General features: G+C 42.9%; 3 protein-coding genes across 6 annotated transcripts; 1 reads left to right on the forward strand and 2 right to left on the reverse strand.

The window, feature by feature from the left end:
* Window positions 1-29804: 29804 nt before the first annotated feature.
* bcdin3d (BCDIN3 domain containing) lies at window positions 29805-36554 on the reverse strand. The gene is made up of 2 exons (XM_073071023.1): window positions 36265-36554; window positions 29805-30423 (listed from the first exon to the last, which is right to left on the reverse strand). The coding sequence occupies exons 1-2, from the start codon at window positions 36454-36456 to the stop codon at window positions 29872-29874; spliced, it is 744 nt and encodes a 247-aa protein (XP_072927124.1). The 5' UTR covers window positions 36457-36554; the 3' UTR covers window positions 29805-29871.
* Window positions 36555-37682: 1128 nt separating this feature from the next.
* Window positions 37683-103645, reverse strand: LOC140741167 (protein lifeguard 2-like). 3 transcript variants are annotated; one of them, XM_073071021.1, is made up of 12 exons: window positions 103476-103645; window positions 82771-82948; window positions 72893-72996; window positions 71117-71181; window positions 67585-67638; window positions 66715-66765; window positions 65173-65212; window positions 62481-62518; window positions 56273-56360; window positions 52703-52798; window positions 50296-50349; window positions 37683-48972 (listed from the first exon to the last, which is right to left on the reverse strand). In XM_073071021.1, exons 1-12 carry the CDS (start codon window positions 103488-103490, stop codon window positions 48823-48825), a joined length of 933 nt encoding a protein of 310 aa, XP_072927122.1. In that variant the 5' UTR covers window positions 103491-103645; the 3' UTR covers window positions 37683-48822. The 3 variants fall into 3 exon arrangements, with proteins under 3 accessions (XP_072927122.1, XP_072927123.1, XP_072927121.1); XM_073071022.1 differs by lacking the exon at window positions 62481-62518 and adding an exon at window positions 62605-62642 and having other exon boundaries at window positions 37683-39242; window positions 103476-103644; XM_073071020.1 differs by lacking the exon at window positions 62481-62518 and adding an exon at window positions 62605-62642 and having other exon boundaries at window positions 103476-103643.
* An 11879-nt stretch (window positions 103646-115524) lies between these two features.
* Window positions 115525-121561, forward strand: LOC140741561 (uncharacterized). Of its 2 annotated transcripts, none has more exons than XM_073071863.1 (5): window positions 115525-115916; window positions 117841-117937; window positions 119384-119490; window positions 120286-120458; window positions 120988-121561. In XM_073071863.1, exons 1-5 carry the CDS (start codon window positions 115811-115813, stop codon window positions 121264-121266), a joined length of 762 nt encoding a protein of 253 aa, XP_072927964.1. In that variant the 5' UTR covers window positions 115525-115810; the 3' UTR covers window positions 121267-121561. The 2 variants fall into 2 exon arrangements, with proteins under 2 accessions (XP_072927964.1, XP_072927965.1); XM_073071864.1 differs by having other exon boundaries at window positions 120991-121561.
* Window positions 121562-127026: the final 5465 nt, after the last annotated feature.

Genomic DNA, 127026 nt, shown 5'->3' on the forward strand with positions numbered 1-127026 from the left:
ATGAGGACTGGTGTGTGTTCTCCTGACTTCACCCTTCTGAAGTCCACAATCAGTTCCTTGGTCTTGAACTCAAGTTAACTGGTAGTGTTGGTGATGTGAGGCTTAGTATGTGCAGGCCTGATTATTTGTGCTTAGACTGGATAAAAGGTGAAAAAACTAGGTGAAAACTCAAGGCCTCCTGAGTTGTAGTTCGAACTTAACTTTCACTGAAAATACTCGCTGGAGCTCCAAGTCTTTCAAGCACCAATGTTCAAACACAAATGTAATTTAAAAAAATCCAGAGATTCTCAGATTTCAGTCTACCTTTTTCTACATAACTTGATCTACTGTATTTCGTAACAAAAGAATTATCTGAGAAGTCTTTCTTTTCCCATACCCAAGCTTGGATTTCGGCAATCACGGTTTTCCAACTTCGGATGAAGTTTCTGCAATGTGCCGTACACAGAGCACTGGAGGACTTCAGTGGGTCAGGCAGCATCTGCAGAGGGAAATGGACAGCTGACACTTTTGGTCGAGGCCCTTCATCTGGATTCTGGTGAAGCGTCCCAGTCCAAAACATCAACTCTACATTTCCCTCCATAGATGCTGCCTGACCTGCTGAGCTCCTCCAGCATTTTGTGTGCGTTGCTCTAGATTTGCAGCATCTGCAGAATCGATAGTGTCTCCAGTTTCTGCAATGGAACTCCTTAGCTGCTGTGTGTTGGTGTCAAGAGCAAGAATTTGTTGCTATCAGGTTCACAAGATGGTGGATTCAAAGTCCTGCATCGTAGCTCAAGCCAATTACCCTGACTAGGTGCACTTGGAAGGTAATGCTGCAGTGTCAGGCATGTCATCTTTGGCTGCAGAATTAAACTAGGGCACTGTCCATCTCTCCCTACAGCTTCAGGCAGATGTGAGATACCTCATAAGAAAATGGCAATTTCTCTTGATGTTCTAGCCAAAGTCCCTCCCTGTATCAGGAAAATAATTCCTCAAATAAGACAGATTAGCTGATGGTTCATGTTAATACCTGCATGCAGAGAGGGTGTAGCATTTGCAAGACCTTTCCAATGAAGCACCGCGGGTTTCTGCAAGTATTATTGCCAGCACATTCCATAGAAAGTGCTTCGATTGGGAGGGTGAATGAGAAATGACAACCATTTAATTTGGAGGATTACACCATTTGGAACCCTGGTGCTAAATGCAAACACCGTGGAGAGCCAAAACAGTTGATTTATTACAGGGAAATATGTAGTCAGGCAACTAAATCCTTTATTTTCTCCTCTGAACATTAATCTAAATTCTGCTATCATTGGCTCCACACTTGCTTCCCATGAGTGATCAAAGCTCTCAATACAATGCTGAATCAAACTAAATCCCTTCTGCTTGCAGATGATCCATATCCCTCCATTACCGGAATTTTAAAAAACATCTTAAGCACTATTATCGTACATGCCACCACCACCACCCTTGACTGGCACTCACCACCCTCAGAATCAGGTGTAATATCACTGGCATATGTTGTGAAATTTATTGTTATTTATTGTTTCATGGCAGCAGTACATTGCAATGCATAATAATTTTTAAAAATCTATAAATTATAATAAGTATATATAAAAATTAAATTAAATAAGTAGTGCAAAAAAGATAGGGAAAAATAGTGAGATAATGTTCATGGGTTCACTGTCCATTCAGAAGAACTTTCTACAGGGGCACAATTGAGAGCATCCTGACTGGCTGCATCACTGCCTGGTATGGGAACTGTACCTCCCTCAATCACAGCACTCTGCAGAGAGTGGTGCAGACAGCCCAGCACATCTGTAGTTGTGAACTTCCCACTATTCATAACATTTACAAAGACAGGTGTGAAAAAAGGGCCCGAAGAATGACTGGGGACCCGAGTCACCCCAACCACGGTCTATTCTATCCAGGAGACAGTACCGTAGCATAAAAGCCAGGACCAACAGGCTCCGGGACAGCTCCTTCCACGAGGCCATCAGACTGATGAACTCATACTGATTTGACTGTATTTCTATGTTACATTAGAACATAGAAAACCTACAGCACTACACAGGCCCTTCGGCCCACAAAGTTGTGCCGTATATGTCCCTGCCTTAGAAATTAGTAGGCTTACCTATAGCCCTCTGTTTTACTAAGCTCCATGTACCTATCTAAAAGCCTCTTAAAAGACCCTATCATATCCACCTCCACCACCGTTGCCAGCAGCCTATTCCACGCACTCTCCACTCTCTTGAGTAAAAAACTTACCCCTGACATCTCCTCTGTACCAATTCCCCAGCACCTTAAACCTGTGTTCTCTTGTGGCAGCCATTTCAGCCCTGGGAAAAAGCCTCTGACTATCCACATGATCAATACCACTCATAATCTTGTACACCTCTATCAGATCACCTCTCATCCTCCTTCACTCAAGAAGAAAAGGCCGAGTTCACTCAACTTATTTTCGTAAGGCATGCTCCCCGATCCAGGCAACATTCTTGTAAATCTCCTATGCACCCTTTCTATGGCTTCCACATCCTTCCTGTAGTGAGGTGACCAGAACTGAACACAGTACTCCAAGTGGGGTCTGACCAGGGTCCTATATAGCTGCAACATTACCTCTCGACTCCTAAATTCAATTCCACAATTGATGAAGGCCAATACACTATACGCCTTCTTAACCACAGAGTCAACCTGCATCAATCCACACATAGAACATTGACTGTTCTATTTATTATAAATCACTATGATTGCACATTTAGACGGAGATGTAACGTAAAGATTTTTACTCCTCACGTATGTGAAGGGTGTAAGAAATAAAGTCAATTCAAATTAAATTCAATTTAGAAGCTGTTACTGAAATGTTGAGTGTGCGTCTTCAGGTTCCTGAACCTCCTCCTTGATTTTAACAATGAGAAGAGGTCATGTCCTGGGTGATAGGGGTCCTTAATAATGGATGCCACCTTTTTGAGCATTGCCTTTTCAAGATGTTTCTGATGCTAGTGCCTAAGGTAGTTGAGTTTACACCTTTCTGCAGCTTTTTCAGATCCTGTGCAGTGGCCTCTCCATACCAGACAGTGATGCAACCAGTTAGAATGCTCTCCACTGTACATCTGTAGAAACTTGCAAGTCTTTGGTGACAAACCAAGTCTCTTCAAACTCCTAATGAAATATAGCTGCTGTCGTGCCTTCTTTGTAATTGCATTGATATGTTGGGCCCCGGATAGATCCTCAGGAACTTGAAAATGCTCACCCCTTCCACTTCTGATCCCTCTATGAGCATTCGTATGTGTTCCCTCAACTTCCTGAAGTCCACAATCAATCCTTTGGTCTTACTGACATTGAGTGCAAAGTTGTTGCAACACCACTCAACCAGCTGATCTGTCTCGCTCTTGTATGACTCCTTGTCACTATCTGAAATTCTGCCAACAATACTTGTGTCATCGGCAAATTTATAGATGGTGCACCAGTGTTGATTGTCAGTGAGGAGGAGATGTTATTTTCAATCCGCACAGACTGTGGTCTCTGACTAATGAAATTCCTCATGAAAATCCAAACATTTCCTTTCAACTTTCCCTCTCTCAGCTTAAATGTATATCCTTTAGTACCTGACACATCTACCTTATCTCTGCCTCTCATAACTCTATAAATTCCATCAGGTCTTCTCTCAGCCTCTGACTCTGCAGAGGATGGCAACAATAATCCAACAAAAATCTATGTACCTCAGTGTTTTTTTAGGAGTGGTCTTAAACTATAACAAAATTTAATTAAAATATGCTGACAAGTTGCTTTTATATTAAGAAAAAAATGTCTTTAATGTGTGTCTGCAGATACTATGGTATTGTGCCTGTCACTTTCAAAACAGAACAAATTTCCCCTTGAGGCAAGAAAAGTACAAGGTGTACATTAAAGTAAGGAATTGGATCAATTAGAGCACAATCCCTTCTGGGCCAGAGGCATTTGTCAGACCACATTTGGAGTACTGTGACCAGTTTTGGGCCCCATATCTAAGAAAGCATATGCTGGTGTTGGAGAGGGTTCAGAGGAAGTTCATGGAATGATCCTGCGGATGAAAGGGTTAATGCATGAAGAGTATTTGAATTTAGAAGAATGTGGGGGATCTCATTGAAAGACTTAGTTAGAGTGGACGTGGAGAGGATACTTCCAATAGTGGGAGAATTAGGACCAGAGGGCTCAGCCTCAGAATAGAGGAACATCCCTTTAGAACAGAGATGAGGAGGATTTTTTTTAGCCAGAGGGTGGTGAATCTGTGGTATTCATTGCCACAGGTAGCTGTGGAGGCCAAATCATTTGGTATATTTAAAATGAAGGTTGATAGGTTCTTGATTAGTAAGGGTGTCAAAGGTTATGGTGTGAAGGCAGGAGAATGGGGTTGAGAGGGAATTAAATCAGCCATGATTGAATGGCAGAGCAGACTTGATGGGCTGAATGGCCTAATTCTGCCCCTATGTCTTATGGACTCCCCCCTCCCCACCTATTCACTGAGCATCCTCAATGTAACTCTGCCAGTTGCATATCCTTTAGGGCAGTGCAGCAATGGAGATGGTGGAGACACAGCCTCCTAGCATCAGACATAGGTTCGATCCACACCTCGGGCACTGTCCTTGTGGAGTTGGATGTGACTGCATGAGTTTACCCCAGATTCTCTGGTTTCCTCCCAAATCCCAAAGACGTGCAGGTTAGTAGGTTAATTAGCTGCTACAGCTTGCCCCAAGTGTGTAGGAGAGGGGTAGAATCTGGGGGGCAATTGATGGGAATGTGGGAAGACTAAAATGGGATTAAAGTAGGATTAGTGTAAATGAGTGGTTGGTGATCAGCATAGACTTGATGGGCTGAAGGGCCTGTTTTCAAGCTGCAGTGCTCTATGATCAATGACATAAGTGACTGAGAAGGTCACTTCAGAATCAGCTCCACTTACACCTTTCTTCATTGTCATTTGATCAAATTGCTCACCTTAAAGCACAGTCGTAACACAGCCCTGCTGGCTCTCCACCACACTCCCCAAAATGGGCAACAAACACCGGCAAATCTTTATCTTTACTGCAAATCATCCCTAAGATCTGAACTGGATCTCAGTGCCAGAGAAGGTGAAGACAGGTCTGATCTGATTGATCTGTAATGAAGAGATATTTCAAAGTGAACTGATATTCTCCAAAGCCTTTTCCAAACGTAGCAGGCTGAGAGGCCATGTTCTTGACCTTTTCCCAACCCACTTCTTGTTGTATTTGACAGGCAACATGAGTACATGGGGACTGGTTCTCTGATTACATCTCCCTTCCACTGGGAAGGTTTCTACGTTCACCTCTGCCCAGTCTTTGCTTGGTGGGGAACTCTGGACATGCTGGCAGCATCGGATGGTGTAAGCTTCCATTTACATTGTAGAACTTTGCAAGCCACCGAAGCAGGCCTGAAGGGCACTTCACTCCACCCTGTCGTGGGAACAAAGCTACAACCCTAAGTCCAAGAGTAATTCTGCTGCAGGGTAATGTGAGGGTGTGCAGTGGTTGAGATCAGCGACTCGAAAGGCAGAGCTAGCTTGTTGTACTCCAGGTTGCCGGGGTGTGCCTATAACAATGGTCCCACCAGTGAGCCATCAATCTTGACCACTCCTGAGCTGGTGACAAGCTGCACCTCACCAAAGGGAGATTATTCCCAGGCAACAGTCTGTCCAGGGGCATCTACAAGTGGAGGCATGGTGGTTTTCTTTCTCAGAGTAGGAACAGCGTGAAACTCAGGAATATTGCATTGGTAAAATCTTTTCAAAACGCCATTGATTGATGAGGGTAGGGCAGTGAACGTCGCCTACATGGATTTTAGTAAGACATGGTCCAAAAGCTTAACCTACATAATCTAACGCTTCCCTCCTACACAGCCCTCTATTTATCTATCATCCATGTGAATATCTAAGAGTTTCTTAAATGCCCTAATGGATTTGTCTCTATCACTACCCCCAGCAGGGCGTTTCACACACTCACCACTCTCTATGTAAGAAATTGAACACCCTTTTACCAACATATGGGCAGAGAGATGACAGATGGAGTTTACTCTGAGCAAGTGTAAGGTGTTGCACCTTAGGAGGTCGAATGTAAGGGAAAAGCATACAGTAAATGGCAGGACTCTTAACAGCACTGCCGTTCAGAGGAATCTTGGGGTCCAAGTCCATTGCTCCCTGAAGGTGACCATGCATGTAGATAGGGTGGTAAAGAAGGTGTCTGCATACTCATTTTCATCAGTCAAGGCAATGAGTATGAGTCGGCAAGTCATGTTGCAGTTGTATCAAACTTTGGTTAGGCCACTCTTGGCCACTTGTATGCAATTCTGGTTGCTCCATTGCAGGAGAGATATGGAGAATTTGGAAAGGGTACAGAAGAGGTTCACCAGAATGTTGCCTGGATTAGAGGGTATGAATTATCAGGAGGTTGAATTTTTTTGAGGATGTGACTAAACACATTGATGAAGGTAGAGCAGTAGATGTAGTGTTTATGGATTTCAGCTAGGCATTTGATAAGGTACCCCATGTAAGGCTGATTGAGAAAGTAAGGAGGTATGGGATCTAAGGGGACATTGCTTTGTGGATCCAGAACTGGCTTGCCCACAGAAGGCAAAGAGTGGTTGTAGACGGGTCATATTCTGCATGGAGGTCGGTGACCAGTGGTGTGCCTCAGGGATCAGTTCTGGGACCCCTTCTCTTTGTGATTTTTATAAATGACCTGGATGAAGAAGTGGAGGGATGGGTTCGTAAATTTGCTAATGACACAAAGGTTGGGGGTGTTGTGGATAGTGTGGTGGGCTGTCAGAGGTTACAGTGGGACATTGATAGGATGCAAAACTGGGCTGAGAAGTGGCAGATGGAGATCAACCCAGATAAGTGTGAAGTGGTTCATTCTGGTAGGTCATATATGATGGCAGAATATAGTATTAATGGCAGGACTCTTGCAGTGTGGAGGATCAGAGGAATCTTGGGGTCTGAGTCCATAGAACACTCAAAGCAGCTGCGCAAGTTGACTCTGTGGTTAAGAAAGCATACTGTGCATTGGCCTTCATCAATCGTGGGATTGAGTTTAGGAGCCGAGAGGTAATGTTGCAGCTATATAGGACCCTGGTCAGATCCCACTCTCTCTTCTCGCTACTACCTTCAGGCAGGAGCTACAGGAGCTATAGGTCCCACATCACCAGGTTCAGGAACAGTTATTACCCTTCAACCATCAGGTTCCTGAACCAACATGGATAACTTCACTCACCTCAAAACCGAACCAATTCACAACCTATGGACTCACTTCCAAAGAATCTACAACTTCCATTTTCAGTGTTTATCTATTTGTTTGCACAATTTGTCTTTTGCATTTTGGTTGCTTGTCTTTATTTAAGTATAGTTGTTTATGAATTATATTATATTTCTTTATTTTCCTGAAAATGCCTGCAGGAAAATGAATCTCAATGTAGTGTCTGGTGATGTGCACGTACTTTGAAAATAAACTTACCGTACTTTGGCTTTTGCTTAGTGAAAAGAAGCTGAATTTCAAGCTGGTAAAACCATGCTCGGAAGAGTTACTTTCTTCAAAGTAGCCTTTCGAAAAAGTCTACATAGAAGAAAGCTTATCCATTGGGATTGGAATAGGTTTATTATCATGGTGGCATGAGAGCGTAGTGGTTAGCACAAGGCTTTACAGTACCAGTGACCCGGGTTCAATTCCTGCCATTGCCTGTAAGGAGTTTGTACGTTCGTCCCATGACCACATGAGCTTCCTCCGGGTGCTCCGGTACAGTCCAAAGATTGGTAGGTTAATGTGTCATTGTAAATTGTCCTGTGATTAGGCTCGGATTAAATCGGGGGATTGCTGGGTGGCATGGCTCGAAGGGACACAAGGACCTATTCTGCATCTCGATAAATAAAAATCTTTGTCACGTACTGAGACAGAGTGAAAAGTTTGTCTTGCATTCTGTTCATACAAATCAGATCATTACACAGTGCATTGATGCAGAACAAGGTAAAGCAATAACAGAATGCAAAATAAAGTGTTATAGTTACAGGGAAAATGCAGTGCAGGAGCAAAGTCATAATGAGGTAGGTTGTGAAGTCAAGAGTTCATCCTATCGTTGTAGGGAACCATCTAATAGTCTTACAACAGCAGGGTAGAATCTGACCTTGAGCCTGGTAGTACGTGCTCTCAGGCTTCTGTATTTTCCACCCGATGGGTGAGGGGAGAAGAGAGAATGCCTGGGGGGTCTTTGATTATGCTGGCTGCTTTACCGAGGCAGCGAGAAGTATAGACAGAGTCTACGGAGGGGAGGCTGATTTCTGTAATCTGATGAGCTGTATCCACAACTCTGTGCAGCTTCATGCAGAGCAGCTGCCATCCCAAGCTGTGGTACACCCAGACAGGATGCTTTCTATGCCGCAGTCTACTAGCCGAGACTTGAGCTTTCAAATATAAAGAACACTAATATAAAATAACCAACATTTGAATGAGTCCTCAAAGTAAATGACCGCATCTATGACTTCTCAAATTTCATCACACATGTGCCAAAGCTATTTCACTTCATCCGTAGCTGGGTGCAAAGTAATCAAGTTTTGCTGCTAGATAAAGCCAATTCAGCTATAATGATAGAAATTCCTTCCGCAGTCACTCGTCACACGCCGCCTCGCAGACTTCACACAGTCCGCTTGCCTCGACATGCATCAGACTGAACAAGACCCAGCCCTCAAGCAACCCACGCAGGGTCTTTGCTGATGGTTCATTTTCGAGCTGAAGGTTAAGACCACATGCCGCATTGTCATTCTGAGCTGGTACCCTGATTAGAGACTGGCCTGCCCTTCTGAAATGAGGCTGCACAGGGTGAAAAGGATTCCTCCACCCCACCTAATACCTTGCCAGCTCAGCAACTCTGGTTGTGCGTTCAAGTTCTGCTACAGAAATTTAAGCACCAAAATCGGATCACAGAAAACTTATGCCAGGAAAGGAGGGCTCTTGGGTCAATGTGATCTTGCCCGAAAGAAGTACTCCAGGTTAATCCTACCTTCCAGCAAGCTCTGAAGCCTAACAAGTGACATGCAGGTTTTGTTTAAATGTCATTGAGGTTGCTGCCTCCACCACCCTTTCAGGCAGAAAGGTCCCTTTCTGGGAAAAGCTGCAGAGGGTTGTAAACTGAGTCAGCTCTATCATGGGCACTAGGCTCCCCACTATCGAGGACAAGATCAAATGGCAATACCTCAAAAAGGTGACACCCATCATTAAGGATCCTCACCACCCAGGATATGCCTTCTTCTCATAACTAACATCAGGGGAGAGGTACAGGAGCCTGAAGACGCACACTCAATGTTTTAGGAACAGTTTCTCCCCTTCCATCATCAGGTATCTGAACACCGCCTCACTACTCTTAATTTATTTTTGCATTACTTACTTAGTTTCTATCTATATTCCTTATTGTAATTTATTTTCTATTTTATACTGCACTGTACTGCTCCCATAAAACAACAAATTTCACAACATATGCCAATGATAATAAAGCTGATTCTAATTCTGACCCTCTGGGTAAAAAAATGTGCTTCATCTCCCCTTTAAACATCAACAGCTTCATTAAAAATGCTCTGCTTTTCTGTTGTGTGCATCAGTTGATAACTTCACAGATTTCCACGTTATGTCTTTGCCTGTTCAGAGAGCTTGCCTGTAACCCCTTGAAATCAAGTTACATCCTCAACCTTAGATTGAACCCACCTAGATTGTATCGTCAGCAAATATGACAATTGGTCCCCTCAGCTGAATCATTGATGTGGAGGCCCAAACACTGATCCTTGTGCCCCGCCACTTGTCACAGCATGACAACCTGAGAAAAGACTCATACATTCTTCTTTGCCTTCCTGTGGTATCTATTTCAATTGTGCAAGAGTTAAAATAGTTACAAATTTGCAAGCAGAAAAATGACTGTACATAAGTCAGAGAAGTAGGATTAGGGCATCCGGCAACATGTCACAGCAAGCTCCCGCAAACAACGACAAAACAAATCCCAAATTATCTGCTTTTGGTGTTCATTCAAGATGAGAGGGCTCTTCTGCATCTGCCAGACAGGAGTGTGATCTAATGACTTCACTGAAAGGTGGAACCTGGGACAGAGGAGTGTGCCCCACCATCAGCTGAAGCTGGTTGCTCAGGTCCCTGGATTAGGACGTGGCTCCGTGGAAGTTTGGTAAGGCAAGAATGAAGAAGAGCTGACAGAAGCAGTGTGCAGACATAGTGCAGTCTTCCAGGCTGGACATAGCCCTTGAGGGCTTAATTCTCCTTTAGAACAAGCCTGGGAAATAAGGTCACCAAGCATACCATGACAAGATGCAAACAAAAGATTCTAAAGCAACACTTACTATTGGGCAGTTATTTTACTAACTCTCAAGTATTATTGGTATTTAACACATAGATTTAATTGGTTACTAACACCTGAAATATCTACTAGGATTGGTATTTAAATATGCAAATAATGGGATTCAGAAATGCACAAAGTTTCCATTGAATCAATATCTGTATCCAACTCATTAATTTCTGTATAAAAATGGCATTTCAGAACAGTTTGGTGACAGGGGCCAAGCTGTCAGAATCCAGTTAATCGGCGACCACAGCACCGTGATCTCTCGCCTCTGAGCTGACAGCATAAGTCACCATGCTGTGCCATATCTGCTCTCCACATCACAGCTTTCCTGGATGACAGAATCTGCTTGAACTCAATCAAATTCCAATTTTATGAGATTTCACTTAATACACAGAAGGGCAGAGCAGTGGTTGGGGAGGAGACATTGCATTAAAATTTTGTGCAATCCAAAGTCAACATGGTTTCCTTCAGGGAGAATCCTGCCTGACAAACCTGTTGGAATTCTTTGAGGAGATTACAAGTAGGATAGATAAAGGGGATGTAGTGGATGCTGTATATTTGGACTTTCAGAAGGCCTTTGACAAGGTGCCACACATGAGGCTGCTTCCCAAGTTAAGAGCCCATAGTATTATAGGAAAGTTACTAACATGGTTAGAGCATTGGCTGATTGGTAGGAGGCAGCGAGTGGGAATAAAAGGATCCTTTTCTGGTTGGCTGTCAGTAACTAGTCGTGTTCCGCAGGGATCGATGTTGGGACTTCTTTTTATGCTGAATATCAATGATTTAGATGATGGAATTGATGGCTTTGTTGCCAAGTTTGCAGATGATACGAAGATTGGTGGAGGGGCAGGTAGTGTTGAGGAAGCAGGTTGGATGCAGAAGGACAGAATAGGAGAATGGACAAGAATGTGGCAAATGAAATACAATGTTGGATTATGCATGGTCATGCACTTTGGTAGAAGAAATAAATGTGCAGACTATTTTCTAAACAGGGAGAAAATCCAGGAATCTGAGATGCAGAAGGACTTGGGAGTCCTTATGCAGAACACCCTGAAGGTTGAGTTGGTGGTGAGGAAGGCAAATGCAATGTGAGCATTCATTTCAAGAGGTCTAGAATACAAGAGCAAGGATGTGATGCCGAGGCTTTATAAAGCACTGGTGAGGACTCACCTTGAGTATTGTTAACAGCTTTGGGCTCCTCATCTTAGAAAAGATGTGCTGGCATCGGAGAAGGTTCAGAGGAGGTTCAAGGATGAATCCAGGAATGAAAGGGTCATCATATGAGGAATGTTTGATGGCTCTGGATCTGTACTCACTGGAATTCAAAAGGATGAGGGAGAATCTGATTGAAACCTTTCGAATGTTGAAAGGCCTAGACAGAGTAGATGTGGAAAGGATGTTTCCCATGGTGGAGAGTGTTGGACAAGAGGGCACAGCCTCAGGATAGAGGGGTGTCCATTTAAAATAGACACGGAGAAGCAGAAAAATTTCTTTAGCAAGAGGGTGGTGAATATGTGGAATTTGTTACCACAGGCAGCTGTGGAGGTCAGGTCGTTGGGTGTATTTAAGGCAGAGATTGATAGGTTCTTGATTGGACCCTGCATCAAAGGTTATGGGGAGAAGGTCAGGAACTGGGGTTGAGGAGGAGATTTTTTAAAAAGGATCAGCCATGATGGAATGGCGGAGCAGACTCAATTGGCAAGGTGGCCTAATTCTGCTCGTCTGTCTTATGGTCAGACAAAAACCTACTGCTCAGAGTGCTGCCAAACCATGGTCATATCACTTTACAAATCTTTAAAGCTGTCTCCTCAAGCTAATCCACAGAAATAATTAATGGAGCCACAAGATGCTGAAATCTCAAGCAAAAGGCACACAGCTGGAGGAATTCAGTAGGTCAGCAGCATCTGTGAGGGGAAGTGGAGTCAACGCTTTGGGTTGAGACCCTTCAGCTTGGTTGATGATGGACCCCAACTAGACCTTTCCAGGGGAACCATAGATCAATTGTCCATTCCCCTCCAGAGATATTGCGTGGAGTTCCTCAACTCATGAATGGTAGAACACAGCTAAGGAGAAATTTAGAAATTTAGAAAAAAACACAATTGTCTCAGTTTATTCACACTCAACACATCCAATTAATCCAATATGGCTATAAACAAACCCAGAAGGACATTATCTCTACAAATCCTAACTGTGCTGTGCAGACAAGATCAAATTGCTTAGCTCAGCCCAGTTGCTTAGCTGTGTCCAGTTCTGGTTACCCAAAACATAAAGGAAATACTTATCAGAGACAATGCAGTTTCTGGAGGACAATCTTTGGCCTTCAAAGTGCCAGATGGAAGCAAAGAAAGGCTTTCCAGCACTGAATGAAATTGGGAGTGGGGGGTGAGGTCCTCCAGAGATGCACAAGTTTTCAAGTAGGATGGAAAACGGAGGTGGAGTGAAGTGATGATGGCGCTGAACGATGACTCCTTTGCTTGCATCTTTGGAAACAGCTCTATTTCCATCTTTAATATCTTTATGTTTCCCTGACCTGGAGTTACACACTGACTACGGTTCTTTGTGGGAATGGGACTTGCTCTTGGGGTTTCATAACTGGCCGTCGTTCAGCACACCAAGGGCTCGGCCTAAGAGTTTGGCTCGGCTTTGGAGGCCTAGGATCTCGGGGCTCTGGAGACGGGCGGATCAAAGGTCGGTGTCACAGCAGGAGACCTGTGTGTCATCAAGGGAGTTGGAATATCTATGGCTGTGTGCCCAGAAACTCAAGATCTTTGGGCACAGAGCTAAAAAAAAAGTGACGAAACGTACTTTTAACATCATAAACCAGCGAGTTGTTTGTTATGTCTCCCCGCTCGCTGTGAAGTGCAGACATCTCTTTCTCCCTCGTTAAGAAGAGAGCCTGTGGTATGTCGAATGCCAGGTGAACAATGTAGTCTTTGGAGTACTGCAAGTCTGTGTCTTTACTGGTGCTCTGCTCATGTTTGAGTGCTCGGTGACGGGTGCCATGCTTTTTTTTGCTGGTGGTGTGGTGTGGGGGGGGGATTGTTACTTGCTGCCGCTTACATGCGGGAGGGAGGGGAGCTGGGGGGGACTTTGGGGTTCTAACATTAACTGCCATTCATTCATTGGGGGCACTCCTCTGTTTTTCGTGGATGGTTACGAAGATAAAGCATTTCAGGATGTATATTGTAAACATTTCTCTGACATTAAATGGACCTTTGAAACCTTTGAAATGCAAAGATCGAGTCGAGAAACAGCACGTGATATAGATCCACACTCAACAAAGTCAAATTCAGGACTCATGTCACGACACACTTCTTCATTGTTGTCAGCTCAAATGTGGTGAAGCTTCAACTCGGGTTAACTAGTGCCGCAACAATCATCTTACTCAATGTCAGCAAAACCAAAGAGCTGATTATTGATTACAGGACGAAGAAGCCAGTCCTCATCAGGGGATCAGAGGTGGAGCGGGTCAGCAAATTTAATTCCTCGACGTTATCATTTCAAAGGATCTGTCCTGGGACCAGCACATAAGTGCCATCACAAAGAAGGCCTCTTATTCTCTTTTGGGGAAAATCCTTATCCGTGAAGGTTCGGAGATGACTGGAAGGATGTTTTTTTTTCTCCCCTTTTTAAAATTTTTTATCCTCAATTGGACTGCCCAATCTTTCTTTTTCTTTTTTTTTCTTTCTCTCTTTTTAAATTTCAGTTTAGTTAGTGTTTTTTTTCCTTTATCAAATAAAATTTCCAGTCTTTTTTTTATGGTTGCTATGAGGAGTTGTTTTTTTTTACCATTGTATATATAACAGCATAATATTTTACCTATTTGATTTTGACATTATATACTTTCTGTTTTTATTACTGCTGTTTATATGTCTTTTATATTATCGGTTTGCTAAACTCCTCCTCTGATTTGTATATTCTTTATTTGAAAATCAATAAATGAAATGAAATGAAGAAGGCCTCTATGTTCTTAGAAGTTTGTGTACATACAGCATATCACCTAAAACTTTTATAAACTTCTATAGGTGGAGAGTATCCTAACTGGTTGCATTACAGTCTAGCATGGAAACACCAACGCCCAGGAACAAAAAAGTCTACAGAAAGTGGTGGATACAGCCCAGTTCATCACAGGCAACGTCCTCCCCACCATTGAGCACAAGAAAGAAGCATCCATCATCAAGGACCCACTCCATCGTCAAGGACTCACCAGGTGATGCTCTCTTCTCACTACTACCATTGGGCAAGAAGTACAGGAGTATTAGATCCCACACGACCAGTTTCAGGAAGTTATTACCCTACAACCATCAGGCTCCTGAACCGATAGCTTCACTCATCTCAATTCTGAACTGATCCGATGGCCTATGGACTCATTTTCAAGGATTCTACAACCCATGTTCTCAGTACGGACTTATTTTTTATTTGCACATTTTATCTTCTTTTGCACATTGATTGTTTGTCAGTCTATTTATGTAAAGTTTTTCATAAATTCTATTGTATTTCTTTATTTTCCGGTAGAAAATGTGTCTCAATGCAGAATATGATGACGTGTATGTTGTACTTTGATAATTAATTTACTTTGACTTTGTTTAAGGGGAAGACATGGGAGAGTAGTCAAGGAACAGGTAAAAGAATGAGAGGTCTATCTGGAGGAGGTACAAGTGGGACAATCTTCGCAAACTCCTACTCCTTAGGGGTTTGCAAAGATTCAGCAGAACATCTAATACTTTGACAAATTTCTATGGATGTGTGGTGGATTTTGACTGGTTGCATCACAGCCTGGTATGGAAACACTAATACCCTTGGATAGAAAATAAGTACAAAAGTTAGTGGATACAGCCTGGTAAAGCCCTCCCCACCACTGAGCACATCTACACAAAATGCTGTCGCAGGAAAGCAGCATCTATCATCACGGACCCCCACCTCCCAGGGCATGTTCTCTTCTCACTGCTGCCATCTAGAAGGTGCTACGGGAGTCTCAGGACTCATAGCATCAGGTTCAGGAACAGTTATTACCCCTCAACCATCAGGCTCCTGAACCAAAGGGGATAACTTCACTCAACTTCACTTGCCCCATTATTGAAATGTTCCCACAGCCTATGGACTCACTTTCAAGGACTCTTCATCTCATGTTCTTGATATTATTTATCTATTTATTGTTTCTTTCTTTTTGTATTTGCAGAATTTGTTGCCTTTCGCACACTGGCTGAACGTCCAAGATGGTGCAGTCTTTCATTGATTCTGTTATGGTTATTATTCTATTATAGATTTACCATGTATGCCTGCAAGAAAACGAATCTCGGGGTTGCATATGGTGACATATATATCAGGTATTTAGACAGACACATCAACAGGCAGGGAATGGAGGGATAGAGACCATGTGCAAGCAGAAGGGATTATTTTGCACTGGCATTGTGGTCAGCACAGACATGTTGGGCCAAAGGGCCTGCTGCTGTGCTGTACTGTTCTGTGGACACAACTCTACAATGGAGGTGTTAAAAAAGACCCTTTTCCAACACAAACATCATTCAGTTGAAGCAACATTGATAAAAGACAAAGGCAAAAGCACAGATACTGATTTCCCTGGGTCATTACATTCTCATACAATTCACATTGATAAAGGTAAAAAAATATTACAGGTATGTGGAATAAAAGCAGAAACTGCTGGAAATACCAAATGGCTCTGGCAGTGTTTGGTGGGAAGAGAAAGAGAGCTAGTGTTTCAGAACAAATCTACAATGACCAAGCTGAAAAAAACATAGCTAAGTCTATGAATAGAATTGAATTGACTTTATTACTTACATCCTTCATATACACGAGGAGTAAAAATCTTTACATTACGTCTCCGTCTAAACGTGCAATGTGCAGTCGTAGTAATTTATAATAAACAGAACAGTCAATGTAACATAGAGTACACTCATATCAGCGTGAGTTCATCAGTCTGATGGCCTGGTGGAAGAAACTGTCCCAGAGCCTGTTCCTGGCTTTTATGCTGCGGTACCATTTCTCGGATGGCAGCAGCTGGAATAGATTGTGATTGGGGTGGCTCGGGTCCCCAGTGATCCTTTTTCCACACCTGTCTTTGTAAATGCCATGATTAGTGGGAAGTTCACAACTACAGATGCGCTGGGCTGTCTGCACCACTCTCTGCAGAATCCTGCTCTGGGAGGTTCAGTTCCCTTACCAGGCAGTGATGCAGCCCGTCAGGATGCTCTCAATTGTGCTCCTGTAGAAAGTTCTTGGGATTTGGGGACCCATACCAAACTTCCTCAACCGTCTGAGGTGAAAGAGGTGCTGTTGTGCCTTTTTCACCGCACAGCTGGTGTGTACAGACCACGTGAATGCTAAGGAACCCTATCAACCCCAGATTCATTGATGTCAATAGGGGTTAGTCTGTCTCCATTGCTCCTGTAATCCACAACCAGCTCCTTTGTTTTTGTGACATTGAGGGAGAGGTTGTTTCCTTGACACCACTGTGTCAGAGCGATGACTTTATCCCTGTAGGCTGCCTCATTATTATTTGAGATAAGGCCAATCAATTTAGTGCCGTCAACAAATTTAATTAGAAGATTAGAGTTGTGGGTGGTGACACAGTCATGGGTCAAGGGAGTAAAGGAGGGGACTTAGTACACAGCCCTGAGGGGCACCTGTGTTGAGAGTCAGAGGGTTGAAGGTGAGGGAGCCCACTCTTACCATCTGCTGGCGATGTGATAGGAAGTCCAGGATCCAGCTGCATAAGGAAGGGTGAAGGCCAAGGTCTCTGAGCTTCTTGTTGAGCCTGGATGGAACTATGGTGTTGAATGCTGAACTGTAGTCCAAGAACATTGGCATTGTTCAAGAGGCATTGATCGTGTGGATAGTCAGAGGCTTTTTCCCAGGGCTGAAATGGCTAGCACGAGAGGGCAGTTTTAAGGTGCTTGGAAGTAAGTACAGAGGAGATGTCAGGGGCAAGTATTTTTACACAGAGGGTGGTGAGTGCGTGGAATGGGCTGCCGATGACGGTGGTGGAGGTGGATACGATAGGGTCTTTTAAGAGACTCCTGGATAGGTACATGGAGCTTAGAAAAATAGAGGGCTATGAGCAACCCTAGGTCATTTCTAAAGTAAGTACATGTTTGGCACAGCATCGTGGGCCGAAGGGCCTGTATTGTGCTGTAGGTTTTCTATGATTCTGTGTTTCCATGTAACAGCATTCTCACCTAAGCATCCTTCTTCTGAAGATGTGTAAGAACGGTATGTAGAGCAGTGGCTATTGCGTCATGAATTGTGTGGCCACTGCGTGAATGAATATATGAGAATAAATTAATGCAAATATCACAGAGCTGAATGGGAGTGCATACCTGTACATATCTGAGAGACGTGAAAGTGGACAGAACAAAGAGAGGGGGTACAAGTTGTTACAAATGTGTCAGGAGTCCCTGCAAAACCCTGGTTTTTGAACTCTGATTCCCAGTCTATCTCATCATGGGTTACCTGCATTGCAGGTCCTCTGCAACTGTAACACTTTGTTTTTAATGACCTCAATGTTGGGATTGATGCACCATCAATAACTCACTCTGAGACGTAAACGCGAGATATCAGCTTTTATTGACTGGAAGAAGGAACGAGCAGTGAGTGACCACCATACTACATCCTGGAGACTGAGAGGCCGGGCTCAGACCTCCATCACCTTTATACAGGGGTCTGTGGGAGGAGCCACAGGAGCAGTCATCAGGGGGCGTGTCCAGACAGGTATATGTAGTTCACCACAGAGATAGCATGTAAACAAAAACTTTTCACCATACCTTGATACAAGTGACAATCATAAAGTAATTCCAATTCCAATTCTTCAGAATCAGAAATTAGGGGTCAACTCCAAAATCTTCTAGTGTGCAAATTAATTTCCTGTTCCTGTTGTTGATTACTATTTGCATTAGCTCACGCTTCACTATCTCATTAAAATGGATCACAGAGAAACCCCAAAGCTATTTACTTCAGCAAAATGTTGATATTCACTCAATGTTAACCACATCAATCACTGCCTTTGCAGTATTACTCACCCCAAATGTGTAAAAGTAAGTTTGTCTTTGAACTATTAGCTGGACGAAGGGCTGGAATTGCACATATTCATTTAAAATTTCACAGTGAAACAAAGCTGGTTGGCTCCACATGGACTGGATTTAAAAAGGAAATGGGGTAGTAGTTGTTGGATTGGTAGTGGAGGGAGCCATGCGAGACCAGATCTAAAACCAAGCTGCTGAAGCTAATCAAGAGAGAATGGTAGGGTGCTCTAGCAGGGGGACAGAAAATCTCAGAAAGCTCAGCGTGCACTGAACGCCGGGGCAGGCTGACCCTGAAAGGATACATCACAGAATGTCAGTGCCTGCTCCAGTGGTCAACAGCAGATAAACTTCAGCAGGCAGAGTCCTGTGAGCAAGACAAAACACTGGGTAAGCAGAAACAGGGACAAATATTCACTTTACCTTTGAGATAGCTTTAGAACAATCAATGTTCCTCCCACTAACAACACAAAAGGCTGTCTAGTACAAGTGGCTATGTAGTGCTAATCTTCAATTTAAAGGTTTTGCTGACTACTTAAAATAAAATGGCAAATTAAATAACAAGAGGCTGACAGCATTTGGACTTGAATATGGGTGGAGTGGGCTTTCCCGAAGCTATTGAAATCTTACTGAGCCTTGCAAAAGAGCTGAGATGAGGTTTCAATCTGGAGCAAGCCCAGGTCTCAGCTGTGTAGCCCACTCCATGAGAGACAATCTACAAATTGCGTGAAGCAAACAGTAAAAACCCCAGTCACAGATTCGGAAAATGAAATGCCAAAGTAAGATGTCAGATAATAATCAGTCAGCCTCAGTTTGGTAAAGCACCAACACACTATATTGTGTTTGCTCTGCTGACTTCTGCTAAATATTGCTCCACCATCACTTAAGGTTAAAAGTTCTCTCTGTCACCTGCATTAGAACATTCTGTGGCCAAATGGTATTTACTCTGACTTTTCCCTTCACTGATTCTGTTCCCGTCACCCCCTTTCCCACCAGTGAACACAATTTGTTTTTTCTCACCAACTTAAAATCCATAAACCTCTGTTAAAATCACTTCAGCTTTGCTCCAACCAGAGACAAATTTTGTCACTTCACATGCAAGCCCTCCTGCCTGTTATCATTTCAAAGAATATGACATAGGGGGCACGAGTAGGCTATTCAGCCCCTCGAGCCTGTTCCAGATCATGGCTGAACTGATCTTAGCCCCAACTCGCCTGAGAATCCTCAACTCCCCTATATTGCAGACAGCTCAACCTTGAATGACTCTATCTTCACAGCTCTCCGAAATTTCAAAGGTTCACAGCAATGTGAAGGAAGGTTTATTGATTCAGGCACAGAATGCAGGCGGTGTATGTTTGTGCTAGTTGGGCTGCAGTGGGAGTACAGTTGTGGTCACCACACTATAGGAAGGAGGAGACAGCATGAGAGGAGGGGTGCAGATGCTGCTGCCAGGCCAGCAGGACTTTAGCTCTGGGGACAGACTGACCAGGTTTAGATTTGACATAGGTAAGATTATGAAGCATGATCTTCAGCTTTAAAAAAAATACAGTTCAGTAAAATATGGTAGGAAACTGGGAGGTGTTGGTGGGAGTGTGGGGAAAATAAAATTGGATGAATGTAAATTGATGGTCAGCACAGTCAGTGAGCTGAAGGACTTGTTTCATTCTGTGTGACTAGTTTAATGGCATTACTTTTACTTTAACCTGCAAGTATGTTCTACTTTTGTCAATACCTACAAAACTTAAAGGAGGTTTGGGTGTGGGAGAACCTGCCAAAATTAGTTCAGAAACAAGAAATAAAACAATACTGGCTACTCCCAAACTATCAGATTCTCCTGTCAGTAAAATGACACTCCCTTGTATGCTTTGAAAGCTCTAATAAATGTTGTTGTTGCTAAACGAGCATACCTATGAATAATAGATCATGACACTGTACAAAAAAACTCATCACCAAGAAGATGACAAGCTCAGGGTGGCAACCAAGAAAGATCAAATGGGATTCCAAATTGAACTCTTGTTAATAATTTTTTTCTGCTAATTGCTACATTAAGTCAACAGCAGATTATGTGAAAGCTTCTAACAAATACCATTCCATTGGCAACTCCCCACTGAGGTGAGACATGGCACTCTATTGACACCTTGTGGCGTTGATCAGTATACCGACCAGCAGAAATCATGGCCTTGATCTGTGACTAAAGTCGTATTTTCAGGAGGCAAATGAATTACAAAAAATTGATGTTATACAGAGACCACAATAAACTTACTGAAATAATGGGTAAGCAAACACAGAAGTGGTTTGAATGCCCACAGTTTCATATATAGCTCTGGAATTCATTGCCACTATCCACTCCACCAAATCTCTCTGTGGTTGAAACCACTTCTCAGAAGTGCCAATGAAAAAATAGCACCAAGCTACTTGAGATATTAAGGCAGGTGACCAAAAAACGAATTAAAGAGGGACACTTAAAGGAGATTTTTACAGGAAAAAAGAGGTTAGAGACAACTGTTTGTGCGAGGTGGGAAGGAAGAGTTGGCACTCCAGAGAACTGCAAATGCAGTGGATCAAAATCGAGGATATGCAAGAGGGCAGGTTGAACTGAGCACGGATATATCAGAGGGTGTAGATCAGAGGAGAGATGGTAAGGGGAAGGCTGCGGAGTGTACCGAGTCATTTGGACAAAGGGAAGTTGCCTATGGGATTAACTTCCACATAATAAAGACAAAAGTTAGACTCGGTTTATATAACTGAGCTAGAAAACTGAGAAGTAATGTATAAACAGCCTACTGGAATGCTCAATTAAAGATAAGTTCACTTCATCAAAGGTCACCAGAAGAGGAGCAATCTTTATTGTAACTCCATGGCGAGTAAAAGCCAGAGTCAACACAAGCTCACATCAAGCAGGGTAATGCAGGAGGACATCAGTCAACTGTCACATCAATATAAGCAGGCTATAACATTGCTAAATTAGAAGAGCAATTGTTCTGGGGTTATAAAGGGAACAGAGATAAATAGCCCTCGCAAAAAAAGGACCTACGAGCTTGTCCATAATAAATCCCTACAGGAACACTGAGCATGGATAAGAGGTCTGTTGAGTTAGTATTGATCAATTCAAAGATTCAAAGAACATTTATTGTCAAAGTATGTATGCAGTATACAGCCCTGAGATTTATCTTCCCACAGACAGCCATGAAACAAAGAACAACCATGGAACCAGTTCAAAGAAAACCACCAACCTTCCTCACGTGCAACAGCAACAAACACAAAATCGGAAGAGTCCATGCAAATTCATTGGATCATAAGGGAGTTTTTTGTTATGGTTAGACATTAACCAGGGGCAGAAGTCTCTACCAGGGAAAGGGATATTTGGAGTGGCTGATCATACAACTTCGTGTTTCAGATTGTTTGAGATGATATCTGATCAATCAGGGAGTGTGTGTTTCATGCCCACAAGGTAGTTGATCCCTTCAGTTCCCTGCAAGTCAAAGGCTGATCAATAATTATTTTGCTGGTTTTCCCAAGTACAGAGTCACACAAGCTATTTGTTTGCTCCACAACTCGTGAAATATAAATGCAAGTGTTACGAACCCTGTAACTGGGTATCTTACCAGCAAAGATAGGAGTATCCGTTGGAGTCTGGTGATACTATTTTTAACAGTATTTATTAGAAAAAATACACAAAAATAATATCAATGCAAATATACAGATAATATACGTCATCAATACTAAACCTAAAAGTGCGGGTATAATAATAATCAATAAGAAATAAGCTCTATCGTTGTCTAGGGGATAATGAATATATCCCCTAGATATATAAATATCTAGGATATTTATTTATTTATATATTTAGGATGGAAATATAAAGTTCAGTTCAGTTCATGCAGGCTGCTGTAGTTGTTGGTTGCTGTGTTGCAATTGTTGGAGAGAGAGAGAGAGTAACAGCTATTGACTTGCCGACTTTCCTTTAAGATCTTGATCCGTCGATGCGTTGTTGTTGTGGCCATTCACATATGACCCCTCCGTCCTTTAGCTAGACCGTTCTTCCGTGGCGGACTCGTCACCCAGGCAAGGGTGGACACACACACAAGCCCCCACCGGTCTCGTAGCGTCCCTCCTGGTGCATCTGAGGGGTGTTCCCCAGACCTTACTTTTATCCCCACTCACGGGGTCTCAGGTGTCAATCAGGTTGGGATGATGCAACCCATCAACCAGACCACTCTGGTTACCACCTGAGGGGTTTCAATGAATAGAACAGTACTCAATACACAATCCTTCTCCAAGAGACAATAGCAGTAATCAGTGGTTCCGTTCCGCTTTTGTTAGGAGGAGACATTCCACTTTTGTGTATTTCTGCGTTGTCTCTCTCTCATTTCCTTGGTATCAGACCCGAAATAGTAGCGATTTTGCGATTCTCAAAAAGGACTTTGCACCCTTCTGCCCATCAGAGTTGCTCCTCATTCGTAACACAAGAAAGATCATTTTAAAATAGAGGAATTGCTTGGCCATCAGCCAGATTAGTTCAGTGAGCACACGTTGATGGATAAGTTACTGATGGGACAAGAACAGCTCTGGATTACTTTAGGTTTACAGAGAGCAGAGCAAGATAATTTATAGATTTACTGTACCTAGAGAGTTGAGACCATTTCAGCTCCACAACTTCTGATTATTCGCTTTACCAGGTAAAATTGTGTGTGGATTGAGTGTCAGCTATCCTAAGGGAAACTTCAGAAAGAACCAGCTACTAATAGTTTGATTAGTATTCCGTCCCTATACCAAAGACAGATGACCAACTCGGATCGAGACACCAAGAGGTACAAGTATATAGTTCACTAAAAATGGCAACACAGTTGGACTTGGTGGTAAAGATGGCATTTAACATGCTTGCCTTCATCAGCTCAGACATTGAATTCCATAGATACCGCCCGACTTGCTGAGCGCTTCCAGCATTTGTATATGGAATTAATGCTTGGATTAGTGTAGACAGGCAGAATGATCAGCACATACATGGTCAAAGGGCCTATTTCTATACTTAAAAGATGAAAGTTGAAAATGCCACATGTACATCGAAACATACAGTGAAATGTGTCGCTTGTGTCAACTACCAATGCAGTCCGAGGATTGTACTGGTGACAGCCCACAAGTGTCGACATGCTTCCGGTGTCACAACTTACCCGCAGGTCTTTGGAATGCAGGAGGGAACCCACACGGTAACTAGCAGAACGCACACACTCCTTACAGAGGGCGGCAGGAATCGAACCCTAATCGCTGGCGCTGTAAAGCATTGCGCTCTAATTGTGATGAAACAATTCTTTTTTCCCTGGCTCAAAGGGAAAACAATGATTTGGAGGCCTTCAGCAGATCTGAACTGATCCTCTAGGTGGCTTCACTGTTGGATCCAGTTCCCATTGGAATGGTTAGAGGCCAACCTCCGCTTCCCAAGCCTTCAACACATTTGAAAGGTGAGATTGATGAGTCATTCCCCTCTTTACAATGGTGGCGCACTCAGAGGCAGTGGCTTCTGCAGGGACAACCAAGGATGTTATTGTCTTTTTGAAATGTATGCTGGACATTAAGAACTTAAATTACTGCAGGTTGCTCCATTGGCAGAGAAATTGAAGGAACTGGATTCGATGCAGACAATGTTGCTGGAGAGGCGTCAGAATGAGTGTGTGAAGGCGGTGTGCAGTCTAACAGCAAGTGATTGTCTTGGTCGCTTTTCTTGTGATCACAAGACCCTGTTGGACATTGATAATGTGGAATGCTGCAAGTCCGGTTACCTGGTTTCTTAGCAAATGGCAAGTGCGGACTGCGGGGTCTCAGTTGTAGCAAGGACTAGGCCTCAAGCTGAGGTATCACCTGTTTGCAGCCATTCAGGAGGGGGCTTTGGAGTCTGTGCCGGAAGCATCAGAGCTGTCCTCAGTGTTCACTTGGCAGAGGACAAGCTGTGTTGTGTTCAGCTGCAGACTGCTGCAACGTTTACAGACTCAGGGACTTGAACTGTGTTCTTTTTCTGTGTGTGACTGCATTTTACTGCATTTTTGTGCTCTGTGCCTTAGCTGTACAGACGTGGGGGGGGGGGGGGGGTAGCTGTGTGGCCTCAGTTGTAGCGAGGACTAGGCCTTGGGCTGCAGTGTTGCCAGAGGTATCAAATGCTCCTAATATGTTAACCCTTTCATTTCCAGGAATTAACCAAATGAAGTTTGTCTGCACTGGCTTCAATACTTCTGGCAATAACAGAAGCACTGAGTAATTAATGATGTCAGAGTCATAGTGCAACAATAAACACAGGCCTGCAGTTTAGAGAAAAAGTCTTTCATAGATTAAAAAATGTTACAGGCTGGCTTGAGGCTTTCTGGAGACCATTCCACTTCCACACAACTTTAATCTCCAACGTATTTAAGGGTTTTCACCTGAACAGTGAAAACCGGCAGATTGCCCCCAACTCTAGATCCAGCATTAGATGCCTCCCCTGACCCTGGGCAAGCCTAAGTACACTGTAATAATACTTAATGAAATATAAACCTTACTTGTCATATAACATGCATGAGATTATAAGACGCATAGAGTGGAGAGCCAGCACCTTTTCCCCAGGGTGGCAATGGCTAACACCAGAGGATAACCTTTAATGTGAGTGGAGGAAAGTTTAGGACAGAAAAGGCTACAAAAAAGTATTGGATACATCCCAGTCTGTCACAGGTAAAGCCTTCCCCACCATTGACCACATCTACAAGGAGCACTGTCACAGGAAAGCAGCATCTATCATCAGGGCCCCCATCACTCAGGCCTTGCTCGCTTCTCGCTGCTGCCATCAGGAAGGAGGTACAGAAGCCCCTAGACCCACACCACCACGTTCAGACACAGTTATTACCCCTCAACCATCAGGCTCCTGAACCAGAGGGGATAACTTCACTCACCCCAACACCGAACCGATTCCACAACCTCTGGACTCACTTTCATGGACTCTACAACTCATGTTCTCAACATTTATTATGTACTTATTGTTATTATTTAAGTTTCTTTTTGTATTAGCACAATTTGGTTGAGGTGATGCATTTTGGAAGGACAAACCAGAAGTACAGGGTTAATGGTCGGTTACTTAAGAGTGTGGATGAACAGAGGGACCTTGGGGTTCAAATCCATACATCCCTCAAGGTCGCTGAGCAGGTTGATAGGGTAGTTAAGAAGGCCTATGGGATGCTAGGCTTCGTTAACAGGGGGATTGAGTTCAAGAGTAGAGAGGTCATGTTGCAACTCTACAAATCTCTGGTGAGACCACACTTAAGAGTATTGTGTTCAGTTCTGGTCACCTCATTATAGGAAGGATATGGAAGCTATGGAGAGGGTACAGAGGAGATTTACCAGGATGTTGCCTGGATTGGAAAACAAGTCTTATGATGTAAGGTTAGCAGAGCTGGGACTTTTCTCTTTGGAGCATAGAAGGATGAGAGGGGACTTGATAGAGGTCTACAAGATTATGAGAGGCATAGATAGGGTGGATAGCCAGTACCTGTTTCCCAGGACACAAATAGCAAACACCAGAGGGCATATGTACAAAGTTAAGGGAGAGAAGTTTAGGGGAGACATCAGGGGTAAGTTTTTTTACACAGAGGGTTGTGGGTGCCTGGAATGACTTGCCAGGGATGGTGGTGGAGGCTAAAACATTAGGGGTATTTAAGATCCTCTTGGGCAGGCACATGGATGAAAGAAAAATAGAGGGTTACGGGGTAGTGTGGGTTTAGTACTTTACTTTTTTTTAAGGAATATATGGGTCGGCACAATATCAAGGGCCGAAGGGCCTGTACTGTGCTGTAGTGTTCTAGTGTCTAATTTGCACATTGGTTGTTTGTCTTCCTTTGTCTTCCTTTGTTTTTCACTGATTCTGCTGTGAATGCCCTCAAGAAAATGCATCTCAGAGCTGTATATATGTACTTTGATAATAAATTTACTTTGAACTTTAAAGAAGATATCACAGCAAGGTTTTGTTTTTGAAACACAGAGCAGTAAGTACTGTCAAGGGTGGTGATAGAGGCAGATACACAAGGGACATTTAAGAGACTCTTGGATGAAAGATAAATGGAGGGTTAGATTAATCTTGGATCAGGTTAAAACGTCTACACAACTTTGTGAGCTGAAGGGCCTGTCCTATTCCATGGTACAGACCTGTGTGTACACTACGCCATTTAGCTTCCCCTCTACAGAGAGCAGACCTGCATCACTTTTCATGCAATCTCAAGAAGTCCCTAAAAGAGTTTTTAAATCAATGAGGACGCTGGGAAAATTTACACATAGCAAAGTCACAAACTCTAATTCTAACTCCGTCCCCCTCTCGATGCCCTGATAAGTGAGATTCCCATGTTCTTTGAATACAGATGAGTTCCTCATGTCCCTCTGTGCCATCACCAGAACAACACTTCCACATTCAGAATAAAAGTTAACCCCACCAAACACCTTTCCATTGCCCACATTACCTACCCCAAGCAGCCTCCCAACGTCCAACCTCCACCAACTGTATCGCAACTCACACCAGCCCCCACTGAGAAACCATCATTTGAGCTCATCTATTTACATTAACTCCTCAAAGCTCTCCAAATGAATAATTCCCACATTTAAATCCTTCCAGCGGCCTCCCTACCTCCAGCACCATGACCTTTAAATTTGCTCTTCAAATTCCATGAGCTGGTGCCCTCTGGACACTACCTCACAACTAGCAGCTACATCAAGAGAGTTATACAGCAAGGAATCAGGCCCTTCAGCCCAACTTGCCTATGCCAACCCAGCTGCCTACCTGAGCTGTTCCCATTTGTCTGTGCTTGCGCCATCTCTCTCTAAACCTTTTCTCTCCAAGGACCTGTCTAAACCTCTTTTAAATATTGTAATTGCACCTGCCTCTATCATCACCTCTGACAGTTCACTTCATTTGCCCCCAACACCTTGGGTAAAAAACCTTGCTCCTCAGATCCCTTCCATCACACCTGAAAATTACACCTTCCAGTTTTTGTCTCCCAGCCCTAGGAAAAAGACTGACCGTCCACTTTGTGTGTGACCCTCGGTTTGATAAACCTCTGTAAGGTCACCCCTTCAGCCACCTTTATGCCAGCCTATCCAGTCTTTACATTTGCCCTCATGTTCTAGTAATATCTTTGAAACTTTGCAGCATTCTTTCCAGATTAAACGCAGTTGGAGTTCCCACCCTAAAGCTCACAACCATATTCTGAACAGGCTTCTAGTCACTTACTAAACTTTGAGACAGGTAATGGGAGGACACCGACAAAGTGTGTTACAGGGGCTCACTCTAACTGTCAATACGATTAAATCAAGGTGATTGCCTCTTTAGAGATGAAGGCTGGCCAAAGCACCCAGAGAATGCCTGTTCAATTATAAATACCACAGGAGCAGAAGGTAAACAGGTCTTGGTTTAACCATTAAGGGAAGATGGCAACTGGGACTAGATGACACTGCACTGGGCCAGACTTGTACCCAGATCCGGAGGTGAAACATAAAACCACAACCTTGACAGGATAACACCACAGCTGAAGCAGGAAGGAACACAACAGTATTCCATTCAGAAAAAGGGAGGCAGATCAGTGTTTTCATGCACTCAGGAAAATTGGGGAACACTACGCAATTCCAGTGGCTGAGGGGCTTGAAGAAAACGGAATGTCCTCTTAATTTCAAACCATGATCTAGAGGCTTCTCTTGAAAAGAAAACAACAGAAGCTGATAAAACAGAGAAGATGTAACTCAAATAAGTGTGAGGTGTTACACTTTGGGAGGACAAACCAGGGTAGGTCTTACACACTGAGCGGTAAGGCACTGGGGAGTGCAGTAGAACAAAGGGATCTTGGAATACAGATCCATAATTCCTTGAAAGTGGCGTCACAGGTCATGAAGAGAGCTTTTGCATATTTGCCTTCATAAATCGAAGTACTAAGTACAGAAGTTGGGATGTTATATTGAAGTTGTACAAGATGTTGGTGAGGCCTAATTTGGAGTATTATGTGTAGTGCTGGTTACCTACCTGCAGGAAAGAATCAATAAGACTGAGAGAGTACAGTGAAAATTTACAAGGACGTTGCTGGGACTTGAGGGCCTGAGTTATAGGGAAAGGTTGTATAAGTTAAAGTTTTATTCCCTAGAGTGTAGAAGAATAAGGAGAGATTTGATAGAGGTATACAAAATTATGAGTGGTTTAGATAGGGTAAATGCAGGCAGGTTTTTTCCCCCACTAAAGTTGAGTTAGACTAGAACTAAAGGTCATACACTCAGTGGTGACTTTATTAGGTACACCTGCTCATTAATGCAAATATCTAATCAGCCAATCAAGTGGCAGCAATTCATTGCATAAAAGCAAGCAGACATGGTCAAGAGGTTCAGTTGTTGTTCAGACCAAACATCAGAATGGAGAAGAAATGTGATCTAAGTGACTTTGACCGTGGAATGATTGTTGGTGCCAGATGGGGAGATTTGTGTATCTCAGAAACTGCTGACCTCCTGGGATTTTCATGCAGAACAGTCTAGAATTTACACAGAACGGTGTGAAAAACAAAAACATCCAGTGAGCGGCAGTTCTGTGGGCGAAAACACCTTGTTAATGAGAGAGGGCAGAGGAGGATGGCCAGACTGGTTCAAGCTGACAGGAATGTGATAGTAACTCAAATAACCTTGCATTATAATAGTGGTGTGCAGAAGAGGATCTCTGAACGTACAACTACATGTTGAACCTTGAAGTAGATGGGCTCCAGCAGCGGAAGATCACACCGGGTTCCACTCCTGTGCTTAATAAAGTGGCCACTGAGTGTAGGTTAAGTGTGAATGGTGAAATATTTAAGGGAACCTAGGGGTGATCTTCTTCACTCAGAGGGAGGTGCAAATATGGAACGAGCTGCCAGCGGAAGTGGTGGATGCGGGTTCGACTGCAATACTTAACAGAAGTCTGGATGAGGGAGGAGGTATGGAGGGCTATGGTCCAGGTGCAGGCCGATGGGATTAGCAGAATAGCAGTTCAGCATGGACTAGATGGGTCAAAGGGCCTTTTCCTGGGCAATGACTCAAACCTGGCAGAATGTTGGTTTTTGTGAAGGTAAGGGGAATAATGATGCAATAATGCAAATAATATTCACTGCCACTAATCAAATTCATAAAAAAGGTTGATGAAAAGAGGGAATTTTTAAAATGTGGGAAAATCAGGTCAAAACACCTTTTTAAGCAGGCCTGTCATACTGATGATACACAAGCTTATAAAGTTAGCCAAAGAAATGTTCATTGTTGGGCCAATATAGAGACAAACTGACTTTCCATCCACAGTGATCCACTCAAGACTAGAAGCAGAGAGCAGTATAATCAATTGGACAACAGCGATAGTGGTTAGCTTCAATAGGAAATTCATCCATAATTATATAAAACACAGACAGCGAGTTTAGTGTAAAAGAGCATTTAATTTCAACATTTACAGTTTATGTTAGCTACACTAGATCTATTTGGCTCAGCCTTGGTTCGAGGGACGTTTCTTAAAAAGCAGTAAACTCCTGTTCCAATTAGTGTTCCCAAAGCAGTGGACCAGCTCCATGCTGCAATTGGTAATCAGGAACTGCTGAATCTTCTCGGCCACGTCTCCTTTAATGGAGAGAGTTTTGAAGTGGTCAAACTTGCTGTCGCCCAGCTTACGCAGTCTGCGTGCTGCAGCTCGGTAGCATTTCCAGGGCTGTGGCTCAATCAGCAGGGTCTTGCAAAGCCCCGACACACAAAGGAGGAAATCCAACAGTCCTTTATCACCATGATGGAGATGGATCCACATTGTCACTGACATGCAAAAGCAAATATCAAAAGAATCACAGTGCCATTTGTCCAAGTAGGGCTTTAACACAGCCTCGCGGGAAGCAGGGTCCATTATATCTAGAGTGACGTACAAAATAGATTCCGGATGCGGATTGCATTCTGTGGCTCGCTGAATTAGGTCAGCATCAATGTCACAACCAAGTACGTTCAGGCTTTGTTTCAGCTCACAAAGATGCTTATACATGGCGACACTGAAGTCCTGAGGGAAGATATTTGAAGTCTTTTATTTGTAAAGTGGAGAACGTATAGTCACAAAAAAAATCAAACGTTTAATACAGAATGCTGAGAGAACCTCAGACCTCATTATATTGCAGGAAAAAGATCTTACACTTATTATACCTCGAAGCACATTTGACAACTTTATAGATGGATATATTTGGTTAGGCAACAAGAACTTGGTCAAAGGTAGATTGTAGAAGGAGAGAAGAGAGTGTGTAAAGAAGAGAAATAATAAAGCACAGGGCCAAGGAAGTTTAAAAGTAAGGAAAATGTGGTACATGTAATTCAGAAGTATGCAATTGGCTAGGGAGAGTGAAAATATTCTACATGTTCACAGGGCTTACAGGGTAGAAATGTCTAAACCAGAGGGCATGCATTGAAGGTGAGAGGGGTGTGAGGGGTAAGTTTTTCACTCAGAGAAAGGTGGATGCCTGGAATGCGCTGCCTGGTATGGTGGTAGAGACAACTACATTAGAGGCTTTTAAAAGACCTTTAGATAGGCACATGAATATGAAGGAGATGGAGGGATATGGACATTGTGTAGGTAGGAGAGAATCATTTTTGGGTTGTTTTTAATGTACTTTTTAGCTGGTTCAGCACAACATAGTGGACCTGTTCCTGTGCTGTTATGTTCTGTTAAGACAGGCAAAAGGACAAGGTCATCAAAAGCAGCAGAACAGGCTGTTCAGGCAAGATGGAAGACAGCAGATCTGTCAGAGGAGCTGCAGTCTCCACGGAAAACAAATGCAACCAGTTCAGCCAACAAAGGGGTCAGTAGCTTGTTAAGACAATGGGAAACTCAAAGGGGCAACGAAAGGAGACAAGTGACAAGAGGAGATAAAAAAACAGTGCAAGGATAGGACTGGGAAGGGTTAGGACAAATTTGAATTAGTGGGGAAGTGCACTGATCAGATAGTCTCAGCCTTAGTGACAACATTGCTGGGGATGGAGTACAGCAAAGAGGGATTCAATGGAGAGAAAATGAGGCAAAACGTGAAATCATTTTCGAAGAGTAATGAGTTTTGTCAGATGAAATATCAGGCCTAACAGTGCTCAATCTATTTCAGGCAGAATGAATGGGTTGAAACCAGTATTCAATGTCCAGAAAGGAGTGGGAATGTGGACCACAGCAAAGAGAACAAGGGCTTTAATTCAGGACAAGATCATCAAAGCGTGCAAGTGAACAGGTCCGTGACTGCTGTAAACTGATCACAAAAATCACCAGATCCAACAGTGCAGTATTACTAGTATCAAAAACTACAAATGTCTAACTGCTAAGCAAACATTTTTGGGTTTTAAAAAAAAATCTGTGCATTTACTTAGGCAAATATATCAGCTACTTCTCAAGTTGTAGAGCAAGCTGATCAAGTACCAACAGGATACTATCAAGTCAAGCCAAGTCACTTTTATTGTCATTTTGACCATAACTGCTGGTACAGTGCACAGTAAAAACGAGACAATGTTTTTCAGGACCATGATGTTACATGACACAGTACAAAAGCTAGACTGAACTACGTAATAAAAAAAAACAACACAGAGAAAGCTACACTAGACTACAGACCTACACAGGACTGTGTAAAGTGTACAAAAACAGTGCAGGCATTACAATAAATAATAAACAGGATAATAGGGCAAGGTGTCAGTCCAGGCTCTGGGTATTGACGAGTCTGATAACTTGGGGGAAGAAACTGTTACATAGTCTGGTCGTGAGAGCCCGAAAGTATATCCACAACCTCAACCCCACATATCAGTTCGTCACAAAAACTGATCCAGGGAGAACACAGGTACCAGGTATTGGCTGGATTTTACAAAAAAATATAATACATTTAGGCAAAATCTTGGCTGAGCAGTGGATCAGCAATGCTCTCAGCTTGACTACAGATAAGCCAAATGGGAGCAAAAGCTTTGCCTTTGTGAGTATGAGTTACATTAAAAAGTTTAGGCAGTTCCCTACTAGGCACAGTTCAAAACTACCCTTAAAGCAGTCTCAGTAGAAAACAATGATTACTGCAAGAACTGGAAGTTATGGTTGCTTAGCTGGGAAGGATCAGAAGCACAACTCTTCACCAGTTTGTAATCTTGTACAATGCAGACACTGAGTGATAGCTGAACACTCTTCAAAACAAATGCAGGCTTACTGAACCAAATGGACTCCCAGTTGTGGAATAGTCAATGCCGTTGAAGGTACATGAAATATACTCAGTGGCCACTTTATTGGATCCACTTGTACACCTGCACATTAATGCAAGTATCTAATCAGCCAATCATGTGGCAGCAGCTCTTTGCATAAAAGCACACAGACATAGTCAAGAGGTTCAGCTGTTGTTCAGTCCAAACATCAGAATGCGGGAGAAAAGTGATCTAAGTGACTTTGACTGTGGAATGATTGCTGGTGCCAGATGGGGTGGTTTGAGTATCTCAGACACTCTCTGATCTCCTGGGACTTTCACACACAGCAGTCTCTGGCGATTACAGAGAGTAGTGCGAAAAACACAAACACATCCAGTGAGCAGCACTTCTGTGGGCAAAAATGCCTTGTTACTCACAGAGGACAGAGGAGAATGGCCCGACTGCTTCAAGCTGACAGGAAGGTGATAGTAACACCAATAACAGAAAAGCTTCTCCTTGAAGTGGATGGGCTACAGCAGCATATATTCCTATACCTAATAAAGTGGCCACTGATTGTATGCAGCAACTACTGAATAATGGGTTAATGTATCAAAATAATCAAATCAAAATAATTCACAAACAAGAGAAAATTTGCTGATGCTGGAAATCCAAGCAACGCACACAAAATGCTGGAGGAACTCAGCAGGCCAGGCAGCATCTACAGAAAAGAGTACAGTCAACATTTGGGCCAAGACCCTTCGGCAGGACTAGAGAACAAAAGCTGAGGAGTAGATTTATAATGTGGGGGAGGGCAGAGAGAAAAACAAGGTGATAGGTGAAACCTGGAGGGGGAGGGGTGAAGTAAAGAGCTGGGAAGGTGACTGGTGAGCGAGATACAGGGCTGGAGAAGGGGGAGTTCGATAGGAGAGGACAGAAGGCCATGGAAGAAAGAAAAGGGGGGAGAAGCACCAGAGGGAAGAAATGGGCGGACAAAGAGATAAAGTGAAAGAGGGAAAAGGGGATGGAATGGTGAAGGAGACGGGTGGGGGGGGGGCATTACTAGAGGTTTGGGAAATCGACGTTCATGCCATCAGGTTGGAGGCTACCCAGATGGAATATATTGTTGTTATTGTATAGATGAACCATACAGCACTGAAGGTGTTATACTTGAATGCATGCAGTATACAGAATACAAAAGATGATCTTGTAGCACAGATAGAGATGGCTTTTTAGAGCAGCTTGTGGTTGAGCACACTAGAAGATCAGCTATTCTAGATTGGGTATTGTGTAATGAACCAGCTTTAATTAGGGAGTTTGAGATAAAGGAACCCTTAGGAGTAAGTGATCATAATATGATAGAATCTAAGGTCAAATGTATCAGTATTACAGAAGCATGAGAGATGAACTGGCCTAAGCTGATTAGAAGAGAACACTAGCAGGGATGATGGCAGAGCAATGGCTGGAGTTTCTGGGAGCAATTCAGAAAGGGGAGGACACTTACATCCCAAAGAAGAATTATTCTAAAGGCAGGATGACACAACCATAGCTGACAAGGAAAGTCAAAGCCAACATAAAACCAAAATAAATGGCATACAATAGAGCAAAAATTAGTGGGAAGTTAGAGGATTGGGAAGCTTTTAACAACCAACAGAAAACAACTAAAATAGCCACCATAAGGAGGGGAAATAAGTCACCTAGACCAGATGGACTAAACCCCAGATTTCTGAAAGAGGTAGTTAAAGAGATTGTGAAGGCATTAGTAATGATCTTTCAAGACTCACTAGATTTTGGCATTGTTCCAGAAGACTGGAAAATTGCAAATGTCACTCCACTTTTCAAGAAGGGAGAGAGCCAGAAGAAAGGAGACCTCAGTGGTTGGGAAGATGTTGCCTTTGATTGTTATGGCTATGGTTTCGGGGTAGTTGGAGGCACATTGTAAATTAGGCAACGGTTTCCTTACAGGAAATTCTTGCTTGACAAACCTGTTGGAATTCTTTAAGGAAATAACAAGCAGGACAGACAAAGGAGAATCGGTGGACATTGTGTATTTAGATTTTCATAAGGCTTTTGACAAAATGCCGCACGTGAAGCTGTCTAACAAATTAAGAGCCCATGATATTACAAGAAAGATACTACCATGAATACAGCATTGGCTGATAGACAGGAGGCAAAGAGTGGGAATAAAGGGAGTCTTTTCTGGTTAGCTGCCGGTGACTAGTGGTGTTCCACAGGGGTCTGTGTTGGGACCACTTCTCTTTACATTGTACGTCAATGATTTGGATGACAGAATTGATGGCTTTGTGGCCAAGTTTGCTGATGATATAAAGATAGGTGGAGGGACAGGTTATGCTGAGGAATCAGGGAGGCTGCAGAACAATTTAGACAGATTAGGAGAATAGACAAAGAAGTGGCAAATGGAATACAGTGTCTGAAAGTGTATGGTTCTGCACTTTGGTAGAAGGAATAAAAGCATGGACTATTTTCTAAATGGGGAGAAAATTTAAAAATCTGCAGTGCAAAGGGACTTGGGAGTCTTTGTGCAGGATTTCTTAAAGGCTAACTTGCAGGTTGAGTCAGTGGTGAGGAAGACAAATGCGATGTTGGCATTCATTTTGCAAGGACTAGAATATAAAAACAGGGATGTAATGCTGAGGATTTCAGGCACTGGTGAGGCCTCACTTGGAGAATTGTGAGCAGTTCTGGGCACCTTAGCTAAGAAAGGATATGCTGACATGGGAGAGGATTTAAAGAAAGTTCAAGAAAATGGTTCTGGGTATGAAAGGTTTATCATATGAGGAGTGTTTGATGGCTCTGAGCTTGTACTTGCTCTAACTTAGAAGAATAAGGAGGATCTCATTGAATCCTATCAAATACTGAAAGGCCTAGATAGAGTGGATGTGAAGAGGATGTGCTCTAGAGTGGGGGAATCTAGAACCAGAGGGCACAACCTCAGAATAGAGGGACATCCATTTAAAACAGAGATGAGAAGGAATTTCTTTGGCCAGAGGGTAGGGCATCTGTGGAATTCATTGGCTGTAGAGGCCAGGTCATTGGGTGAATTTAAGGCGGAGGTTGGTAGATTCTTGATTAGTCAGGGCATGAAAGGTTATGGGGAGAGGCAGGTGAATGGGGTTTTGAGGGCAATAGATCAGCCATGATCAAAATGGCAGAGCAGGATCGATGGACTGCTTACCCTAACTCTACTCCTACATCTTATGGTGTTATCATCACCTTGCACCTTACTGTTTGCCTGCACTTCACTTTCTCTGTAGCTGTTGCTCTTTATTCTGCATTCTGTTATTGTTTTACCTTGTTCTACCTCAATGCTCTGTGACATGATTTGATCCACATGATCAGTGTATAAAACAAGCTTTTCACTGCACCTCGGTACATGTAATAATAATAAACCAATGGTCTCGGGCTCCCACCTAACTATGTTGATCATCTTCCTTCTTCACTCTCAGTCCTGATCCAGGATTTTGACCGAAACATCAATACTGTAACTCCTCCTCCTAACAACACCCCCCACCCAAACACACACTTGCCGCTCGATCCATTTGAGTTTCTCTAGCAGATTGCTGCTTTCTCCAGTATTTTGTGCCTTACTACAAGGCCAAAATTGTTGGCAATGCACTGGATGACGGTTAAAACTTAAAACCCTGTAAAGAGCCCGCAGTCAACGATTCATCCCCGGGCCCTGGTCTGAACCTACCCCGCTGTTGCAGCCCACATCCAGAGCCAGTAAAGCCGCTCCGCCTCCTCTCGCCGGGAGTTCTGCCGCCAGATCCGCTGCCGGTATCAGTCGCAGTCTCTCGCTTGGGGGATTGAAGTGATAATAGTTAGAGAAGTTACCGTACGGCGCCGCTCCATTCTCCGACTTCACCTCTCCGATGGAGGCCGCCATGATGAGTCCATCCCAAAAACATGTTCTGCACACTGCCAAGACCTTGAAAGAAGGTTCCTACCTCTGCTTCTGTACAGTTTAATGTCAGTTGGCAGGCCGACATTAGGTGCATTACTGCCACCTACTGAAGTGGACTGTGGAGCAAAGAGATAAGTAGTAAACACACTGCATTCTCTTCTCTCCCCCCCCCCCCCCACCCCGGAAAAACTGAAATAATGTCAAAGACTAGAATGCTTTTCAGAAAGTCTAATTCGCGCTTATATACCATAGCAGTGATATCCTAACAATCGTTTCATGTTAAACTGTGTCTGCTCCAAAGATCTTAATTTCGCCATTAAATGTTTCCAGGAGGCAAAGTTTCGGATTTTTGGATCATTGGGATCTCTTCTGGGAAGGTACAACCTGTACAAAAGGGACGCGTTACGCCTGAACCCGAGGGGGACCAATATCCTTACGGGCAGGTTTGCTAGAGCTATTGGGGAGGCAAGCTGATTTGGCAGGGGGATGGGAATTGGAGTGACAGGGCTGAGGATGGGCAGTTGGTATAAAAACAGAGGCAATATGCAGTGAGACTGTCAGGAGAGATAGGCAGATGTTTGATGACTCTGAGTTGGTACTCGCTGGAATTTAGAAGGGAATCTCATAGAAACCTTTGGAATGTTGAAAGGCCTGGACAGAGTAGATGTGGAAAGGATGTTTCCCATGGTGGGGGAGTCTAGGACTTATTGTCTGGTCTTAATTGGAAGATCAGACAAGCTAATTTAAATTTGTTACTTGTATGTACAGTATTTGGGTGTCTGTAGTATGGGTGCAAATGAGGGAGACACGAATGTGGTTTATTCAAAGGAAGCATTGTAAATATGGAATTGCCCTTAATTTTCTTTGACCTTTAGCACTTAAAATGTTGTGTAGTATTGGGTCAAGTTGACCTTCCTCCAAAAGGGACTCCATCTGATGCCTGCTGTATGTCATTTCACCAAATAAAGAGGCTGCTTCATAGCTACTAGCACTTCTCTCTGGTGAATATGTTTATGCAACAACAGCCCCTTTAAACTCAGATTGAACACTAAGAAGTAAGAGAGAGGCTGCATGACCAACAAACAGCTGATCAATAAGATTATACAGTTCTAATCATGGCCTCAGCTCCATTTTCCTGTCTTTTGATGTCCCACTATTGAGAAAAGTTACTGTAATTACCTCAAAATGAATTGAACGAGTCAGGTATGAAAATTTTATTGGTTCTTTATTAGCAATATGGAAATTCAAATCTTTACAACAAATAAGCAGTGGTAATTAAAGCCAAAAGAATTCGGCATGTAGTCCAAAAAATGTTTAGTTATCAGTATCACATTATTCACAAACAAGTACAGCTATAATTTAGCATTATCTGCCAGGGCACCAAAGGAATTCTTGGGTTGTAAATAAATCAATATCACACACTGTGGAAAAGCAACAATTCAATCATTACTGTCAAGAAGACCCTGAAGATGCTGGGAATCTCTAGTAATGCAAAGAAAAATTAACACAGAATGGGTGACAGATTGTTTAAAAACAAAATAAGGGAAATCTTACTCTGCCCAAAATTACATTTCTACATTATCTTTAATATCTCTTTTTGGACATCCCAAAGCACTTCACAGCCAATGAAGTATCCTTGAGCAATAATCTGTTCTGACGTAGAAAATATGTCAGCCAATTTCTGCACAGCAAGCTCCCACAAACACAAATAGACTAAAGAAAGGTCTTTGCAATGTTTATTTGGTGCTAGTCTTTTGGTCTTTTTCCAACATAGTGCCATGGGATCTATAAGATCCACTTAAGGGAATCAGCTGCACACATAATCCAGAGACAGCACCGCTAACAGCAGCCCTCCATTCACTACCGCACTGAACACAGAAAAACAATTTGTATGTGATTAAATATGAAAAATATAGGCAAAATGATTTTCTTATACTAATTGTTTTTAATTAACTTTATCCCTAAGTTAGTAAACAATCCCTGCATGTCTAATTCTGTTCAGTCAGCAAAATTGCAGTAAACATAAGCTGTTAGTATAAGAAGATGTTACACAATAGATAAACCAATCTCATTCTAACATGAGACAGGTTACAACAAAGTTGGGAAATTTGCTTTACTTTTCCCCGTCTCCTGTTATCCCTGTCTGTAAGGAGCTTGTACCTTCTGTCTGTGACCATGTGGGTTTCCCCCCACATTCCAAAGGTGTATGGGATAGTAGGTTAGGTGGTCACATGGGTGTAATTAGGCGGCACGGGTAATTGAGCCAGAAGGATCATAACTTGCACAGGCTCATATCTTGCTGTATCTCTAAATAAATAAAATGATCCCATCCCAGAGTCCAATTTAGAAATAAAATATTCTTTTGCATTCTGTTAGTCTTGCTCCCTTTCAATCACATCAAAGTAAAATTTCTGTGTCAGCTTTCGTAACCCTTGAAAGAATAATACCAGAAATTTTATTGAGAGGGTACACTTCCCCATTATAAAGTTTACTTCAGTGTTTCAATGCCAAGTGGTCAACTGGCACTTCCACAAAGCAGCTGTGCATCAGACCACTACCTTACCATCAGCAAGGCAGCAACATACCTATATCAGATGGGATCACTCTCAGACCACACAATCTTCCATTGATCCCTGATGAAAATCCAGCCTTGTATTGCCAACCTAAGAAAGGAGCTGGCTCCCTTGGAGATACTTGTGTCACACACATCTTTACTACGATACTTAGTAGTTGTGAGGAAAGGATGACCAGCCAGCTAGTTGTTTTCCCTAGAATTGAAGGTACAAAGAGCTTTACACATCTCAGTTAAATCTATGAGACATCTAGAGTAAGGACGCAAGAAGGATCTATTCCCCTTAGCAGAGAGGTCAGTAACTGTAAGAACCATAATTATAATCATAGTTATAAGTAACTATAAGTTATTAAGTATATTTAAAGAGGTTGATAGGTACTTGATTAGACAGAGCATCAAAGGTTATGGGAAGAAGGCAGGAGAATGGGGCCGAGAGGGATAATAGATCAGCCACAATGGAATGGCAGAGCAGACCTGATGGGCCCAGTGGCCTAATTCTGCTTCTATATCTTATGGTTGTAAGAACACGAGAAAACAGGAGCAGGTGTAGGCCTCAAGCCTGCTCCACAATTCAATATGATCATGGCTGATCTATGCTGGCCTCAACTCATCTTCTGTGCCAACACCCGATAACTCTCAATCCTTCAGTAGAAAGAATCCAGGGAAAAACCATCACAACAACAGTGATGGAGTGCGGAATTCACTGCCTAAAAATGGGAGCAGAAAGCCTCATCATGTTTAAAAAGTGCTTGATGTGCCGTAAGCAATTTATAAGTCACGAGTAAACTAGTGGGATTAGAGGGTTTGTCTCTTTAGCTGACATGTTTTTTTCTATCCCACGAGGGTAGCACGGTTGTGCACCAGTAGAGCTTCTGCCTCACAGCTTGAGACCCAGGTTCCACCCAAACTTGGGTGCTATCTGGGTGGAATTTGCATGTTCTGTGACTGTGTGGGTTCCCCCCAGGTCCTTCCACATCCCAAAGGTGTCCCAGCTCATGGGCTAACTGGCTGCTCCAAGTTGCTCTGAGTGTGTGGAGGAAGACGATGGGCATGAATATAGTTAACACAAGATTCTGCATTGTTATCATTTTCTGCTTTGTACTTATTTTAGGATTGGTCTGTATGGATGACATGCTAGACAAATATTTTTCCACTGTATCTTAGTACATGTGACAATAATGAAGTGATTCTGAATGTCAGAAAGCTGATGGGATTGCTCTCTGACTCAGCATAGACTCGATGGAACAAATGGCCTCTCTTCACATTGCACAGAAAATTTCAATGCTCTTGATTCTCAACTGAACTCAGTCACACCAAAGGAGTATAGCTTCTCTCCAATGATAACTGCCCACTTCAAAGTAACCCTGTGAAAGCAGCTAAAGGAGCGGTCAGCCTCTAGTCTCATTAAACTGCCCATTCATTAACAGCAGAGAGAAGGACACATGCTGTATTCAGAGAGAAAAAGAATCAATGCAGGGCTTCAGAGGGTGGTGGAATGTAATTGGTGTCAAAGAGTAATAAGCAAAACACTATCAGTATTCAAGGAAAACTTGGCTCATTCAAATATTGTGAGCGATATCCAATCCAAACAACACAGGTGACTGTCTGAGTCACTGGTAGGATGTCAATTTTATCTTGGATTCAGAGGGGAGTGACATTTTGTTCCCAAACTCATCCAGCTAGTTACTTTCACAATGTACATGCTCAAAGATTTGTCCCTTTAACAACCCATAAAAAAAGGCAAAAAAAAAACGGTCACACACCACTTTCACCCAATAATGTCAATAATGAATGTGAAGATGACCCTACTGAATTTAATTCATCCTTATAGTACCCAATTCTCTTACCACCATGGTTACCCAATCCATTCTCCCCTCCCCACCCCAATAACATTAGTCTCCATTACTCAGTCTGTTAATATTCACTCAGAAATACTTACACACATTCCAAGTGTTCAGAACCTAGGGGTTTGTGTGTTGTATGGATTTAGGTTCCTGTTTGGGAGCTGTTTTTAACTTGTGCCTGTGCCATCCTGTTAAAACACTTTGTCCCACACTTGAAACAAACATTTTGTTTACAATGAGGAGATCTCCCCCGACATCTGTCACTGTGAAATGCCTGGCTACTTCCTTTTAAGAACAGATTGCCATGTTGTAAAAGTGAGTTTTATTTTAATATCACAAAGTCGTATCTGAAGTATCAAAGAGTCAATTTAGAAAGGAGTCTATGACAACTATTAACCACCCATTGATACTGATCCTACCTTAGCCTATTTTACTCTCCCCCAATTCCCATCAACACCACCCAGGTTCTATCACCTATCTTAAAAAGTGGTCCCAACATTACGGAAGGGGTTGAATCCATTAAAAAAAGATCCACACATGCATCAAGACGACATGGAAAAGGTGTTTTTCTTCCCCATCCCCCAACACACACACACACAAATTTTTTTGAGAGTATTTTATTCCCATCTCAAATTTTTGTGTCAATATTTGTGAATTCTGCAAGGGCATATTTCCACAATTGTAATGGCTGTAATGCAGGGGGTCTCCAATATGCTAGGGGCAGTTTACAGGCAAATTCCTGCAGCACCTGGGAAAAACCTACCCGGTCATGGGGGAGAACATACAAACTTCACGCAGATAGTGATTGAACCCGAATCATTGGAGCAGTGAGGCAAAAGCTCCAGTGGATGTGCTGCCCCAAAATATATCAGACATTCCTCAAAAGATCTCTAGCATCACCTGTTAACAAAAACAAAAATCATGGCACACAGCCTGAACAAAAAGTAGTAACAAAAGGAATAGGAGTTGGTCATACAGCTCTCATCAACCACCCTCCACCCCACCGAGCCTGCCCTGCCATTCAATAAATGTACTGTGGATCTGATATTTACCTCACTTTCCTGCACCCCCCCCCCCCCACCGATTTTCCACTCCCCTATGAACCAAAAGGCATAGGACAGAATCGGGCCATTCAGCCCATCAAGCCTGCACCACTGACTTGATTCATCATGGCTGATTTATTTTCTCTCTCAACCCCCTTCTCCTGCCTTCTCACCATAACCTTTGATGCCCTTATTAATCAAGAGACTATCAGCCTCTGCTTTAAATAGACCAAATACATTGACCTTCACAGCCATCTATAAGCAATGAATTTCACAGATTTACCACCGTCTGGCTAAAGAAATTCCTCCTCATATCTGTACTAAAGGGACATCCTAGTATTCTTTGGCTGCGCCCTCCGGTTAGACTCTTCCATTTACTGGAAATACTCTCTCCCAGGTCCACTCTATCTACACGTGCAATATTTGACAGGTTTCAATGAGATCCCCCATCATTATTCTAAACAGAGTACATACTGAAACCCAAAAACTCCTCATACATTAACCAGTTCATTCCTGGGATTATTCTCATAAACTTCCTCTGGACTCTCTCCAATGCCAGCACAGCCTATGGTGCCCAAAACTGCTCACAAACATTTAGCCTTCAATACACTTAGTGGCCACTTCCACAGCTCTCTCGAGGGGTAAAGACAAACTCCAAAGAGAACCTTTGAGAGAAGAAAGTCCTCCTTGTTTCCATTTGAGGCGGGTAACCCCTTTTATTCTGCAACTATACTCCCTCATCCCAGGCACAGATAGAACAGCACAGACCTTGCAACCCATGATGTTCTGCTGACCCTTTAATCTACTCCAAGGAGGAATTTATTTTGTACACTATGTCCTTAGTAAACCAATTGTTCCTTTTGTACATTGTCTGTCAGTCTTTATAGTTTTCATTAATATTATTGTATTTCTTTATTTTCCTTGTAAATGCCTGCAAGAAAATGAATCTCAAAGCACACTTTCCAGACTATAGGATGTCACTCTTATTTCCTGTTTTTAAAAAATATTACAGTAGCATAATAAATTTTCTAGCAAAGCAAGAAACACACAAGCACTCCAGATCCCCTCTCCAACCACAAACCTACCCACATTCTTGATTCCCAGTATTCCGGATTCCAGCTAGACTGGAACTTCAACACTGGCTGTACACCCCACTTTCACTGTGCCCAACTCGCATGCTGGACTAATGAGTGAGCCAGATGACAGACCACCAGGATAATCAGATGCCATAATACTGGATTTTTAAAAGTTGAGGCCCAGCACTAATCCCTGTACAACACATAATCTGCTGGAATACCTCAGCAGACTGAGTAGCATTCGTGTGTGGGGGGGGGGGGGGGGGGGAGAGAAAGGGTCAAGATCCTAAATCCGGGCCGAGATCTCAAACACTGAAACTGTTGCTCCAGATGCCAGCATCTGCTGTCTTGTGCACAACTGATCCCTGTGCCACTTGTTAGATACCAACCTGAAAATGACACATTTATCCCACCTCAGATTTCTGCTTGTTAGTCAATCCTTCATTCCTACTAATAACAGGAATATCCTTACAATAAGATCAAAGTCAAGGGATTATCTCCCATTATTTGTACTGAAATTTAACATGTGGATCCAGGCAAATAGGGCCCAGACCCTCAGTTCAGACAGCCCTAAATGAAGATTTGTATGGCAAACCTTTTTCACTTGCTTCACTCCTCCTCCTCCCACCTGCACCATGGGCCTTGCTACTTACCCATTACCCAACTGAGAAAGAATTAGATACTCCCACACACCACGTCTCCCTCACTCAAATAGCAATAGCAGAGAATGTCTACAATGAGCTCTTAGGACATTCCCATCAGTCCCATATACTGTAGTTCCTGGTAATGGATTCCTTTTTGTATTCCCATCAACTCCCACTAGATTTTACCCCCTCAGTGACAATTAACCAACCATCCTTCAAGTCTTTGGGGGGGGTGTTGGGAGGAAACTGGAGAACTTGGGGGGGTCCCACAAAGTCACAGAGAAAGTGTGCAAACTCCTCACAGACAGCACCAGAGGTTAGGACTGAACCTGGGTCACTGCAGCCACATGGCAGTGGCACCAATGACTGCATCTGTGTTTGCTCGCAAACCATTGAGGTGACAAACTCTACTGCTCCAAGGCACTGATTCAATGCCACCAACCACTTACTGCTGATAAAAATGGACCAAGTGCCCAAGATCAGTAACAGCACAGATTTGCCAAACTGCTAAGACTGCAATGTCACACAGCTGGAGCACTGATGTCTCCTGTATCCGTACCTGTACAGAGTTCACTATGTAACATCAGTCCCAGGGATTAACACCATCAAGAAAATCAAGTCTACTTGTACACCCTAATAAGGTGTTTTGCTTGTTGTACAGGACTGTGCAAGAGTCTCAGATACATATACAGAATATTGCTAGGGTGCACAAGACTTCTGCACTACTATATTTGTCAATGTGGAGTGTAGAGCAAGTTTGTATATCTCACAGGAGCAGAGAATGTTGGGAATGGTGAGGGTGGAGCACCATGGGAGGGGTGTGGAACAGGTAGTAGCAGAGGAGTGCTGCAGGTGCAGACACACCCAGCCCTAAAACACCAGGCAAGGTCATTTGATTCCAAACAATTGGTTTATTGATCATTACAGGATGTCTTTCTGGTGCTTCCCACTCCCTCCCCTCTCCCTTCCCCTTTTCCCAACCACAATTCCCCTCTCCCTGCCCATTTCCCGCTCTCAGTCCACAACAGACACCCATATCAGATTCAGGTTTATTATCACTCACACAGGTCATGAAATTTGTTTATTTTTGCGGCAGTACAGTGCAATACATAAAATTACTACAGTACGGTGCAAAAGTCTCAGGCACTAGCTAAGTAATATGTGCCCAAGACTTTTGCACAGTATTGTATTATAATAGTGTCAGGAACATCAACCTTTCTCTCATAAACATGTACCTTGCACTTCATGTCAACTTGTCGATCTTCAGGCCAAGTCACTCAGGGACTTGTGCTAATATTATTTTGTGTCTGTATGTGCTGGATCATAACTCCAAGTGCTGTGTGTGACTCTATGTACTGTGTTTTGTACCTGGGCACCAGGGGAACGATATTTCATTTAACTATATACATGTGTGTGGCTGAATGACAACAAACTTGAACTTGACATGAAGTTCTAACATGTACTCAAAAGAAAAAGTAACATTGATTGTTACCAAGTTACTTCTACAAGTAACGAAACCTTTTCTCTTGCTCCCTCCTTCCTTTCCCAGGTCTTCCACATACTGTATGCATTGGTTGATTTATATATGCCTTTCAGACAGGACAATACTTGGAATCATTATTTTAAATTTCAATGCAATTGTAAGCAGAAGCCAAGACAACAATAAACCCCATGGATTGCCTACTAATCCTTATTCTGCTTTTCAGTTGCATAAAAGATCTTATCTTTATTCCTTTCAAACTCCAGCCTTGGCGAGGAATGGGAATAATAGGTGACACAGTTTCTTTGAAAGCAATTGCCTCTTCAAATTTCAAGATACAGGGCAACAAACACACGACCCCAAAAAGGAATTCAGCACAGATGAGGTGTCACAAAATAAAAATCCATCTGAAATTTGAAGAAAGGGAGTGTGCTGGGATGTAGAGTGTGCGGGACAAAGATGAAGAACAACAACAGACTAAATTACTTTGTATCCCATTGATCTGTAACAGGGGTTATATTTCGTGGTACCCCAGTGCTATAGATCTAAAAGGCAAAGATACACAAAAAATTTGCAAAATTACACATCCCAATGAGGCTATTCAATCCATCAAACCAGTGCAGCTTTTTAGTAGGAATTATGGAATTGAATCCACTCCTCTGCCTCCCCTCTCCCTTCACCTCACCAACCCCCCCAGCTCACACCAGTGCTGGTAAGCACATGACACTGCAGCGGTGTTCTGGGTCTTCAGCTTGTTTTTTTTAAAAACTATGGGTCCAATTTTCAGATTAATCAGTATACACTCAGTTACCACTTTGTTAGGTACCTCCTGAATCTAATAAAGTGGCCACAGTCTTCTGCTGCTGTAGCCCATCCGCTTCAAGGTGACGTGTTCAGCGTTCAGGGATGCTCTTCTACAAACCACTGTTGTAGCATGGGGTTATTTGAGTTACTGTCATCGTCCTGTCAGCATGAACCAATCTGGCCATTCTCCTCAACAAGGCATTTTCACCCACAGAACTGCCGCTCACTGGATGTTTTATGTTTCTCGTATTGTTCTCTGTAAACTCTAGAGACTGTTGTACATGAAAATCCCAGGAAATCAGCAGATTCTGAGATACTCAGACCTCGCCTGGCACCAACAATCATTCCATGGTCAAAGTAACTTAGATCACATTTCTTCCCCATTCTGATGTTTAGTCTGAACAAATGAACCTCTTGACCATGTCTGCATGCTTTTATGCATTGAGTTGCTGCCACGTGATTGGCTGATTAGGTTTACACGTGTACCTAATAAAGTGGCCACTGAGTGCAGATATCTACTGCACCAAGGAGACATTTCAGATTATACCAGATACATAGTAAAATAAGAATTTTTAAAAAATCAAAACCTGCAAAATGGTTTTACATTTAGCTTTAATCTCAAATATGTTGCAAATGGATTGAAAAGAAACAGAGGGGAAAGCTAAAATACAAATAGTTTTAAGATATAGTTTCTTTGTCCAGAAGGATTTCTTGCATGCATGTCTTTAAGCAGTATTCGATACACCCATTACGCCCTACAGTAACTGCTGCTGTCAGAGATTTCACAACATCTCATCTGCGAAACATCTCTCCCATTTCACTGCCACAGAAGTGTTTATTCTGTTGCTTCCTGCATATTTTTTTAAAAACCTGGTCCCTTTGAATCTTGATTTTCAGTGCCCCAAGACCACAGCTTGAACTGGGGTCTATAGAGGATAGCCTCTGCTTTCCCCTCCACATTGGCCCCGAGTTCCCAGCTGCCTCTCCCAGATTACATATTGTAGATTTAAACAGATGACTCATTGTCAGAGCAGCAAATGACTGGTGCTTTTTAATTTAAACATCAACAGATTATAATCTGCAGTCCAATAGTTGCATCTGAAATAAAGGCTCTATTGAATTAAAGTATTGTATTGTGTAAACATAATTGTTTCTCATGCCTAATCCCATGCCAATGATATACCGGTACTTTTGAAATGTGATGAAGTGATGGGACACTCCCCCCCCACCCCATGAGATATTATTAGACATAACAACTGGTGCAAAAACAAATCTCCATTCTTTATGAAAATCAAGCTGCGCCATCATTTATATCTACCTAAGAGGAGGGGCACAGGGCTTCAATTTAATGACTCACCACCTCACCTTCAATCCCAGATGGACTGCTAGCCAAGCCTAGAGTGTGACTTGACAGAGGCAAAGGTAAAAGCCACAACTGACACCGTACTTTCTTCCCCACCGATCTCCCATAATTGCAAGTTGTTACAATGTACCCACTTATTTCTGTGTTGAAGGCCCCTGCTGCAAGATCATAACTTGGTCACTTAACAGTCTGCCAATCCTTATCATCAACCAAGGTGGCTCTGCCCCCCTCCCTTGTCTTCAGGACAGACATTGCAAGATGTTCCACAACTTCAGGAGCCAGAATAAGTGGCTGGATTTTTGGTAATGAAATATTCTGAATGCTGGACAGGATTGAAAATTCAGTCAGCAATGCACACAAAGGAAGGAGGCGTTCTACCTATCTGGCCTGGAGTGGTAATTGGAATTGACCTTGGTTCAAAGCAGAGTGTAGACAGGGTAAGATTTAATCACTCATGTTGCAGCAGATGATTGATAAATAAAGTAAAACAAGACAGACCATTGACTACTACACGAGTCTATTATAATCAGTTTACAAACTACAGAGGCTCTCTGTATAAATGTAGCCTTTTAACAAAAAAAACCCATCACCTTTCTCCAGTTTTTAAAGCTTCCCCTTTCCACAGAAACCAACACTACGGAGCTCAGCACAAGCATGCAAGCTGCCTCAGAGGAGGTGAGTGTAAAAAGAAGGAATCTGCATTTATATAACATCCCTGGCATCCTTCCCATTCTTCAACTGTTTGTTGTTTAAATAGTCATGACTGGTGAATGCAGCAGCCATTTTGCGCCCAAACAAAATGATCAGATTGCCAAAGTGACATTTGCGCAGGGGAAACATACAAGGAGAACAACCCCTACTTGGCTTCCAATCAAGTACCTTGGGACATGTTACCACCTCTGTGAAAAGGGAAGGTGGGAGCCTCAGTCCAACATCTCCACTGCAACTTGGCACTTCTGACAGGGATTCTATGCTCAAGGCTTCAGAGCGGGACTCGTGGTTCAGGAAGCGTAGGTACAAACAGCCAGGAGCAACTTGCCCTCGCTTGGCATAAGAAGAGGAAATAAAAATTCCATCCTTGGACCTTTAGAGCAAGGAAGCAAATTTGAAGCTCACTCCCCTACACTAGCGAACACAATCCAAAAAATTTCTCCCAAGGCATTTACAGATAATCACCATGCACCCATTAATAAAATTAGTGTGAGAAAGCCAAGCTGGCAGATGACTCAAACTGCAGGGAAGCAAGTATATCAGCTGTGTTCCTGGAATGTATGCACGCCAAAAGCCCAAAACGCACTGGCGTATGTATTGCTGTCATGCGTATATCTATAAGCTTGTGCAGATCCACCTTATACTAGATTCACTGTTACATTAACACAAAATGGATTAAACCATTAACAAGTTGGAGCAATTGGGTTTCAGCTACGCCACTTGCTTTAGCTCTAATTGCTGCTGTTGCTGGTACATTTTTTGATAGAAAAAAAAAGTCCATCTCAAGTGGAAGCGACCCATTCTGACCAGCTCATTCTCTATTGGAGCCAAAAATCTGCAGCATGAAGGTGAAGATATAAATGATGTCCAAGTAGATATTCAGCGCCCCGAAGATGTACTCCTCAGGGCTGATCGCATACCGACGATTCCCTATCAGGATCTGCGTGTCAAAGGCCAGGAACTGGAGAAGAAGAAGCAAAGTGCATCCAGTATGTGAGTGGTTATTTCTCCCTCGTTCCCCTATAGATTTTGCAGGAACTTAAGAACTACCAAGCTTGCATGCAGTCAGAAACGCTAACCTCGGTGAATTTGTCAAGGATCACCCATGAAACACACTCACTGCCGCAAGGAAGCAGCAAGCTCCCATAAAAGGAATGTGACAAATGGCTAGGGTGCCCTGTCATTTCTCCAAGTCTGGATTCACATCCAGGTCAGATTGGGAGAGGTGGGGGGGAGGAAAGAAAATGGGAAGATTTTCCTCCCATAAAGGAGGCCAGTCAACCAAATGGGGCTTTTACAACCACCCAGTCACCACTACTTACACTACCCTTTATATTCCAGGTTTTATCAACTCCCATCTCCAAATCAATAGGCAGGGCCAATGTTGAGTCCAATAATTAATTGTATAACCACATGTCGGTCAGGGAACATTGAGCAAACACCCCAACTCTTCTTTGGGAAGTCACCAGTGAGATTTTGAACTGAATAGAAAGGTTTACTTAGTTTAATCTCTGAAAAGATGACAGCTCCCTCAATGCTGCACTAAAATTACTTAAATACTTACTGCCCGTTAAACCGCTAGTGTTTAGGGCAGCAATGAAGATCTTCCATCTCTGTTTGTCCTTGGCCACACAGATATAGGAGGATTCTTCATTGCTTTTTCCGTAACAGTTTTGTTTTACCAGTCAGGGTTGTTCGCCCTGAGCTGAACCCCCTAACCTGGAGGACTAGTGGAGCACTCTTAGTCTGGCCTCTACCCTTCGACCTGGTTGGCATGGGTGACCCTACCAAGGGCCAAAGCATAAAGCCCTAATTCCAGCCAACATAGTTCTCTGGATCATTGAGGCATGCAAGCCTCCAAACCACGACAAGGTTGTGGTCTTCTTGGAGGTGCACTAAAAATGTCAGCCTAAGTTTTGCGCTGGTCTTCTGGAACGGGTCTATGAGTCAATGATGTTGACAATGAGTCAATGCTCATTGGACACCTGCATCTCCCCTCCAAACTGGTAATGAACAAATGGAGAAGACCCCATTACAAAATTTGCAGATACCCTGCCAGCAACACACAAGTCTTTACTGGCCACTGGGTGCACCACAGGGTAGCAACACAAAAAAAAACTTAGCCCATCTTGGCAGCATGAGAGACAACTTCTCCCTCCAAAATCTATGTAGCAACATTAAAGATACCTTGCTTGACACAGGGCCAGGGGAACTTTAACTGGGAGGGGAGAGTGTGTACACACCCTAAACAGCAAAGTACAAAAGTGCCCTGTCAGTGACTCACCATTGTAAAGATGATTGCTCCCAGCACTGCATAAATTGCATGAAGCCAGGGAACCTGAAATAGAAAGAAGTGCCATTTATCATGACTTGTCACTTATTAAAATATCTGCATTTAACAATAGTCGATATCCACAATGCAGGACAATGGCACATGGAATAATAATGATGCCCATTGGTCTACATTGGCAACAACGGTCTCTGCCATTGGCTCCTGTTAATAATAGTGACTGCACACATTGTTGTAAACAGTGGTCCCCATCATTGCTACTGATCCTTTTTTAAAAAAAAAACCTGCCATTGTCCCACATGGCTAGTAGACTATACAACAGAGACACCAATTTAGACCACACACAGTAGACAATGTTAACAATCCCTACATTGCCAAAATAAAATCCAAGCTCCCAAAGCAGTAAAAAAAAAGTTTCCAATTATAAATCACTTTCCCCCAAATCATCGAACATCCCAATACACCAAGGGTCTCAATCAGGAAATGAGTTAAAACAGGAGGAGAGTTACAGATGTTACGGAGGTAGAAATGAGGCTTAGTAATGAAACAGACACTTGACAATCGTGGAAGCAAATGTGGCAGCAAGATTGGACAACCTGCCTCAGTTTCAGACAGTCACCAAGGAAGAAGTGGGCCATTCAGTGGCTTGGTGGTGGGAACTGAGTCAAAAGCCAAAGAAAGCACTAAACACAATGGATGCATTTTACCCATTGTTGAGTAGATGGAAATTTCCACATCCTGTACTGGGGATCAATGATATGGGAGGGAAAAAGGGTCATTAATATGAGGTGGCAGTGGCAAGGCAAGGCAGAGGATTCATCATAGAGCCTCACTACTCTGAGAGACCAGGGTTCAATCCCAATTTCTGGTGCCGTCTGTGTGTGGAGTTTGCACGTTCTCCCTGTGACTGCATGGGTCTCCATCCCCTGAATTCCCCCCCCACCCCTGATTTTTCAAAGATAGATGGAAGGGCAGGTAGAGTTGAGGAAGCAGGGAGCCTGCAGGACTTGGACAGATTAAGAGAATGGGCAAAGGAGTGGCAGATGGAATACAGTGTCGGGAAGTGTATGGCCATGTACTTTGGCAGAAAGAATAAAGATGTAGATTATTTTCTAAATAGGGAGGAAATTCAGAAATCTGAGGTGCAAAGGGACTTGGGAGTCCTTGTGCAGGATACCCAAAAGGTTAACTTGCAGGCTGAGTCGGTGGTAAAGAAGGCAAATGCAATGTTGGCATTAATTTTAAGAGGATTAGAATATAAAAGCAAGGATGTAATGCTGAGGCTTTATGACTGCATCTTGGAGTATTGAGCACTTTTGGATCCCTTATCTAAAAAAAATGTGCTGACATTGGAGAGTGTCCAGAGGAGGTTATGAGAATGATCCCAGGAATGAGGAGCATTCAATGGCTCTGATCCTGTACCCATTGGATGTTCGAAGAATGAGGGTGATCTCATTGAAGTCTACCTATTATCTAAAGTCCTATATAGAGAGTGGACAGGGAGAGGATTTTCCATTAGTGGGAGAGGATAGGACCAGAGTGTACAGCCTCAGAATAGAAGAATGTCCCTTTAGAACAGGCAAGGAAGAATTTCTTTAGCCAGAGGGTGCTGAATCTGTAGAATTCATTGGCATAGACGGCTGTGGAAGCTATCACACACAAGACTGCTAATGTGCAAGGGACAAACAGTGTAAATAGTAAAAACAGTAATCAAACAAAAACACTTGGAACGTGAACTGCTGAGCCCCCAAAAATGAATCCACAGCTACGGAGCCTGTTCAGTGCTGAGGCAGAAAGAAGCCCGTCCAGGAACCCAATGGGCAACCTCTCCTGAACCTGGGGCGTGGGACCCCTGCACCTCCTAAACGACGGTAGTACTGAGAAGTGAAGCAGACTGGCCAAACGCAGGCAGATGGCGCTGAACACAGTTCGCTTCCGTTCTTGACCTCAACGATTTTTATGTTGCTCGACGCTTTAACTGACACAGAGTAATGGAGTCGAGCATGGGTTCATCTTATACAGAGCCTGTACATACCAGATGAGCATTTGGGAGACGGGAGGGAAGGATTTGCAGCCGGCACTTTCTGCTAGGTGGGAACTCTGCTCGCTGCCATACTTCCAACTCCCTAAATGTTCAAGTTATGAACAGTTCATGGAACAGAGCCCTGGATGAGACCTAAAGGTGAGATGTTGTGTACATTTAATCTGGGTGGGGGAAAGAGACAAAAGAAGCACAAACTAGGGAATGCCCCCAACCCCAAAATGATTCCAACAATCCCATAGCTGCACCATTTCAAATATATATTTTACTGGTAGAGAGCCACATAGGATCAGCATTAACTCCCTACCTGTAGGTGATGGAGTCAACTACCATGGAGTGAAAGTGGAAGAGGTAACTTACATAGTGAAACGGCAACACAATCGCCAGGACAAAGCCACTGATGCAAAGGACCAGCAACAGTACGAACAGGACTCCTTGGCAGGAGGTGAAGTCAAACTGTAGAAGAGAAAATTCTGATTCAGAGATCTCTGCTTGGGTTCAAATCAATTCAACAAATATCCAGTATCTGTTTCCCTTCCTCTTTTCTCCTCTGCAAAATACCTGCCTGTCACCCTTGGCAGAACTTTCTGTTCAGTAGTTAGCAGTAGGAGGCAGTATAAAGTACAGCAAAACACATTCTCCAATAGTCATCAGATAACTGGCTCCCACAAACAATAAGAATCTGTATTCAAGTAATGAGGATTTTTCAATGCAGTAATCAAATCAAGCTAAAAGACATCAAGATGGTTAGAAAAGGGGACCAAAAGGTTTTTTGTCAAAATACAGAATGTGAGGAGAGGGATCAGATGAGGGAGAGAAGGCCAAGGTTTTGCCACAAACACAGGTAATACTGAGGAACACAAGCTGAACACAGGGAGCACAGGATTGGAAAGTAGAAGAGGCCACAGAGAAAGGAATAGGGGAGAGCATAGGGAGATTGTACAATAAGATGGACTCTTGGCCTGACAGTACACCTCATAATGATCTTGCACTTTGTCTTTTACCTGAACCGCAGGTAGTTTCTTTCACACTTTATTGTTATTGTTTTACCTCGTTCCAGCTCAGTGCACTGTGTAATGATTTGATCAGTATGAACAGTATAGAAGACAAGCTTTTCATTGTATCTTGGTACATGCAATAATAATAAACTAATTCAAATATCTAAAAGCCTTCCTAGCACTGTCTTGAATACACTGGGTGACTGAGCATCCTAATGATTTGCCACAGAATTTCGGCTTGCTCGGTCCCAATTGACATTAAAAAGATATTAAAAGGGAACTAAAGGATATTGTGCAAAGCGGCACTGAGGTAGAAGATCAGCTACGATTTTATTGAAGCAGGCAGGCACAAGGAGCTGACCATGTTCTTATTTAGCTCCATGGTGGCAACAAACTCAAGCAAGTGGCACAGCACCATGAAAAACCACTTCTGGCTTCAAAATTGGGCCATTTGATTTGGGGTTTGGGAAAAAAGCCCACCCCACGGGGGGTAAAAGGAGTATCCTCGTCTATTGTAGTGAACCACATTAAAAAGAAGCACTTTAACATGGGCTGGCTGGACCGTGAGAAACCCTGCATTTAAGGGGAAGCATGGAAGGCAAGCGCAAATCCAGGGCCAGAAGGAGAGGGAGTGCTTCCTCCAGCCCTTCAGGCAAGTAATCTCCTACTTTGGTCCACTCATTAGGGTTCTCTGGACCCCTCTGATCATTGAATAAGAGAGAAGAGGGGCAAAGTACCCCTCAGAAGAATGACAGGTGACCCAATTGAAAACCTACTGGTCTTAATAGAGCAGATGTGCAGAGGATGTTTGAGATGATAGGAGTGTCTAAAACCAAGAGGACACAGTCTCAGAATAAAGGGGTGCCCTTTTCGAACAGAGACGAGGAGAAATTTCTTCAGCCAGAGAGCAGTGAATCTGTGGGATTCTTTGCTACAGGCAGCTGTGGAGGCCAAGTCTTTATTTACAAACCCCATTTCCAGAAAAGTTGGGATATTTTCCAAAATGCAATAGAAACAAAAATCTGTGATATGTTAATTCACGTGAACCTTTATTTAACTGACAAAAGTACAAAGAAAAGATTTTCAATAGTTTGACTGACCAACTTAATTGTATTTTGTAAATATACACAAATTTAGAATTTGATGGCTGCAACATACTCAACAAAAGTTGGGACAGAGGCATGTTTACCATTGTGTTACATCACCTTTCCTTTTAATAACACTTTTTAATCGTTTTGGAACTGAGGATACTAATTGTAGTAGATTTGCAATTGGAAATTTTGTCCATTCTTACTTGATATAAGACTTCAGCTGCTCAACAGTCCGTGGTCTCCGTTGTCTGATTCTCTTCTTCATGATGCGCCATACATTTTCAATAGGAGATAGATCTGGACTGGCAGCAGGCCAGTCAAGCACACGCACTCTGTGTCTACAAAGCCATGCTGTTGTAGCCCGTGCAGAATGTGGTCTGGCATTGTCCTGCTGAAATAAGCATGGACGTCCTGGGAAGAGACGTCGCCTGGATGGCAACAAATGTCTCACTAAAATCCTAATATACGCCTCAGAGTCAACGGTACCTTCACATACATGCAACTCACCCATGCCGTGGGCACTGATACACCCCCACACCATCACAGATGCTGGCTTTCGCTGATAACAATCAAGATGGTAGTTTTCATCTTTGGCACGGAGAACTCGACGCCCGTTTTTTCCGAAAACTAGCTGAAATGTGGACTTATCTGACCACAGCACACGGTTCCACAGTGCTTCGGTCCATCTGAAATTAGCTCGGGCCCAGAGAACTCGCCGGCGTTTCTGCATAGAGTTGATGTATGGCTTCCTCCTTGCGTAATACAGTTTCAAGTTGCATTTCTGGATGCAGCGATGGACTGTGTTAAGTGACAATGGTTTTCCGAAGTACTCCCGAGCCCAGGTGGCTATAATTGTCACAGTAGCATGATGGTTTCTTAGGCAGTGCCGCCTGAGGGCTCGAAGATCACACGCATTCAACAGTGGTTTCCGACCTTGCCCTTTACGCATTGAGATGTCTCTGAATCGTTTCACAATATTATGTACTGTAGATGTTGAAAGACCTAAATTCTCTGCAATCTTGCGTTGGGAAATGTTCCTTTTGAACTGACTAACAATTCTCACGAATTTTGGCACAAAGGGGTGAGCCACGACCCATCCTTGCTTGCAAAGACTGAGCCTTTGATGGATGCTACTTTTATACCCAGTCATGATACCTCACCTGCTACCAATTAGCCTGCTTAATGTGGAGTCTTCCAAACTGGTGTTACTTGAATATTCTGTGCACTTTTCAATCTTATTTTAACTCTGTCCCAACTTTTGTTGAGTGTGTTGCAGCCATCAAATTCTAAATTTGTGTATATTTACAAAATACAATTAAGTTGGTCAGTCAAACTATTGAAAATCTTTTCTTTGTACTTTTGTTAGTTAAATAAATGTTTACATGAATTAACATATCACAGATTTTGGTTTCTATTGCATTTTGGAAAATATCCCAACTGTTCTGGAAATGGGGTTTGTATATTTAAGGCAAAGGTTTATAGATTCTTGATTGGTCAGGGCATGAAGGGATACGGGGAGAAGGCAGGAGATTGGGGCTGAGAGGAAAAATAGATCAGCCATGATGAACTGGCAGAGCAGATTCGATGGGCCAAATGGCCTAATTCTGCTCCTATATCTTATTCCAAAGCAGGACAAACCTGAAAATAGCCCTAGGCAGCAATAACTTTTGTAGCATCTCCATTCCAGGCAGGTGAACAGGTGACCTTTCAAACCAAGGGGCTAAAATTCCACACCCTAGCAAGTAATCAGAACCAAATGGTTGATCCTCAGCGTCTGGAACTGTTGTAGGCAGAGAGAAACGGATCACTTGCACGCCGTCAGCCCAACTACACCAGCTTACCTTTGTCTGGAAGCTGAATATTGTCACGGCAAAACACACCAGAGCTGTGATGGCGAAGCAAAGGAGGACAGATTTCGTGTTGTAGTAGCTGGAAAATGATATGAAGATTAATACAGAATGATTAGTTTTTTAAAAAACTATCAATTTTCCCTTTCATGCTATAAATCTGACATGGCTTCCTTCAGGGAGTGCTCCCACATCAATCGCCTCAGCACAGACATCCATATAAATCCCCCTCTTATATTTCAACCCATATTTCACTGTGGAGGAATCCCACCCGCTTTAAGAGCACAAGGGAAGACAAGATGGACCAGGCAGTGGTGACAACAGGTCTCCTTTCAAAAGAAGTCTGGGGAGTGCAGAAAGAAATTAATGTTTAGGGGAAGGAATTTCCTAGGAGAGAACATATCAGCTTAGGATGGTGCTAAGGATAGGTAGTAAAACAGAAAGGAGCGAGAGCACTGGCATTACTTCTTCCAATCTTGCAACTACTGCCACCTGGACGGACGTGAACAAGTGCACAAACATGTCCATCTCCAGTCGCACACCATCGCCGACTTTGACATCTATCACTGGGCCTTCAGCTGGTCGCTGGGCCCCAAATCAAAAGACCCGCTCCCCAACAGCACATCCAGAAGGACTGCTGCCATTCAAGGCAACAGCTCACCATCTTTGAGGGGACTAAATTCTGGCCTTGCCTGCAACGCCCACATGCCAAGGATGAATAATTAATGCAAGGGAGAACAAAAGTATTCTAAAGACAAGTGGCAACAAGAAAATAGAAGAGGAGAAAAATAGGATTTTGCTGGACACACCCACTCTGGAGAAGACGGCAAATCAATCAAAATGGTGTGGCAGCACAGATCTACCCACACACCCTGTCCAATACCATTGGAGTTCAACTGTCAAGCAGATCTGGCCAAAGAATACAACACAGCTGTTATTGGGAGAAGCCCGAACCTTCTACAGAACACAAGTCCAGTAGCAATCAAGAGGCACATGGTTCCCCAGATGGAGAAGCATCCAATATTTACCTGAAGTAGTATTGACTGGAACAATTCCACCTTCTATGAATGGGTGATGACATACTCAAGGGGAGATTACCCTTGGGAATAACTCAATTAAAAGATGATCAGTATTAAATCTGTGCAAGTATCTCTCACATATAATTAGCACCTTAATTATGCCTATAATGGAATCCACAGTCCTCTAGAGCAATGGTTCTCAACATGGGTCATATGGTCCCCCGGGGGCTATGCCAGATTTCATAGGGGCCACAAGCAAAAAACAAGTAACTGGGGCCAACAGGAGTTTCTGAACTGGTCACTATAAATTTACTGTTTTAATAAACTATTACTAAAATATAGAAATTTTAAAAATATGTAATTTATATGCAACACTGAATGAAGAGGAAAATATGCTTGATGGTGCAATTGAGGCAGCAAAACAAGTGTGTGTGTGTCTCTCTCTGTGTCTGTGTTGGGTGGGGGGGGGGGGGGGAGAGGGGGAGTCCATTGTTATCTGTTACTGTTTTGACTGCACCCTGCAAGGCGAACTGCTGAGCCCCACTCCACCCCTCCAAATCTGTTTGCCTCCACTGACCCGCGCATGTTTATAATACTTATAAAACGTGATATGAAGGCTGCAGTGGAGTCATCTGCCAGAAACAGCTAATCTGCAGAGAGGCAAGAATGTGTGAAGTCTCCCACTGCATCACTATCTACCAGCACAACCTCCATTAAATTCACTTTTCTTGGTGAGCATGTACTCTTTATTGCCACACACAATTTGCATATATAATAGCATTTTGTTTTAAATTTGCCTAAAGAATTTTTTTTTTTAAAGTACTGCCTTAAAAGCTAGTTTTATTTTTACATGTATATTCAATACTGATACTTTTTCACATGTAACTATACTTATTATAATTCTTCAATATTTACTATTTTCTATAGAGCCTACTCACACAATTCTATTGTTATTACTGTTTAAAAGACACGCACACGGGGACAGCGCAGAAGAATAAGACAGACAAGACTCTGGATTGCTTCCAAAAAAAAACCAATTGTGACAATTTTCAAAGTGAAAAAGCAGCTAAGATGCACAAAGGCTTACAAGCATCCCATGTGATTTCAAACTTAATTGCAAAAGCTGGTAAGCTATATAATACAGGAAAATCATTGATTCTGCTGCAGTTTCTGGTGTAATTTCTACTGTTATGAATAGAGCGCATTTGAAACTATTCAAGACCCTCTTGAGCAACTCATCAGTATCGAGATGTATTGAAGAAATGTCAGATGATGTGGAAAAACAAGTACAGCACCCTGCAAAAGTCTTAGGCACATATACAGCTAGGGTGCCCAAGACCTTTGTACAGTACTGTATTTGTCGACAAGCAGTGGAGAGCGAGCTTGTAAGTCTGAAAAAGGATGTTGGGAACGGCAAGGGTCGAGTGTGACAGAAAGGGTGTGGGACAGGTGGCAGAGAAGGAGTGCCAGCAGCAGGAGGTGGCACAGGTACAAACACACCAGCCTCGAGACATCAGGCAAGGCTATTTGATTCCAAACAATTGGTTTATTGATCATTACAGAATGTCTCTCTGGTGCTTTCTGCTCTCTCCCCTCTCCCTTCCCCTTTTCCCGACCATGATTCCCCTCTCCCTGCCCCCTTCCCACTCTCAATCCACAATAAAGACCCATATCAGAATCAGGTTTATCATCACTCACACAGGTCATGAAATTTGTTTCTTGCAGCAGCAGTGCAGAGCAATACATAAAATTACTAGAGTACTGTGCAAAAGTCTTAGCCACCCTAGCTATAGCACAGTACTGTAGTTGCACAACTGCAAGTTATGAAGTTTGCCCTACAAATCGATGAAAACACATTACATGAGAATGAAGCCCTTCTGATGACATTTGTTAGGTTTCTGAATGATGTCCAGGCCAGTAAAGAAATGCATTTTGCTCGAAAGCTTAAGACACATACCAAAGGTGAAACTATTTTTGAAGTCGAGCTAATTCTTGGAGAGCAAAATTCTGCTGGAAAATATAATGGCTGCTGCAACTGCAGTGGTAGGAAGACACAAAGGATTCATTGCTCATTTAAAAATGCTGTAGCTGACTTTTTTTTTTTGCATACACTGCGTCATCCACCGTCAGCATTTGGTTGCAATAATACTGGGAGGCCATTTGCATGAAACCCTTGCTGCTGTAATAATGGCCATCAACATCATCAAATGCACTTCAATATTGTCTTTTTTGACAACTTGAGGAAAACGAAGAAGATTTTGAATGGTTACTAATGCATACAGAGGTCTGATGGTTATCAAAAGGTAATGGTCTTCATCACGTTTTTGCACCTTGTGATAGTATTGTAGCATTTCCAAGTGATAAGCAATTTGGAGAACAAATTATCACTGCTAAGCCTGACATTTTTCCTGTCAGATAGATTTGAAAAACTAAATTTATTAAACAAACAGTTACAAGGAAAAAATTGCAATCTCATATCATGCAAAGAGGCCATCAACACTTTCCATGGAAAACTCAAAACTTTTCAGCAGCAATACTGGACGTCGTAAGTTTATGCAATGTCCTTCACTGTCCACTCTTAAATAGAATTGCGTGAAGATGATCTGATTGTACATCTTGATCATTTGAAACAACGCCATACTGATATGGAATTTCAGTTCAGAGACCTGTTGGAGATGTATATTCCAGACTGGGTGGTGGATCCATTTGGGGTGAATGTGACTGATGTTGACACCACATTGTAAGAATGTCTTATTGAGCTACAGAGTGATATAACAGCTCAAGCAAAATCCAAACACAGCAAGCAAAATCTCTGGGAAACTAGTGATATTCACAAGTTTCCACAGCTCTGGGAGAAAGCAGAGTTGTTTTTAACTGAATTTCCGGATTCTTATCTGGTTAAACGTGGTTTTAGTCAAGCTATTCACCTGCTACCAAAAGCTTGTAACTGTCTTGACATTGTGAAAAAAGGTGATCTTTGATCATCTTTAACCAAGTTACAATCAGATATTCAAAAACTCACTAGTTTGCATCAGTCACAAGGATCTCACTAAATACCCAAAGTAACAATATTAAGCATTTCTTCATTGCCACTTGGAACAATATTATATACATTATAAATATAGTATCCTATTCAGAGGTGCTTCAACTAGCACTGAATTGTCACACAATTTCTATTAATTATTTTTTCCATTCTCCCAGCACTGCTGGCCAAATAAGCTCCAGGCTTGTGTTATTTAACCACAGAGACAGGCCCTTTGGCCCACCAAGATTACGGTGACCAGTCACCTCGCTACTTTAAATCTTACTTTTATTCATCCTACATTCCCATCAACACCAGATTCTATCCCTCACCTACACATTAGTGGTGATTTACAGCATCCAATTAACCCACCAACCTGCACAGCTTTGGGATGTGGGAAGCACCAAGGGGAGTCCCACGCAGTCAAAGGGAGAACGTGCAGCCTCCACACAGACAGCGCCCAACATTGGGATTGAACTCCGGTCACTGGAGTAGTGGGGCAGCAGCACTACCAGCTGCACCACTTATCACAGGTGAACCCAGCCCGCTCTGCACTCATCAGGTGTCTGGACACACAAACAGAAGCAAGTGACCATTCTTCTGTGTACGCCCCCCAACATGGGGGATGAAAGGGATTCTCAGCCTCTACACCCCAGATCAGATCAACTAGCAAAACACTAGGGTCACACTGCTGTCACTGTTCAAACAAACAAGTGAGGATGGTGAGGTGCGGGGTGGGAGGAAAAATAGAGGTAAACAACTTTTTTTTTGGCTCAGCAGCTGATGACGTTAGCCAATGACCAGCTGGAGTTTTCATCACAGCAACAACTTTTCTTATGAAAGCCTCTCTCCTGCTAGAAAGTGGTCCAAGGTGCTTCCCTGTGAAGAGCAAAACAAAAAATGGTGCATGGTGCACATACAGACTGACAGCACTAGAAAAGGGAAGTGTGGTCAGCGCACATACCTTCTCCAAGCTGGACAGAAAATGACTACAGACGATGGGGGCTTGCAAGAAGATGTTGCCAAATGCAGTGCCCAGACTATGGAAGGGGCTGTCATCAATGGTGAGACGAAGAGGTTTGGGCAAAGGCTGCATTGTTGGAGATGAGGAGGCCCCTGCAGAGCCAAGATCATGGAGAAATTTAAAGGCAGGGGTAAGGATATACAGGGAGCCAGTGTAGATTACCCACTCTAGGCCTTTACAACCTGCACCACTAGACTCAGGTTGGGGAAAAGGACTCCAAACCTGACTTCATCCTTTGACCCAATTGGAGGACTGAAACACCAACTGAGTAACCAATGAAAACAACTCATTTGCTTTACTGTTTTTTTATTCTAGTGAGGCATTTCATTGGCTTGTGTACTTTGGATATCATTCAACTGCTGAGACCTTCCTGGAGAATTGTGTACAGTTCTGGTCACCCCATTATAGGAAGGATGTTGAAGCTTTGGAGAAGGTGTAAAAGAGGAGGTTTTCTAGGATGCTGCCTGGTTTAGAGGGCATGTGCTATCATGAGAGGCTGAATAAACTTGGGCTGTTTTCTCTGGAGTGGCAGAAGCTGAGGGAAGATCTGACAGAGGTTTAAAAGATTCTGAGAGATAGATAGAGTGGACAGAGAGTATCTGCTTTCCAAGGTTGAAATAACTAATGAGTAGTGGATGCCTGGAATGCGCTGCCTGCTATGGTGGTAGAAGCAAATACATTAGAGGCTTTCAAGGGATGTTTGGTTAGGCACATGCATACAAGGGAGATGGAGGGATATGGACATGGAGTAGGTAGGAGGGTTTGGTGTTTGGGTGTTTTTGATTTTCTTTTTATCTGGTTCAGCACAACATTGTGGGCTGAATGGCCTGTTCCTGTGCTGTACTGTTCTATATTCTAAAGCCATGCAGCATGTTCTCCCCCAATTCATGTGGGTTTCTGGACTGCAGTGGTGTAAGGGCCTTTTGAGAATCAGTTCACATCTTGGCTGGTGTTCATTTTCCATTATTTAGCTGTGCTGCCAAACGAAAATACAACATTTTTTTTTAAAAAGCTCTCAACTGTAAATCGAATCTGTCTTAAAAAATATCAAGTGAAATGGGACAAAAATAACAAGATATGCCTAATTAACATACATTTCACTGCCAGAATTGCTCTTTTAAAAAAAAATTAAAATACCTTGAAATAAATCCAAGCATGCATGCAAAACTTGCGGTCTTTGGAAAAGGTTAAACGCAAAAAGAAAAACAGTTAATAACAAGATAGAGCATGAAATGATTGCCATGACTAACTATTGGAATACCTTGACATCATTCCTGTCATGTAAGACATGGCCAGTGTCTGCAGAGCGATTAGAAAACAAATTAGAAGAGTGACTGGTTAAACATCACAGGTATCAGATAACCATTAACAATCAAATCAAACTTTTACAAGTCCTAATATGATGATAACCACACAGCTCGTCAGTGTACATGCAATCATTGAACTTAGGGATTACATGGAATTGCACAGCATCAGTAAATAACATAGGACACTAAGCTCACTTGTCTTTAATTTAGGTGCTTTTTTGTTAAATTCTCTTCCTTTGTAGCACATTGTTATTGTATGCTTAACCTTGCACTGTATTAATGCTCCTCATTGGGATTTGGGGTTTTTAATTTTGTAAAATGTTTTGAAAAACTAATAAAAAATTTTTTAAAAATAAGTAAATAACATGCAAGTAATTAGGCCCATGCTTGGTCTCAGAGCACACTCATGTGGGAGGAAACTACAGTGGCAAAGCTATACTACATTTCCCAAGTGGGAGAGCCTCAGAATAGAAGGATATTCCTTTGGTACAGAGAAGAGGAGGAATTTCTTTAACCAGAGCATCGAGAATCTGTGGAATTTATTACCATGGACAGCTGTGAAGGCCTGGGCTTTTGGTAATTGTGGAGGTTGACAAGCTCTTGATTAGTAAAAGTGTCAAAAGTTATGGGGAGATGACTGGAGAATGGGGATGAAGGGGATAATAAAATCAGCCAAATTGGAATAGCAGAGCAGACCCGATAGGCCAAATGGCCTAATTCTGTTCTTATTGAACCTGCAGCAAACCCACAGAGCAAAGGGGCAAACACCACACAGACAGTACCTGAGGTTAGAATCGAACCCAGGTCACCAAAGCTCCAACAATTCCTGACAGGGTTTCAATCCAAACCAACAGCATTACAAGACAGAGGTGAGAATTGATTACCCAGACAACATCAGCTCACCAGGAGGCACTGGAAAATGCATCTGAATCAGTAGTGGCAGCTACCTGCTGTACACTAGACAGAGGGAAACAATTTCTTCTGGATGCTGGGTCAGGAAACCCAGAACGAGTGGTGAAATCCTGACGTTAGAGGCAGACTGCTCGGGTGGAAGGTGGAGGAATTGAAAATTTGAAGTCAAGTTTGGAAAATTTTGGGGGTGACATTATAAAACTTCGTGGAACCATGGCAGGTTGTATGGAATTGTGGCAGTTTAGATATTATCTAACTGAATTGTGGATCAGGCTCAAAAGGCGCAGTGGCTTGTTTGTTCTAGTACAAATTTTTCACATGACTTAACACTAGTTTCAAAGAATTGGTAATATCACTCTTGAATGCAATATTCAAGTCTGAAGAGTTTCTCTAGACTTTACAGCTCTCTGGTGGTGGAGGCAGGTTTAATACTGCACTAATATCAGCAAAAAGCTGTACACACCATTACTTTCTTTTGATTTACTTGGGGATACAGTGTGGAACAGACCCTTCTGACAGAACAAGCCGTGCTGCCCAGCAACCCACTCAGTTAACTCTAGACTAATCACAGGACAGATTTACAATGACCAATTAACCTACTCACCAGTACGTCTTTGGACTGTGGGAGGAAACCAGAGCACCCAGAGGAAACCCATACATTCACGGGGAGAACGTACAAATTCCTCACAGACAGCACCAGAACTGAACTCCGAATTGCGACGCCCTTACGTGCAACAACGTTGTGTTAACCGCTACACTGCCATGGCGCTCCATGGTACATTGCCACCAAAACAAACTGGCTCACTAATTAATGTTCTTTCAAGAAAGAAAGCAGTTACTCTTACTTGATCTGTGTCTGCACGCAACTCCAATCACACACCAAAGCATAACCGTGACAAAGCGACTGTGCATCCAGCCATGAACCACGATAAAAATAACTGGCCCAGAGAGGCACCCCACTGCCAGGTCCAAAAGCATTCAGCAAGAGGTGACCACATGCAAACCCCAGAAAAAGCCAACAATTCCTCCCTACTGAGTCGAGGCCACCCATGTAACAAATCATGCTGGGTGGATAAAGCCATCTGAAGAGAACTGCTGGATGGCAATGGTAGCGTAGCAGTTACAGCACCAGCAACCCAGGTTCAATTCTCGCCGCTGTCTTTAAAGAGTTTGTATGTCCTCCTCATGACCATGAGTTTCCTTCAGACACTCTGGTTTCCTACCACATTTCAATGCCATACGGGTTGGGAGGTTAATTGGTCACATGGGTGTAACAGGCTCACTGGGCCGGAAGGGCCTGTTACCACACTGTATCTCTAAATAAAAATCAAATAGTTTGAGTAAACCCACTAACCTCACACACCGAAGAGAGGCAAGAGATTCCGAAGCAACACAAACAAAGTGCTGGAGGAACTCAGCAAGTCAGGCCAACGTTTCAGGCCCAGACCCTTTGTCAGTATTAATGTTCCTCCAGCAGATTGTTTGGTGACAGCCTTTTGGGGATGTCTAAGTAACTGCAAAGCATGTCACAGGTAACACAAGCATACAAATGAACTGCAAAGGAAGAGGATGGAAAACAAACAGGGTAGTCTTCCTGCTTCAACACTTACAAAAATGCTCAGCAGAATCAGGTTCCATGGGAAATACCTCCTGTAACACACAAAAACAGGTTAGGGTTAACACACAAACTATGGCTTACTCATTGCAGCTTAATCATTCCTGAGAGTTCTTAGACCATTCAACCCATTGAGCCTCCTCCACCATTCAATCATGGCTGATTTATTTTCCCTCGACCCCCTTCTCCCCGTAACCTTTGGCACCTATCAACCTCTGCTTTATAAACTCAATGACCTGGTTTCCACAGCTGTCTGTGGCAATGAATTCCAAAGATTCGCCACGATCTAGCTAAAGAAATTCTTTCTCATCTTTGTTCTAAAGCAATGTCCTATTCTGAGGTTATGCTCTCTGATCCCACTCTTGGAAACATCTCCATGTCCACTCTATCTGAGCTTTTCAATATTTAGGTTTCTTAAAGGAATGCCACAGGTTGCTGCAAAGCTTGTCTACCCTCCTCCGTTAATCTGTTGCCCAACTCAGTAAAATGAGTGTGTTTAATCCAAGGGTGGGGGAAATCTTAAGGGGTCTTTCAGGTTCTAGTAATGGAACCGGATGATTGAAACCCCTTTCCCCAACATTAATATCCATTCCCTCTACCACAAACTACAAAACACAGTCCAGTTATTCAGCCAGGCTACTCCAACAGCACCTCCCAAACTCAAGACCTCCACCACCAAGGACAAGGACAGAACACCACCACCTACAGGTCTCCCTCAGAGCCACTCACCACCCTGACCCATCCATCATCACCGGGTCCAAATCCTGGAACACCGTCTTCAACAGCTCAGCACCACTTTCGAGGGCAATTAGGGATGAGCAACAAATGCAAACAACATCCAGATCCCAAAAAATGAATACAAATCAAAAACATTGGCTTTGTCAATAAGCTAGTGAATAAAGGACACACATAAAACACTGGAGGAACTCAACAGGCCAGGCAGCATCTATGGAAAAGAACAGTCAACATTTCGGGTCGAGGCCCTTCTTCAGGACTGGAAAGGAAGGGGGAGTTGCCAGAATTAAACAGTGGGGGAGTGGGGGGAGGGGAAAGATGTTAGCTGGAAAGTGATAGGTGAAGCTAGGTGGGTGGGAAAAGTCAAGGGCTGGAGAAGAAAGAATCTGATTGGAGAGGAGAGTGGACCATAGGAGAAAGGGATGGGTGGGGGGACCCAGGGGGAGGTAATAGGTAAGTGAGTGTGTGAGTGTGGGGAAAGGGTTGGTAATACCAACGTACACAGTTGTCAACAGAGACACAGTCATGATTTGAGTGACAGGTGGTAGGCAGTGGGGAGACAGAAATCTTGTTTTCCTGAATCAAACCAGAATTCACTCAAATCACTTGGGCTATGTCGTTCCAAGAGAAAAATATATTGGACTATTCATGCAAAATTCTCCACACTACAAACCTACATGAGGCACTCACTATATTAATCCTTTGCTTAATTCAAAAGGGACAATGTAAGCACATAATCCACACATTTGCCAGCCATCCCACTTTGAGAATTAATGAAGAGTGTCCACCACATTATAATTACCTTGGTCCGGTGCAGCAGGCCAGGGTCAGGTAGGTAACAAAGAACACAGCACTGCAAATTGAAATAAAAAGGGCTGTTAAAAGGCAAGGTAGTGAATTTTTAAAAAACAAACACGGAATTTACAATAATCTGGTTCACTTGTCTTCAGGGAGGGAAATCTGCTGTCCGTATCCATTTCAGCTAACGTGTTTTGGTTTATGTTTCAGACCAGCCCTAATTCATCGCATCCCTCTCAACATATCCTTCAAATGCTTTGGCGCCTCATTCTCGTATCTCACTTCCTTTGGAAATGTGGTGTGGCAATCATGCCTTCTATTAGCATCTATCATTAAGGACCCCCACCATCCAGACCATGCTCTCTTCTCACTGCTACCATCAGGAAGGAGGTACAGGAGCCTCGGGTCCCACACTACCAGGTTCAGGAACAACTATTGGCCTGCAGCTATCAGGCTCGTGAACCAGTGTGGATAACTTCACTCACCACCACTCTGAACTGATTCCACAACCTGCAGACTCACTTTCAAGGACTCTACAATTCCTGTTCTCAGTATTGCTTATTTTTTTTATTTGCACAATTTGTCTTCTTTTGCACATTGCTTGTCTGTCAGTCTTAGATGATGTATAGTTTTTTCCATAAATTCTACTGTATTTCCTTATTTTCTTGTAAATGTCTGTAAGAAAATGAATCTCAAAGAAAGTGATGTCTACAGACTTTGATAATAAATGTATTTTATTCCCTTCTTCCCTATGGCAGATGCAGACATTGCACAGGTATTCTTACCTGAATGCACAAGCTACATAATGACCAGTACACACAGGGATCTGCACATAAAGATGACAGAGGAAAACAGACAAATAACTCACACTTACTATGAAGCCCAGTACCAGCCAGGATGTGCCTGAATGTAAATCTTGACAGGATCACTGTATGCACACAAGAAGAAAAAGAAAACACAATTAAAGACAATTTCAGAGTGAATTACCTGAAATGGAAATAGAGATAAAAGAAATTTTGCTCCTTCAACCAACTGTCCAATTCAATAATGATTTTTTTAAAATACACTCTGAAAGTGGCTACATAGGATGATAGAGTGGTAAGGCAGCAAATGACATGCTTGTCTTTATTAGTTGAGGCATTGAGTTCAAAAATCAGGATTTTATTTTGCAGCTTTATAGAACTCCAGTTTGGCTACGTTCAGTTCTGGTCGCCAACAGGAGGGATTTTGAGGCTTTACAGAGGGTGCAGAAGAGGTTTACCAGGATGTGGCCTGAATTACAAGGCATGAGCTATAAAGGAGAGGTTGGACAAACTTGGATCGTCTTCTCTGGATTGGTGGGAGGGGACACCAGATAGAAGTTTACAAGATTATGACAGGCGTAGATAGGGTAGAGAGCCAGCATCTTTTTCCTCAGTCGAAATGTCTAATACATTTTTAGGGTGAGGGAGGGGAAGCTCTAAGGAGATGTGCAGGGAAAGTTTTTTTTAGTGAATCAGAGTGGTGGTGGAGGCAGATACAATACAGGAGTTTAAAAAGGCTCTTAGATAGGCACAATGTGCAGGGAATGAAGGGAAATGGATATTGGATAGACAGAAGGCAACAGAAGAAAAGTTTGCCCAGGGCAACAGGAACCTCGGAGCAGATTGGGCATAATGCACATCTCGCAAAGTAGTCCAACATGAACACTGATGATTCTTCACATGGCTATTAGTGGGATCTTGCTATGCAAGAATGTTGAAAAGGTAAATGTGCCACATTAAAGGGCTTTGAGACATTTTTATATCACACACCTCTTTGAAAGCATACTTGATTGAGTTTGAAAACTAGCTGTCAAGTTCAGACCATTTTTTTTAAATTACAGAAAAGTCACCACTAGAATGAAAATTAAACCACAAGGCCGTTTATGACCTGGAGGAAATCTCACCAGTTCTCCTGCACAACCATAGCCTGGTCCTGGGCCAGACAGATGCAGTGGATAAAACACTTGAAGAACTGCTGATCTAATTTAAGGAAAGGAGCTGATTTATAAGGCATGCAATCCCACACAGGAAGACAGCAAAAGCCTCAAAGTTACTGAGTGTGGGCAAGTGACTGGTGAAGGCAAAAGAAATGGACTGCTGGCTGATAAACAAGCATCAGTTTGAACAAGCAATAGTGGACCAGGACAGCAGCAGTTCACCTTATGGCAGTGCCAGCCTCTTGCTATCTGGCTGGTGCCCTTTCAGCAGCTTGTAGAGCTGTGCCCTGGTGACAGGGAAAACAAAGACCATTGTCCTTATTGCAAGTTGTCTCACCCCCAGTGATGTCAGAATAAATAATTTCATTTGCTTCAGCCCCAGCGATGTCATTTTCTATGCTAACCAAAAAAGAGAAACAAATTGCACAGAACTGAGGAAAGTATTCATTTTCGTTTTGTGCCAAGATTGAGGCATGTGGACAAAATGGCACAGCTGACATAATGTTACTCTTTGTGATTTTTGTAAATGACCTGGATGAGGAAGTGGAGGAATGAGTTAGTAAATTTGCTGATGATACAAAGGTTGGGGGTGTTGTGGATAGTGTGGAGGGCTGTCAGAGGTTACAGCGGGACATTGATAGGATGTAAAACTGGGCTGAAAAGTGGTAGATGGAGTTCAACCCAGATAAGTGTGAGGTAGTTCATTTTGGTAAGTCAAATATGATGGCAGAATATAGTATTAATGGCAAGACTCTTGGCAGTGTGGAGGATCAGAGGGATCTTGGGGACCGAGTCCATAGGACGCTCAAAGCTGCTGCACAGGTTGACTCTATGGTTAAGAAGGCATATGGTGTATTGGCCTTCATCAATCATGGGATTGAGTTTAAGAGCCGAGAGGTAATGTTGCAGCTATATAGGACCCTAGTCAGATCCCACTTGGAGTACTCTGATTAATTCTAGTCGCCTCACTACAGGAAGGATGTGGAGACAATAGAAAGGGTGCAAAGGAGATTTACAAGGATGTTGCCTGGATTGGGGAGCATGCCTTATGAGAATAGGTTGAGGGAACTCAACCTTTTCTCCTTGGAGCGACAGAGGATGAGAGGTGACCTGATAGAGGTGTACAAGATGATGAGAGGCATTGATCGTGTGGATAGTCAGAGGCTTTTTCCCCAGGGCTGAAATGGCTAGCATGAGAGGGCATAGCTTTAAGGTGCTTGGAAGGAGGTACAGAGGAGATGTCAGGAGTAAGTGTTTGTTGTATTTTTTTTTAAAAAAACAGAGTGGTGAGTGCATGGAATGGGCTGCTGGTGGCAGTGGTGGAGGCGGAAATGATAGCGTCTTTTAAGAGACTCCTGGATGGCTAGGTGGAGCTCAGAAAAATAGAGGGCTATGGGTAAAGCCTAGGTAGTTCTAAGGTAGGGACATGTTCGGCACAGCTTTGTGGGCCGAAGGGCCTGTATTGTGCTGTAGGTTATCTATCACAGGTCTGAAAAGTTGGCGCCCACTCTGCACTCCCTTGGCACCAGCTGTTAACCCACTCCCTCAGTTCTGGTGACTGCTGAACATTGTCAATCCAGGTGAGAAAAGAATGCCAAACAGATCATTGAACAAGGCTGGAGATACAAAGAAATAAATAAAATGGAGAATTCAACATTGGATTATAGAAGAAGTCAGGCTAGCAAAACCAGAGAGGTACGAGCTGCTTCACACAGTCAGATCATGCCTCGGTGCTGGAGGGTTGGACAGCAAGGGACAAATCCTGGTGGAGGGTGATCGGTTACAGCAAGTTGCATGAGTTAGGTCTAGAGAAACCAGTGGTAGAGTGATATTGATAGAAGCTCAAAAACAAGCATCATAATCACAGACAGTCAGTAAGGATTTAGGGAGAAAAATGGAAAAAAAATCTGGCGAGTACTTGGAGCCCAGACTTCTCCAGAGCTGGGCTTGGCTCCAGAATGGACAGAAGAATGAAGATCTCCTGTCTCCACTGGTCCAAAGTCAAATAAGCATGGGCATTCTTGGCACAATTCAGAGTAGGTTCAGCATATGTCAGTGGGTTGGCACCAACTTGACACTTGTTCATAACGTGTGCCACCTTGCTGTGCCTGCTCAGCCCCTGTCCACTATTCCTCCTTCACCTTTCCAAAAATCAACAGTGAACCACATTGTTGATGACCAAAGGGAGATTTATCTGCCAAATTTTCAGCACTAGGACTGCCTGAAAGATGTCCAATTCCCAGTTCTGACAGCCTTCATTTTTAAGGAGTATACAATTAGATTTAGGGGAAAAAAAACATTAACTTGTAACTCCAGAATCTAATTTGTGCAATATAGCTGCACTCCACTTGTGCTCTTCTGCCACTTCAATACACCAGTCACATTACAGTGACAGCAGGAAGTCAATAGCAGCATCACCACTTAGACAGAAACAGTAACCTCCTACCAGAAGGTGAATAGCGCAATAACCCCAGCTGTGACAGAGAGTTGAATCATCAGGATAATGTAGACCTGCCGAATGAAAGAACAAAATATCAGCCACTGGCAAAAGACATCAAATACAAGGTAACAGAGGGCTAAAAAGTACACTGAGATGCAACTAGAGTTCTGCCAATCACTTCAAGATTGATGCAAAAAGTCTTTCCTTTGCAAACAAAAGTTCTGATGATCTGAAATGCAGTGTCTGAAAGTGGTAAAAAGAAAGATATAACAATAAGTTTTAAAATGGGAATGGAAGGCATGAGGAGTATCTAAGACAATGCAGGAAGAGTGGATGAGTTGGAATATTCAGACAATTTAATTAATCTGGCCTCTGCCCCCTTCCTCCCCAGTCCTAATGAGGGCCTCGGGCCTAAATGTCAACTGCTTATTCCCCTCCATAGGTGCTGCCTGACTTTGAGTTCTTCTAGCATTTTGTGTGTGTTCCTCAAGATTTCCAGCATCTGTGGACTAATTTTCAGCTTTTGGCCAATGAAACAATGCAATATTGTGACAGATTATTCTATATTGCTTTATAATTAAAGCACAGCATTTGCAACAGAGGCCATTCAGTCCATTGTGACTGTGCCAACAAAACAGATATTTAAGCTGATCCACTTCCCAGCTCCTTCCATCACCCTGTAGGTAAAAAAAAAGAAAGCACACTGTGCACTCACTCAGGTTAGGTACTTCCCTCAATGTGATCAGGGACTCTGGCTCCATGATCTCCTCAGGCAATGATCGCTAGAATCCCATCACTGTTATTGGTGGAATTAACAGAGCTCCCAAATACAAACAGCTGGTGAAGTACTTGCATATTAATAACCCAGGATCAACCCCCCTCGAAAACATTTCAGTAACTGCGTGACAATGTAACAGGGCAGACTGAAATTGTGTTCATGGACATTAACTAAAACAGGAGGCTGCTAAGATGTCCCTTATCACTCAAACTGCCTCTGAGATTCACTGGAGTATTTAAAATTAAATGTCTTTTGCACATTAGTTTCTTGTCAGTCTTTGTGTGTAATTTTTCATTTGAGCCATGGAAACACAAGGGTATTCTCTGTCCCACCCCACCTCTGGAGCACAGAAGGTGAAGTCTCAGGGAGCTGACAGGTGAGACGGAGAGAGAAAAGCTTTCTCCACCGGCTGGGAAATCTGTGCCTGCAGAAGAAAAAAAAACTAATCGTTTCAAAAGTGAAGTTAGAGGGTCAGGTAGATAACAGCAGAGAAACAGGTTTTCCACACAAAAACAAATTTCAAAGCAAACTACAATGAAATAAAAACATTAATATTGGGTATAGCCAGCACGTCAGGCAGCATCTGAACGAAAGAGGAAGAAAAACCAATGACTTTCTGTCAAAACTGGAAAAGTTCCTATTAAAGGTTAACAACCCAAAACACTAACTCTTTTTTTGATCCACAGGCATTGCCCAACTTGTTGGGTGCTTCCCAATATTGTTTTTAATTCAAAATTTATTCATCTGCATTTTTCATTGGTTGAATGAGGTTAGAAAAAAAGATTAATATAAATGAATGTTTGATAGTCTGTGCAGTCAATGGGCTGAAGGATCACTTCCTCAGTGCTTTTTCCCACTCTAAGTGCAGACCGAAAATAAAGGGGAAAAAAACCAAGAGGAGAAAAGGCGGGAAAGCAAAACAAATGACAAAGTGGGAAGGGAAAGGAGGTGAACAAAAGTCATTCCCGTGGTGAAGATGGAAGCTCTGGTGTTTAACCCATTACCTTTCTGATGAAGATCCGACGAACATTCTTATCATCCCAGCTGAATGAGGAAAATATCTCACTTTCACCAGAGAATCCTCCGCTTCCATAACTGGGGCTACGGCCTAAGCAGGTAGAGAGATTTAGAAAATACTTAATCAGCTTTTGACGTGCATTTTTACGAAGCAAAGCTGCCAACAACCTGGCCAGCTACAGCAAGCTTCAAGCGGTGCTCGACAAGCACATTTTCTTATACAGGGAAAGTGCCAAACTGTTGAGGAGTGGATTTCTGCCTGGAATGTCAAAATGAGGCCTCGTCTTCTCACTTAGGTGGATGCAAAAGATCCCTTGTCACTGTGAGACAGCAGAGTAGAGAAACTCTCCCCATGTCTTGCCCAATTCTTCAGATCATTATCATATCGCTGCTTTTGGGAGATCATTATGTACATACAGGCACACATCTCCACACTCTAAACTAGTGACCAGCTACTAAAACAACTTCAGTGGGCTTTGGGATGTCCTGGGTGAGAGGTGCAACAGAAATGCAAGTCTTCCTAACAGTCCTTTACACTTCCAACATTCTAGAACACAGTAGATTCCTGTTAATTGGGATACATCTGGACCAGTATATTATGGCCCAATTAAGTGATGGCCCCAATTAGCCAAAGTTTCATGGAAATAGTTAAAAAAGGTATTTTTTTAAAAAAAGACAAAGTACTGTTTAACTGAGTAACAAATTGTGCATTTAAATGAAATACAGAACAAATTAGTACACTACCAATATTACTACAGAACTATAAAACTATTAGTTCCTAATAGTTATCAACGGAGGAATTCATCCATTGTACGCTGCCGTGTTCTTTTGACTGACTGCAAATGAACAAAAATCACTGCAGGTAATGGACTGCTGTCATACAATGCTGTCGATGACTAAATCTTCATTTTAATTGTAATATACAAAATGATTGTCGATACCTTCAAATTATTCGTAGTTCCTAACTTGAAGTAGTGAAATGATTTCATTTTCACTTCTGGCCGTTTCTGGCATCTCCAAGCCTGAATGCTTGAAACTGCAGTGAGCAAAATAGTTCTAAATTCTCTTGCTGCTTCTGTGGGAGGGGAGGAATTGTCAATGTTTCAGGTCGAACATCAACAGCCTGTCATATCCAAGAAAGCAGGAGACTAAAGAAATGTGGCATGTCCCCGTCGATCTTCACTAATTTTATCAATGCACTATAGAAACCATTCTACCTGAATGCATCATGGCTTAGTGTAGCAACTGCTCTGCATATGACCACGAGACACTCCAGAGGGTTGTGGACACAGCTCAGCACATCATGGAAACCAGTCTCACATCCATGGACTGTGTCTATACTTCTCACTGTGTCAGTAGAAACAAAGAAACATAGAAAACCTACAGCACAATATAGGCCCTTCAGCCCACAATGCTGTGCCAAACATGTGCTTACTTTAGAAATTACCTAGATTTACCCATAGCCCTCTATTTTTCTAAGCTCCATGTTCCTATCCAGGAGTCTCTTAAAAGACCCTTTCGTATCTGCCTCCATCGCCGTCGCCGGCAGCCCATTCCACGCGCTCACCACTCTCTGCGTTTTAAAAAAAACACTTACCCCTGACATCTCCTCTGTACCTACTTCCAAGCACCTTAAAACTGTGCCCTCTCATGTTAGCCATTTTAGCCCTGGGAAAAAGCCTCTGACTATTCACACAATCAATGCCTCTCATCATCTTATATACCTCTATCAGGTCACCTCTCATTCTCTGTCACTCCAAGGAGAAAAGGCCAAGTTCACTCAACCTATTCTCATAGGGCATGCTCCCCAATCCAGGCAACATCCTCATAAATCTCTTCTGCATCCTTCCTATAGATTCCACATCTTTCCTGTAGTGAGGTGACCAGAACTGAGCAGGATCCTATATAGCTGTAACATTACCTCTCGGCTCTTAAACTCAATCCCATAGTTGATGAAAGCCAATGCACCATACGCCTTCTGAACAGGGATCTCAAAACAGACGACTGAGGCACACCACTGGTCTCCAATCTCCATACCGAATATGACCTGTCTACAACCACTCTTTGCCTTCTGTGGGCAAACCAATTCTGGATCCACAAAGCAATGTCCCCTTGGATCCCATGCCTCCTTACTTTCTCAATAACCCTTGCATAGGGTACCTTGTCAAATGCCTTGCTGAAATCCATATACACTACATCTACTGCTCTACCTTCATCAATGTGTTCAGTCACATCCTCAAAAAATTTAATCAGGCTTGTAAGGCACGACCTGCCTTTGACAAAGCTATGCTGAGTATTCCTAATCATATCATACCTCTCCAAATGTTCATAAATCCTGCCTCTCAGGATCTTCTCCATCAAATTACCAACTACTGAAGTAAGACTCACCGGTCTATAATTTCCTGGGCTATCTCTACTCCCCTTCCTGATTAAAGGAACAACATCCGCAACCCTCCAATCCTCTGGAACCTCCCCCGTCCCCATTGATGATGCAAAGATCATTGCCAGAGGCTCAGCAATCTCCTCCTTCGCCTCCCACTGTAGCCTGGGGTACATCTCGTATGGTCCCAGACGCTTATTCAACTTGATGCTTTCCAAAAGCTCCAGCACATCCTCTTCCTCAATATCTACATGCTCAAGCTTTTCAGTCTGCTGCAAGTCAATCGCCAAGATCCTTTTCCGTAGTGAATACTGAAGCAAAGTATTCATTAAGTACCTCTGCTATCTCCTCCAGTTCCATACACACTTTTCCACTGTCACAATTGATTGGTCCTCTTCGCTCACGTCTTATCCCCCTGCTCTAGAGCAGCCAGTATAAATCAAAGATCCCTCCCAGCCCAGACATTCTCTCTTCTCCTCTCTCCCATCAGACAGAAGGTACAAAAGCCGGAAAGCACGTACCACCAGGCTCAAGGACAGCTTCTATCCTACTGTTATCAGACTCTTGAATGGACTTCTTATACAATAAGATGAACTCTTCACTTCACAATCTACAACATTTATGATCTTGCATTTTATCATTCACTTGCACGGCACTTTTTCTGTAGCTGTTGCACTTTATTCTGCATTGTTATTGTTTTACTTTCTTCTACCTCAATGCACTATGTAATGATCAGATCGGGTACTCAGAATGTGCGCAGCTCAACTGGCAGGTGTGTTTACAGACATTTTCAATCTCTCCCTCTCCTAGTGTAGAGTGCCCTCCTGCTTCAAATTATCCACTATTGTCCCTGTACCAAAAAAGCTCAAGCAAATAATAAGCAAATGCTTTGAGAAGCTGGTCAAGGATTACTTCTGCAGCTTGCTACCACCCAAACTGGACCCCCTACAATTCGCCTACCAACACAACTGATCGACAGTTGCAATAGCCACTGCTCTACACACTGTCCTTACACATCTGGAGAAGGAGGATGCTTATGTGAGAATGCTGTTCATGGACTACAGTTCAGCATTCAAACACCATTCCTTATGACCCTGTCTACCCATGGCACCACCTTCAACGAATTATGGACCTGTATTCCCAGATCCCTTTGTTCTAACAGAATCCTCAGTGCCTTACCATCCACTGCCTTGCCTTGATCAACTTTCCTGCTAACTTCCTTGATAAACTCTATAAGGTTGGTTAGACATGATTTACCACAAAACCATGCTGATCATTCTCTATCAGTCCATGTCCACTGAAATACTTATACAGTGTATCAGAATACCTTCCAATAAGTTTCCCCACTACCTCAATGGCCTGTAATTTCCTTGTTTATTCTTGGAGGCTTTCTTGAACAGCAGAACAACTTTGGCTATCCTCCAATCCTCTGGTACCTCACCGGTCACTAAGGATGAGTTAAATATCTCTGTTAGTACCCCAGTAATTTCAGCACTTAAGTGGTCAAAGGAATGGCAGATAAGATTTAGCTCATACAAGAAATGACCCAGTTAAGCTACTGCAATGCCCACACAGTTAATGGTGGGGCCCTGGACAGTGTTGTAGAACAGAGAGTTAAGGGGACAAGTACCTAGTACTGTGAAAGTCTTGGCACAATAGACCAGGTGGCAAAGATGGCATACAGTAAGCTTACATTTACTGGTTGGGGAATTGAGTACAAGCGCCAGGATGTCATGTGGCAGTTGTATACTCTCTTAGTGAGACCACACCTGGAATATTAAGTGCAGTTTTGGTCATCATTCTACAAGGAGGATGTGATGAAGCTAGAAAATGCAAAAAAGATACAACCACTACTTTATCATTCCTGTCAGAGTCACTGTATGTATAGACACTCCTGTGCCTAGTGTCACATTATGGACATACAATCTATGTACATCAGCTATCTTAAGTATTTATTTTTTATTACTGTATTCTTTATCTTACTGTGATTTTCTGTGCTGCATCTGATCTGGAGTAACAATTATTTCATTTTCCTTTAAACGATCTTGCATTTTGGATGTGACTACAATAAACCAATAGATCTTTGTAAACTTGCATTTCCACAAAACTGCTAAATAGTTAACATATAACATTGACTGTAAACGACATTATTGTAAGAATTTTGGAAATGTGCACATCCAGCTCACACTGTAACAAATGACCATGAACTTCCCAACTCCACTTGCAGAACTGCAGTGCCACGCAGTGGCAGAAACTACAGCAATGAACAGGTTACAGAACAGCTCAGCCTTTTTGTGGCTGCGAACTCCTACAATATGATGGGATTGGTCTTCAAATCTGGGTGCAGCGTCACCTTGTGGCCAACACCGATTATCATTTTGCATCTTGTATGGAATTATTTACAAAGATGGCAATTTCCAATTTGGTGTTATATGCATATTATTAATTACAAAAATATGGCCACTCATTCCTCAAAATACTTCAGTATAAATTCATATAGCGCCCTTGAGGATGTACCAAAGCATGTAACAACCAATGAAGCACAATCATTCATTGTTTCACTGTACAGAACATGGCAACAAACTTGTGAACAGAAACATGATATTAGTGAGCTGGTTGAAGAACTTCAAATTGCCCTGCAAGATGATTGTCAACTCAATCAGTTAAAATAGGAAGATCCTTAGCTTAATGAGCTATCCAAAGGACAGGAGGACCTTTCGCACAATGCACTGCACTCCCTCACTGCACTGAAATATCAAGTTTAGATTTACTTAAGACGATAAACCTATAAGACATAGGAGCAGAATTAGGCCATTCAGCCCATTGAGTCTGCTCCACCATTTCATCACGGCTGATCCCAAAATCCCATTCAACCCCATATACCTGCCCTCTCACCATATCCCTTGATGCCAATAGGAAACCATCAACTTCCGCTTCAAATATACCCACAGACCATGGCCTCCACCGCAGTCTGTGGCAGAGTAATCCACAGATTCATCACTGATTTAAAAAATTCCTCCTCACTTCCATTCCTAAAGCTCGCCCCTCAATTTTGAGGCTGTGCACTCTAGTTCTGGATACCTCCACCATAGGAAACATCCTCTCTACATCCACCTTATCTAGTCCTTTCAACATTTGGTAGGTTTCAATGAGATTCCCCCCCTCCCACATTCTTCTAAATTCCAGTGAGTTCAGGCCCAAAGCTGCCAGATGCTCCTCGTATGTTAACCCCTTCATTCCCAGAAACATCCTCATGAACCTCCTCCGGACTCTCTCCAATGACATATCATCTTATAATGGGCCCAAAATTGTTGATAACACTCCAAGTGCAGCCTGACTAGTGTCTTATAAAGTTTCAGCATTATCTCGTTTTTATATTCTATTCCCCTTGAAATGAATGCCAACATTGCATTTGTCAAAGACTCAACCTGTGAATTAACCTTCTGGGGGTCTTGCACAGAGACAGTGCCTGCAAATGGTGTGTTCGAACATTATTATTCCAAGGTCTACCTCAACAACATACTGTAGCCAGAGGTGTCTTTAGCTTCTCCACTGAAAGCCCTTCCTTTCACTCACTGTCTATTGCAGAGATCTGCTCCTCACCTGAAGGAGATTTACCACAAATGACAAGTATTTCCACACAAGCTATCTGGAGCACATCCCCCATGTCAGAGTCAGCCACCTTGGATCCAGCAGGGCTCCTGATTGCAGGCTGGAACCTGGTCTGGCAGTACCATTTTAAGCAAGGGCAACAAGCTGGCATCACAAGTGTCCAAAAAGCCTGCTTGTATACAAGGGGCACTCAAACATGGACCAGAGTTGCAGAACTGGTGTCAAGCTGGACACATCAGGGCTCATCCAGGCACAGCTGATGCCCGAGGGGGTAGAGGGGGAAACTACAGACATTGCAAAGCTTTGGAACGAGTCTCTCATTTTCCTTTGCGAACAGTTTAACTAAGAAATGGAATTAGGTGGCCCATATGCCCGTTGTACTGGGATTCAATTAACAGTTGCAAATAAACAGCACAGCATTCCAAAGTGAGGGAAAGACGAAGTCAAATGGCACTCATCACATTTTAATATTATGAGTATTAATAGTCTAATTGGCCACTTCTGCCTTGCTGATTTCATGCAATAAGTGTTTGTTAGACACTGTACTGAATGACCATGAACTTCCTAATTCCACTTGCAGAAGTGCAGTTCCACACTGTGGCAGAAACCAGCTACTACAGCAATGGACAGATTACAGAACAGTAAACAGCTGCCTTTGGCGACACTCATCCATATTTTAATATTAATACATATTCATGGTCTGACTGGTCACTTCTGCCTTACTGACTGCATACAGTAGGTGTTTATGTTATACAGCAGAGACTGATCCAATGAAGGGATACCAAATAGGAAAAGGGACACAGAGACATGTCAGTAATTAAAGAGAGATGTGCAGTTCCAAGCTTTTCCATGAGTTAGGCAAGGTGAGAACCTATTGCATTTGGATTGTTGGAAATGCTGGGTTGATTACACTTCTCAAAAGAAAACAGCACACTCTCCCACCCCGTGAACATTGAAAGCACCCGTCTCCACCAACATCTGGACAAGCTCTGGACCAACTGTTTGGCAATGGAATTAGTATTAAAAGACGAGGAACAATTAGGGTTTGGTCAGTGAGGCTTTGTGGGTGGGAAATTTTCTCCCAGGAATTTGATGGAGTTCTTTATTTCAAAAGGTTACCAAGAGGATTGATGAGGGCAGGGCAGCATAGATATCATCTACTTGGACTTTAGCAAAGGCCTTTGACAAGGCCTGATATGGTAGACAAGATCAAATGGGAACCAGGATGAGTTAGCCAATCAGATACAAAATTGGCTTGATGGTAGGTGTCACAGCATGGTACTGGGGGTTGTGTATCAGACTGGAGACCTGTGACCAGTGGTGTGTTACAGGGATCTGATATTTGTGATTTATAGCAACGATTGGGATGAGAATGTAGGTGACATCATTAGTAAGCTTGCCGAAGACATCAACATTGGTGGTGTGCTCTGTGAGGGAGGTTATCCAATGTTACAACAGGATCTAGGTCAAATGGGGAAAGTGGTCAAAGGAATGGCAGATGGAATTTAGCTCAGGCAATAAGTGATCCATTTTGGAAAATTCAACTCGCGTAGTAAATGGGGCCCTGGACAATGTTGCAGAACAGAGATTTAGTGGGACAAAAATACCTAGTACTGTGAAAGTCGTGGCACAATGGACCAGGTGGCAAAGATGGCGTATGGTAAGCTTGCATTTACTGGTTGGGGAATTGAATGCAAGAGTTGGGATGTCATGTGACAGTCTTAGATCATCGTGCGGGCACACTTGGAATAATACGTGCCATTCGGTTGTCATTGTATAAGAAGGATGTGATTAAGCTGGACAGTGCAGAAAAGATTCATGAGGATGCTGCTGGGTCAGAGGGCTTAAGTTATAAGGAGAGAATGGAGAGGCTGGGACTGCATTCCCTGTGGTGAAGGAGACAGAGGTGTGACCTTAGAGGTTTTCCATGAGGGGGCATAGACAAGGTGAATGGTCAGCCATTTTTCCCCTAAGGTAGGGAGTCAAAAACTAGAGGTCATGAGCTTAAGGGGAGTGGGGACAGATTTAAGGGGACCCGAGACACCTTGGTCAGGATGGATGATTTGGGACAAAGGGTCTGATTGCATGCTGTATACACCTTTATGAACCCCAGCAGCCAATTGAAAAGAGGCTCAAGAGGACCTTTGCTCCCAGTTTGCTGCAAGAAGCTCTAACCACTCAACAAAGAGGAGAACAGAGAATTAACAACACACACTGGGGACCATCTGTCACTGTTACATCTTAAAGCCAGTCTTTCTACCAAGGTGCAGCTAAATGTCCTTGCAGCCTCGAGTACAACAGATCGCCCTGCGTGATGTTCCAGTCAGAGTCTTTGCTATGGCAACCTGCCCTGCAAGACACTTGCAGATTTGTTTACCTGAAAAATGATCAAGACCTATTGGTAAATATGACATCACAATCTTGGCATTCACTTAAAGGTCATAAGACCACAAGAAATCACAGCAGAATTAGGCCATTCAGCCCCATCGTCTATTTCACCATTCCATCATGGCTGAGTTATTGTCCCTCTCAACCCCATTCTCCTGCCTTCTCCCTGTAATCTTTGACGCCCTGACTAATCAAGAACCTATCAACCTCTGCTTTAAATATACTCTAAATGATTTGGCCTCCACAGCCATCCGTGTCAATGAATTCCACAGATTCATCAGCCTTTAGCTGAAGAAATTCCTCATTTACATTGTAAAAGGATGTCCTTGTATCCCGAGGCTCAGCCCTCTGGTCCTAAACTCCTCCCTCCCCACTATAGGAAACATCCTCTCCACATCCACGCTACCTAGGCATTTCAATATTTGATGGCGTTCAATGAGTCTCTCCCCCCACCCCCCACCATTCTTCTAAACTCCAGCGAGTACAGGCCCAGAGACATCAAACACGCCACACACGTTAACCCTTTCAGTCCCAGGATTATTCTCAGGAACCTCCTCTGGACTCTCTCCTATGCCAGCATATCCTTTCTTAGAGAAGGAACGCAAACTGCTCTCAGTACTCCATGTGGTTTGACCAATATCTTAGAAAGCCTCAGCATTACATCCTGCTTTTATATTCTAGTCCTTTCAAAATGAATGTGCAGCATCAGTGGGATGAAGGGCCTATTTTCATGCAGAATGATTCTGAACTGCCATGTTCAAGGGTCATAAACACTGGCCTTGTGGACCAGTACAGACATCCAATGTATGATTAAGAAAAACAATTTGTGTAAAAAAAGAGCTAGGACTAGAATACAAGGCACTGGTGAACATTTTTGGGCCCCATATCCAAGGAAGGATGTGTTGGCATTGGAGAGGGTTCAAAGGAGTTTCATGAAAGTGATTCTGGGATTGAAAAGCTTATATGAGGAGCGTTTGATGGCTCTGGGCCTCTATTCACTGGAATTGAGAAGAGTAAGGGGGGAATCTCATTGAAACCTATTGAATATTGAAAGACCTCGACAGAGTGGATGTGGAGAGGATGATTCCCATGGTGGGAGAGTCTAAGACCAGAGGAAACAGCCTCAGAGTAGAGGGACATCCATTTAGAATGGAGATAAGAAGGAATTTGTTTAGTCAGAGTGTGGTGAATCTGGAATTCATTGCCACAGGTGAAGGTCAAATCAATGGGTATATTTAAGGAAGAAGTTGATTAATTATAATTTGTCAGGGCATGAAGGGATATGGGAAGAAGACAGGAAATTAGGGCTGAGAGGGAAATGGATCAGCCACGATGAAATGGCAGAGTAGACTTGATGGGCCAAGTCCAACCTGTCATGGAGTCTTAATGTACAGGGCTTGGGGTTGTATTTTGCTTTTCTTACTAACAAAGTATATCAACACAATTAACACTACAACTGCAATGCACTCAAAAGGTTTTACTTACTTGGATCCACGTAGGCCCAGCTGGGGTGCATCGGTGCCGATGGCGAAGGGCTGCTATTCTTGGCACCTGCTGTTGCCTCTTCATATGTAGGGGGTGCAGTCGATGCACTCATGGGCTCTCTTTTCTCAGGACCTCCCTGCTCAGCTTCAGGATTTGGGGTTTTGTTCGTGGCAAAGAGCTATAAGACAAAGAGAGAATTGATGTGGGAATGCCTTAGATCTGCAGTATTGGTCAGGAGTCTCTTCACAGTGACAGCCACCTCTTTCGTGAAAGGAAATTAAACTCCCCCTTTGTTCTAGTTAGATCTCGATTTTGCCATATTTATCAGGGCACTTTTGACCCAGGTAGCCTTTGACCACAAATTGTGGTTATAACAAAACTAATTCGGGGCAGAAAATGTCATGATAAACTGGAATCTCTCTTTGAAAGAAGCCTTCTTTCAATTAATCCAGAAGATCACCTGATACCTTAAGAGTCAGAACCTTCACCGATATTTCTACTCCCCTACTGAGTCATACCCAAAACCAATTGGAATTGGTTTATTATTGTCACATGTACTGAAATATAGTGGGAAAACTGTCTTGCGTTTTGTTAAGACCATAAGATATAGCAGCAGAATTAGGCATTTCAGTCCATCAAGTCTGCTCCGCCATTCCATCATCGCCAATCCCAGATCCCACTCAACCCCATACACTTGCCTTCTCACCATATCCTTTGATGCCCTGACCAATCAGGAAACCATCAACTTTTGCCTTAAATATACCCACGGACTTGGCCTCCACCACAGTCCGTGGCAGAGCATTCCACAGGTTCACTACTCTTTCGCTAAAAAATTTCCTCCTTATCTCTGTTCTAAAAGATCACCCCTCAATTTTGAGGCTGTGCCCTCTGGTTCTGGATACACCCACCATAGGAAACATCCTCTCCACATCCACCTTATCTAATCCATTCAACATTTGGTAGGTTTCAATGAGAACCTTCTTTCCCCCCCCCCCCCCCCACATTCTTTTAAATTCCATTGAGTACAGGCCCAAAGCTACCTAATACTCCTGATGTTAACCATGTTAACCCCATTCATTCCTGGAATCATCCTCATGAACCTCCTCTGGACTCTCTCCAACGACAACACATCCTTTCTGAGATATAGGGCCCAAAAGTATTGTCAGGCTGCACTTGGGAGTATTGTCTAGTGTCTTATAAAGCCTCAGCATTATCCCCTTGAAATAAAAGCCAACATTGCATTTGCTTTCTTTACCACAGACTCAACCTGTAAATTAACCTTCTGTTCATACAGATCAAACCATTATACGATGCACTGAGGTAATAGAAGGGAAAATAATAACACACTACAGAATAAAGCGTGACACCTGCAGAAAATAGAGTCCTGATGAAAGGTCTTGGCCTGAAATATCAGCTGTTCATTTATATCAATAGATGCTGCCTGACCTGCTGAGGGCCTCCACGTGGTGGGGGGGGGGGGGGGTTGAGTTTTTGTGTGTGGGTGTGTATATGTGTGTATGTGCGTGCGCGCTTATGCATAGAGAATAAGGTGCAAGATCATAATGAGATAAGTTGAGAGGCCAAGGGTCCTTCTTACTGTACAAGAGGCTCACTCAAGAGTCTGCTAACAATGGAATAGAAGCTGTCCTTCAGCCTGGTGGTGCATGCTGTCAAGATTTTGTAGCTTCTACCCAATGGGAGAAGGGAGAATGTCCAGGGTGGATGGGGTCCTTGATTATGCTGGCTGTTTTACTGAGGTATTGTGAAATACAGATAGAGTCCATGTAGGACAGTGGCCATCAGGTTCAGCAGCCGGGTGCTCACAGTGACAGACTAACAATCCACAGGTATGGTCTAGTGATTAATTCAAATCTCACTGAAGCAAAGTTAATATGTCACAAAATGGTGTCATGGATTCCAAATTAAATAACATCAACCTCTGAAAAATCTGTTTCATTCACCTGGGAAACAGAGACATTTTCCCAAGTTGGATAAGCCACCCCTCTCCCCACAGATAGGTGGGCCACCAACACATCAAGTAGCTCTGGGACCAACAGAAGCATTTGAATGGCCAGCTGACCACTCCTTGCACATGGTCTTCCTGACTTCTGACTCCGAAGTTGCAGTGGGCTCAGCATTGGCAACTCCAATAGAGGGAATTAATGATTTTTCTTCCCTTGCACACTCAAGGCTTTGAGTGTGTGTCATTAAATAGGGTACCTCGAGAGACAATCTAATGATTAGCAGCACAATGCAGAGATGACAAAAAGCAGAAGGTTGCAATGAACTGGTTGGACTGGCAAAATTTGCAAGTGAAATTCAGTTTGGGGAAAGCATGAGCTAAAGTATTTGGAAGAACAAAGAAAATAAATGGGAAACAGTCAAGAGAAAGAGGGGTCTTGAAGTGCTCACACAGATCATTAAAAAATCAGGATAAGTCAGTTAGGAGACTTAAAAGGCATAAAGTTACTTTATGATAAAGGTTCTTTAAAGGGCATAGGTTTGAAGTAAGTGGTCAAGGGATTAGAGGGGAGGAGAGGAAGGGAAAATCTACCCACCTTCACATTTTGTTTTCCTTCAACACAAAATGCTGGAGGAACTCAGCAGGTCAGACATCGTCTGTAGAGGGGAATAAAACCATTAACATTTCGGGCACCCTTCATCAAGACTGGCTTGTACTCCTTCCCCTTCCCTCACCTTCTTATTCTGGCTCCTTCCCCCTTCCTCTCCAGTCCTAATGAAGGGTTGTAGCCCAAAATGTCAACTGTTTATCCCCTCCAAAGATGCGACCCAAGTTCCTTTAGCATTTTATGTGTTGCTCTGGATTTCCAACATTTGCAAAATCTCATGTTATTGCTTTTCTTCAAGTAACACTGAATTACAATGTTTCACAACTCAGTGAGAGAGACTCGGTCTGTGCTTAAAGCCTCGCGATCCTCCACACAAGGAAACTTGGAGACTACAAGCACGGAGCTTGTGTAGCTGAGATTTTTCTGGCTGGTGTTGAGAGCCTCAGGAGCAGATTTCTGGCAATCTGCTGTTTACTTTCCCTCTGCTTTTTAAACCTCAGATGCTACTGACTCACTCAGCATTTTTCTGCATTTATTCCACAATTCCAGCATCTTCTGTATTTTGCTTTGAAGAGCTTTCAAAACCCTATGAATTAGTTCCATGAAGCATCAAAAAAATTTTACACTCTTGTCTGCCCTTACACTTAGAAGGGTGTGGGGTTGAGTCCCACTACAGAGGCTCAAACATAAATATCTGGGCTTGGTAGAGAAGTGCTGTGCTATCTTTCAAGCAAGATATGAAACCAAGGCCCCATCATCTCCCACAGGCTGCCACTTAAAATAGCCTCTTGAGATCTTTTATAGGATGGCTGCCCCTCGTGATCTGGCCAACACTTGGTCCTCAACCTGCATCAAAAAGAGGAGTTTTCACTTTGCTGTTTGTGTGATCTTACTGTGCATTAATTAGTAACAGCATTTTAGACAATCACAATGACTCTTACCTCAAAATAAAAAGGGAGGGAACAGCACAGCAGAGCAACAGATAGTGCTGCTGCCTCACAGTCAAAGTGACCCAAGTTCGATCCCAACTTCTGGTGCTGTCTATGAAGAGTTCGAACTTTCTCCCGGTGATTGTGTAGGCTTCCTCTGGGTGTTTCAAGTTTTTTTACTTCAGTGACACAGCACAAAGTAGGCCCTTCAAGCCACACCACCCCAGTACCCCCTGACAAACCCCAACCTAATCTCAGGCCAATTTACAATGATCAATTAACCTATCCAGTACGCCTTTGGATTGTGGGAAGAACCCAGACCACCTGGAGAAAACCCACACATTCTACACGGAGTACATACAGAGTCTCCTTACAAAACAGCGTCAGAACTGAACTCAGAAATGGCCCGAGCTGTAATAGTGTCACACTAACCCCCAAGCTACCGTGTAAGTTTCCTTCTAACATCTCAAAAATATGCAGTTTGGCAGCTTAATTGGCTGCTGCAAGTTGCCCCTGGTGTCAGAAAAGCAGAGTAGGTACATGAGAGAGAATAGGTGCAGGAGATAGGAATGCTCAATGGGCCTCAAAAGGTCTCCTTTTTAAAAAAAAAATAAGTGAAAAGTCCTCCCTTGGCAACAAAACACTTTGGGATGTCCCCAAGCCTGGGAAAGGCACTATCGAAATTAAAGTGCTTTTCACCTTCACCATCAAGCTAGTATATTAATATCTGCTGCTATAAGCACACTATCTTTTTATCCTTTATTTGTGGATAAAAAGGCCAAGCACCCTCCCTCAAAAATATCACACTACCTTAATTGGAGTCAGATGCTTTCTACTTAGGGAACAACAGATTAAAAAAAGATCGTTCACCCTGCTCGACTATGCCAGTTGCTAATTGGCTCAAGACCTACATCAAACTCACCTTTCAGCTGCTCCACTATATTTACCTTTGCATGCAAATGCTTGAGTAACTTGGAAATGGAGTCTCTGAAAATAAGCTCAGCAGAGGGTCTTGAAGTTATGATTCACCTACTCCTTTCCTTAAGGAGTTACGCTCTGACACACTACGAGCAAAGAGGATTAGGTCGTCATCGGCTGGGTCACGTGGCTCCATCAATTCCCATAAATGGAGATAATACACTAATACTTCAGCAGCAGATCTTCCAGTCTTCTGTGTTGTCGCAGTGGCAAAAAAATAAAAGTTGCCATTGACAGCCATTCATAATGTTCCCGATTGTTGCTTCTGACCTTGTTACCATTTTGTATTTGATTGCCGTATCCAACTCCCAAGGTTGAAATGGAACACGCATTCACATGACAGATACTTTGTACATTTAGGACAACTACTTATGTCCTAGTAGTGTGTACCATGTAACAATTTAGTCCTGAAATGTCATATTTGCAAATTTAAGGAGCCAAGAAGGGTGCCTGTTATTAGAGAACCCTTAAGATATAGGAGCAAAATTAGGCCTTTTGGCCTATCAAGTCTACTCCACCATTTCATCATGGCTGACCATTTTTACTCTCAGCCCCAATCTCCTGCCTTCACCCCATATCCCTTCATGATCTGACCAATGAAGAATCTATCAACCTCTGCCCTAAATATACATATAGATTTGGCCTCCAAAGCTGCCCGTGGCAAAGAATTCCACAGATTCACCACTCTCTCGCTAAAGGAATTCCTCCTCATCTCTGTTCTGAGATGATGCCCCTCTATTCTGAGGCTGTGTCTTCTGGTCCGAGACCCTCAAACCCATGGCAATCTGCAAAGGACTGAGCGGGAATCCATTAGAAATTAACCAGGACTCCTTTAAGAGATGTTAGTTAGCCCTTGCAATATTGAATATGATGGCCCCATGTGGATACTATACAAAAGATTCAAAGTACATTTATTATCAATGTATGCAGTATACAACCCTGAGATTTGTCTTTCCCACAGACAACCATGAAACAAAGAAACACCAAGGAACCATGAAAAACACAAAATATAAAACACAAAAAAAAAATTCTGGCTATTCCTATGCTTCTCCAGATGCTTACAAATCCTGTCTCTCAGAATATTCTCCAATAATTTGTCTAGCACTAAGTAAAACTCACTAGTCTAATTTCCAGTGTAATCCCTATTACCCTTCTTGAACAAAGGAATTACATTTGCCACCCTCCAATTATCTGGTACAACTCCTGAGGCCAATGAAGATGCAAAGATCATCACCAAGGCGCAGCGATGTCATCCCTTGCTCCCCAAAGTATATCCATTCCAGCCTGGGGACTTACTTATCCAAATGCATTTCAAAAGTTCCAGCACATCCTCTTTCTTAATGTTGCCATGCTAGATCACAAGACCAAAAGAGCAGAACCAGGCTATTCAGCCCATCAAGTCTGCTCCATCATTTCATCATGGCTGATTCAATATCCTCTCAACCCAACCCCATTCTCCTGCTTTCTCCCCATAACCTCGGACACCTTTACTAATCAAGAAACTATTAACCTCCGCCTCAAATATACTCAATGTCTTAGCCTCCACAACCACCCACGGCAAGGAATTTCACAGATTCACCACCCACTGGCTAAAGAAATTTCTCATCTCTGTTCTAAATGGACATTCCTCTATTCTGAACTTTCTGGTCCTAGACTCCCCTACCACAGGAAACATGGTTTACATATTCACTCTATCCAGACCTTTCAACATTTGATATACTTCAAAATGATCCTCCTCATTCTACTAAATTCCAGTGAGTATAGACCTAGAGCCATCAATAACTTCTCATACAACAAGCCTTTCATTTCCAGAATCATTCTTGTGAACCTACTCTGAACCCTCTCCAATGTCAGCACATCTTTTCTTAAACAAGGGGCCCCAAACCTGCTCAAAATGAGGCCTCACCAGTGCCTTATAAAGACTCAGCATTAGATCTTTTCTTTTATATTCTAGTCCTCTCAAAATGAATACTAACATTGCATCTGCCTTCCTCACCACTAACTCAACCTACAAATTAACCTTCAGGGAATCCTGCATGAGGACTCCCAAATCTATTTGCACCTCAAATTTTTTAAATTTTCTCCCCGTTTAGAAAATAGTCTATGCTTTCATTCCTTCTACCAAAGTGCATGGCCATACACTTCCCAACACTGCATTCTATGTGCTACTCCTTTGTCTAAGTCCTTCTGCAGTCTCTCTGCTTACTCAACACTAACTGCCCCTCCACCCATCTTCTTATTACGAACTTGGCCACAAAGCCATCAATTCCATCATCCAAAATCAATGACATATAGTACCTATAAAATGTATTCATCCCCCTTGGAAGTTTTCATGTTTTATTGTTCTACAACATTGAATCACAGTGGATTTAATTCGGCTTTTTTTTTAAAAAACACTGATCAACAGAAAAAGACTCTTTCGTATCAAAGAGGAGTTACAAGTTTCAGTAGCTGAGATGGGAGAGAATGCACAAACAACAACTGTTGGCCGGGGGGCTTCACCAGTTGCAGCTTTATGTGAGAGTGGCAAAGAGAAAGCCACTGTTGAAAAAAAAACTCTCGGCTAGAGTTTGACAGAAGGCATATGGGAGCCTCTGAAGTCAGATGGAAGAAGGTTCTAAGGTCTGATGAACCAAAATTGAAGTTTTTGGCCATCAGACTAAACTCTATGTTTGGCATGAGCCAAACACCGTGCATCATGCAAAACATACCATCACTACCATGAAGCATGGTGGTGGCTGCATCGTGCTGTGGGGATGCTTCACTGCAGCAGGCTCTGGAAGGCTTGTGAAGATAGAGGGTAAAATAAATGCAGCAAAATACAGGGAAATCCTGGAGGAAAACCTGATGTAGTCTGCAAGAGAACTGCGACTCGGAAGAAGATCTGTTTTCCACTAAGACAATGACCCCAAGCATAAAGCTAAAACTACACAAGAATGCCTTAAAACAACAAAGTGAATGTCCTGGAGTGGCCAAGTCAGAGACCGGACCTCAATACAATTAAGAATTTGTGGCTGGACTTGAAAAGGGCTGTTCACCTCACAATTCCCATGCAACCTGACAGAGCTTGAGCAGTTTTGTAAAGAACAGGGAAAAATTGCAGTGTCCAGATGTGCAAAGCTGATAGAGACCTATCCACACAGACCCAAGGCTGTAATTGCTGCCAAAGGCTAAATTCTGATTTGAAGGGGGTGAGTAATTATGTAATCAATTACTGTATTTAGTAATTGTAGTAAATTTAGACCAATTTGTAAAAATTTGTTTTCACTTTGACATGAAAGAAACATATTCTGTTGATCAGTGTCAAAAAAGCCAAATTAAATCCAATGTGATTCAATGTTGTAAAACAATAAAACATGAAAACTTCCAAGGGGGGGGGGTGAATATTTTTATAGGCACTGTATAACAAAAAAAAAGTGGTCCTAATACTGACCTTGCGGAATACCGGCAGTTAACCAGAAGAGGCTCCCTTTATTTCTACACATTGCCTCCTGCCAATCAGCAAATGCTCTATCCATGCTCATATCTTTCCTACAACACCATGGGCTCTTATTTTGTTAAGCAGCCTCATGTGTGGCACCTTGTCAAAAACCTACTGAAAATCCAAGTATAAAACATCCACTGACTCTCCTTTGTCTATCCTGCCTATTATTTCCTCAAATTATTCCAAAAGATCTGTCAGGCTAAATTTTCCCTTAAGGAAACCAAGCTGACTTTGGCCTATTTTATAATGTGTCTCCAAGTGCCCAGAGACCTCATCCTTAATAATGTTGCAATTAAACCCACATCTACCACTTCCGCTGGCAGCTCGTTCCACAGTCACACTACTCCTTTTCAATATTTCACCTTTTAACCAAAACTGTGGCCTCTAGTTGTAGTCTCACCCAACCCAAGGAAAAAATCCTGCTTCCATTCACCTTTATCTACACCCCTCCTAATTGTGTATACCGTGATAAAAATCAGTCTCCAGTCCTCCAGTTCTGAACTGGATTGAGTAAGGAATAGATTTCCAACAGCACAGGGAATCAGCAAGATTTAAAAAACAAAAATAACACAAATTATGAAGATTGGCTATTTCCATAAGGCCATAAGACACAGGAGCAGAATTAGGCCATCTGGCCCATCGAGTCTGCTCTGCCATTCCATCATGGCTGATCCTTTTTTTAAAAAAAATCTCCTCTTCAACCCCAGCTAAAGAAATTTGATTTATGCTCTTTTGTGGTTTAAAGAATGAGGTGACCTCATCAAAATACAAGAGATTCTAAGGAGACACAACAGGGCAGATACCTCAATGTTTCCACTAACAGAAAAGTCTCAAAAGAGGGCACATAGTAATAGGATTAGGGACAGTCATTTCAAACTAACATTTTACTGAATCCACTTCCTGAGAGAAATGGAAATGAGTTTTTTGCTCCAGAGGTACATGGATGGCAAACGTTTGGGACACTTAAAGAGGAGGTAGGTAAAACCTTGAGGGTAATGGGGAACAGGCACAAGAGTCAGAGGCCCAGGACAGGTCAGTTACAAGACCATAAGACATAGGAGCAGAATTAGGTGACTTGGCCCAGATTCTGCACCGTAGGAAACATCCTCTCCACATCCACTCCATCCACGCATTTCAATATTTAATAGGTTTCAATGGGATCCCCCTCATTCTTCTAAACTCCAGCAAGTGCAGTCCCTGAGTGATCAAGTGCTGCTCACACATTAACCTTTTTGTTCTCGGCATCATTCTTGTGAATCTACTTGGGACCCTCTGCAATGTCAGTACATCTGTTTCTAGATCAGGAGTCCAAAACTGTTCACAATACTCCAAGTATGGTCTAACCAATGCCTTATAAAGCCTCAGCATTACATCCTTGTTCTTGTGTTCCAGTCCTCTCAAAATGGATGGTAACATTGCATTTGCTTTCTTCACCACTGACTCAACCTTCAATTTAGCATTTAGGGGAACCCTGCACAAGGTCTTTAAAGTCCCTTTGCACTTCAGAATTTTCTCCCCATTTAGAAAATAAGCTACACCTTTGTTCTTCTATCAAAGTGCATGATCATATACTTCCCTTCACTATATTCTATCTGCTACTTCTTTGCCCATTCTCCCAATCTGTCAAAGTCCTTCTCTAGACTCCCTGCTTCCTCAACACTATCCACCTTCCTCCTATCTTCATATCATTGGCAAACTTGGCCACAAAACTATCAATTCCATCATCCAAATCATTGACTTACAATGTAAAGAGAATCAGTCCCAACACAGACCCATGTGGAATACCACTAGTTACCGGCAGCCAACCAGAAAAGCCCTCCTTTATTCGCACTCTTTGCCATTGTTTTAGCCATGTGTAATGTGAGGTTAGTTTACTTGCCAGTCAAAAGCCAATTCCACTGTGCTGGTCACTGAGTGGCCCATTTGACAGATACAGCAGCTCATTTCCATTGGTTGCCTTGTGTACCACAGCACCAGTGTCCAGTTCCAGGCATCTCAGGGATACAAGAATAGCACATGAGAGAGACTCACTGGCTTTTTGTTTGTCTTCAGGGGCTTCTCTTCACACTGAGGTCACAACCAGTGCTGAAGAACCATTGGGAAAGTGTGCACACTTAGCTAAGTATCTGCTGAATGATTAGTTTGTAGTTGTGTAACTTGGGGAGACTTAACAAAGTACCTGTGGAGTTTGAAGTGTTTCTGAATGTTTGGTATCATGGTTGACTAGGGTGGCTTAGATGAGTACTTGATTGAATTAGATGTTTGGTCAAATGTTTTATTGCTTCCTGTAAATAAATGGTTAACGGGCTTATTCATAATTAGTGTTTTCTGTCTCACTTAGCAAACCCATGAACCTATTTCTTCGTAACACTATGCTAGTATCTCTCTTGTAATACCACGAGCTCTTAGCTTGTTAAGCAACCTCATGCGCGGGACCTTGTCAAAAGCCTTCTGAAAATCCAAGTAAACAACATCCACTGACTCTCCTTTGTCTATCCGGTCTGTTAGTTCCTCATAATTCCAACAGATTTGTCAGGCAAGATTTCCCCATCGGGAAACCATTTTGACTTTGGCCTACTTTCATGCACCTCCAAATACCCGAAACCTCATCCTTAACAATCAACTCCAACGTCTTCCTGACCACTGAAGTCAGGCTAACTGGCCTATGATTTCCTTTCTTCTGCCTCCCTCCCTTCTTAGAGTGGAGTGACATTTAGTTTTCCAGTCCTCTGGAACCATGCCAGAATCTGGTGATTCTTGAAAGATCATTAGTAATGCCTCCAAGATCTCTTCAGAACCCCGGGGTGCAGTCCATCTGGTCCAGGCGTCTTATCTTCAGACCTTTCAACTTCCCAAACACCGAATCATTAAATTTAAAAGTTCAAAGTAAATTTATTATCAAAGTACACATGTCACCATACACAACACAGATTCATTTTCTTGTGGGCATACTCAGGGGACAAACTCCCACTACCTAAAAGTGCTCCTCATGGCATGAGACTCAAATAGCCTCTGACAACCAAGTCCAACTCCTGGCCTTCTCGTGTGGTTTAGCCTCTAAGCCCGGCAGAAATGTTTCTACTGACAGGAGAAGGAGCGAAGGCGGGTCCTGACGCCTTAAAACCAGTGCTTCAGGTAGATGGAGCTCGTCAGCCTGGGAAGGCAGTCCATCTAGGAGAAGGAAAACTCTGATTTCAAACCTCCGCTGCCTTGCAGCCATACCCACTCATGGGAAAGGCTTCGGGAGTAAACCCTGAGGACAAATCCGGAGCTGGAGTCCCTAAGGCAGTCCGACGTTGTCTTCAACCTCGTTCTGGCAACTCCTGCGACGACACTGGTGCCAAGCTGTATCGGCCCTTGCCCTTCCCTTGGACAACGTTGGTAGCATGGAGAGGGGAGACTTGTTGCATGGACAACTGCCGGTCTTCCATACAACCTTGCCCAGGCCTGCGCCCCAAAAACCTTCCATGCACAGATCCATGGTCTTGCGAGACTAACGGATGCCACCACCACTCAATAAATCCATAATAGAATAATAACCATAATGGAATCAATGAAAGACTGCACGAAATTGGGCATTCAGCCAGTGTGCAAAGGACAACAAACTGTGCCAATACAAAAATATTAATAAATATTGAGAACATGAGAGGAGCAACATGTACATCAATGTCATTATGTTTACAAGTGACAGTGTAAATTTCCACCAGATATATGGTGGATAACATTTTGTCTGGTTACACTAGTACCTGGGATGGAGGTTCCAATGCTCAGGATCATGAAAGGCTTCAGAGGGTTGCAGAATACCTCAAGAAAGTGGCATGCATCATTAAGGACACTCACCAGCCAGGACTTTCCCTCTTCTCATTACTACCACCAGGGAGGAAGTACAGGAGCCTGAAGACACACACTCAATGTTCTAGAAACAGCTTCTTCCCCTCCACCATCAGATTTCTGAATGGACAATGAACCCATGTACACTATTCCGTCCCCCCTCTTTTTGCACTATCTCCAGTATTTTGTGTGTATTGCAGTTCTAGGCCACATTGTTTGAGATGCTACCAGCTGGTGGATACAAAACACCTTCACATAAGGAGAGCAAGATCATGCTCCTTAGTCAGTATTTATCACTGAGAACTTTCTAGTTTAAAAATCAGAACTGATCATTTCTGAAGAAAGGCCAGAAAGCTGCATTGTTAATGCCACATTTTTCTCTCTCATGCAGATGCTGTGCCCTCTGTTCTTAGACTTTTCCACCATAAGAAACATCATCTTCACATCCACTCTATTGAGGCCTTTCAACATTCGATAGATTTCAATGAGGTTACCCCCATTCTTCTAAATTCCAGTGAGTACAGGCCCAGAGCCATCAAACTCTCATGTGATTCAGATTTATTTATAACATGTACATCAAAACATATGGTGAAACACTTAGTTTGTGTTAACAACCAACACAACCAAGGATGCACTGGGGGCAGGCCACAAGTGTCGCCACACATTTTAGTGCCAACATAAGCTGTTCAACACAAGAATAATAGGAGAATATGAAGCAGAGAAACAAACACCTGGAATAGTTGTTCAATGTATATGTTGGTCAGGGGCAGACCCCAATATGGCAAAAACCCTTAGCTCTATTGGAGACCCAGGAATTTGGTGAAAGAATCAGTGCAATGAACTAGCACCACAACCTGCACCTCAATACCTCCTTGTGCAATTGGCTCCTGGATTTCCTCACTTGCAGACCCCAGTCAGTTTGGATTGGCAACAACATCTCCTCCACGATCTCCATCAGCTCAGTTACTGGCCCTCAACCATCAGGCTCTTGATCAAAAGGAGTTAACTTCACTCACTTGTGAGATGTTCCCACAACCAATGATCTTACTTTAAGGACTCCTTATTTCGTTATCTCATGATCTTATTATGTAAATAAATAGCAATAAATAGTTTGTTGTCTTCTGCACTCCAGTTGATCTTTCATTGATCCTGTTATAGTTACTACTCTATAGATAACAAGAAAATAAATCTCAGGGTTGCATATAGTGACGTATATGTACTTTGATAACAAAATTTACTTTTAATTTCTTAGGGTCCAACAGGGGTCTTAGAGACAAAATGCCCTTCAAGTACTGCAATGGCTAACCCCTGTATAGATGCAACCACCATCAGTTTTCTAAATGGTCCATGAACACTACCTCATTCCTTTTATGTTACACCGTTTGTCTTTGCACTACATTGGAACGCAAAGCAATTTCCATGCCGTACAAAATAACGTTAATAAACCTGACTCTGAATGTTTTCCGCAGTGTTGAAGCCTTATAATAAGCAGCGCAACCTGTTCTCAGCACAATGGGCCAGAAACACAGGAGGCTGGCATTTGTGAGCCAACTGTCAGCACTTCCCCAGACCCTCTGCAGGCATGAACTATTTTTGAAATGGAGACAGTATCAATGGAACCTTCCTCCACACAAATTGGCTGCCTCATTATTCTTGCATCATAGCTGTGATCAAACTTTCATCTGCGCACAATTCAAGGGCAAGGATTGGCTGTCACTTGCATTTTACCTGCAAGAAACATCACTACATGGTGAAACCAGTTCAAAAGTGGTTCATGGCTGTTGAGTTCTTGGAAGAGTGCTGACTGTGCAAAGGCACAGCTGACACTTTGTTAGCACACAGAACTTAAGAGCAGACTTAATCATGTGGCCCTGATGGAACACTTCCACACATGACTTTGTCCCAATTCACACATCAGAACCACGCTCTTGGGCCTCTGTTTGGCTCAAGCCTAAAAGATAAATTCAACAGCCTTCACCCGATTAGTTGGAACCATGGAGGCCACCAAGAAAATTTGCTTCAAGGATGGCTTGTTTTAGAGGCATCAGCCAGGATGCCTGTTATTCCAGTGAATCTTTCACAACCAGCCAAAGCAGCAGGCAGGTTGTCATGTATGCTTATTAATCTATGTTGTACTCAAGCCTCTGGAGTGGGATTTAAACTCACAAACAGTGCTTGAGATTCCTGCCTCCTGATCATCTCAGCTAGCAAGAGACCTTTTGTAACACTGCAATTTTCTCCTGCAGTTTTAGCCAGCCACTCATTCCTCAAAGCATCTGCTGCACCCTTCCTGTCAACTCTACACCATCATGGCATAATAGCCACCATCTAGCTCCAGCCCCCCCATCTCCTTCTCCTCCTCACATACTTCTCCTCACCTCAAGAAGAGGTTCACCATCTATTATCTCTAACTAAAGCATTGCTCTTCCCAAGTCATAACATTTCCCATTTATACTACAATTATCCCATCCCCCTACAGTCAAGAGTACATCATTACGGGGAATCTGTCCTTTACCACACACCTCTAATAGAGGGAGAGCATGGTTGTGGTAGAAATGGTTAAAACTAGTGTCTGATGGGATACTTGACCATTCTGGAACAGCTGGGCTTAAGACTGCTGATACCTGTCGAGAATAACCTTGGATGATAAGCGCAGTACCAGGAACTCCAATTAACAAGATACTAGGCTCCTGGAACCAGAAGGGAGGATGCCTCTGAGGCTAAATCATAAGTCCTGATAACAGAAAGCAGGAAGAACTGTTAGACTCGTGCTGAGAGATAATTGACTTGTCTTTTAAGCGATTGATCATGCACTGACTGTGGGATGCTAAAGTTATATGAAGTTGTTTGTCTTGCTGTATAAATATGAGCTCTGTATAACCTAGAATTCAGAGTTCTGGTGGCGGTGGAGACTGCTGCAGACTCTCCATGATACCATGTTAATAAACTCTTAAAACAAAACTCGAAGCCACTCTGGGTGTTCTTAGTTAGTGTTTCCACAACAATGGTTTTGCAACAAGCTCATGGTATTAAGAAAAGATACTAGCATGGATAGAAAATTGGCTGACTGGCAAGAGACAAAGAGTTTTCCAGTTGGCTGCCAGTGACTAATGGTGTTCCTCAGGGGTCGGTACTGGGACCGTTTCTTTTCACGTTATACATCAATGATTTGGATGACAGAATTGATGGCTTACAAGAGAAAATCTGCTGATGCTGGAAACCAGAGTAACACACACAAAATGATAGGGGAACTCAGCAGGAAAGGCAGCACCTAGAAAAAAATAGTACAGTCGACGTTTTGGGCCAAAACCCTTTGGCAGGACTGGGGAAAAAAGCTGAAGAGTAGATTTTAAAGTTGGGGGAGGAGAGAGAGAAACACAAGGTGATAGGTGAAACCTGGAGGGGAAGGATGAAGAGCTGGGAGGTTGATTGGTGAAAGAGACAGAAGGCCATGGAAGATGGAAAAGTGGGGAGGAACACCAAAGGGAGGTGATGTGCAGGCAGGGAGAGAGTGAAAAGGGGATGGAAATGGTGAAGGAAGGGGTGTGGGGTCATTACCAGAAGCTTGAAAAATCGACATTCATGCCATTAGGTTGGAGGCTACCCAAATGGAATATAAAGTGTTGTTCCTCCGACCGAAGTGTGGCCTCCTCACGACAGTGGAGGAGGCCATGAATGGACATATCAAAATGGGAATGGGAAGCAGAATTAAAATGGATGGCCACTGGGAGATCCTGCATTTTCTGGAAGACAAAGTGTAGGTGCTTGGCGAAGCGGTCTCCCAATCTACACTGGGTCTCACCGATATACAGGAGGCCACACCAGGAGCACCAGACACAGTATACACTGTAACCCCAGCAGACTCACAAGAGAAGTGTCACCTCACCAGAAAGGACTGTTTAGGGCCCTTAATGGTAGTGAGGGAGGAGGTGTAGGGGCAGGCAGAGCACTTGTTCCACTTGCAAGGATAAGCACCAGGGGGAGATCAGTGGGAAGGACGAATGAACAAGGGAGTCATGTAGAGAGCGATCCCTACAGAAGGCAGAAAGGTGGGGTGGTGGGGGAAGGAGGCAAGTTTGCAGATGATACAAAGAGTTGAATGTAGTGTTAAGAAAGTAGGACTCTCCAGAAGGACTTAGATTGGGAGAATGGGAAAAGAAGTGGCAGATAGAATATAGTGTAGGGGTGTGTTTAGTCATATGCACTTTGGTAGAAGGAATAAAGCCGTAGGCTATTTTCTACAGTAAATGAGCAGAAAATGCAAAATTCAGAGGTGCAATGGGACTTAGGAGTACTCATTCAGAATTCCCTAAAGGGTAACTTGCAGGTTGAGTCAATGGTAAGGAAGGCAAATGTAATGTTATCTGTGACGATACGAAGAGTTGGAGGGGCTGGTAGTGTAAGGGAAGCAGGGAGTCTGCAGATGGACAGACAGATTGGGATAATTGGCAAAGAAGTGGCAGATGGAATACAGTGTAGGGAAGTGTATGGTCATGTACTTTGGTAGAAGGAATAAAAGCATGGACTATTGAAACCTATTAAATACTGAAAGGCCTAGAAAGAGTGGATGTGGAGAGATTTCCTATAGTGGAGGAATCTGGTACCAGAGGGCACAACCTCAAGGGTGTCCTTTTAGGACAGAGGTGAGGAGGAATTTCTTTAACCAGAGGGTGGTGAATCTGTGGAATTCATTCCCACAGATGGCTGTGGAGGTCAAGTCATTGGATATATTTAAAGAGGAGGTTGATAGGTTCTTGATTAGTAAAGTCATCAAAGGTTATGGGAAGAAAGCAGGAGAATGAGGTTGAGAGGAATAATAAATCAGCCTTGATAGGATGATGGAGCAGCATCAATGGGCCATATGGCCTAATTCTGCTTCTATGTCTTATCTAATACAGCTTTGCCCCCTCTCTTTTCCCATTCCCCATTCTGGCACCCTTCTTACCCCTTCTCTTCTTCTCATCACCTCCCTCTAGTGTCCCTCCTCCTACCACTTTGTCCATGTCCACTGGGCTCTCCCATTAGATTTCTGCTTCTTCAGCCCTTTACTTCTTCAACCAATTACCTCTCAGCTTCTTTCTTCATTTCCCCCATTCCCATCCACCTTCCTCCTTACCTGAATTCACCCATCATCTATTAGCTTGTACTCCTCCCCCTCCCTTCCTATTCAGCCATACTTCCTTTTCATTCCTGAAGGGTCTTGTTGTAAAACTTGACCTATTTCGCCTGCATCGATGCTGCCTGACCTGCTGAATTTCTCCAGCCTTTTCTATGTGTTGCTCTCAGTTTGGTTATCTTCATGAAACATCTCAGTGCTGGGAGTGACAAAATGTACTATGCATATGCCAGTTGTAAAGGTGAAGGATCTCAACGCCTGGAATACCACATAAACAGAAGAGGTGGCGCCAAGAATTTATAAACAGGAACCAAAAACGGTGGCAGATGATTCACACACAAATGCAATTTCCTAATACACGCAAATGTTTCTGTGAATAATGCTGACTTTGCTAAACAAAAAAAATAATCTGAAATGCCAAAAGTAATCAGGGCAAGTGACTCTTCATAGTGGTGTATGACATTACATATTATGGATACAGCAGAGGTGTGGATGGGTGTGCTGGAGCATCAGTGCAGAGGGACTTCAAACAACTGCTTCAAAATAGATGCACTTTTGCTCCTATCCACAAGACTATAAGATATAGGAGCAGAATTAGACCATTTGGCCCATCGAGTCTGTGCCACCATTCTATAATGGCTGATTTTAATTATCCCTCTCAACCCCATTCTCCCACCTTCTCTCCACAACCTTTAACACCCTCACTAATCAAGAACCTATCAACTCCACTTTAACTCTGCCAGCACATTTTTCTTAGATAAGGGGCTCCAAACTGCTCACAATGCAGTGCAGGCTGATCAATGCCTTATGAAGCCTCAACATTCAGGAACAGCTTCTTCCCTTCTGCCATCCAATTCCTAAATGGACATTGAACACTACCTCACATTTTAAAAAAAAATATACAGTATTTCTGTTTTTTGCACTTAAAAAAAATCTATTCAATACAGGCAGTCCCCGGGTTACGAACGAGTTCCATTCCTGAGTCTCGCATTCGTAGGTCGGAACAAGTACATCCGGTATTATTTAGTGTCAGTTAGTCAAACATTTGTCTTAGTATATAGTATATATTTTACCTTTCTATGCATATAAACAAACAAAGAAACGTATGTATTTCAATAATTAAACCACTGCGTTGTTTAGTAATAATTGTAGCTATCATCGGGGCAGGGCCTTTCACATACTCCATTATTCTCACTTTATCCGTTATCCTTTAAAGTTGTTCCGATTGATTGACTGTAGCCGAAAGCTTTTCCAATGACCGATGGCTTTTCACCTCTTTCCAATCGCTTTATTATTTCTACTTTATTTTCAATCGCGATCGTTTTCCGTCAACAGAACAGAAAACTGAAGATTTTATGTTCTATCGCTGAGCAGCGGTGAAGCATCTGATTGGCCTATCAGAGTTCTCTTTAGGAACTAGTCGACTTGATCAGCATTTCTGATCTGGCTATTGTTTCCAATCGCACTTAATAAAAAAATACAGCAGCAGCTGGAGGCAGCAGGTCCTCTGTTCCCCGGGGTCCTAAAGTCCACCCGCACTGAGACAGGTTAAGTGGGACAAGTGGGGGTGGTGTTGACTGGAAAAGGGCGGGGGGGGGGGGGTCAAGGTGAATCTTGCTAAGAAATATTTAAGCCAAATACAAAGTTACACACTCAACACAGTGTTAACGGCAATTACTTAAAATGGCGGATGGCATTCTCCTCCCTCCGTTTGTAAGTACGAGTTGTCCATTAGTCGGATGTTCGTAACTCAGGGACTGCCTGTATACGTATACTGCAATTGATTTACTTATTTTTTAAATTTTATTTATTTTCTCCTATATTATGTATTGCATTGAACTGCTGCTGCTAAGTTAACAAATTTCATGTCACATGCCAGTGATAATAAACCTGATTCTGATTTGATATATCCTTGCTTTTATATTCAAGTCCTCTCAAAATGAATGCTAACATTGTACTTGCCTTCCTGACCACCAACTCAACCTGCACATTAATGTTTAAGGAATCCTACACTCACCAGCCAGTGAGGCTCCAATGGCTGGTAAGTACAGGATGAGTTATGGGAAAGGTAAGGACAGAACTCAGCACAGGTTCATCCCAGCTGCTGCTCCATCACATCATCGGCAGAAGGAACCACTAAACAAATAAGGAAAGCTGCAGGGGGGCAAATACCAAGGCAGTTTAGTTCAAAAATAAACCAATTCTACACTGCAGTATCTGTAGAATTTTTTGCTTTTCAATTATTAAACCATTTATGATGGAATTGGAACTAAATAGAACCAAGAAAAAAACATCCGACTCTTGAAAGAGAGCATTCAGCCCAAACCTACTTCATCACTGAAGACACCACAACAGATTTGCCCCTTAGCTCTCTTGATACCCCAACCCTTCCAGGAAAAACTTGGCCAGCAAAATATTGCAGATACTGGAAACACAAAGTTAGCAGATGCTAGAAATGTGCCACACATCAGACAGCATACATGGGGAAAGATGCAGAGTTAACAATTTACCTTGATGCACCTTCCTCTGAGGAAAGATCACTGGCCTTAACCATTGACTATTTTTCCCTCTCTCCATAGACGCTGCCTGACCTGCTCAGCATTTCCAACATTCACTATTAGCAAAATTAGCAGGTCCCAAATGAGCAAATGCATACCCACCCAGCAGCCAACAGGAATGCAAGAGACTGCAATTGCTGGAATCGGGAACAAAAATCTATTGAAACAACTCAGCAGGTTAAGTAGCATTTGTGTCAGGTCCTAATGCTGGAGTTCAGCTGGAAACATCAACTGCCCATTTCCTCCACAGATGCTGCCTGACTTTTGGAGTTTCTCCAGCAGATGGTTTGTTGTTCCACATTCCAGCATCTGCAGTCTCTCATGTATCTATTGGGATTTGCCTCATTGGCATTTGTGTCACTGGCTGGCTGTCAATCTGACCCTGAACTCATCTTATCAGTCAGTGCAAGACGAGGCATGCCACGGGTTGGTAACCAGAGCTCTTGGGAACTCTTAGCACCTGCAAGGTCACTGTGTACAGTCTGCGGAGTCTTAATCAGCATTAATGCTCCTGACCCAATGAGTGGGTGCCTTCACACCGAGATTAGAGAATCTGGCTCCACTCGAGTTGGATGAAGAGGGACTGGAGGTGGACGTTTGTATCTGCAGGAACCCCAATTGCGTTGTAAATCTGGGTAAGGCTTGGGTGGCTTGCCTTTCACCGCTGATTTGGCCGTCCGACATCCACTACTAACGTGCTGGTAACCAAGTGACCATGTTTAGTAATGAGTCAGTCTTCCGGGGAAAAGGGTTTATCGTTGAAATCTAGTACAGAAGCTGCAGCGCCATTTGTTTAGCCGTCGTTGGATAGCCATGGGTTTGCATCAAACGCGAGCCGGATAAAGTGCCCCACGTTCACCCGTTATGTAAGTTAGGGGGAAGACAAGAGAACGAAAGCCGTCAGATCACATAAACACTAATAATTCAAGTCGTCATTAACACTGCCACCACACAGTATCGTATTTGACTGAATATTCCCAAAATAAATTTCCTATATATTAAAAAACTGAATAAATGTATTTAAAAGGCTGTGGGGAGGGTAGTCGGAGACTTATGGTAATAAATCACATATTTATCCACTTCTACATAGATTAAAAATGCATTGCATTAAGCAGCCAGTAGATAACCCAGTTTTATATCTCACCATAACAACGCATTCAACCGGCTGTACATCTGGGATAAACTAATCTGTCAATCAATTAACAAATTGAAGGTGCTCGGCGATGGGGATGTACTCACTTTGCCTTGTGTCATTTTCAGGGGCACAGTTGCGGTGACAATTGCAGACCCACTCGTACACTCGCAGTGTGTACGTTAACTTCCAGTGAAACCGAGCTGCCGCCTGTAATACCGCAGTAAATCCGTGATGTTTCGAGCAATATCCAGGAGCAGGCACGCAGGCAGCTGGGAGGTACCATGTGCATGCAGCAAATGGGGAGAGGCTCTATTTTATTTAATGCACAATGGGAATTCGGTAATATCTGGAAATAATAGGATAGTTCGAAACCGTTGCAGTCGCACACGTGGTATGCTGAAAAAGCAACTGCAATGATGTGCAGAAGTGTGGCCGATGCCATTAGCCCTTTTGGTAAAGTCCAGTTATTTAATTAGGTGCTGCATTTCACACAGAGTGGCCTGCTTAAATTTAAGAGGTGGGGGGGGGGGGCATCTTCTGAAGAGCTTTGCATTTCTGTAGCGTCTTTTAGGACTTTAGGAGGCCACGAAGATCTTAACAGCCAATTAATTGATTTTGAGGTGTCCTGGTCTTCCTAGAGATAGGCAGTGGTTTGCTTCCATTTTGGTTTGAAGGTGACTGATGAGGTCAATGAGGGACCTTCAGACTTTTTCACACATCCGGTAGGAGGTGGGTGATGAAGATTGGAATAATGTGAACTCCTTCCACTTGGCTCCCATGTGCTCCTGCTTCAGAAGCTCAGCTCAGTCGCCATATGGAGTAGTGATGAACTGTGGAGGAAACCACAATTGTCCCCACTGATAGACCATAGAATAGTACAGCACAGGAACAGACCCTTCGGCCCACAGTGTTGTGCCAAACTAATTAAGTTCATAATTAACTGCCTAACTAAACTAATCTCTTCTGCCTATACAAGCCCATATTCCTACATTATTTACTTATTTATTTATTGATTGATATACAGTAAGGAGTAGGCCCTATCAACCCCATTGAGCTACACCGCCAGCAATCCCCTGATTTAATCCTGGCCAATTTACAATGACCAATTAACCTAACAACTGGTACAGCTTTGAACTGTGGGAGAAAACCAGTGCACCCAGAGGAAACCCATGCAGTTACGGGGAGAACGTACAGACATCTACAGGCAGAGGCGGGAATTGAACCCTGCTCACTAGTACTGTAAAGTGTTGTGCTAACCACTACATTACTGTGCTGCCCTCTGTACATTCATGTACCAAAGAGACCATTAAACCCCTCTATTATAAATGCCTCCACCACCACCCCGGCAGCACTTTCCAGGCATCCACCACACTCTGTGTAAATAAAAAACTTGCTCCACATATCTCCTTTGAACTTACCCCCTTACATCTGAAATACATGCCCTCTCGTATTAGAATTTCAACCCTGGGAAAACGATACTGTCTACTCTATTTATACCACTCATAATCTCAAAAGCCTCTATCAGTTCTCCCCTCAGCCTCTGCCGCCGCAGAGAAAACAACCCAAGTTTGCACAGCCTCTTCTTGTAACACTTGCTATAAAATTCTGGTTCAGCTGCATTTGGGGCTGAACCAGAGCATCTGGGAAGGTGCTGAGCTCCTGGAGTTCCTAGAGCAGGAGCACGTAGCAGCCAAGTGGAAGGAACCCATAGTATTCCAAATTATCTGCCCCATTGCCCACGTCCTGCACCATGTGAGGAAAAGTCTGTGGGTCCCACAATTGGCCTTATTAATCACCTTAGAACTAGAGTGAAACATCTTGGTAAACCTCTTTTGCCTCTTGGATTAAAGTGTAAAATTGTTATTTTTAGACCATAAGAGATAGGAGTGGAATTAGACAATTCAGCCCATCAAGTCTGCTCCGCCATTTCATCATGGCTGATCCACTTCCCCCTCAGCCCCATTCTGCTGCCCTCTCTCCATAACATTTCACACCCTGACTGATCAAGAACCTATTAACCTCCCCCTTAAATACACCCAGTGACCTGGCCTCCACATCTGCCTGTGGCAATGAATTCCACAGATTCATCACCCTTTAGCTAAAGAAATTCCTTCTAATCTTTGTTCTAAATGGACGTCCCTCTAATCCTGGACTCCCACCAAAGGAAACATCCACTTCACATCCGCTCTATCTAGACCCTTCAACATTCAATAGGTTTCAATGAGATCCCCCCCCCCCCCCCCATTCTTCTTACAGTTGAACTTTCCTGTACTTGAAAAAGGATCTAGTGCTTTCCTGGCATATATGACGAATAACTCTTCTCAGGCTTCCAGCCAGGTACAAGTATCAATTTTAGCCAACGTTTCAATGATAAACTCTACTACCTTCTTCAGGGATGATACCTGGGCATGTCTAGTCCAGTTGTATTTATACCCCAGTAGTCCATCCCTCCTGATTGAAAATCCACATCAATGAGCACAGGATGTGAATCTGTTTGGGATACCTGGAGAAATTGGCAGTAGTAGAATATTCCATTTGCAATGGTCATAGGATTGACTTTGACAGCACAAAAATACTGTACCATACCAATGGTTTTTTGGACTGCCTAATGAAGGAAGCCATTGAGATAAAACTAGAGGAAAAGAATTTTAACAAAGATAAAAGTCTCGCTCTAAATAAGAACTGGAATTTGATTGTAAACAAGGTGGGGCAGCAGAAACCTGATTGGATGAGGACTAACCAATCAGGAGGGACGGACTATGGGGGTATAAATACTAGACATGCCCAGGGATCATCCCTGATGCAGATGGCAGAGTTTGTCGTCAAAACGTTGGTTAAAATTGATACCTGTACCCGTCTGGAAGTCCAAGAAGAGTTTACTCGCTTTCTTATGCTTGCTTCTAATTTTTATATGATCACCTATATGTGTATAATTCAGTGAATTTTCAATAATTACAGTATAACTGATTTTGTATATTTCTAGAAGTTTTTTTTCCAGCTTGTGTCACACCACTGAACAATATAGGCTACCCCATATCAATGGAATGTGCTTTATCTCTCTAGTGAGCTAGTTTTTAGTATAAGACAACCACAACTTCTTTGTTCTCTCTTCTCTCTTACAGTAGAGTGAGGTTGAATTGAATTGACTTTATTTCTTACATCCTTCATTTACATGAGGAGTAAAAATCTTTACGTTACATCTCCATCTAAATGTGCAATGTGCAATTTATAGTAATTTATAATAAATAGTATGTATAACAGGACAATCAATATAACATAGAAATACAGTTGTGTCAGCATGAATTAATCAGTCTGATGGCCTGGTGGAAGAAGCTGTCCCAGAGCCTGTTGGTCCTGGTATTTATGCTGTGGTACCATTTCCCAGATGGCAGCAGCTGGAACAGTTTGTGGTTGGGGTGACTCGAGTCCCCAATGATCCTTCGGGCCCTTTTTACACACCTGTCTTTGTAAATGTCCTGAATAGTGGGAAGTTCACATTTACAGATGCGCTGGGCTGTCCGCACCACTCTCTGCGGAATCCTGCGATTGAGTGACGTACATTTCCCATACCAGGCAGAGATGCAGCCAGTCAGGATGCTCTCAATTGTGCCCCTATAGAAAGTTCTTAGGATTTGGGGACCCATGCCAAACTTCTTCAACCGTCTGAGGTGAAGGAGGCGCTGTTGTGCCTTTTTCACCACATAGCCGGTATGTACAGACCACGTGAAGGCCTCGGTGATGTTTATGCCGAGGAACCATTTTTATAATTACCATTATTTATATAGTTATGACCACTAAATAAAGTGGCTGTATTACAAGATTTACACCTCATTCTTGACTTCCAAAGAACTTCTGGATCAATATCACCAGATCCAATACCACCCTCTCCAAAGCCTCTCCACATCCAGAATTAAATGCAATACCCCAGATGTAGCTGAACCAGCATTTTATAAAACTAAAAAATCTTCCCAACTCCTGAACTCGTGCCTTGACTAATAAAGTCAAGCAGACCAAATGCCTGTGTTAACCTGTGCAGCCACTTCAAGGGACTTGATCCCTGGGATGTTGCACTTTTTCCAAGGAAATTATGAGCATGACTTTGAATCAGAATCAGGTTTAATATCACTGGCATATGTTATCAGATTTGTTGTTTTGCAGCAGTAATACATTGCAATACATAATAATAAAAACTATAAATTACAATAAGTATGAATAAAAAAGAAAATTAAATAAGTAGTGCAAAAAGAGTGGGACAAACAGTACGTTGGTGTACATGGGTTCAACGTCCATTTGGAAATCTGATAACGAACGGGAAGAAGCTGTTCCTGAATCGTTGAGTGTGTGCCTTCAGGCTCCTGTACCACCTCCTTGATGATAGCAATAAGCAGAGGTCATGTCCTGAGTGATGGGTGTCCCTAATGATGGATGCCACTTTTCTGAGGCATCGCTCCTGGAAGATATCCTGGATGCTGCGGAGGTTGGTGCCTATGATGGAGCTGGCTGAGTTTAAAACCCTCTGCAGTTTTTTCTGATCCTGTGCACTGGCCCCAGGCAAATTGCAGTGGGTCCAGTTCCTTGCTTAAGCAGGAGTTGATTCTAGCCATGACCAACCTCTCAAAGTATCACAGTAGATGCAAGTGCCAAGCAACAGAAAATCTGCAGGTGCTGGAAATCAAAGTAATTCACACAAATGATAATCATTGAGGCAGCTCACTCTGCTCTTCTTGGGCACTGGTATGATTGTCGCCCTTTTGAAGCAGGTGGGAACCTCTAACTGCAGCAGTGAGAGTTTGAAGGTGCCCTTGAGCACTCCCATCAGTTGGTTAGCACAGGTTTCTAGAGCCCTACAGGTACACCATCGGGGCCTGATGCCTTGCGAAGTTTCACTCTTGATAGATGTTCTGACGTCAGCCTCTGAGACAGAGATCACAGGGTCATGAGGTGCTGCAGGGATCCTCATAGCTGTAGTTTTATTCTCTCTTTCAAAGTGAGCATAAAAGACTTTGAGCTAATCTGGGATTAAAGCATCACAGCTATTCATGATTTTAGGTTTCGCTTTGTGGGAAGTAATGACCTGCAAACCCTGCCAGAGCCCGCGTGCATCTGATTCTATATCTAACATCAATCAGAATTGCTTTCTCACTCTTAGAATAACATTCTGTCAGTTGTCCTTGGACTTCTTGTATAGTTTTGGACCACTAGTCTTGACACAGATCTTTTGTAAGTATAATTTTGAAGGCACACACTCATCCACACAAGTTTTGATAAAGTCGGAGACAACTGTGGTGTATTCATTCAGATTCAAAGATGAATCCTGAATATTGTCCAGTCTACTGATTCAAAGCAGTCCTGTAAGTGCTCCTCTGCCTCCCTTGACCATACCTTCTTGGTCCTCATCACTGGTGCTGTGGTCTTTATTTTATGCATATACACTGGGTAGTTGAACTTTCCAAAGCGTGGGTGTGGGATGATCCTTGGTGGTACAACAGTGGTAAAGTGTGTTGGCTCCTCTGGTTCCACAGGTGATATGTTGGTGGTAGTTGTTCAAAGATTTCTTCAAGCTAGCCTGGTTGAAATCTCCCACAATGATAGGGAAGGCTTCAGGGTACGCAGTATCGAGCCTACTGATTACATTGTTCAGCTCCTCCAGTGCTTGTCTAACGTTGCCCTGAAGTAGAATGTACACTGCTATCAAGATGATGGTGGAAAACTTCCTTGGCAGATAAAATGGACAGTATTTGACTGTTAGTTATTTCAGGTTGGGTTAGCAGGACTGAGACAGAACGACCACATTTGTTTATCACAATTTGTTAATCATAAAACATAATCCATCTCCTCTGCCTTTAAAAGACTAAACTGTCCTGTCTCTACAGAAAATGGTGAACCCATCAAGCTGCTGTGCTGCTCTGAAATGGCAAGGGATAGCCATGTTTCTGTGAAGCAAAGTACATAGCAGTCCACAATGTCCCTCCGGTACAGCAATCTTGCTCTTACATCTTCAATTTTATTTTTCAGAGACTGTACATTTACCAGCTGGAAAGTCAGGAGTGGAGGTCCAAGGCCTCAGCATTTCAATCGTACCTGTAAACTGGCATGGTATCTCCACTTCTATTTTTTTTAAAGCGGAACTGCACTTGTGATCCGCATCTGCCATTCAACGTTTGTTGATTTTGAGTACAGTATCAGTACTTTTCTTACAGGTGTTAAAAAGATGCTGCTACTTAAGTACCCTTGGCTGTGACTGGATTTCAGCTGTAGTTGTCCTAATCCGGATTATTTGATGATTCCCATGGGAGCTGCATGCAAACAGTCGCCACTTTATGGCACCATCTCACCGGAATCTTTTCCTCTGTCCACCTGGTGATCTCTTTCCAGGGCAGAGCTGAGAATAGAGTGTTTGTTTTTGGAGTCTGCTGTTGGACTTGGGAATAACATTATCCATGCCATAAGTCACAGGAGTAGAATTAGGTCATTCGGCCCATCAAGTCTGCTCTGTTATTTGATCGTGGCTGACTTATTTTCCTCCACAATTCCATTCTCCTGTCTTCTCCCCTCATTGTTTTATTCTCCTTAGGGGAGGAGCACTGTTGTGATTCAGATTACAGTGGACTGGTGAGATGCAGCAGTATTTCTTCTGTTTGAAAACAGTTTTGGAACCAAAAGTCAATTTAAGTTAATCGTTCATTGTCATTTACTGAAATAAAAACATTAACTCAGCAGGGTTTTTTTGCAACAGTTGGGTACAATTTCTCACCCTCAGTGATAACATTTATTCCTTCTTGCAGTTACCGTTACTTGGGGGGGGGGAGTGGAGAGGTAATAGCTGTGAGTAGCAAAACTCCCGCTCGTTCAGTCTTGGGGAGGAATTAGAAAGCTTTGTAAATTGTTACTTGAAGTTAATACTTTTAAAAAAATACAAATTGCCTGATGAAATGCTGCTTTGTTATTCTTGTCTGATTTATTTTCCCCCACGATCCCATTCTCCTGTCTTCTCCCTGAAAACTTACATGCCCTTACTAATCAAGCACCTATCAAACTCCTTTTTAAATATACCCAATGAATTGGTCTCAACAGCCATCTGTGGCAATGAATTCCACAGATTCAGCACCCTCTGGCTAAAGAAATTCTTCTTCATTCCTGTTTTAAAGGGACATCAATTCTGAGGCCGTACCCTCTGGTCCTAGACTTCCCCACAATTGGAAATTTCCTTTCCATGCCCATTCTACCTAGGCACTTCAGTATTCGGTAGGATTAAATTAGGATCCCCATCAAGGTACAATTTTGTTTGCCATACACAGTATATTTACATCTATTAGGAATTTACTGTGGTGTATTGGTCAGGGAGTGACATGTTACAGAAAACAATGACATTCAGCAAATATAAAGAATTATTTATAAAATAAAGTTAAAGTACCGATATGGAATAAAATGTGCATAAATAGATAAATACCAGCATGCGTTATAAAGAGTGGCTTAAAGTGTTACAGTGCAGTGACGGAATAATAGATAGAAGGGGGTGGGGGCTGACTAGAATGTCAAGTGCCCCATTTCAATCATGCTTCTTTCTCATGTCTTTTAGTTCTCTTTACTCTACAGAAATACTGAAACATCTCTGACTTTACTTTTTTAATTTCAAACTGCAGGGTGAATTCTATCATATTATGATTACTGGCTCCTAAAGGTTCCTTTATCTTAAGCTCCTTAATTAAGTCTGGTTCATTACACAATAACGGATCCTGAATTGCCTTTCCCCTAGTGGGCTCAACCAAAAGCTGCTCTAAAAAGCCCTTCAGCCCACAAAGTTATGCTAACCATGTAACCTACTCTACAAACTGCCTGGAATTTCCCTTCCGCATAGCCCTCTATTTTTCGACGCTCCGTGTTCTTATCTAAGGGTCTCTAAAAAGACTCTACTGTATCTGCATCCACCATCTTCACTGGCTGTGCATTCCATGCACCCACCACTGTCCATGTGAAAAACCTACCTCTGACATCCCCTTTCTACCTACTTCCATGCACCTTAGAACTATGTCCGCTCGTGTTAGCCATTTCAGCTCTGGGAAAAAGCCTCAGGCTATGCACATGATCAATGCCTCTCATCATCCTATACACCTCTGTCAGGTCACACTCATCCTCTGTCACTCCAAGGAAAAAAGGCCAAGGTCACTCAACCTATTCTCATAAGGCATGCTCTCCAATCCAGCAATATCCTTGTAAATCTCCTCTGCACTCTCTCTGTAGAATCCACTATAGGAATTGATTTCATTTTTGATCAACAGAGCCTCCCCACCCCTCTGCCTATATACAGTACCTGCCTGGCCTTTCAATACAATGTGCATCCTTGATAGTAAGCACCCAACTATAATCTTCCAGCCATGACTCAGTGATGCCCACAGTGTCATATCTGCTCTTTACTAGCTGTGCTACCAAATCACCTACATTACTCCGTACACGCTGCATGCATTCAAGTATCACACCTTTGTCCTGTATTCATCATCCTTATCCCTTTCTAATTTTATTCTTTTTTTATTCTGGAGATTTCTGTAACTTGTCATGTACTTTCCTTCCCGTTTATCTTATCCTTATTTTTCCAAGCTGTAGAACCCACCCCCTGCCATTTAGATTAAAGCCCTGGTTCTGCGATTCAGCAGGGCACTGGTCCCAGTATAGATCAGGTGGAGCCCTTCCCATCAGAACAGCTCCCTCCTTCCCCAATACCGTTTCAAGGTCCCATGAATTCAAACCCATTCTCCCGCACAAAACTTTGAGCCACAGATTTAGCTCTGTGATCTTAATTATCCTGTGCTGATATGCACAGAGCTCAGTATTGTAGGTGCTGGCCTGCCCAGTCTAACTGAGTAAGTGTAACTAGGATATTGAATGCCTGGGAGAGGACACTGATGTTGGTTCACTTGTCCCTCCTGTGGATTTGGAGGATGTTGTGGAGACGGTGTTGGTGGGATCTCTCCAGGCCTTTGAGGTACCTACAAGGACCAGGGTGCAGGATCAAAAGAGGCTGTAAGGTGTGCCAGCTACAACACAGGCACAACTTACCGCACCAATAAGGACATCTGCAAGACGTGGTGCCTCAAGAAGGTGGGTCACTGAGGACCCTCAAAATCTGAGGCGTGCCCTCTTCTTGTTACTACCATCGAAGAGGAGGTACAAGTGCCTGAAAACACACTCAATGTTTGAGGAAAGGCATCTTGCACACCGACATCAGACTTCTAAACGGTCCATGAACAATACCTCAATATTCCTCTTATTCCTTATTTATGTTTTGTAACTTACAGTATTGCAAATGTATGTCAGTCCATCACAGCCTGCTTTCAATGTGCCCAGTTGAATTCCTCAACCAACAACCCTCTCAGCTCCTGCAGCCCCTGCTGGTCCTTCGATGACTGTGGTCCCACGTCGCCATAGATTTTGTTGGTTACCAGCTTCAGGGGTGGGGGAGGGCATGCTCTTCCAGTCTTCACCCTGCTAAAAAGAGTCATCTGCCACTCAATTGCAGAAGTTATCCTATAAAAATTATTATAAAAGTTATCACTCACTGCTCAGTCATCTCTGCGGCTCTGCATTTTATGATACACATATATCGAAAAACAGTGAACAGCAATGTTTTGCATGCAATCCATACAGATCATTTCAAAATCTTAGTACCTCAAGATAGTACAAAGGGAAAAACAATAACAGAATGCAGAATAGATTGTATAATTAAATTTACAGAGAAGGTGGAGCCTCGATATCTGCATTAAGTGGGTATAATCTCTTATTTTTAAAGTGACCCCTTGTTCTAGATTCTCACAAGAGGATATGTCTTCCACACATCCATCACGTCAAAGACTCGGTTAATACTTTGCAAAGCATTTATAGCACAAAATGGACCATTTGGCCAATAAGGTGCAAACTGGCATTTATGCTCGACTGAAGTCTCTCCCAATCATTGTCTATATGTTTCTCCTTCCTGTAGAAATCAGCTACCTTGTAAATACAAATGTGCTATTCTCCTGAACCACTCCACGTAATGGCAGGTTCGACTCCCTCCACCATCATTAGGATCATAGGAACAGGAGAAGGTCATTTAGTCCCTTGAGCTAGTTATACCACTCAATGGATTGTTGCTTTGCAAGAGTTGAACAAAGTCCAAGTTGACCCACAGATGTCTTTCATGACAGGAATGTTTCTTTTCCTCTCTCATAGCTCTGAATCGTCACTACTTCTGTCATCTTTTATAACAATAGATCCATCCAAACTATCAGAGGGCTCACTGGCCAAGTTGGTATGTTGGATATTCACAGAGGCATAGAAAAAGTGACAACCGAGATGGTGGAACTACTTGTTGGATCAGGCTGAAAGAAACAGACTTATAATGTTTTAAGCAAGTGATCTTTCATATTTTACTGGCCTGAAATATTCATGCTGTTTCTCTTCCCACAGAGACTGCCTGACCTGCTGTGTGTTTCCAGCATTCTGTGTTATGCCTCCTTTCTATAGTGTAAATGATAGTGGTGTCCCTTTCAAGTAGTTTATCTATTTTGGTGTAAAAGCAAATCCTGCAGATGTTGGAAGTCTGAAAACAAAATAGATGCATCCAACATCTGCTAGATTTTATTCTTATGCCACAGAATTGACAGACAAGGTACTTGAAAGGGGCACCACCATCGATCATGCTATGGAAAGGAGGCAGCAGCTGCTTAGGACGTAGAGCTTTAGATAGGCTGGATGCCCAGAGAGCTGGGCATTATAAATGGCAGTCTCGTAGCATCAAGATTACTTACCTCAACCCTGAAGCTTACATTAAAAGCGAGTGATTCAACATTAAAATGCGTGTAGGTTATACCTATAATTAAGTTGTTCAGTGTTAAGAGTCATTCTGCAGCAAGCCACAGTGCCCAGGGTGTTGGATGCTCAGGTTGAAGGCTGTCGGGTGACCAGGGATATCTGCTCCAGTGGTGGCTAATGTCTCACCAAAAATAACTCGCTAATTTATCCAATTAGAAAATATTCACCAGGAAATAGATTTGGGCAGTTATAAACTTAGTTCATGATTGAAAGCAGGACATAAGATATATGATAAAATGCAGAGCAACAAAGTAGATTAAAAATAACTGCATGTTAATTCTACTTGCTACATTGATTCAGGAACTCAGGGCCATTCTGTCAGGTTTTCCAGAGTCAACATCGTTGCTTATTGTTGGGTCCCCTTGCTGTTCCTCAGCTGTTTACTCCTGATACTTCAGTATTTGTAAGTCTGACTGAATTGTATTAAGTTTCGGAATTAATGTATCATGTAAGATCGACATGACTTTGCCGTTAATCCGTCTGATTATTCTTTTTTAAAAATCCTGTATTATGTTCCCTTTTTTAAAAAAGTTAAAGCATAATGGAAATTGAGCCAATAGGATTTTGACAAGTTAAGAATTTTGCCATGCAAAACCAGTCCCTCTGTTGTCCAAGTTGTGCAAAACTACACAACTTCAGTGATTGGCCTGGGTCTGGTAATAGCCAAAGGAATAGTGGGTCTGCCAGGTTGTGTCATCCTATGTTAGATTCATGAGCAAGGGAAATAATGGCTGGAGTCATCTGGCAGGGCTGCGTCAAAAATCGATTTTGTGAAAACACTTTAAAGAAAAATACCACTATTTACAAGCCTAGATCTACAAGTAAACATAGTATTATCATCTCTGTGCTCATTGCGCGTCGAACGTGAATCCCTGACAGCCCCTTATCTCCCCCTCGCTGACGGGCAATGAGGTCCTTTGTCATTCGGCACTAGGACGCACCTGAATTAGAAGATGATCTGCTCCACAATGTGGAGCATCATATTACAGAATAAAGAGAACTGTTCACCTCAAACAGAGTTTACAAACAACGTTTGCATACCTCCATTACTAAAGAAATGGAATATTCCGCCGTGTATGGCGGGAACGGCAGCGGAAAGCCGACCTGAGGGCCCAACACATCATTCGCACACTTAGAATGGAATCAAACTAGACTTTGATGTCTTACTCTGAATGTGGAGGGAAAACAGTAGGTTAACTGCGAGAATATACCGGGGTTAGACATTAAAGTGCGCACACTCACTACAACGACAAGGCAATGTGTGTGTGTGTGTGTGACTGCGCTTGTGTATAGAGTGCATCTGCCGAGTGTCTCTGTCACATTTAGTTACCAGGAACTGTATTATATAATAGAAATTCCACATTTCTGCATTACAACCATGACTCTCCAGGAAACAGGTGCTGATTTCTTGTTCTATATCACTGAATATTAGTTACTAGGGACTACATTGTACCATGCACTTTTTCTACAACAGCCGATTGCTGGTCGGGACGGAAACGCGCGCCATCTGAGGTAAAAAAAAAAGCCAACCGCTTCACGTCGCATTTGAGGCTTCATTGTGTGCTCTGTCGATTGACAACGGCTGGTCAGAAAGATGGAGCGCATTCTAGTGAAATGTGCGGCGACAGATCTGGCTATTCAGTGGTTCCTCTGGAATGCGGCAAGCATCTTCCAAACCAAGATGTTTCATGATTTGGCAGGTTGGTGTTGCGATGGCGCGCGGCGGTACCGGACTCCAGTGACAAGAAATTTACTGTTAAATGTGTAGGTGGTTTCCCTCCCACAAGTTGGGGCAATTGACCAGGAGTTTGAATTGACTCCCCCCCCCCCCCCTCTCCATCACCTCTCTTTGTCGATACTAATAATACTTTCTCCGCTTAATAATTTGAAGGACTTCAAGTGGGCTTGCTTCGATCGTTTGACGTTGTGTTTGAAAAGATTCAAATAGTTGAGACCGTTTGATCTTCTTGACAGCAGTGGAATCCAAGAATCAGGCGTCGAACAAGATTTACATGGCGAATAGTGGTAAAATATCCATCAGTTGGTTATTGGAGGAAAGAGAAGAGATAAGATGACTATGTTTCATTCACTTCCTTGAAGGGCAGGGAGGGCAGATCCTAAATTAACAAACAACAAAAGAATTCGATGAGTATTCGGAAAGGGGGAAGTTTGATGGCTTGGGGAAGTAGTTGTCAGAGTGGGACAAAATGAAATCTTTTCAAAGAAACTGCAGAGGCATGGTGGATTGATAAGCTCTCCCCCTCCCACCACCACCACCACCACCCCGTGCCAGTGCTCTAGTTCTGTCATGATTTAGCTGCAGTTGCTTCAACTAAAAAGTCATTAAGAAGGTAACGATAGAATATGAAAGTAAGCAAGCCACTAATATTAAAGAGAATATCAAAAGTTTCTTCAGATACATAATGTGTAAAAGAAAGGCGAGGGTAGGATATCAGACCCCTGGAAAACAATGCTGTAGAGGTAGTAATGGGGACAGGGATATGGTAGATGAACTGAAGAAGTATTTTGGATCAGTCCTCACTGTGGGAGACACTAGCAGTAAGTTCAAAAGTGTCGGGGCAGAAGTGAATGAAATTACCATAACTAAGAGAGAAGGTGTTTGGGAAGCTGAAAGGTCTGAAGGGCGATAAGTCACCTGGAACAGATGGACTATACTCCCAAAGTTCTGAAAGAGGTGGCTGAAGAGATTGTGGAGGCATTAATAATGATCTGTCAAGAAGCACAAGACTCTGGAATGGATCCGGAAGACTGGAAAATTGCAAAAGTCACTCCACTCTTCAAGCAGGGAGAGAGGCAGAAGAAAGGAAACTATAGGCCAGTTGGCTTGACCTCAGTGGTTGGGAAGATGTTGGGGGTTGCCTATTAGGGATTTGGTTTTTGGATATTTGGAGACACTGGGTAAAATAGGCTGTAGTCAGCATGGTTTGTTTGAGACCACTAGAATTCAGAAGAATAAGGGGTGACCTAATTGAAACCTATTGAATAGTGAAAGGCCATGGTAGAGTGGACATGGAGAGGTTGTTGCCTCGGGTGGGAGAGTCATTAGGAGAGAGGCGTCCTTTCAGAATGGAGATTAGGAGGAATATCTTTCGGCAGAGAATGTTGAATCTGTGGAATTCATTGCCACAGGCAGCTGTGCAGGTCAAATCTTTTTGTACGTTTGAGACAGAGGTTGATAGATTCTTGATTGGTCAGAGCATGAAGGGATTCGGGGTGACGGCAGTAGGTTGGGGCTGAGAGGGAAATGGATCAGCCATAATGAAATGGGGGATCAGACTCAATGGGCCATATGGCCTAATTCTGCTCCTATAACTTATGGTCTTGTGGATATGCGGACAGGTGGTATGTGGGATTTTGCATGCCATTCCTGCCAAAGATAGACATGGGTACTGCAGTGTGTGCTTGTAATTTCTCTGCCAGCAGTTTCTGTGCTATATATGACAATAAACTCCACTTTAGCCATAAGTATTTAAGTTGGTAAGTAAAGGCTATGATAGGTGTTTCTCTTCTCTTTCTCAGGTTCGATAGTTTTATCTCTAAGCTGCTGACAAATATCTTTCAAATTCTTCATGTCAATTTACATGTAGTTCACTTTTTTTCCAGGACCAGGGACTTTCCTATCGACTCTCCTGAGTTCTAGGTGGAATGGCACTAGTTCCTTGGGACATAAAATACCTCTTTTTACCACATGGGGCTTGAGGTGAGAGTACAGAAGAACAGACTGAGAATGTACATCTGAACCTAGTCTCTAGCCTGAAATGGTAAATGGCTGCAAATATGCTAAGCAAATTGACTTGATGCCATTTAATCAAAAGGATCATGGCTTGGCTTCGCGAACGAAGATTTAGGAAAGGGGCTGCCTACGTCTGCTGCAGGCTCGCTGGTGGCTGACAAGGCCAATACGGGTCAGGCAAACCCGGCCGCAGCAGCTGTAGGGGAAAGTCAAAGACGTGGGCTTGTCCTTCGGATTGTACAATGGTTTTTTTTAAGATGGAGTGCTGGGTTCACGGTACTGGCCCCACCCTTTACACCCGGGGTTATCTGCCATAGCCTAGCAAGCTGGGACGGTGACAGCGAGGTCCTCGGGGCGTAGGAGTTACGTCGGAGAGTCCTTCTCCTAGGTGGATGGCCTGACAAGGCTGACAAGCCCCACCTGCCCGGGTTTGGAGTCAGAGTTGTCCTTCTCTTAGGCTGGCTGCCAACAAAGGCTAATGAGCCCAGCCTACCCATCCAGTTTTACCGCCGGACACTCGGTCGCGCCATGACGTAGCAAGCTTGGTGGAAATGGGTCACCGATGAGAAGGTGTTGCTACGGATACAGTAGTGTAGGAGAGGCCAGTTGCAGTGCCTCCTGCCTAGCAAGCCAGACAGTGACCACGCAGCCAGCACTACACCGGGACAGGAGAGGCGATGTATTGCTCGTGCACTTTCCCTGGGTGAGTGGGACGTCAGTCCCAGATGTCACCCGCCCCCCCCCCAATCAAAAGAATAGTGCAGCTGAAAAAGGAGGCCATTCGGTTCATTGTGTGCTTGCTCCACTCCCCTTTACTCATATCCATATACTTTATTCAAAAACTTAGTACTTTTGGTTGGCTGGCTGTTTGACTGTAATGTGCATCGTCATTAAACCCAGTTCTGCCCACAATTGTGCATCTTCCATAAGGTACCAGAATCATTAATGACATCCTGCTCCTGTGCAGAAAGTAACAGCGTTAATGTTTCAAAGCTGTTGGTCTTTGTCAGAAGGCCATAGTACTGAAATTGCAACACTTTCTTGATCCACAGCCTGTCAGATCTGCTGACGGCTCTGCACCATTTTCTTGCTCCATTATTGTTGGGATGCTTTTGAAATCTTAAAATTAAATATAAACAAATTAAAGGCATGGAATGATCAATAGATTGTCATTTCTCTAACACAATGCCTTTACCAATAGCCAGGAACTCAGACTAATTCTACCCTAATATTGACCAGGATATTATGCTGTATCTCTCTACGACGTTATGTTCCCTTGGCCAATAACGAGCAGAGGAGCACTCCTGTCCACAACAATCACACCTATGATAACTTGTGCAGTGGCTCAATGAGGAACGGAACTGTGAAGCCCACTCCAGCGCAACGTCTGAATACTGTTTTGTTTGATTTCAGTGTGAGACTGTTCCTGTTCATAAGATTGATAAAAGAAGGTCAGTATCGACACTTCACTCAAGTTCATAACAACCGTAGACGCTTCTTTCCTTACTGGACTATTGAAGGTGAGCTTCCTTTGCACATTAAGTTTCCTTAAGTCTATTTACTGATTGTCTGCTCTTCACATTCAAATGTTTTGAGCTCCCTTCCTCTAGCTGGCAGGGTGATTGCCACTGGATCAGATAAAAGATGGAGCCAGGAACTGTGACTGGTGAGGAGCGCAGCAAAGGGTGTGTGGGAAATATATAGATCCCACACAGTATCAGTCCATCAGAAACTCACAAGGGAATTTGGAGATGGGTAAGAAATGTTGGCCTTGTCAGGAATGCCCATATCTCATAAATATACTTCAGAAAACCATTTAACAATCTTTTATTTCATTATATTGCAGGAGAAATAGTTACGCCAGTGCACTCCCAGTTCTGTTCTTTGTTTTCCTGAGGCTGACTAAAAGTCTGCTGCACTGTCCCATTTACCCCTGCTCAGTTGACGATGTTGTTGGGAATGAATAACAAATACAAGCATTGTCTACGTGCTGTGGGGAAAATTTAAAAGGAATTCATGTTGATTGGCTCCATATCAGCTATACTGCTACTTAATGGTAAATGGTGTTGCTGATCAGCTCCTGGTCCCGACAATCTGATGGAAGAATGCAATTGATTGAACGGCATCTGTAGGGAAAAAGAATGGTTGGCACTTCAGGACATGACGGAGGGTTCCAACCCAAAACATCGGCTATCCTTTCCTCTCACAGATGTTGCTCGACACCCTGGGTTCTTGCAGCAGATTTTTGCTCCAGATTCCAGAATCTGTGGTGTCTTGTGTCTCCAGCTCTTGTTCCCAATGTTTCTGATTTTCAGGTATCTGGATCTTCATCACACTCCTCCTAGCAGTCATTTTAAACCTTCAGAAAGAGGATACACCTCTTTATATCCAAAACGTTGCAGGATGGACGATCTGGGCTTTCGGCTTCATGGTAGAGGCAATTGCAGACCATCAGAGGTGGAATTTCAAAAGTAATTCTATAAATGCTGTAAGTACTCCTGCATGGATTTGTACCCCATTCAGATCTGGTAAGCAATAGGTCAGTGGTTTATTATTGTATAGACTTTATTATAAAAAGATATTACACACTTAGACAATTCCTGGGATAGGTGTAGCAGGACTGAGCCAAGAGATTACATAGGCAGGGAATAGATTCCTTCACTTTTAGAAATTAATCTTATTTGAAGCAGTTATTAAAAGTTTTGATGTTGTTGAATAATGGAAATGTGATTCTGCTCGCACTAGGGAAAATAGAATAGCGGAGTAGCTCCATGCAATGAATTGGCCGGTCTCGACAGAGACAGGGAATTATTCTTCTGCAGCAAGTTATAAAATCGTGTATATTCCAGGCTCAAAATAATAGGTTCTTAAGTATTAAGGGAACTGATGCTGAGCTGATAGAATAGTTACATATTTAATTCTTACAACTTATCTTTTGTTTTGTTTTGTTGGGTAGAGGGCAAACCCAAGGCTATGTTCTTGCAAGGATTCACAGCATTGCAATTTTTTTCTCTCAGCAGGACAAATTCAGTTGCCATGGGCTCTGGGCTTACAGTCAGCATCCAAACTACTTGGGTGAATTGCTTCAGTGGATTGGCCTGTTCATCTCTGCTTCTAGTGTAATGAATGAAATAGAGTACATCAGTGTCTTCTCACTCGTAATTATGTGGGTCTTTCATGCCCAAACAAGTGGAATTCCCATTCTAGAAAAGGAAGCCATGAAAAAGTGGGGACATGATCCTGCTTACCTCGAATATGTCAATAATACACCATCTGTCTGGCCATTCAGATTTTAATGCAAATTTCGTTCATTAAGACCCACAACTCACCCCACATCTCAGTTTCTGGTGTAAATTTGTTCTTGAAGTGATTTTTCAAAGCAGAGGGAGATCTGGAACATACCAACTGATCACCCCCATGCTTTAAGATTTTTTAAATTATTGCATTGTTTTATTCTCCTTAGGGGACGAGCACTGTTGTGATTGAGATTACAGTGTACTGGTGAGATGCAGCAGTATTTCTTCTGTTTGAAAACAGTTTTGGAACCAATAGTTAATTGAAGTTAATTGTTTAATGTAATTTACTGAAAGAAAAACATTATCTTAGCAGGGGTTTTTTTGCAACAGTTGGGTACAATTTCTCACCCTCAGTGATAACATTTATTCCTTCTTGCAGTTACCGTTACTTGGGGGGGGGGGGGGAGTGGAGAGTTAATAGCTGTGAGTAGCAAAACTCCTGCTCGTTCAGACTTGGGGAGGAATTAGAACGCTTTGTAAATTGTTACTTGAAGTTAATACTTTTAAAAAATACAAATTGCCTGATGAAATGCTGCTTTGTTATTCTTGTCTGATTTATTTTCCCCCACGATCCCATTCTCCTGTCTTCTCCCTGAAAACTTACATGCCCTTACTAATCAAACACCTATCAAACTCCTTTTTAAATATACCCAATGAATTGGTCTCAACAGCCATCTGTGGCAATGAATTCCACAGATTCAGCACCCTCTGGCTGAAGAAATTCTTCATTCCTGTTTTAAAGGGACATCAATTCTGAGGCTGTACCCTCTGGTCCTAGACTTCCCCACAATTGGAAAAATCCTTTCCATGCCCATTCCACCTAGGCATTTCAGTATTCGGTAGGATTAAATTAGGATCCCCATCAAGGTACAATTTTGTTCGCCATACACAGTATATTTACATCTATTAGGAATTTACTGTGGTGTATTGGTCAGGGAGTGACATGCTACAGAAAACAACAACATTCAGCAAATATAAAGAATTATTTATAAAATACAGTTAGGGAGTTTAAAGTACCGATATGGAATAAAATGTGCATAACTACCTAATTACCAGCATGTGTTATAAAGAGTGGCTTAAAGTGTTTACAGTGCAGTGACGAGGTAATAGAATTTCACGTACCCCATTTCAATCCTGCTCCTGTCTCATGTCTTTTAGTTCTCTTTACTGAAATACTGATACGTCTCTGACTTTACTTTTTTCCTTTCAAACTGCAGGATGGATTCTATCATTTTATGATCACTGCCTCCTAAAGGTTCCTTAATGTTAAGCTCCCTAATTAAGTCTGGTTCATTACACAATAAAGAATCCGGAATTGCCTTTCCCCTAGTGGGCTCAACCACAAGCTGCTCAATAAAGACATTTTATGGGCATTCTACAAATTCCCTATCTTTGGTTCCAGCACCAACCTGATTTCCCAATTTACCCTCATATTGAAATTCCCCATGGCTATCATAACATTCCTCTTTTAACATGTCTTTGCCATCTCTCATTCTAATTTTATCCCACATCCTAGCTACAGTTTGGAGTCCTGTATATAACTTCAATCATTTCCTTAACTACGCATAAGGATTCTACAACTTCCGATCTTATGTCTCTTCCTTCCCAGGAACATAAAACATAAAAACCTACAGCACATTACAGGCCCTTCAGCCCACAAAGTTGTGCTAACCATGTAACCTACTCTAGAAACTGCCTGGAATTTCCCTTCCGCATAGCCCTCTATTTTTCGACGCTCTGTGTTCCTATCTGAGGGTCTCTAAAAAGACTCTACTGTATCCGCATCCACCATCTTCACTGGCTGTGCATTCCATGCACCCACCACTGTCCATGTGAAAAACCTACCTCTGACATCCCCTTTCTACCTACTTCCATGCACCTTAGAACTATGTCCGCTCGTGTTAGCCATTTCAGCTCTGGGAAAAAGCCTCAGGCTATGCACATGATCAATGCCTCTCATCATCCTATACACCTCTGTCAGGTCACACTCATCCTCCGTCACTCCAAGGAAAAAAGGCCAAGGTCACTCAACCTTTTCTCATATTCTCATAAGCCATGCTCTCCAATCCAGCAATATCCTTGTAAATCTCTCTATAGAATCCACTATAGGATTTGATTTCATTTTTGATGAATATAGCCTCCCCACCCCTCTGCCTATATACAGTACCTGCCTGGCCTTTCAATACAATGTGCATCCTTGGATAGTAAACACCCAACTATAATCTTCCAGCCATGACTCAGTGATGCCCACAATGTCATAACTGCTTTTTCCAGCTGTGCTACCAAATCATCTACATTACTCCGTACGCTGCGTGCATTCAAATATCACACCTTTGTCCTGAATTCATCATCCTTATCCCTTTCTAACTTTTCTTTCTTTTATTCTGGAGATTTCTGTAACCTGTCATGTACTTTCCTTCCCTTTTAACTTTATCGATATTTTTCCAAACTGTTGAAGCCACCTCTCTACCATTTAGATTAAAGCCCTGGTTCTGCGATTTACTAGAGCCCTGGTCCCAGTATAGTTCAGGTGGAGCCCTTCCCATCAGAACAGCTCCCTCCTTCCCCAATACCGGTTTCAAGGTCCCATGAATTCAAACCCACTTCTCCCACACAAAACTTTGAGCCACAGAATTTAATTGAAATTCACCCATACATAAATTCATCCAAATGAGACAGCGTTAATATGGGGTCAAGGTGCCAAAAGTCGTTACTAACAGTTACACTCCATTTATGTATATAGTCCTGATCCCTCATTCCAATTGAAATCTGTTGACCACAATTGCGCTTGCTGTCCCCAGCGGAGCACGATGACGCCGACCCAGTAGCTGGAGGCCCAAGTCCACTGAATGCCACCAAAAAATGTGCATTTGGCCACAATGAAGCTTGTCTTCTGCCGAGTGAAACTGTGAGAGGCACAGCCAACTCCATTCTGGACCATCAGTGAGTTGCTCACCACCAGTGAAGCACAACAGCTTCATCTTCTCACTCTGGTGGTTGCAAACAAGCGACACCGTGGCTTCAGCCCTAGTTGTGACTGTGACCGAGGCCAGGCAGTTCTCTACTATCGGTCCCTGCTCTCATCCAATAGCTCAGTGAATCGAACTTGCGGTGTACCAGATTAACAATGTGCAAAGGGGTCTTGCAATCACAATAAAGCAACCATGACTGTAAGCCTCCGTCGAGTCAGGCATCAGCACAGTGCACTGCTCCTTCATTATCTCCACCAGTGAACAACTTGCTGATGGTGTAGAGCTGCAGTATTTTGAGTTCTTAACGTATAGCAGGATCTTGCAATCATTAGCGGTACATTTAAATAGAACGGTTGCACCTTTTGTTGACCCCATAGAAGATGTGACTAGTCAAGCAGCTATCTTGTCAAATGTGTGTCTGTCTGCAACAGGTAGTGTAAGATTATCCTGGTGATCTGTTCTCTTGAGGAGGGTTGGGATTCATTGGGATGTCAGACAGGGTACACTTGCACTACTCAATCAGTTCTGCAGAGACTGTTGTTGATACGGCCACTGCAGTCAGATGACAATCGATTTCCCAAGTTAGATGCTAGCCCACACAATCTCAATCCACATGAGTTGAAATCTGAAGTACCAGCCCTGAACTGTTCAACGTACTGTACATGCATCATCAGGCATTGCCCTGTACAGAATAGCCTTGGTCTCATCTTTGTTGATGACGGCAGCTTGATTTTGGCTGCTGGCTACAGCTGACACTAACAGAGAGATCTATACTGTTGATTGAAGAGGTGATTACTTTAAATGTAGTGGCAGCACCATTCTGAAAATTTTGTTGCCTCCTAACCTGCCTGGAGTTAGAGGGCAGCATAGTAGGGTAGCAGACAGTGTAACACTGCTATGGCATCAGCGACCCAGGTAATGAAATAATTAGTCCTTGAACACGGTTGGAAATTAAAGATGTTGAGGTAATGGTAAAAGCATTTGGTTTTGTCAGGTTTTTAAAAGGAAAAGGTGCTTTAGTGTAGCAACAGTTCAGAAACTGTTTGCTTTGTCTTTAGAAACATGGAAGAACAAAGGCACAATCCAATCAGGACATAGGAATACATTTCCAGGATTTAAAGTTTTCCAAAGCTGTTGAGTAAGACAAAATTGTATTTGTGTATGTAATGCCCTGGTTCACATATTTACTACTATGTTTGCAGTTAGTCCATTTTAACAGTTCTGTAAGAGCAGTGTGTTCTGCTTTCAGCCTTTTTGGGTTATCATTGAAGATAGGGGATGTGTGTCATCCAGTTAGCGTGGTAGAACTGGGAGAAGGTTCTAGAGAATGCTGGAGGGGGAGAGTTTTTGTGAGGGACACTAAGGTTGGTCTTGGTCTTTTGTTCAGTAGGAGATAGAGAAATAAAACGCTGGAGAGAACTGGTTGTAGGATTCGATCTGGTGGGAGAACTCAAGTTGATGCAGCCAAGGCGCTGAGGTCTACCACAAATCAGTGAATATGGCTTTGAGAAGATCTGAGCTCCTTCCTGTGCACATTTGACCATATTAATTGTAATGGGTCCTTTTTGTTTTTTTCTTTCTTTACTAACTCTTTGCTTAAGTTAACATTCATAAATACACTTCTTTATAATTGTATGCAGTGTGCAATCTGTTATTTGATGCCAACGGGCTACTGTAGAGGCAGTAAATCACACAAACCGGGGTCTGGTTGGGTGAAACATCCCAACCCCACAGATTTAACACCATTCAGCCCATCAAGTCTGCTCTGCCATTCCATCATGGCCGATCCCGAATCTCACTCAACCCCGTACACCCCACATTGTTCTAAATTCCACTGAGTACAGGCCTAAGGCTGCCTATTGCTCCTCATATGTTAACCCCTGCATTCCTGGAATCATCCTCGTGAGCCTCCTCTGGACTCTCTCCAATGACAATGCATCTTTTCTGAGATGTGGGGCTCAAAATTGTTGACAATACTCCAAGTGTGGCCTGAACAGTGTCTTACAAAGGCTCAGCATTATCTCCTTGCTTTTATATTCTATTCCCCTTGAAATAAGTGCCAACATTGCATTTGCATTCTTTACCACAGACTCAACCCGTAAATTAACCTTCTGGGAGCCTTGTACGAGGACTCCTAAGCCCCTCTGCATCTCTGATGTTTGAACCTTTTCCCCATTTAGATAATAGTCCGCACTATTGTTCCTTTTACCAAAATGCATTATCATACATTTCCCAACACTGTATTCCATCTGCCATATTTTTACCCATTCTTCCAATTTGCCTAAGTCCTGCTGCAATTGCTTTGCTTCCTCGGCACTACCTACCCCTCCACCTATCTTTGTATCATCCACAAACATTACCACAAAGCCATCAATTCCATTATCCAAATCATTGATAAACAATGTGTAAACTAGCGGTCCCAATACTGAGCCTTCAGGAATACCATTAGTCACTGGTAGCCGACCAGAAAAGGCCCCCTTTAATCCCACTCGCTACCTCGTGTCTGTCATTCATTCCTCTATCCATGCCAGTCACTTTCCTGTAACGCAAATGGCACTCACTCTGCTCCCCGACTCTCACAGACCTCTGGCACAGTGCTAGTATCTTCCACAGTGAAGCTAGATGCAAAGTACCCATTAAGTTCATCTGCCATTTCTTTGTTCCCCATAACTACCTCACCAGCTTCATTTTCCAGTGGTCCAATACTAATCTTAACCTCCCTTTTACTCTTTAAATAACTGAAAAAACTTTTGGTATCCTGCTTTATATTTTTGGCTAGTTTGCCCTC

Source organism: Hemitrygon akajei, chromosome 18, assembly GCF_048418815.1.
Source record: "Hemitrygon akajei chromosome 18, sHemAka1.3, whole genome shotgun sequence".
Lineage (NCBI taxonomy): Eukaryota > Metazoa > Chordata > Chondrichthyes > Myliobatiformes > Dasyatidae > Hemitrygon > Hemitrygon akajei.

Coding starts and splice junctions, on each gene's coding strand:
- bcdin3d (XM_073071023.1), bottom strand. CDS start 36,456: ATGGCGGCCTCCATCGGAGAGGTGAAGTCGGAGAATGGAGCGGCGCCG. Junction 30,424..36,264: donor ATGTGGGCTGCAACAGCGGG/GTAGGTTCAGAC, acceptor ATCTTCCCTCAG/GACTTCAGTGTCGCCATGTA.
- LOC140741167 (XM_073071021.1), bottom strand. Junction 66,766..67,584: donor GGCTGGTACTGGGCTTCATA/GTAAGTGTGAGT, acceptor TTCAATTTGCAG/TGCTGTGTTCTTTGTTACCT. Junction 56,361..62,480: donor ATGCTTGGATTTATTTCAAG/GTATTTTAATTT, acceptor ATCATTTTCCAG/CTACTACAACACGAAATCTG.
- LOC140741561 (XM_073071863.1), top strand. CDS start 115,811: ATGGAGCGCATTCTAGTGAAATGTGCGGCGACAGATCTGGCTATTCAG. Junction 117,938..119,383: donor TTTACCACATGGGGCTTGAG/GTGAGAGTACAG, acceptor GTTTGATTTCAG/TGTGAGACTGTTCCTGTTCA. Junction 119,491..120,285: donor TCCTTACTGGACTATTGAAG/GTGAGCTTCCTT, acceptor TCTGATTTTCAG/GTATCTGGATCTTCATCACA.